At 44.2% G+C, this 120,000-nt stretch overlaps 2 protein-coding genes across 2 annotated transcripts in view; one reads left to right on the top strand and one right to left on the bottom strand.

The window, feature by feature from the left end:
• Window positions 1-8,922: 8,922 nt before the first annotated feature.
• LOC139414897 (elastin microfibril interfacer 1a) lies at window positions 8,923-60,802 on the bottom strand. The gene is made up of 17 exons (XM_071162503.1): window positions 60,162-60,802; window positions 29,173-29,292; window positions 24,509-24,708; window positions 23,335-23,452; window positions 22,867-22,972; window positions 22,416-22,636; window positions 21,253-21,691; window positions 19,942-20,432; window positions 19,700-19,748; window positions 19,424-19,587; window positions 19,122-19,227; window positions 15,958-16,173; window positions 15,154-15,352; window positions 13,344-13,469; window positions 12,944-12,961; window positions 10,068-10,202; window positions 8,923-9,421 (listed from the first exon to the last, which is right to left on the bottom strand). Exons 1-17 carry the CDS (start codon window positions 60,305-60,307, stop codon window positions 9,102-9,104), a joined length of 3,174 nt encoding a protein of 1,057 aa, XP_071018604.1. The 5' UTR covers window positions 60,308-60,802; the 3' UTR covers window positions 8,923-9,101.
• A 50,317-nt stretch (window positions 60,803-111,119) lies between these two features.
• LOC139414896 (stathmin-4-like) overlaps window positions 111,120-120,000 on the top strand; it is a 21,235-nt gene continuing 12,354 nt past the window's right edge. The window contains exons 1-2 of the mRNA XM_071162502.1: window positions 111,120-111,202; window positions 117,848-117,895. Of these exons, the coding sequence (XP_071018603.1) occupies window positions 117,883-117,895 (13 nt within the window). The 5' untranslated portion in view covers window positions 111,120-111,202; window positions 117,848-117,882. The remainder of the gene's footprint in view (window positions 111,203-117,847; window positions 117,896-120,000) is intronic.

The following is a 120,000-nucleotide window of genomic DNA, read 5'->3' as shown; positions in this document are numbered from 1 at the left end:
GTCCTCTGTTATAATTACCAGGTGTGTGTTGAATGTCCTCTGTTATAATTACCAGGTGTGTATTGAATGGCCTCTGTTATAATTACCAGGTGTGTGTTGAATGTCCTCTGTTATAATTACCAGGTGTGTATTGAATGGCCTCTGTTATAATTACCAGGTGTGTGTTGAATGTCCTCTGTTATAATTACCAGGTGTGTGTTGAATGTCCTCTGTTATAATTACCAGGTGTGTATTGAATGGCCTCTGTTATAATTACCAGGTGTGTGTTGAATGGCCTGTTATAATTACCAGGTGTGTATTGAATGGCCTCTGTTATAACTACCAGGTGTGTGTGTTGAATGTCCTCTGTTATAATTACAAGGTGTGTGTCTAATGTCCTCTGTTATAATTACCAGGTGTGTGTTGAATGTCCTCTGTTATAATTACCAGGTGTGTGTTGAATGGCCTGTTATAATTACCAGGTGTGTATTGAATGGCCTCTGTTATAATTACCAGGTGTGTGTTGAATGTCCTCTGTTATAATTACCAGGTGTGTGTTGAATGTCCTCTGTTATAATTACCAGGTGTGTGTTGAATGTCCTCTGTTATAATTACCAGGTGTGTGTTGAATGTCCTCTGTTATAATTACCAGGTGTGTGTTGAATGTCCTCTGTTATAATTACAAGGTGTGTGTCTCATGTCCTCTGTTATAATTACCAGGTGTGTGTTGAATGTCCTCTGTTATAATTACCAGGTGTGTGTTGAATGTCCTCTGTTATAATTACCAGGTGTGTGTTGAATGTCCTCTGTTATAATTACCAGGTGTATGTTGAATGGCCTGTTATAATTACCAGGTGTGTGTTGAATGTATCCAGCTCTCAGTTCTCTTCCAGGTTTGATATTCTTGTCTGTTAAATTTGTTGAGTGAAGTCTACATTGTGGACACGGGGGGTGGGGGCTGGCCAGAGTGGGTGGGGGTGGGGGCTGGCCAGAGGGGGTGGGGGCTGGCCAGAGGGGTTGGGGCTGGCCAGAGGGGGTGGAAAATGCTAATAGGCCAAGACTGGGGTCGGCTCCAACGGTCTCTCACATGCTGTGGGGGGGGGGGGGGGGGACTGGAGATCAGTGAACACAATGACACCACCGATTCACCTTTTGTTCTTGAGCTTGGCATTGTTGGTTGAAGAAGCTCAGGAATCTGGTGGCAGGGGACTCCACATTCCAGGGACAGAGACATGTAGAGACATAATGGGACAGCGACATAATGGGACCGACATGTAGGGACATAATGGGACAGGGCATGTAGGGACATAATGGGACAGCAACATAATGGGACAGACATGTAGGGACATAATGGGACAGGGTCATAATGGGACAGACATATAGAGACATAATGGGACAGACATGTAGGGTCATAATGGGACAGACATGTAGGGACATAATGGGACAGGGCATGTAGGGACATAATGGGACAGCAACATAATGGGACAGACATGTAGGGACATAATGGGACAGGGTCATAATGGGACAGACATATAGAGACATAATGGGACAGACATGTAGGGTCATAATGGGACAGACATGTAGGGTCATAATGGGACAGACATGTAGGGACATAATGGGACAGCGACGTAATGGGACAGACATGTAGGGTCATAATGGGACAGACATGTAGGGACATAATGGGATAGAAATGTAGGGACATAATGGGACAGACATGTAGGGACATAATGGGACAGGGACATGTAGGGACATAATGGGATTGTCCCTAGAATTTCTAAGCAAACAGCTGGAGGCAGGGCTTTCTCCTATAGAGCTTCATTTTTATGGAAGGGCCTGCCTACCCATGTGAGAGACGCAGACTCGGTCTCAACTTTTAAGTCTTTACTGAAGACTCATCTCTTCAGTAGGTCCTATGATTGTGTGTAGTCTGGCCCAGGAGTGGGAAGGTGAACGGAAAGGCAAAGGAGCAACGAACCGCCCTTGCTGTCTCTGCCTGGCCGGTTCCCCTCTCTCCACTGGGATTCTCTGCCTCTAACCCTATCACAGGGGCTGAGTCACTGGCTTACTGGTGCTCTTCCATGCCGTCCCTAGGAGGGGTGTGTCACTTGAGTGGGTTGAGTCACTGACATGATCTTCCTGTCTGGGTTGGCGCCCCCCCTTGGGTTGTGCCGTGGGGGAGATCTTCGTGGGCTATACTCGGCCTGGTCTCAGGATGGTAAGTTGGCGGTTGAAAATATCCCTCTAGTGGTGTGGGGGCTGTGCTTTGGCAAAGTGGGTGGAGTTATATCCTGCCTGTTTGGCCCTGTCCGGGGGTATCATCGGTATCTGAGTATTTATCCTATCTTATCCGGTGACCTGCGTGAATTTAAGTATGCTCCCTCTAATTCTCTCTCTCTCTCCCTCCCCTCTCGGAGGACCTGAGCCCTAGGACCATGCCTCAGGTCTACTTGGCTTGATGACTCCTTGTTGTCCCCAGTCCACCTGGTCGTGCTGCTGCTCTAGTTTCAACTGTCTGCGACTATGAAACCCTGACCTGTTCACTGGACGTGCTACCTTGGACTCTGTCTCTACAGCACCTGCTGTCTCTAAATCTGAATGATCGGCTATGAAAAGCCAACTGACATTTACTTTGAGGTGCTGACCTGTTGCTCCCTCCACAACCACTGTGATTATTATTATTATTTGACCCTGCTGGTCATTTATGAACATTTGAACATCTTGGCCATGCTCTGTTATAATCTCCACCCGGCACAGCCAGAAGAGGACTGGCCACCCCTCAGAGCCTGGTTCTTCTCTAGGTTCCTTCCTAGGTTTCTTCCTAGGTTTCTTCCTTTCTAGGGAGTTCTTCCTAGCCACCTTGCTTCTACATCTGCATTGCTTGCTGTTTGGGGTTTTAGGCTGGGTTTGAGATATCAGCTTTGTCTAGCCACTCTACCGTAAAGGCCTAATTGGTGGAGTGCTGCAGAAATGGTTGTCCTTCTGGAAGGTTCTTCCATCTCTTTGTTACCTCACTGACCTAGGCCCTTTTCCCCTGATTGCTCAGTTTGACCGGGTGGCCAGCTTTAGGAAGAGTCTTGGTGGTTCCAAACTTCTTCCATTTAAAAATGATGGAGGCCACTGTGTTCTTGGGGATCTTCAATGCTGCAGAAATGTTTTTGTACCCTTCCCCAGATCTGTGCCTTGACACAATCCTGTCTCTGAGCTCTACGGACAATTCCTTCAACCTCATGCTTGGTTTTTGCCTTATAGACCTTATATAGACAGGTGTGTGCTTTTCCAAATCCTGTCCAATCAATTTAATTTACCACAGGCAGACTCCGTTCAAGTTGTAGAAACATCTCAAGGATGACCAATAGAAACAGGATGCACCTGAGCTCAATTTCGAGTCTCATGGCAAAGGGTCTGAATACTTATGTAAATAAGGTATTTCAGGTTTTTATTTTTAATACATTTGCATAAATGTACCGACAGGGCACCATCTCTGTACCGACAGGGCACCATCTCTGTAGCGACAGGGCACCATCTCTGTACCGACAGGGCACCATCTCTCTACCGACAGGGCACCATCTCTCTACCGACAGGGCACCATCTCTGTACCGACAGGGCACCATCTCTGTACCGACAGGGCACCATCTCTGTACCGACAGGGCACCATCTCTACCGACAGGGCACCATCTCTACCGACAGGGCACCATCTCTGTACGTACCAGATGTACATACTTGCTCTCCTATTGCAGTTTGACTTTAGCCCAGGAACAACCAATAGTAAAACTGTCATATAATGTTGGCCAGTAGAGGTCCCCATACACCATAAGTACAGTGACATCCTGTCCTGCAGTGGTGTAAATACTTAGTACTTTCAAGTATTTTTACTTAAGTTTATATTTATATTTTTGACAACTTTTACTTCACTTACATTCCTAAAGAAAATAAAGTACTTTTTACTCCTTACATTTTCCCTGACACCCAAAAGTACTCATTACATTTTAAATGCTTAGCAGGACAGGAAAATTGTCTAATTCACACACTTATCAAGAGAACATCCCTGGTCGTCCCTACTGCCTCTGATCTGGAGGACTCACTAAACAGAGAACATCCCTGGTCGTCCCTACTGCCTCTGATCTGGCAGACTCACTAAACACAAATGCTTCTTTGTAAATTATGTCAAGAGTGTTGAACTGTGCCCCTGGCTATCTGTAAATTATGTCTGAGTGTTGAACTGTGCCCCTGGCTATCTGTAAATTATGTCTGAGTGTTGAACTGTGCCCCTGGCTATCCGCGAATATAAAATACAAGAAAATCCTGTCGTCTATTTTTTTAAAAATATTTATACTTTTTTTTATTTATTTAACCTTAATTTAACTAGGCAAGTCAGTTAAGAACAAATTCTTATTTACAATGACGGCCAAACCGGACGATGCCCGGCCAATTGTGCATCGTCCATTTACTTTTGATACTTAAGTACATTTAAAACCACATACTTTTAGAATTTTACTCAAGTAAGATTTTACAGGATGACTTTCACTTGAGTTATTTTCTTTTAAGTTAATTTTCATTGAGTAAAAGTAAAGATGAGTACTTTTTCCACCACTGCTGTCCTGCTACACCCTGTCCTGCTACATCCTGTCCTGCTACACCCTGTCCTGCTACATCCTGTCCTGCTACACCCTGTCCTGCTACACCCTGTCCTGCTACACCCTGTCCTGCTACATCCTGTCCTGCTACACCCAGTCCTGCTACATCCTGTCCTGCTACACCCTGTCCTGCTACACCCTGTCCTGCTACACCCTGTCCTGCTACATCCTGTCCTGCTTGGTCTCAATTTCCCTTGTTGACACTGGATTACTGATATGAGTCATTGTGGCCTGGAATGAAACAGAAACAGTTGACCGCCAATGTGAGTTTTTGACAAGCCCTTTATAGTGATGAATGAGAAAATATACAGAGGCTGGACATTCTCTGAATACTTTGTAAACCACAGATTAGGTTGCTTCGTGAAGGATGCATCCCAAAAAACATCCCATTATGAAGACAGATTCCATCCTCCTGAACTCGAATACACCAGACGTCCAGAAAAAAAGTGTTGTAAAATGTTTGGTCCCATGTTTCATGAGCTGAAATAAAAGATCCCAGAAATGTTCCATGCGCACAAAAAAATGTGTGCACAAATTTCTTTACATCCCTGTTAATGAGCATTTCTCATTTGCCAAGACAATCCATCCACCTGACAGCTGTGGCATGTCAAGAAGCTGATTAAACAGCATGATTATTACACAGGTGCACCTTGTGCTGGGGACAATAAAAAGGCCACTCTAAAATGTGCAGTTTTGTCACACAACACAATGACACAGACTCAAGTTTTGAGGGAGAGTACAATTGGCATGCAGAATGCAGTGTTGTCCATCAGAGCTGTTGCCAGATCTGTTGTTTTATAGAATTTGGCAGTACGTCCAACCGGCCTCACAATCGCAGACCAGGTGTAACCACGCCAGCCCAGGACCTCCACATCCAGCTTCTTCACCTGCGGGATGGTCTGAGACCAGCTACCCGGACAGCTGATGAAACTGTGGGTTTGCACAACCAAAGAATTTCTGCACAAACTGTCAGAAACCATCTCAGGGAAGCTCATCTTCATGCTCGTTGTCCTCACCGGGGTCTTGGAGTTCGGCGTCGTAACCGTCTTCAGTGGGTAAATGCTGACCTTCGATGGCCACTGGCATGCTGGCTCTTCAAGGATGAATCCACGTTTAAATTGTACTGGACAGATGGCAGACTGTGTATGGCCTCGTGTGGGTGAGTGGTTTGCTGATGTCAATGTTGTGAACAGAGTGCTCCTTGGTGGCAGTGGGGTTATGTTATGGGCAAGCATAAGCTATGGACAACAAACACAATGGCATTTTATTGATGGCAATTTGAATGCACAGAGATAACGTGATGAGATACTGAGGTCCATTGTCGTGCCATTCATCCACGTCATGTTTCAGCATGTTAATTCACAGCCCCATGTCTCAAGGATATGTGCACAATACCTGGAAGCTGAAAATGTCCCAGTTCTTCCATGGCCTGCATACTCACCAGACATGTCACCCAATGAGCATGTTTGGGATGCTCTGGATCGACGCATACAACAGCGTGTTCCAGTTCCCACCAATATCCAGCAACTTCACACAGCCATTGAAGAGGAGTGGGGACAACATTCCACAATCAACATCCTGGTCAACTCTACGTGAAGGAGATGTGTCGCTCTGCATGAGGCAAAATGGTGGTCACATCAAATACTGACTGGTCTTCTGATCCACACCCCTACCTTTTCTTTAAGGTATCTGTGACCAACAGATGCATATCTGTATTCCTACTCATGTGAAATCCATAGATTAAGGTCTAATGAATGAATTTAAATTGATTGTTATCCTAATATGAACTGTAACTCAGTAAATTCTTAGAGTTTGTTGCGGGCTACATTTTTATGTTTTGGTTCAGTGTATTTTTTTTATTTTTTATTGTTAATGTGAAGGTCAAAGATCACATCTTTGCATTCAACGCTTTCCTTGTTATTATTATTATTAATAACGAGAGTTAAGACTACATGTGGAAAAGGGATCTGTATTGGAGTCACATGTGGCAAACAAAACAAAAACACAAACCTAATTTTTTTTTTTTAATCTAAAACATACAGTCACAACAAATTACTAATATATGACCAAAAAATATACATACAAATATTTACAAACTATTGAGGTTGTACATCAAGGCAAACAACAACAACAACAGCAAACACATATTACAAAGTAAATTGCATTTCCAAACGGGCTGGTTCAAGGCTTTGGGAAATTCTGGCAACATATGGCACGCTAAAATACAATGTGCATCTGAAAAGGCACTCATTTTATTTATTGTATCCTATTCTAACTATAGTACACTACTTTGGACCAAGTGCACAAAAAAATAAAATAATAATAAAATAAATAATAATATATATGTTATTATTATTTTATGTTTTTGTGCACTTGGTCCAAAGTAGTGTACTATAGTTAGAATAGGATACCATTTTGGACAGAGCCGTAAATGTCATTTCTGATGATAATGTTCCTCGATAGTGTCAACATATGAACATTCCACTAGAGGGTCTTCCTGTACTGTACTGTATCGACTGAATGCAAATACTTTGAGAAAGGAAAGGCATGTTAATTGGCCTAGTGAGGAAGGACACAGGAAACATGGGCTTCGTCACCAAATGGCACCCTATTCCCTACTTAGTACACTACTTTTGACCAGGCACATGGTTTCTGGGCGGAGGGATAGAGGGAGGTGTACCCTCCTCATCAGTGTTATCTGTGGCTCTGAATATGGTTGACAGAGAAACAGAGAGGACACACGTTTTACAGCTGAACCCTCGACCTTCACCAAGTTTATATGACCCTTATGGCTACATTAGAGATTCTGAGAAGAAATCTTTCTCTTGAGTCCTTGGATATATTCATGGAATGTTCCTCAAATGTTATTTTTCTGTTTGAGTTCTAGAACAAATTAATGGAATGTTCCTCAAATGTTCTTTTTCTGTTTGAGTTCTAGAACAAATTAATGGAATTTTCCTCAATGTTCTTTTTTTGTTTGAGTTCTAGAACAAATTAATGGAATTTTCCTCAAAATGTTCTTTTTCTTTCTGAGTTCTAGAACAAAAGTCAGAATGAACACCAGCGTAACTTTGTTTGTTGCTGGTCTGCTCCCCACACCCTGAAATTGCTTTGTTACTTGAGGAAAATGTGCTTATTGTTGCATTTCTCTTCAATCTGTTTGCACCCGTAAAATAGATAGTGTGAGTAATTTAGACTGAGTATACAAAATACGTCAGAACCACTTTGACATAGAATGTGTGCAATAAACAGATTCTAGAACATAAACCCATCCCAGTCCTATTTGTGGGCGTATCAGTCTACATGGAACAAAAATACTTTGCCTTATTTTGTGATCCTTTCAAAAATATACTATAGTTTGCTTTGACGTTAAAGAATATGTGTGAGACCTCAAGGCCAGCTTATGACAATAAGTGAAACATTAAAGTTGATAGTGTTGAACAAACTATTAAAATAATACAACATGTAAAACCCTGCAGTGGCATCTCTTTCGAAAAAGGAAATGAATGTCCAAGAATTGGATGTATAATCCCACTGGGAACACAGCGGTTGTTTCCACGTCATTCCAATGTAATTACATTGAACCAACGTGGAACAGACTTTGAATGGACATCTGTGCCCAGTGGGATTCCTGTTTACTCCAAGCTGTGAAACACAAAAAACAAATCATCAAATGGATGGATTTCTTTCTTCTATATCATTCATGAAGGTATATCTCCTGCTGGTTTGATTCATTCATGAAGGTATATCTCCTGCTGGTTTGATTCATTCATGAAGGTATATCTCCTGCTGGTTTGATTCATTCATGAAGGTATATCTCCTGCTGGTTTGATTCATTCATGAAGGTATATATCCTGCTGGTTTGATTCATTCATGAAGGTATATATCCTGCTGGTTTGATTCATTCATGAAGGTATATCTCCTGCTGGTTTGATTCATTCATGAAGGTATATATCCTGCTGGTTTGATTCATTCATGAAGGTATATATCCTGCTGGTTTGATTCATTCATGAAGGTATATCTCCTGCTGGTTTGATTCATTCATGAAGGTATATCTCCTGCTGGTTTGATTCATTCATGAAGGTATATCTCCTGCTGGTTTGATTCATTCATGAAGGTATATCTCTTGCTGGTTTGATTCATTCATGAAGGTATATATCCTGCTGGTTTGATTCATTCATGAAGGTATATCTCCTGCTGGTTTGATTCATTCATGAAGGTATATCTCCTGCTGGTTTGATTCATTCATGAAGGTATATATCCTGCTGGTTTGATTCATTCATGAAGGTATATATCCTGCTGGTTTGATTCATTCATGAAGGTATATCTCCTGCTGGTTTGATTCATTCATGAAGGTATTTCTCTTGCTGGTTTGATTCAATTGTTGATCTCAAGACACTGTTGTTTGTCTCTGTAAGCACCAATTAGACTCATCCCTCTCCTTCAGATCAGCCAATCAGAAGGCCTCACACTGACAGTCTAGCCCAATCAGACGGTCTCATACAGCAGCATCCCGCTGAAGATGGTGAGGGGTTCTGAGGAGTGGGCTAGTTTCCCGGTGACCAGGTCGATACAGACGGTATCTCCCACCTTCATAGGGAGGATGATGTTGAAGACAGCCAGGGCTCCGGGCGTGTGTCTGGCCTCCGCCATGGGTTTCTCCAGTCCCTCTGGTTGGTAGCCTGCAGAGTCCCCACGCGCCACTCCGTAGTTAGACTTAGATAGGACAGCCTCAATCTTCACATTCTTATGGCCTGTCAGGGTAGCGCTGAAGAAGTATCTACCACTCACCGGGGCTGTGAAGTAACCTGGGGAGACAGAGACATGGTTCTGGGTAATAATACCAGTAATATTAACTTTCATTTCGATGGACAACGAAGTTGTCAGATAATAACAGCGTAGTAAATTATATTTGAAGTAACACGCAATAAGTACACAAGCCTTTACTCAAATTGAAAAAATGACTCCAGTCTAAGATTTAAGAACTAAGATGGTAAGGCCTTGACAGAGATATACAAGCAAATTCAAATTTTGAAAAACTCCCATGTCTACTGGGTGAAATTCCACAGTGTGCCGTCACAGCAGCAAGATTTGTGACCTGTTGCCACGAGAAAAGGGCAACCAGTGAAGAACACACACCATTGTAAATACAACCCATATTTATGCTTATTTATTTTATCTTGTGTCCTTTACCATTTGTACATTGTTAAAACACTGTATATTTATATAATATGACATTTGTAATGTCTTTATTGTTTTCAAACTTCTGTATGTGTAATGTTTACTGTTCATTTTTATTGTTTATTTCACTTTATATATTCACTTTATATATTATCTACCTCACTTGCTATGGCAATGTTAACACATGTTTCCCCATGCCAATAAAGCCCTTGAATTGAATTGAATTGAATTGATATATACATGTACAACTCCTGTTAATGCCCAAACACACACCTGTGCCTGGGTTATAGACATCCTTCTCGTTGACAAAGATCTTGTTGAAGACTATCGTTCCAGCCCTGGCCTGAGGGCGGGTCAGAGCTGCTGAGAAGGACAGACGAGGGACGTGGGCGTCTGATCCTGCTGGACCTGGTATCGGGGGAGAGAGGTGTGTTTACTGGTATCGGGGGAGAGAGGTGTGTTTACTGGTATCAGGGGGAGAGAGGTGTGTTTACTGGTATCAGGGGAGAGAGGTGTGTTTATCCTGCTGGATCTGGTATCGGGGGGGAGAGGTGTGTTTACTGGTATCGGGGGAGAGAGGTGTGTTTACTGGTATCAGGGGAGAGAGGTGTGTTTACTGGTATCAGGGGAGAGAGGTGTGTTTACTGGTATCAGGGGAGAGAGGTGTGTTTACTGGTATCAGGGGGAGAGAGGTGTGTTTACTGGTATCAGGGGAGAGAGGTGTGTTTACTGGTATCAGGGGAGAGAGGTGTGTTTATCCTGCTGGACCTGATATCGGGGGAGAGAGGTGTGTTTACTGGTATCGGGGGAGAGAGGTGTGTTTACTGGTATCAGGGGGAGAGAGGTGTGTTTACTGGTATCAGGGGAGAGAGGTGTGTTTATCCTGCTGGATCTGGTATCGGGGGGGAGAGGTGTGTTTACTGGTATCGGGGGAGAGAGGTGTGTTTACTGGTATCAGGGGAGAGAGGTGTGTTTACTGGTATCGGGGGAGAGAGGTGTGTTTACTGGTATCAGGGGGAGAGAGGTGTGTTTACTGGTATCAGAGGAGAGAGGTGTGTTTATCCTGCTGGACCTGGTATCGGGGGAGAGAGGTGTGTTTACTGGTATCAGGGGGAGAGAGGTGTGTTTACTGGTATCAGGGGAGAGAGGTGTGTTTACTGGTATCGGGGGAGAGAAGTGTGTTTACTGGTATCGGGGGAGAGAGGTGTGTTTACTGGTATCAGGGGAGAGAGGTGTGTTTACTGGTATCAGGGGAGAGAGGTGTGTTTATCCTGCTGGACCTGGTATCAGGGGAGAGAGGTGTGTTTACTGGTATCGGGGGAGAGAGGTGTGTTTAATGGTATCAGGGGGAGAGAGGTGTGTTTACTGGTATCAGGGGGAGAGAGGTGTGTTTACTGGTATCAGGGGAGAGAGGTGTGTTTACTGGTATCGGGGGAGAGAGTTGTGTTTATCCTGCTGGACCTGGTATCGGGGGAGAGAGGTGTGTTTACTGGTATCAGGGGAGAGAGGTGTGTTTACTGGTATCAGGGGGAGAGAGGTGTGTTTACTGGTATCAGAGGAGAGGGGTGTGTTTACTGGTATCAGGGGAGAGAGGTGTGTTTACTGGTATCAGGGGGAGAGAGGTGTGTTTACTGGTATCACAGGAGAGAGGTGTGTTTACATACAGCACAGTACATACAGCACAGTACAGTACATACAGCACAGTACATACAGTATATACAGTACAGTACAGTACATGCAGTACATACAGCACAGTACATACAGTACAGTACATACAGTACATACAGTACAGTACAGTGCAGTACATACAGCACAGTACATACAGCACAGTACATACAGTACAGTACATACAGTACATACCGTACATACAGTGCAGTACATACAGCAGAGTACATACAGCACAGTACATACAGTACAGTACAGTACATGCAGTACATACAGCACGGTACATACAGTACATACAGTACAGTACATACAGTACATACCGCACAGTACATACAGTACAGTACATACAGTACATACCACACAGTACATACAGTACATACAGTACATACAGTACAGTACATACAGTACATACCACACAGTACATACAGCACAGTACATACAGTACAGTACATACAGTACATACAGTACAGTACATACAGTACATACAGTACAGTACATACAGTACATACCGCACAGTACATGCAGCACAGTACATACAGTACAGTGCATACAGTACATACAGTACATGGAGTACATACAGTACATACAGTACAGTACATACAGTACATACAGTACATACCGCACAGTACATACAGCACAGGACATACAGTACATACAGTACATACAGTACAGTACATACAGCACAGTACATACAGTACATGCAGTACAGTACATACAGTAGAGTACATACAGCACAGTACATACAGTACATACAGTACAGTATAGTACATACAGTACATACACTACAGTACATACAGCACAGTACATACAGTACATACAGTACAGGATAGTATAGTACATACAGTACAGTATAGTACATACAGTACAGTATAGTACATACAGTATAGTATAGTACACACAGTACAGTATAGTACATACAGTTTAGTACATACAGTGTAGTACATACAGTACAGTATAGTACATACAGTATAGTACATACAGTACAGTATAGTACATACAGTACAGTATAGTACATACAGTATAGTACAGTACATACAGTATAGTACATGCAGTACAGTATAGTACATACAGTACAGTATAGTACATACAGTATAGTACATATAGTATAGTACATACAGTACAGTATAGTACATACAATATAGTACATACAGTATAGTATAGTACACCCAGTACAGTATAGTACATACAGTATAGTATAGTACATACAGTTCAGTATAGTACATACAGTATAGTACATACAGTATAGTACATACAGTACAGCGCATACAGTATAGTACATGCAGTATAGCACATACAGTATAGTACATACAGTATAGTACATGCAGTATAGTACATACAGTACAGTACAGAGTATAAACATGAAACGCTAACGAACATAAATGGTGTAATTCAGTATTGGTGTGGGATTCAACAGAGGGCAGATGAGAGAGTATTCACTCAGATCAATGTTAACATTATTGATGAATAGATACATTATAACATACCTTCTTCACCTCTCAGACCTGGGATGAAAGATGAAAAGAAAACTATTGAATAACGCAACACTGATTTATGGCTCTATTCAATCCGCATGGCAGAAGGATCAGCTCTACTGTGTGAATGAAATTTAGCGGCAAACCCTCCTGCTTTAGTGAAGACTGCATTCATGGTAAAGGCTGTATATTCCGGCTCAATACGCTGCGATACAGATTGAATAGAGATCACTTTAGTTCATTACAGAATTCAATTAATAGTAATGTCATGGTTGTCGTACCTTGATTTGAGAGAAAATAAAACCCTGCACTCTGTACTTGTCAGTATCACACGTGTCTACTGAGACCTCGCAGCCTTTCCCCAGAGCTTCTGTATCACTTTGTGATGATCCAATGTGTGTTTTTGTTTTACCTGGAGGTCCCAGGGGCCCCTCTTTGCCAGGTTTGCCTTGGGGCCCTTCTCTTCCTTGGGGTCCCTTTGGCCCGGGGAGTCCAGAGTAGCCCCTCTCTCCTCTCGGACCGGGCAGACCAGGGGAACCTTACACATGGAAGAAAGGGTGGACAGCTGACGCAAGCACACACATTTTCTCTTTGAAAAATGTAGCTTTTTTCTAGTTTTGTTGTTGATATTTGAATACAAAATAAGTATTTGCAAACAGCACTGTACAGCCTTGATATTCAATACAACCATCAAGAAATCATTCCAGAAAACAGAACAGCTAGAAGATAGAAGCACTCGGTACTAAGTTATGAGTCTACTTTAGTGAGATAAACCACATGCCTAGAAAACTATTGAGCAAGACACGCCACCGACCCACCACAGACACACCACAGACCACCACAGACACACCACAGACACACCACAGACACACCACAGACACACCACAGACCACCACGGACCACCACAGACCACCACAGACACACCACAGTCCAGGGTCCAAGGACAAGATACTCTCTGCTCCAAATAGTCTAGTCAGCAAGATCCACACCAGAGCAGAAAGTTGAGGAGGACAGTTAAAAACTCCCAGACACATAATGGGTTTATTCCTGGTCCGTCCCATTCGTCCTGACCTCGACCATCAACCTCCCTAATGATATCTCTAACTTCTGCATTCTTGAAATGGGGCTTGGGCATTCTCATACGTACACTATATATACAAAAAAAGCATGTGGACACAACCTAAAAATCGTCTGTCCTTTGTTGCAACACTGATTACCGAGTTCCAAACTGCCTCTGGAAGCAACTTCAGTACAATAACTGTTTGTTGGGAGTTTCATGAAATGGGTTTCCATGGCTGAGCAGCCACACACAACCTAAGATCACCATGTGCAATGCCAAGCGTCGGCTGGAGTGGTGTAAAGCTCGCCGCCATTGGACTCTGGAGCAGTGTAAATGCATTCTCTGGAGTGATGAATCCCGCTTCACCATCTGGCAGTCTGATGGATTAATCTGGGTTTGGCAGATGCCAGGAGAACGCTACCTGCCAGAATGCATAATGCCAACTGTAAAGTTTGGCGGAGGAGGAATGATGGTCTGGGGCTGTTTTTCATGTTTGGGGCTAGGCCCCTTAGTACCAGTGAATGGAAATCTTAACACTACAGCATACAATGACATTCTAGACGATTCTGTGCTTCTAACTTTATGGCAACAGTTTGGTGAAGGCTCTTTCCTTGTTTCAGTTTGACAATGCCCCCCGTGCACAAAGCGAGGTCCATACAGAAATGGTTCGTCGAGATCAGCATGGAAGAATGTGACTGGCCTGCACAGAGCTCTGACCTCCAACCCATCGAACACCTTGGGATGAATTGGAACGTTGACTGTGAGCCAGGAGGCCTAATCGCCCAACATCAGTGACCAACCTCACTAATGCTCTTGTGGCTGAATGGAAGCAAGTCCCCGCAGCAATGTTCCAACATCTAGTGGAAATCCTTCCCAGAAGAGTGGAGGCTGTTATAGCAGCAAAGGGGGACCACCTCCTTATTAATGCTCATGATTTTAGAATGAGATGTTTGGCGATACTTTTGATCATGTAGTGTATCTTAGACGTACACTTAACTTCACTCTTAAAGTCCAAATCAACTGAAATAGGAAACAGGATGCACTTTATTGTCCCTGAGGAGAAAATTGTCATCAACTCAATGACTTGGCTATGAAGTTACTAAAAGGTTGTTTCGCCCAACAATTTGGCACATTGCACTTCACCTCCCTTTAGTACACTCACCGACAAAGTCCTCTTGTTTAAAGCTGTGGAACTCCTCGAGGACGTTGAGGACAGAGGTGTTGAGCCTGTTGATGTCAGAGTGAACGTCTGGAAGCTGGACGTGCTGGATGTTGTCGATGGACTCGTCGTGGAAAATGACCGTAGAGTTGAGCGTGTTGACACAGTTCCACAGCCCTGACACGTGTCTGTTCAGCCCCTCCTTGATAATAATAATAAAAAATGATTATACTCAACGTCAGCCAATCAAGAACTCCAAGGACAAAACACAAATGTAAAAAAAAAAAAAAAGATTAAAAAAAAGTTCCTTAAAAAGAGATGCAGGCCTCCCGGGTGGTGCAGTGGTTAAGGGCGCTGTACTGCAGCACCAGCTGTGCCACCAGAGACTCTGGGTTCGCGCCCAGGCTCTGTCGCGACCGGGAGGTCCGTGGGGCACAATTGGCCTAGCGTCGTCCAGGTTAGGGAGGGTTTGGCCGGTAGGGAAATCCTTGTCTCATCGCGCACCAGTGACTCCTGTGGCGGGCCGGGTGCAGTGCGTGCTAACCAAGGTCGCCAGGTGCATGGTGTTTCCTCCGTGTTTCCTCCGACACATTGGTGCGGCTGGCTTCCGGGTTGGATGCGCGCTGTGTTAAGAAGCAGTGCGTCTTGGTTGGGTTGTGTATCGGAGGACGCATGACTTTCAACCTTCGTCTCTCCCGAGCCCGTATGGGAGTTGTAGCGATGAGACAAGATAGTAGCTACTACAACAATTGGATACCATGAAATTGGGGAGAAAAAGGGGTCAAATTGAAAAAAAAGGTTCACTACCTTGATCTTGGCCAGGCTGTTGGAGACACCATCCAGTCGGCCACAGACGTCCTCCATCTTGGAAAGCCTCTTGTCCAGCCCGTCCCCGGAACGCCAACACTCCCCAATCTCCGTCACGTATTTACTGGTGATGGTCTTTATCTCACGACCCAGGTCAGTGAAGCGCCCGCTGGTGTCCTTGACGTGCTCGTCTAGCTCTGTCTGCACCTGGTCCAACTTGGGGAAGGAGAGGTTGACAAGTGACTCATTACAATACAATACAGAACTGTGAAATATAACTGTGCAATATAAAATTGATTTGCAGTATACAGGAACCATGTACAGTGCATTCGGAAAGCATTAGGACCCCTTGACTTTTTCCCCACATTTTGTTACGTTACAGCCTTATTCTAAAAGGGATGAATTTGTCAATCTACACACAATATCACATCATGACAAAGCAAGAACAGTTTTTTTGCAAAAAAAAACGACATGTAAAGATGACATTTATATAAGTATTCAGACCCTTTACTCAGTACTTTGTTGAAGCACCTTTGGCAGCGATTACAGCCCCAAGTCTTCTTGGGTATGACGCTACAAGCTTGGCAAGCCTGTATTTGGGGAGTTTCTCCCATTCTTCTCTGCAGAGGGCTCTATTTTAACAAACCTAACGTAGATATCAGTCTAAGGGATCTAATCATTTAACAAACCTAACACAATGGGAAATCTAAGCGCTGGCAGTAGCACTGTAGGTCCCTGCATGTGTCAGAAATATTTCTGCTATATTCACAGCTGTATGAGTGCAATAGCTGGTGGTATGTAAATATATTGTCCCATGTTTTATGAGTTGGAATAAAAGATCCTAGAAATGTTCCATACACACAAAAAAAGCTTATTTCTCTCCAATTTTGTGCACAAATTTGTTTACATCCCAGTTAGTGAGCATTTCCCTTTTGCCAAGATAATCCATCCACCTGACAGGTGTGGCATATCAAGAAACTGATTAAACAGCATGATCATTACACACGTGCACCTTGTGCTGTGGACATTAGGACATTAAAATGTTCTTTACCTGACTTGCTTTTCAAAGATGGCTAGAAATGTACACGTTTTGCGCCCTTGTAGGAAGCAACCAATCCCACATTATTAACTAGAAATGACCTATAAACAAAATGTGCACAGGTGGCTACATGCAGCTCTCGCTTTGATGACAAAACAAGCACATATATACTCACTACCGCTCATGCTGTAAACACAGTCCAGTTCAAAGTGAACGGCACAGATCCATATATGGCCATGGCTATTTGCATATAGGCCTACTGCAGCTCTGATTGGTTATGGCGCACCTACTGGCCCGAGTCGTGCATGTCAATGCAATAGACTCCAACTCCAATGCCAAATAACCACCAGTCAGGAGGATCCAGACAGCCCAAGAGGTATGCTTAGCTACGCAGATAAATAGACATATATTTTTACCTAGAAATAAGCATAGTGATTATGGCTCTAGACTGCAGGAAACCGCTATTTTCAGGTGTTTGAATTATTATTTATTTTTTTATTCAACTTCCGGACAGGGGGCACCCCTCCCAGACCACCCCCCCCCCAGCCATTCTCACGTACTTTGTGCACCCTCAGATGTTTTGGGGTGAATGACGCCCCTGGTTGAGATTACATTAAAAGTCCATGGCGCGAGTGATCAATGCTGTTTGAGATTCTGCTCAGATTATAACAGCAATTGTGAAAATCTCCACAGACCTGCGACCCTTTGCACACTTTCTTCAACATGCAAGCTACAACCAGCTACATTTTACCCTGAGTCTCTCTCTAGTTGAGTCTCTCTCTAGTTGAGTCTCTCTCTAGTTGAGTCTCTCTCTAGTTGAGTCTCTCTCTAGTTGAGTCTCTCTATAGTTGAGTCTCTCTCTAGTTGAGTCTCTCTCTAGTTGAGTCTCTCTCTAGTTGAGTCTCTCTCTAGGTGAGTCTCTCTCTAGGTGAGTCTCTCTCTAGGTGAGTCTCTCTCTAGTCATGGCTTTAAAAAGTTTTTAAATCAAAGTATCGATTTTGCTGTGAGTTCAAGGCTTCTTTTGACGCGGTGATATAGATCCATCTGATTGGCCAGCGGTATGCCTATAGCTGCACTTGATTTGCTCTCTGGGTTGGCAGACTTCTACCTTCAGACATAGGAAATGGTTCAAAATGGGAACACTTTGTGTTCCCGGCTGAATCAAATACACATACAGTACCACCAACAGCACACAAAAAAAAGAGCGTTGTCTTTTTTTTACAGACATTTTGGGGGATCGACTGGTTGGTTACCACTGCCCAGTGGCCAATATGCATTGTCTATTTGTAGTTGAACCCTAGGTTGAATTAGAACAATTGCTGTTGATGACTTTGCTATTTTTTTTAAATTATAGAGTATGGTACATTTAATTTGCTTTGTTAAACCTACCCTTTGGAATGACTTTGATAGCAACTGTAAAACTATTTAGCTATTAAGAGATCTCGCAATAATCATTCGCACGATAGCACATTGGCAGCAGTCAGGGACAAATGTCAATCCTAAGAATGGCTGGGCTTGGTTAAAACACTGGAAGGGAGACCAAAGACCAGCTGTAGATAGATCAACTCTCCAGAAATGAGGTGCTGTAGATAGATCAACTCTCCAGAAATGAGGTGCTGTAGATAGATCAACTCTCCAGTAGGAGGTGCTGTAATGTAGATAGATCAACTCTCCAGTAGGAGGTGCTGTAGATAGATCAACTCTCCAGTAGGAGGTGCTGTAGATAGATCAACTCTCCAGTAATGAGGTGCTGTAGATAGATCAACTCTCCAGTAGGAGGTGCTGTAATGTAGATAGATCAACTCTCCAGAAATGAGGTGCTGTAGATAGATCAACTCTCCAGTAGGAGGTGCTGCCCAGCCTATAGTTGAAAATTGGTTACCATGATGACCTAATCCTGTGGTTGAAATTTCAGCCTCTATACAACAGTTGATTACGTAGATTCCACATCACAATACTTTGACATATTACTTTGAAACAACTTTGAAACATGTTGAAACAATGTTAAAACATGTTGAAACAACGTTGATTCAAACAGTTTCTGCCCAGTGGGAATTGTCTGTCTGCAAACAATGAAAACGCAGTACACTTTCTGTTAAAAACAGACAATAAAAGTATATCTAACCTCAGACATGATGTTATCCTTGGTAGAGCCCAGGTCTGTGATGGTGTTGCCATGCCTCTGGACTGTATTACCTAGCCCCTTCACAGAGTCATTCAGGGTAGTAAACCTGTATAACAGTGGTGGGTTATACTAATGACATAACATCTAATATCAAATCAGATCATCTTGTTTTATCAGAGGGGATGCGTCCCAAATGGGACCCTAGTTAATTTATAGTGCACTACTTTATAGCTCAGAGAGCCCAAAAGTAGTGCACTACATAGGGAATAATAGTGCCATTTGGAACGCAAGGGAAGATTTACCTGATGGTGAACTTGGATAGTTCCCCCTGGATGGATTTCAGGTCCGTGCCCAACCGTCCGTGGAGGGTCGTATGTCCGTCCAGGTTTTTCTTTAGGTCCGCCAGGCCGGTCTTACACTTCCCTGTGCACTCCTCCACTTCCTCCTTCAGCCTCCCCACTTCCTCCTTTTAGATAACAAACATACACAGCTATATGTTCACACATGACAGATACAACTACAGATTAGTAAACATTAACATATAGTCATCAAAATGACTTTTCATTCATGTCATTTACCTGCAGGTTGGAGCACAGCTGGGAACAAGAAGAGTCCTCCGAGTCAAACCTGTTGAGAGCAAGATGGCGGCTGTTACTGTGGTGAAAGACACTATGCATTTTACTTTGCTATTAAATAACTACACACACACACACACACACACACACACACACACACACACACACACACACACACACACACACACACACACACACACACACACACACACACACACACACACACACAAAACAAATAATCAAACCTGTTGCGCAGGTTGGTCAGTTCCTTTTGGCACCTCCCGATGGCGCTGTTGGTGCTGTTGGTGAACGACTGCAGGTCTCGTTCTACTGTGCTACAGATGGAGCAGTCGTCCACGCTCCGCCCCAGCGTCTCCACCTCCGTGACTATCTGATTGAAGCGCTCGCCGTCCTCCCCCGTCAATCCTTTGATCTTCTTGACGTCGTTGCTGAGCTCCACCACTCTGTCTATTATAGAGTCGCCAGTCAGCGATAGGTCCTTGAGTCTGGTATCAAACTTCTGGATGTCCCCCTTGTTGGCCACTACTTTCCACGCCAGGGTCTTGACCATGTCTTCTGTCTTACGGCCTTTCCCGTTGGGGCCGCAGGTCTCGGAGCACATGTCCACTGTCCTCGACAGTTTGGTGTCGATAAAGTTTGTTGTGTTCTCTAGTTGACCCAGTCGTCGGCTGTGGTCGGTAACCGTGTCCGTCAGGACTGTGAGGTCCAGCTCCACCTTGAAGATATAGAGGAATAGTAGGTAGGTAGTCTACATGACACCCCCTGGACAGGACACCCTCTTGACAGGACACTAGTCTATCTCCTGTTTTTGTAGTGAGAGACAGCTTGATGTACCAGTACACCCCCTGGACAGGACACTAGTCTATCTCCTGTTTCTGTAGTGAGACAGTTTGATGTACCAGTACACCCTCTTGACAGGACACTAGTCTATCTCCTGTTTTTGTAGTGAGAGACAGCTTGATGTACCAGTACACCCCCTGGACAGGACACTAGTCTATCTCCTGTTTCTGTAGTGAGAGACAGCTTGATGTACCAGTACACCCCCTGGACAGGACACTAGTCTATCTCCTGTTTCTGTAGAGAGTCAGCTTGATGTACCAGTACACCCCCTGGACAGGACACTAGTCTATCTCCTGTTTCTGTAGAGAGTCAGCTTGATGTACCAGTACACCCCCTGGACAGGACACTAGTCTATCTCCTGTTTCTGTAGTGAGAGACAGCTTGATGTACCAGTACACCCCCTGGACAGGGCACTAGTCTATCTCCTGTTTCTGTAGAGAGACAGCTAGATGTACCAGTACACCCCCTGGACAGGACACTAGTCTATCTCCTGTTTCTGTAGAGAGTCAGCTTGATGTACCAGTACACCCCCTGGACAGGACACTAGTCTATCTCCTGTTTCTGTAGAGAGTCAGCTTGATGTACCAGTACACCCCCTGGACAGGACACTAGTCTGTCGCAGGGCCTTAACCCAATCCAACATGTGTTTTTAATGTAGGCTTGTGCACAGCGCTGCATCAGAGAAGTATAATTACCTTGCCTATCCTGTAGCCGAGGTCATCCATGTGGCTGAGGACTATGTTACGGATGGTGGTGACCTCTCTCTGCAGGTTGTCCTTCATGTTGTTTCCTGTGTTGGTGAACTTCTGTTCGGTCTTCCTCACCGTGTTGTTCAGCCTCCTCTCCACCTCCCTCAGTCGACTGTTCAACTTCTCCTCCGTCACCTTCGTCCTCCCTCCTTTCTCACCTCCTCCTCCTTCACCCGACCCACCACCCAGCTCCTTGTCCAGGCGCTCTTTGATGACATCATAGCCCTGTGCTGTGGCGTTAAACTTCCCCTCCGTGGTGGTCAGCCTCCTGTCCATCTCTGTGACGGTGTTGCAGCAGCCCTGTGTACGTTCCATCTCCCTCCTGGTGACGTCCATGTTGTGGCGATAGTGTTGCTCCATGGAACTCAGCAACTTCTCCAGAGCACTAATTCAAATTGAATTTTATTTGGTCACATGGTTAGCAGATGTTAATGTGAGTGTAGCGAAATGCTTGTGCTTCTAGTTCCGACAATGCAGTAGTAAGCAACGAGTAATCTAACCTAACAATTTCACAACAGCTACCTTATACACACAAGTGTAAAGGAATGAAAGAATATGTACATAAAGATATATTTAATTTGACCTTTATTTAACTAGGCAAGTCAGTTAAGAACAAATTCTTATTTTCAATGACGGCCTAGGAACAGCGGGTTAACTGCCTTGTTCAGGGGCAGAACGACAGATTTGTACCTTGTCAGCTCGGGGGGTTTGAACTTGCAACCTTCCGGTTACTAGTCCAACGCTCTAACCACTAGGCTACCCTGCCGCCCCATATATGAATGAGTGATGGTACAGAACGGCATAGGCAAGATGCAGTAGATGATATAGAGTACAGTATATACATATACATATGAGATGAGTAATGTAGGGTATGTAAACATTATATTGTGGCATAGTTTAAAGTGGCTAGTGATACATGTATTACATAAAGATGGCAAGATGCAGTAGATGGTGGGGTGAAATTAGTGCCAACTAATAATTTGTTCCGAATTCAATATTTACTTATTGCCTTGAAATTACAGTTTGTCAATTTAATTTCTGAATACTAATTTTAATATATTTGAAATCAGATTAAATTTCTGTTGTTGGCAAGTCCTATTCCTCCATACCTGATCCTCTCCTGGTCACTCTTCTGCTGCTTCCTCATGTCCTCCACCCCGCTCTGGCAGGAGGAGCACGACAGACTGACCCTCCTCTCCAGCTCGCGGAGGATCTCCTCCTTCATGGCGTCCATCTTGCCTGTGACAGCCCCGTCTAGCTCATTGCCGCGGGAACCTCTGTCGCCATTGACCAAATGGTTGTTGATGGACAGCAGGGTCTGGTCGTGGACCTGAGAGGAGAAAAGAGTAGAGGATAGTGTTTGGGGGCTGTTTACACAGAAATGTTGTGTGTGTGTGTATGTGTGTGTGTGTGTGTGTGTACCTGCGTGTGTGTGTGTGTGTGTGTGTACCTGCGTGTGTGTGTGTGTGTGTGTGTGTGTGTGTGTGTGTGTGTGTGTGTGTGTGTGTGTGTGTGTGTGTGTGTGTGTGCGTGCGTGTGTTTGTGTGTGTGTGTGTGTACCTGCGTGCGATTGTCCAGTTGGTCAAGTTTGGTCTGAATGTAGTGGATGGTCTCTTTCATAGGCTTGGCTGCGTCTGCAGGGGTCCTGTCTCCATTCAGGCCTGGCCTGTGGGGTCCAAAATCAAAGCTATAAGCACATTAAAAATAGCTATTGATGCTGGATAAGATATCATAGTGTTTCTATTCCCAAAAGTGAATTTACGTTCTATGTTCAGTATCTTAGTTTTACCAGTATCCGTTTATTTGTAGAAAATAATCAAGATTTGTTTTTCTTCCCAGCACATTATTTACAAGAAATAACAAGCAGCACAGCATTCTACCAAATTAATTAGACACATTTAGTAAAACCATTTATTATTAGAAATTCGCTTTTGGGAGCAGTACAACTCTGTGGGGTAATCTTTTAGTGTCCGGCCCAAATGGAATCCTATTCCCTACATAATGCACTACTGTTTGTGTTGGTCTGACCTCCTAGTTCCGTCTTGGAGCCTCAGGTTCATGCCCGTCATGGTGGACTGTATGTCACGGAGGTCCTTGGTCAACCTCTGAATAGTCTCCTCCATCTGTCTCATCTTGTCATTGTCAACTGGAGCAGGGAGACACAGGTTTATCGTTCAACATTCAAAACTAACAGCCTTTTTCCCAGACAAAGATTCTCCATTCAACATTCAAAACTAACATCCTTTTTCCCAGACAAAGATTCTCCATTCAACATTCAAAACTAACAGCCTTTTTCCAGGACAAAGATTCTCCATTCAACATTCAAAACTAACAGCCTTTTTCCCAGACAAAGATTCTCCATTCAAAACTAACAGCCTTTTTCCCAGACAAAGATTCTCCATTCAAAACTAACAGCCTTTTTCCCAGACAAAGATTCTCCATTCAAAGCACTTTTAAGTCCAGGACAAAGCTTAATCTGTGCCTGGGAAAACAGCCCATAGAGTTCTTTGAATTAAGAGTTTTCCAAACCAATACATTCTTGTGACTGTCCAAGTATTGAGCCACAAAGCCACATTTCCTAGCTTCAACTTATCCAAGCAAATGGACTTGGACTGTTCTTTGATAATGAAATATAGTGATCTACCCTATATTAATAACTGTGTCAGAGATGATGTGTGAGAGAGATGTTATATTAATAACTGTGTCAGAGATGATGTGTGAGAGAGATGTTATATTAATAACTGTGTCAGAGATGATGTGTGAGAGAGATGTTATATTAATAACTGTGTCAGAGATGATGTGTGAGAGAGATGTTATATTAATAACTGTGTCAGAGATGATGTGTGAGAGAGATGTTATATTAATAACTGTGTCAGAGATGATGTGTGAGAGAGATGTTATATTAATAACTGTGTCAGAGATGATGTGTGAGAGAGATGTTATATTAATAACTGTGTCAGAGATGATGTGTGAGAGAGATGTTATATTAATAACTGTGTCAGAGATGATGTGTGAGAGAGATGTTATATTAATAACTGTGTCAGAGATGATGTGTGAGAGAGATGTTATATTAATAACTGTGTCAGAGATGATGTGTGAGAGAGATGTTATATTAATAACTGTGTCAGAGATGATGTGTGAGAGAGATGTTATATTAATAACTGTGTCAGAGATTATGTGTGAGAGAAATGTTGAAACCTACCCTCTCCACCCTTCTGCCCAGCTCCATTGTTATATCCGGTCTGTGTGACGTGAGGTCGTCCCGCTGTGACCTGGCTGTCCCCGGTCCCTGTTGGACCATCATAGCAGTCGTCCCCGGAGTAACCATGACAACACTTCCACTCCATCTCTGTCACCATCTTATAGGCCACCTTGTACCTGGGCCTCCGGTACGTACGATACCTGCAGTGGAAACAGGTGAGACACAGTTAAAGATGAAACAGGTGAAGATGAGACAGGTAAAGGTGAGACAGGTAAAGATGAGACAGGTAAAGATGAGACAGGTAAAGATGAGACAGTTAAAGATGAAACAGGTGAAGATGAGACAGGTAAAGATGAAACAGGTAAAGGTGAGACAGGTAAAGATGAAACAGGTAAAGGTGAGACAGGTAAAGAGTAAACAGGTAAAGGTGAGACAGGTAAAGGTGAGACAGGTAAAGATGAGACAGGTAAAGATGAGACAGGTAAAGATGAGACAGGTAAAGATGAGACAGTGAAAGATGAGACAGGTAAAGGTGAGACAGGTAAAGGTGAGACAGGTAAAGATGAAACAGGTAAAGATGAGACAGGTAAAGGTGAGACAGGTAAAGATGAGACAGGTAAAGGTGAGACAGTTAAAGATGAAACAGGTAAAGATGAGACAGGTAAAGATGAGACAGGTAAAGATGAAACAAGTAAAGATGAGACAGGTAAAGATGAAACAGGTAAAGATGAGACAGGTAAAGATGAGACAGGCAAAGATGAAACAGGTAAAGATGAGACAGGTAAAGATGAGACAGGTAAAGATGAAACAGGTAAAGATGAAACAGGTAAAGATGAGACAGGTAAAGGTGAGACAGGTAAAGATGAAACAGGTAAAGATGAGACAGGTAAAGATGAAACAGGTAAAGATGAGACAGGTAAAGATGAGACAGGTAAAGATGAAACAGGTAAAGGTGAGACAGGTAAAGGTGAGACAGGTAAAGATGAAACAGGTAAAGATGAGACAGGTAAAGATGAAACAGGTAAAGATGAGACAGGTAAAGGTGAGACAGGTAAAGATGAGACAGGTAAAGATGAGACAGGTAAAGGTGAGACAGGTAAAGATGAGACAGGTAAAGGTGAGACAGGTAAAGATGAGACAGGTAAAGATGAGACAGGTAAAGATGAGACAGGTAAAGATTAAACAGGTAAAGATGAGACAGGTAAAGATGAGACAGGTAAAGGTGAGACAGGTAAAGGTGAGACAGGTAAAGGTGAGACAGGTAAAGATGAGACAGGTAAAGGTGAGACAGGTAAAGAGTAAACAGGTAAAGGTGAGACAGGTAGGGTGAGACAGGTAAAGATGAGACAGGTAAAGATGAAATAGGTAAAGGTGAGACAGGTAAAGGTGAGACAGGTGCTGATGTACCCATAGAAGGTCAGTACTATATTTGAGTCACTGTTCGTGAGGAAAGCCAGTTGCAGAGTAAACGTCTCAATTTCCCTGCTTTCACTTTATTCTTTATTCTCTTAAGATCTAAATGAGGATTAATGTTGACGAGGCTGTGGATGATTTTATTCTCTTAAAATCTAAATGAGGATTAATGTTGACGAGGCTGTGGATGATTTTATTCTCTTAAAATCTAAATGAGGATTCATGTTGACGAGGCTGTGGATGATTTTATTCTCTTAAAATCTAAATGAGGATTCATGTTGACGAGGCTGTGGATGATTTTATTCTCTTAAGATCTAAATGAGGATTCATGTTGACGAGGCTGTGGATGATTTTATTCTCTTAAAATCTAAATGAGGATTAATGTTGACGAGGCTGTGGATGATTTTATTCTTTTAAGATCTAAATGAGGATTAATGTTGACGAGGTTGTATATTATTTATTCTGTTAAGATCTAATTGAGGGTTAATGTTGGCGAGGTTGTATATTATTTATTCTGTTAAGATCTAATTGAGGGTTAATGTTGGCTAGGTTGTATATTATTTATTCTGTTAAGATCTAATTGAGGGTTAATGTTGGCGAGGCTGTGGAGTATTTATTCTGTTAACGTTATTGGACTTCATGGTCTGTTAGAGCAGATCATTAAAACATTGTTAGAAATGACCTGTTTACCGGAGGCACTGATGGTTCTTCATGGCAGCTTCATACAGTACACACACACACACACACACACACACACACACACACACACACACACACACACACACACACACACACACACACACACAAACACAAACAAACACAAACACACACACACACACACACACACACATACAAACACACACACAAACAAACAAACACACACACACACACACACACACACACACACACACACACATACTACTTGTACAAGAAACATGTCATGAAAATACTTAAACATCCAACGTCTCTGCCTCCCTCTTTAAAAGAGCGTGAGAAAACGAGAGCACACACACTTCTTAAAGACACAGGGGTTTTTGTGGAGGGAGCAGTGTCTAGACTGTGGTGCCTGTAATCACTTAGCATATGCTTCCCAAATGGCATCATATTCCTCTGCTCACTCTGAGGTATATGGGCGGGACAACTCCTTTCAGCTGGCCTATATCTTGAATAAGGAACAACTTAGGGCCAAACATGAAGCCCTTTAGGGGGGATAGGTAGAAAGGAGGGATAGGGAGAGAGGAGAGTGGAGGGAGAGAGGAGAGAGGAGGGATAGGGAGAGAGGAGAGAGGAGGGAGAGAGGAGAGAGGAGGGAGAGAGGAGGGATAGGGAGAGAGGAGGGATAGGGAGAGAGGAGAGGAGGGATAGTAAGATGAGAGGGATAGGGAGAGAGGAGGGATAGGGAGAGAGGAGGGATAGGGAGAGAGGAGGGATAGAGAGAGAGGAGGGATAGTGAGAGAGGAGGGATAGAGAGAGAGGAGGGATAGGGAGATGAGAGGGATAGGGAGATGAGAGGGATAGGGAGAGAGGAGGGATAGGGAGAGAGGAGGGATAGTGAGAGAGGATGGATAGAGAGAGAGGAGGGATAGGGAGATGAGAGGGATAGGGAGAGAGGAGGGATAGGGAGATGAGAGGGATAGGGAGAGAGGAGGGATAGGGAGAGAGGAGGGATAGGGAGAGAGGAGAGATAGGGAGAGAGGAGAGATAGGGAGAGATGAGGGATAGGGAGAGAGGATGGATAGGGAGATGAGAGGGATAGGGAGAGAGGAGGGATAGGTAGAGAGGAGGGATAGGGAGAGAGGAGAGATAGGGAGAGAGGAGGGATAGGGAGAGAGGAAAGATAGGGAGAGAGGAGGGATAGGGAGAGAGGAGGGATAGGGAGAGAGGATGGATAGGGAGATGCGAGGGATAGGGAGAGAGGAGGGATAGGTAGAGAGGAGGGATAGGGAGAGAGGAGAGATAGGGAGAGAGGAGGGATAGGGAGAGAGGAGAGATAGGGAGAGAGGAGGGATAGGGAGAGAGGATAGATAGGGAGATGAGAGGAGGGATATGGAGAGAGGAGGGATAGGGAGATGAGAGGAGGTATAGGGAGAGAGGAGGGAGAGGGAGAGAGGAGAGATAGAGAGAGAAGAGGGACAGGAAGTGAGAAAGAGTGACACTGAGCTTAAGAGTCAGAGTGAGAAAAAGCGAGAGAGACAGAGAGAAGAGGGACAGCAGCACAATTACTGTAGATCCAACCAAATCAAGAGAAAACAAATGACATCATAATTCTTTCCATGACATCATGGAAAGAATTAACAAAAACAGAGCAATCTAGAATGCTTTTTGGCCCTAAACAGAGAGGATACAGCGGCAGAATACCTGACCACTGTGACTGACCCACAATTAAGACTCAGTGAGCATAGCCTTGCTATTGAGAAAGCCCACCGTAGGCAGACCTGGCTCTCAAGAGAAGACAGGCTATGTGCTCACTGCCCACAAAATGAGGTGGAAACTGAGCTGCACTTCCTAACCTCCTGCCAGATGTATGACCATATTAGAGGCACATATTTCCCTCAGACTATACAGACCCACAAAGAATTCGAAAAACAAATCCAATTTTGATAAACTCCCATATCTACTGGGTGAAATACCACAGTGTGCCATCAGAGCAGCGTGATATGTGACCTGTTGCCACAAGAAAAGGTCAACCAGTGAAGAACACACACCATTGTAAATACAACCCATATTTATGCTTATTTATTTTATCTTGTGTCCTTTAACCATTTGTACATTGTTAAAACACTGTATATTTATATAATATGACATTTGTAATGTCTTTATTGTTTTGAAACTTCTGTATGTGTAATGTTTACTGTTAATTTTTATTGTTTATTTCACTTTATATATTCACTTTATATATTATCTACCTCACTTGCTTTGGCAATGTTAACGCATGTTTCACATGCCAATAAAGCCCTTGAATTGAATTGAATTGAATTGAGAGAGAGAGAGAGAGACAGAGAGAGAGAGGGACAGAGAGAGAGACACAGAGAGAGAGAGAGACAGAGGGAGAGAGAGACAGAGAGAGAGAGAGAGAGAGAGAGAGACAGAGAGAGAGAGATACAGAGAGAGAGACAGATACAGAGAGAGAGACAGACAGAGAGAGACAGAGACAGAGAGATAGAGAGACGAGAGAGAGAGAGAGAGAGAGAGAGAGAGAGAGAGAGAGACACGAGAGAGAGAGAGAGAGAGATAGAGAGAGAGAGACTCACGCCATCACTCTGGAACACTGTCCCCAGGCACATCTCTGGTAGTCTGGCTTCACGTACGTCTCCACCCCATCCTCCATTACACAGCTGATGGTGCGTGTCACCACGTAAGCACACCAGTTCCTGGAAGGAAATACACACAGATGCCACCCTGTAAGCCCACCAGTTCCTGTAAGGCAATGCAAGCAGATGCCACCCTGTAAGCACACCAGTTCCTGTAAGGCAATGCAAGCAGATGCCAGATGAGTCACTTAGTCAGTGTGTTACTATTGGCAGAAGAATTGTATTAGAATGTTCAGAAACGAATAATAAACGAGTGGAAGGTCGATGTTCTTGATTCCACATAAGATCATACACACATGCATGCCTGGGATATGTGGACACACACAGACAGACTCACAAACACACCCTTCCCTAGCCCCCAGAGGGTTCAGGGAGTCTATCTGTCCCCCTCAGATGACCCTGGATAAGACTGAGGAGACACAGCTAGATTTAAGATTTAAGACACAGTCCCCGTTTCGTCCCAGGGAGACAGTCCTGTTATCTTATCATTTTCATATCATGACCCCAGTCCTCCTCTATAGTAAACTACCCCACTCAGTCCTCCTCTATAGTAAACTACCCCACTCAGTCCTCCTCTATAGTAAACTACCCCACTCAGTCCTCCTCTATAGTAAACTACCCCACTCAGTCCTCCTCTATAGGAAACTACCCCACTCAGTCCTCCTCCATAGTAAACTACCCCACTCAGTCCTCCTCTATAGTAAACTACCCCACTCAGTCCTCCTCCATAGTAAACTACCCCACTCAGTCCTCCTCTATAGTAAACTACCCCACTCAGTCCTCCTCCATAGTAAACTACCCCACTCAGTCCTCCTCTATAGTAAACTACCCCACTCAGTCCTCCTCTATAGTAAACTACCCCACTCAGTCCTCCTCCATAGTAAACTACCCCACTCAGTCCAGTCCTCCTCTATAGTAAACTACCCCACTCAGTCTTCCTCTATAGTAAACTACCCCACTCAGTCCTCCTCCATAGTAAACTACCCCACTCAGTCCTCCTCTATAGTAAACTACCCCACTCAGTCCTCCTCTATAGTAAACTACCCCACTCAGTCCTCCTCTATAGTAAACTACCCCACTCAGTCCTCCTCTATAGGAAACTACCCCACTCAGTCCTCCTCCATAGTAAACTACCCCACTCAGTCCTCCTCTATAGTAAACTACCCCACTCAGTCCTCCTCCATAGTAAACTACCCCACTCAGTCCTCCTCTATAGTAAACTACCCCACTCAGTCCTCCTCCATAGTAAACTACCCCACTCAGTCCTCCTCTATAGTAAACTACCCCACTCAGTCCTCCTCTATAGTAAACTACCCCACTCAGTCCTCCTCCATAGTAAACTACCCCACTCAGTCCTCCTCTATAGTAAACTACCCCACTCAGTCTTCCTCCATAGTAAACTACCCCACTCAGTCCTCCTCCTACCCCACTCAGTATAGTAAACTACCCCACTCAGTCCTCCTCTATAGTAAACTACCCCACTCAGTCCTCCTCCATAGTAAACTACCCCACTCAGTCCTCCTCTATAGTAAACTACCCCACTCAGTCCTCCTCTATAGTAAACTACCCCACTCAGTCCTCCTCTATAGTAAACTACCCCACTCAGTCCTCCTCTATAGGAAACTACCCCACTCAGTCCTCCTCCATAGTAAACTACCCCACTCAGTCCTCCTCTATAGTAAACTACCCCACTCAGTCCTCCTCCATAGTAAACTACCCCACTCAGTCCTCCTCTATAGTAAACTACCCCACTCAGTCCTCCTCTATAGTAAACTACCCCACTCAGTCCTCCTCTATAGTAAACTACCCCACTCAGTCCTCCTCTATAGTAAACTACCCCACTCAGTCCTCCTCCATAGTAAACTACCCCACTCAGTCCAGTCCTCCTCTATAGTAAACTACCCCACTCAGTCCTCCTCTATAGTAAACTACCCCACTCAGTCCTCCTCCATAGTAAACTACCCCACTCAGTCCTCCTCTATAGTAAACTACCCCACTCAGTCCTCCTCTATAGTAAACTACCCCACTCAGTCCTCCTCTATAGTAAACTACCCCACTCAGTCCAGTCCTCCTCCATAGTAAACTAACCCACTCAGTCCTCCTCTATAGGAAACTACCCCACTCAGTCCTCCTCTATAGTAAACTACCCCACTCAGTCCAGTCCTCCTCTATAGTAAACTACCCCACTCAGACCTCCTCCATAGTAAACTACCCTACTCAGTCCTCCTCTATAGTAAACTACCCCACTCAGTCCTCCTGTATAGTAAACTACCCCACTCAGTCCTCCTCCATAGTAAACTACCCCACTCAGTCCTCCTGTATAGTAAACTACCCCACTCAGTCCTCCTCCATAGTAAACTACCCCACTCAGTCCTCCTCTATAGTAAACTACCCCACTCAGTCCTCCTCCATAGTAAACTACCCCACCCAGTCCTCCTCCATAGTAAACTACCCCACTCAGTCCTCCTCAATAGTAAACTACCCCACTCAGTCCTCCTCCATAGTAAAATACCCCACTCAGTCCTCCCCTATAGTAAACTACCCCACTCAGTCCTCCTCCATAGTAAACTACCCCACTCAGTCCTCCTCTATAGTAAACTACCCCACTCAGTCCTCCTCCATAGCAAACTACCTCACTCAGTCCTCCTCTATAGTAAACTACCCCACTCAGTCCTCCTCCATAGTAAACTACCCCACTCAGTCCAGTCCTCCTCTATAGTAAACTACCCCACTCAGTGCTCCTCCAAAGTAAACTACCCCACTCAGTCCTCCTCCATAGTAAACTACCCCACTCAGTCCTCCTCCATAGTAAACTACACCTCTCAGTCCTCCTCCATAGTAAACTACCCCAATCAGTCCTCCTCTATAGTAAACTACCCCACTCAGTCCTCCTCTATAGTAAACTACCCCACTCAGTCCTCCTCTATAGTAAACTACCCCACTCAGTCCTCCTCCATAGTAAACTACCCCACTCAGTCCTCCTCTATAGTAAACTACACCACCCAGTCCTCCTCTATAGTAAACTACCCCACTCAGTCCTCCTCTATAGTAAACTACCCCACTCAGTCCTCCTAGATAGTAAACTACCCCACTCAGTCCTCCTCTATAGTAAACTACCCCACTCAGTCCTCCTCCACAACTAAACTACCCCACTCAGTCCAGTCCTCCTCTATAGTAAACTACCCCACTTAGTCCTCCTCCATAGTAAACTACCCCACGCAGTCCTCCTCCATAGTAAACTACCCCACTTAGTCCTCCTCTATAGTAAACTACCCCACTCAGTCCTCCTCTATAGTAAACTACCCCACTCAGTCCTCCTCTATAGTAAACTACCCCACTCAGTCCTCCTCTATAGTAAACTACCCCACTCAGTCCTCCTTTATAGTAAACTACCCCACTCAGGCCAGTCCTTCTCTATAGTAAACTACCCCACTCAGTCCTCCTCCATAGTAAACTACCCCACTCAGTCCTCCTCCATACTAAACTACCCCACTCAGTCCAGTCCTCCTCTATAGTAAACTACCCCACTTAGTCCTCCTCCATAGTAAACTACCCCACGCAGTCCTCCTCCATAGTAAACTACCCCACTTAGTCCTCCTCTATAGTAAACTACCCCACTCAGTCCTCCTCTATAGTAAACTACCCCACTCAGTCCTCCTCTATAGTAAACTACCCCACTCAGTCCTCCTCTATAGTAAACTACCCCACTCAGTCCTCCTTTATAGTAAACTACCCCACTCAGGCCAGTCCTCCTCTATAGTAAACTACCCCACTCAGTCCTCCTCCATAGTAAACTACCCCACTCAGTCCTCCTCTATAGTAAACTACCCCACTCAGTCCTCCTCTATAGTAAACTACCCCACTCAGTCCTCCTCTATAGTAAACTACCCCACTCAGTCCAGTCCTACTCTATAGTAAACTACCCCACTCAGTCCTCCTCCATAGTAAACTACCCCACTCAGTCCTCCTCCATAGTAAACTACCCCACTCAGTCCTCCTCCATAGTAAACTACCCCACTCAGTCCAGTCCTCCTCTATAGTAAACTACCCCACTCAGTCCTCCTCTATAGTAAACTACCCCACTCAGTCCTCCTCTATAGTAAACTACCCCACTCAGTCCTCCTTTATAGTAAACTACCCCACTCGGGCCAGTCCTCCTCTATAGTAAACTACCCCACTCAGTCCTCCTCTATAGTAAACTACCCCACTCAGTCCTCCTCTATAGTAAACTACCCCACTCAATCCTCCTCTAGTAAACTACCCCACTCAGTCCAGTCCTCCTCTATAGTAAACTACCCCACTCAGTCCTCCTCCATAGTAAACTACCCCACTCAGTCCTCCTCTATAGTAAACTACCCCACTCAGTCCTCCTCTATAGTAAACTAACCCACTCAGTCCTCCTCTATAGTAAACTACCCCACTCAGTCCTCCTCCATAGTAAACTACCCCACTCAGTCCTCCTCTATAGTAAACTACCCCACTCAGTCCTCCTCTATAGTAAACTACCCCACTCAGTCCTCCTCTATAGTAAACTACCCCACTCAGTCCTCCTCTATAGTAAACTACCCCACTCAGTTCTCCTTTATAGTAAACTACCCCACTCAGGCCAGTCCTCCTCTATAGTAAACTACCCCACTCAGTCCTCCTCCATAGTAAACTACCCCACTCAGTCCTCCTCTATAGTAAACTACCCCACTCAGTCCTCCTCTATAGTAAACTACCCCACTCAGTCCTCCTCTATAGTAAACTACCCCACTCAGTCCAGTCCTCCTTTATAGTAAACTACCCCACTCAGTCCTCCTCCATAGTAAACTACCCCACTCAGTCCTCCTCCATAGTAAACTACCCCACTCAGTCCTCCTCTATAGTAAACTACCCCACTCAGTCCTCCTAGATAGTAAACTACACCACTCAGTCCTCTTCTATACTAAACTACCCCACTCAGTCCTCCTCTATATTAAACTACCCCACTCAGTCCTCCTCCATAGTAAACTACCCCACTCAGTCCAGTCCTCCTCTATAGTAAACTACCCCACTCAGTCCTCCTCTATAGTAAACTACCCCACTCAGTCCTCCTCTATAGTAAACTACCCCACTCAGTCCTCCTCTATAGTAAACTACCCCACTCAGTCCTCCTTTATAGTAAACTACCCCACTCGGGCCAGTCCTCCTCTATAGTAAACTACCCCACTCAGTCCTCCTCCATAGTAAACTACCCCACTCAGTCCTCCTCTATAGTAAACTACCCCACTCAATCCTCCTCTAGTAAACTACCCCACTCAGTCCAGTCCTCCTCTATAGTAAACTACCCCACTCAGTCCTCCTCTATAGTAAACTACCCCACTCAGTCCTCCTCTATAGTAAACTACCCCACTCAGTCCTCCTCTATAGTAAACTAACCCACTCAGTCCTCCTCTATAGTAAACTACCCCACTCAGTCCTCCTCCATAGTAAACTACCCCACTCAGTCCTCCTCTATAGTAAACTACCCCACTCAGTCCTCCTCTATAGTAAACTACCCCACTCAGTCCTCCTCTATAGTAAACTACCCCACTCAGTCCTCCTCTATAGTAAACTACCCCACTCAGTTCTCCTTTATAGTAAACTACCCCACTCAGGCCAGTCCTCCTCTATAGTAAACTACCCCACTCAGTCCTCCTCCATAGTAAACTACCCCACTCAGTCCTCCTCTATAGTAAACTACCCCACTCAGTCCTCCTCTATAGTAAACTACCCCACTCAGTCCTCCTCTATAGTAAACTACCCCACTCAGTCCAGTCCTCCTTTATAGTAAACTACCCCACTCAGTCCTCCTCCATAGTAAACTACCCCACTCAGTCCTCCTCCATAGTAAACTACCCCACTCAGTCCTCCTCTATAGTAAACTACCCCACTCAGTCCTCCTAGATAGTAAACTACACCACTCAGTCCTCTTCTATACTAAACTACCCCACTCAGTCCTCCTCTATATTAAACTACCCCACTCAGTCCTCCTCCATAGTAAACTACCCCACTCAGTCCAGTCCTCCTCTATAGTAAACTACCCCACTCAGTCCTCCTCTATAGTAAACTACCCCACTCAGTCCTCCTCTATAGTAAACTACCCCACTTAGTCCTCCTCTATAGTAAACTACCCCACTCAGTCCTCCTCTATAGTAAACTACCCCACTCAGTCCTCCTCTATAGTAAACTACCCCACTCAGTCCTCCTCTATAGTAAACTACCCCACTCAGTCCTCCTTTATAGTAAACTACCCCACTCAGGCCAGTCCTCCTCTATAGTAAACTACCCCACTCAGTCCTCCTCCATAGTAAACTACCCCACTCAGTCCTCCTCTATAGTAAACTACCCCACTCAGTCCTCCTCTATAGTAAACTACCCCACTCAGTCCTCCTCTATAGTAAACTACCCCACTCAGTCCAGTCCTCCTCCATAGTAAACTACCCCACTCAGTCCTCCTCCATAGTAAACTACCCCACTCAGTCCTCCTCTATAGTAAACTACCCCACTCAGTCCTCCTCTATAGTAAACTACCCCACTCAGTCCTCCTAGATAGTAAACTACACCACTCAGTCCTCTTATATACTAAACTACCCCACCCAGTCCTCCTCTATATTAAACTACCCCACTCAGTCCTCCTCCATAGTAAACTACCCCACTCAGTCCTCCTCCATAGTAAACTACCCCACTCAGTCCAGTCCTCCTCTATAGTAAACTACCCCACTCAGTCCTCCTCTATAGTAAACTACCCCACTCAGTCCTCCTCTATAGTAACCTACCCCACTCAGTCCTCCTTTATAGTAAACTACCCCACTCGGGCCAGTCCTCCTCTATAGTAAACTACCCCACTCAGTCCTCCTCCATAGTAAACTACCCCACTCAGTCCTCCTCTATAGTAAACTACCCCACTCAGTCCTCCTCTAGTAAACTACCCCACTCAGTCCAGTCCTCCTCTATAGTAAACTACCCCACTCAGTCCTCCTCCATAGTAAACTACCCCACTCAGTCCTCCTCTATAGTAAACTACCCCACTCAGTCCTCCTCTATAGTAAACTAACCCACTCAGTCCTCCTCTACAGTAAACTACCCCACTCAGTCCTCCTCCATAGTAAACTACCCCACTCAGTCCTCCTCTATAGTAAACTACCCCACTCAGACCTCCTCTATAGTAAACTACCCCACTCAGTCCTCCTCTATAGTAAACTACCCCACTCAGTCCTCCTCTATAGTAAACTACCCCACTCAGTTCTCCTTTATAGTAAACTACCCCACTCAGGCCAGTCCTCCTCTATAGTAAACTACCCCACTCAGTCCTCCTCCATAGTAAACTACCCCACTCAGTCCTCCTCTATAGTAAACTACCCCACTCAGTCCTCCTCTATAGTAAACTACCCCACTCAGTCCTCCTCTATAGTAAACTACCCCACTCAGTCCAGTCCTCCTCTATAGTAAACTACCCCACTCAGTCCTCCTCCATAGTAAACTACCCCACTCAGTCCTCCTCTATAGTAAACTACCCCACTCAGTCCTCCTCTATAGTAAACTACCCCACTCAGTCCTCCTAGATAGTAAACTACACCACTCAGTCCTCTTCTATACTAAACTACCCCACTCAGTCCTCCTCTATATTAAACTACCCCACTCAGTCCTCCTCCATAGTAAACTACCCCACTCAGTCCAGTCCTCCTCTATAGTAAACTACCCCACTCAGTCCTCCTCTATAGTAAACTACCCCACTCAGTCCTCCTCTATAGTAAACTACCCCACTCAGTCCTCCTTTATAGTAAACTACCCCACTCAGGCCAGTCCTCCTCTATAGTAAACTACCCCACTCAGTCCTCCTCCATAGTAAACTACCCCACTCAGTCCTCCTCTATAGTAAACTACCCCACTCAGTCCTCCTCTATAGTAAACTACCCCACTCAGTCCAGTCCTCCTCTATAGTAAACTACCCCACTCAGACCTCCTCCATAGTAAACTACCCCACTCAGTCCTCCTCTATAGTAAACTACCCCACTCAGTCCTCCTCTATAGTAAACTACCCCACTCAGTCCTCCTCTATAGTAAACTACCCCACTCAGTCCTCCTCCATAGTAAACTACCCCACTCAGTCCTCCTCTATAGTAAACTACCCCACTCAGTCCTCCTTTATACTAAACTAACCCACTCAGTCCTCCTCCATAGTAAACTACCCCACTCAGTCCTCCTCTATAGTAAACTACCCCACTCAGTTCTCCTCTATAGTAAACTACCCCACTCAGTCCTCCTCCATAGTAAACTACCCCACACAGTCCCCCTCTATAGTAAACTACCCCACTCAGTCCTCCTCTATAGTAAACTACCCCAGTCAGTCCTCCTTTATACTAAACTAACCCACTCAGTCCTCCTCCATAGTAAACTACCCCACTCAGTCCTCCTCTATAGTAAACTACCCCACTCAGTCCTCCTCTATAGTAAACTACCCCACTCAGTTCTCCTCTATAGTAAACTACCCCACTCAGTCCTCCTCCATAGTAAACTACCCCACACAGTCCCCCTCTATAGTAAACTACCCCACTCAGTCCAGTCCTCCTCCATAGTAAACTACCCCACTCAGTCCTCCTTTATAGTAAACTACCCCACTCAGTCCAGTCCTCCTCTATAGTAAACTACCCCACTCAGTCCCCCTCTATAGTAAACTACCCCACTCAGTCCAGTCTTCCTCCACTACTTCTTTGGCTGTGATTCCAGCCAATTAGTGTCCCTCTAGGGTCCAGCAGACTCTGGCCTTGGAACTGTAAGTTCTAACGGACAAACAGTTCCTGGTTACAGGAATCTCCAACAGCATTTCTCCTCTCTCTATGATGTTAAACACCTTGATCCACCCCAAATCTCCTCTGACTCCTCCATTCCTGTGTCTGAATGGGTTTATCCTCTCTCTCTCTCCCCTCGCTCTCTCTTTCTCCCCCTTCTTTCTTTCTCTCCCCTTCTCTCCCCCTTCTCTCTTTCTCCCGCGTTCTCTCTCTCTCTCTCTCCCCACTCTCTCTCTCTCCCCCCTCGCTCTCTCTCTCTCTCTCTTGCTCTCTCTCTCCCCCTTTCCCCCTCTCTCCTCCCCTCTCTTTCTCTCCACCCTAGCTCTCTCTCTCCCCTTTTCTCCCCCTTCTCTCTCCCCCTCTCTCTCTCTCCCTTCCCCCTTCTCTCTCTCTCCCCTCGCTCTCTCCCTCCCTGCTCTCTCTCCCTCCCCCTCTCTCTCTCAATTCAATTCAAGGGGCTTTATTGGCATGTGAAACATGTGTTAACATTGCCAAAGCAAGTGAAGTAGAAAATAAACAAAAATGAAAAAAAACATAACTCTCTCTATCTCTCTCTCTCAAGAGGCTGTATTAGAATGGGGAAACATATGTTACATTGCCAAAGCAAGTTAAGTAGATAATAAATAAACAAGAATAAATAACGATAAACATTACACTCACAAAAGTTCCAAAACAATAAAGACATTACAAATGTCATATTATATATTTACAGTGTTTTAACAATGTATAAATGGTTAAAGTACACAAGGGAAAATAAATAAACATAAATATGGGTTGTATTTACAATGGTGTTTGTTCTACACTGGTTGCCCTTTTCTTGTGGCAACAGGTCACATATCTTGCTGCTCTGATGGCACACTGTGGTATTTCACCCAGTAGATATGGGAGTTTATCAAAATTGGGTTTGTTTTCGAATTCTTTGTGGATCTGTGCAATCTGAGGGAAATATGTGTCTCTAATATGGTCATACGTCTGGCAGGAGGTTAGGAAGTGCAGCTCAGTTTCCACCTCATTTTGTGGGCAGTGAGCACATAGCCGGTCTTTTCTTGAGAGCCAGGTCTGCCTACAAGGGGTCTTTCTCAATAGCAAGGCTATGCTCACTGAGTCTGTACATAGTCAAAGCTTTCTTTAAGTTTGGGTCAGTCACAGTGGCCAGGCATTCTGCCACTGTGTACTCTCTGTTTACGGCTAAATAGATGTATAGTTGGCTCAGTTTTTTTGTTAATTCTTTCCAATGTGTCAAGTAATTATCTTTTTGTTTTCTCATGATTTGGTTGGGTCTAATTGTGCTGCTGTCTCTCTACCCCTTTCTCTCTCTCACTCCCAGCCCCCCCTCTTTTCTCTCTCTCTCACTCCCACTCCCAGCCTCTCTCTCTCTCTCACTCCCAGCCTCTCTCGCTCTCACTCCCACCCCCAGCCCCTCCCTCTCCCACTCCCAGCCTCTCTCTCTCTCACTCCCAGCTTCTCTCGCTCCCACTCCCAGCCTCTCTCTCTCACTCCCAGACCCCCCTCTTTTCTCTCTCTCTCTCTCTCTCTCTCTCTCTCTCTCTCTCTCTCTCTCTCTCTCTCTCTCTCTCTCTCTGTCTCTCTCTCTCTCTCTCTCTCTCTCTCTCTCACTCCCAGCCTCTCTCTCTCACTCCCACTCCCAGCCCCTCTCTCTCCGACTCCCAGCCTCTCTCTCTCTCACACCCAGCCTCTCTCACTCCCACTCCCAGCCTCTCTCTCTCACTCCCAGACCCCCTCTTTTCTCTCTCTCTCTCTCTCTCTCTCTCTCTCTCTCTCTCTCTCTCTCTCTCTCTCTCTCTCTCTCTCTCTCTCTCTCTCTCCCACTCCCAGCCTCTCTCTCTCCCACTCCCAGCCTCTCTCTCTCTCACTCCCAGCCCCTCTCACTCCCACTCCCAGCCTCTCTCTCTCACTCCCAGACCCCCCTATTTTCTCTCTCTCTCTCTCCCACTCCCAGCCTCTCTCTCTCCCACTCCCAGACTCTCTCTCTCACTCCCAGACCCCCCTATTTTCTCTCTCTCTCTCTCCCACTCCCAGCCTCTCTCTCTCTCTCTCTCTCTCTCTCTCTCTCTCTCTCTCTCTCTCTCTCTCTCTCTCTCTCTCTCTCTCTCTCACTCCCAGCCTCTCTCTCTCACTCCCACTCCCAGCCCCTCTCTCTCCGACTCCCAGCCTCTCTCTCTCTCACACCCAGCCTCTCTCACTCCCACTCCCAGCCTCTCTCTCTCACTCCCAGACCCCCTCTTTTCTCTCTCTCTCTCTCTCTCTCTCTCTCTCTCTCTCTCTCTCTCTCTCTCTCTCTCCCACTCCCAGCCTCTCTCTCTCCCACTCCCAGCCTCTCTCTCTCTCACTCCCACCCCCTCTCACTCCCACTCCCAGCCTCTCTCTCTCACTCCCAGACCCCCCTATTTTCTCTCTCTCTCTCTCCCACTCCCAGCCTCTCTCTCTCCCACTCCCAGACTCTCTCTCTCACTCCCAGACCCCCCTATTTTCTCTCTCTCTCTCTCCCACTCCCAGCCTCTCTCTCTCTCTCTCTCTCTCTCTCTCTCTCTCTCTCTCTCTCTCTCTCTATCTCTCTCTAACATGAAATTCTACATTCAGACAACTGTATTCCAATAAAAATATTCATGAATCCAGATATCCAGGGTGAAATCACTCACCGCTGTAGAAAATCAAAGACATGGAGCCGGACTGTTATGTATTTTTCCAGACTGTCTACTAGCTGGGGATTTATGGTTCTTTGACATTCAGAAATGATTTCTGAAGAAATTCCAGCCACTATAAACAACTAACTATTTTCGGTCTGAGTAACCCAAGCATGCGAGAAGATATTTGAAAGAGAAATTATTAAATGTTTAATGTTTACTGTTGAGCTGTTTGACGTTGTCGGCCTCTGTCTACTCTAGGGACATTCTGCAGCTCATCTAATGGCAGGGGTTTAGTAGCTGAATGACCCCTGGGAGGGGTTTAGTAGCTGAATGACCCCTGGGAGGGGTATATTATCTGAATGACCCCTGGGAGGGGTTTAGTAGCTGAATAACCTGGGAGGGGTTTAGTAGCTGAATGACCTCTGGGAGGGGTATATTATCTGAATGACCCCTGGGAGGGGTTTAGTAGCTGAATGACCCCTGGGAGGGGTATAGTAGCTGAATGACCCCTGGGAGGGGTTTAGTATCTGAACGACCCCTGGGAGGGGTTTAGTAGGTGAATGACCCCTGGGAGGGGTTTAGTATCTGAATGACCCATGGGAGGGGTTTAGTAGGTGAATGACCCCTGGGAGGGGTTTAGTATCTGAACGACCCCTGAGAGGGGTTTAGTATCTGAATGACCCCTGGGAGGGGTTTAGTATCTGAATGACCCCTGGGAGGGGTTTAGTAGGTGAATGACCCCTGGGAGGGGTTTAGTATCTGAATGACCCCTGGGAGGGGTTTAGTATCTGAATGACCCCTGGGAGGGGTTTAGTAGGTGAATGACCCCTGGGAGGGGTTTAGTATCTGAACGACCCCTGGGAGGGGTTTAGTAGGTGACTGACCCCTGGGAGGGGTTTAGTATCTGAATGACCCCTGTGAGGGGTTTAGTAGGTGAATGACCCCTGGGAGGGGTTTAGTACCTGAACGACTCCTGGGAGGGGTTTAGTAGGTGAATGACCCCTGGGAGGGGTTTAGTAGGTGAATGACCCCTGGGAGGGCCCAAAAATGACGGGCCACTGAGAGGCCTGTAAAAATATAAATTACAGGGTCAGACGTTTTAACAAAGCTTTAGGTGACCTGACCAGAAAATCAACTAGACATGCTGGCAGCTTATGACTAGGGCCCAGAGTTGTTCCTGGTGAGGGGTCAGGAAAAACTCCTCCAATGTTTTATTTATTTATGTTTTGGGTCTATAGTTGCTGATTCAGCATATAATTATGCTGTAAACTTCCTGCAGCTCCCTCTCCAATCCCCAAAGCTCCAATAGTCTTTACTGTGGGAGGCTATGGAGCACGAGGATGATTATACTCTCACGTTCATGCTTACTCAGATGGTTGTGTTCAGGCTGGGATCATTATAGCTTTTGTCCCAAATGGCACCCTATTCCCTATATAGTGCACTACGTTTGACCCGGGCGCATAGGGAATAAGGTGCAATTTGGTACACACCCATTATGTTTCTAGTGCAGTAAGTCAACCAGGGCAAAGCCTTACACCTGCCAGAGAGATCACTTCATTCCCTATTAAAAGTTACTCAAACGGAACAAAAATATACACTCAACAGGCGCAGAGGTCTTAGGCACGGCATCTCAGTGCTAGAGGTGTCACTACAGATCCTGGTTAGATTTCCAGGCTGTATCACAACCGGCCGTGATTAGGAGTCCCATAGGGCGGTGCACAATTGGCCCAGCGTCGCCCGGGTTAGGTTTTGGCCGGGTTAGGCCGTCATTGTAAAAAATAATTTGTTCTTAACTGACTTGCCTAGTTAAATACATTTTTAAAAAAGCTCTGATTTTACCGAGTTAAAGTTCATATGAGGAAATCAGTCAACTGAAATAAATTCATTAGGCCCTAATCTTTGGATTTTACATGACTGGGCAGTGGCGCAGCCATGGGTGGGCCTGGGAGGGCATAGGCCAACCCACTGGGGAGTCAGGCCCACCCACTGGGGAGTCAGGCCCACACACTGGGGAGTCAGGCCCACCCACTGGGGAGTCAGGCCCACCCACTGGGGAGTCAGGCCGAGTCAATCAGAATAAGTTTTTCCCAACAAAAGGTTTTTTATTACAGATAGAAATACTCCTCAGTTTCATCAGCTGTCTGAGTGGCTGGTCTCAGACGATCCTGCAGGTGAAGAAGCCGGATGTGGAAGTGCTTGGCTGGCGTGGTTACACGTGGTCTGCGATTGTGAGGCCAGTTGGACGTACTGCCAAATTCTTTAAGATGGCGTTGGAGGCGGTTTATGGTAGAGAAATGAACATTAAATTTTCTGGCAACAGCTCTGGTAGATATTCCTTCAGTCAGCATGCCAATTGCACACTCCCTCAAAACTTGAGACATCTGTGGCATTGTGTTGTGACAAAACTGCACGTTTTAGAGTGGCCTTTTAATGTCCTCCAGCACAAGGTGCACCTGTGTAATCACCATGCTGTTTAATCAGCTTCTTGATATGCCACACCTGCCAGGTGGATGGATTGTCTTGGCAAATGGGGAAAATGCTCACTAACAGGGATGTAAACAAATTTGTGCACAACATTTGAGAGAAATAAGCTTCTTGTACATACGGTATGGAAAATTCCTGATATCTTTTATTTCAGCTCATGAAACATGGGACCAACACTTTACATGTTGCACTTATTCCGATTTCGCAAAAAAACAAAGCATCCTTCACTCATGCTGCCAAACATTTCCTCGTAAAACTGACTATCCTACCGATCCTCGACTTAGGCGAGAAAATTGGATGCAGTCTATCACAGTGCCATCCGTTTTGTCACCAAAGCCCCATATACTACCTACCACTGCGACCTGTATGCTCTCGTTGGCTGGCCTTCGCTTCATATTCGTCGCCAAACCCACTGGCTCCAGGTCATCTATAAGTCTTTGCTAGGTAAAGCCCCGCCTTATCTCAGCTCACTGGTCACCATAGCAGCACCCACCCATAGCACGTACTCCAGCAGGTACAGTGCCTTGCGAAAGTATTCGGCCCCCTTGAACTTTGCGACGTTTTGCCACATTTCAGGCTTCAAACATAAAGATATAAAACTGTATTTTTTTGTGAAGAATCAACAACAAGTGGGACACAATCATGAAGTGGAACGACATTTATTGGATATTTCAAACTTTTTTAACAAATCAAAAACTGAAAAATTGGGCGTGCAAAATTATTCAGCCCCTTTACTTTCAGTGCAGCAAACTCTCTCCAGAAGTTCAGTGAGGATCTCTGAATGATCCAATGTTGACCTAAATGACTAATGATGATAAATACAATCCACCTGTGTGTAATCAAGTCTCCGTATAAATGCACCTGCACTGTGATAGTCTCAGAGGTCCGTTAAAAGCGCAGAGAGCATCATGAAGAACAAGGAACACACCAGGCAGGTCCGAGATACTGCTGTGAAGAAGTTTAAAGCCGGATTTGGATACAAAAAGATTTCCCAAGCTTTAAACATCCCAAGGAGCACTGTGCAAGCGATAATATTGAAATGGAAGGAGTATCAGACCACTGCAAATCTACCAAGACCTGGCCGTCCCTCTAAACTTTCAGCTCATACAAGGAGAAGACTGATCAGAGATGCAGCCAAGAGGCCCATGATCACTCTGGATGAACTGCAGAGATCTACAGCTGAGGTGGGAGACTCTGTCCATAGGACAACAATCAGTCGTTTATTGCACAAATCTGGCCTTTATGGAAGAGTGGCAAGAAGAAAGCCATTTCTTAAAGATATCCATAAAAAGTGTCGTTTTAAAGTTTGCCACAAGCCACCTGGGAGACACACCAAACATGTGGAAGAAGGTGCTCTGGTCAGATGAAACCAAAATTGAACTTTTTGGCAACAATGCAAAACGTTATGTTTGGCGTAAAAGCAACACAGCTGAACACACCATCCCCACTGTCAAACATGGTGGTGGCAGCATCATGGTTTGGGCCTGCTTTTCTTCAGCAGGGACAGGGAAGATGGTTAAAATTGATGGGAAGATGGATGGAGACAAATACAGGACCATTCTGGAAGAAAATCTGATGGAGTCTGCAAAAGACCTGAGACTGGGACGGAGATTTGTCTTCCAACAAGACAATGATCCAAAACATAAAGCAAAATCTACAATGGAATGGTTCAAAAATAAACATATCCAGGTGTTAGAATGGCCAAGTCAAAGTCCAGACCTGAATCCAATCGAGAATCTGTGGAAAGAACTGAAAACTGCTGTTCACAAATGCTCTCCATCCAACCTCACTGAGCTCGAGCTGTTTTGCAAGGAGGAATGGGAAAAAATGTCAGTCTCTCGATGTGCAAAACTGACTTACAGCTGTAATCGCAGCAAAAGGTGGCGCTACAAAGTATTAACTTAAGGGGGCTGAATAATTTTGCACGCCCAATTTTTCAGTTTTTGATTTGTTAAAAAAGTTTGAAATATCCAATAAATGTCGTTCCACTTCATGATTGTGTCCCATTTGTTGTTGATTCTTCACAAAAAAATACAATTTTATATCTTTATGTTTGAAGCCTGAAATGTGGCAAAAGGTCGCAAAGTTCAAGGGGGCCGAATACTTTCGCAAGGCACTGTATATTTCCCTGGTCACCCCCAAAGCCATCTCCTCCTTTGGCCACCATTCCTTCCAGTTCTCTGCTGCCAATGACTGGAACGAATTGCAAAAACCTCTGAAGCTGGAGACTCTTACCTCCCTCACTAGCTTTAAGCACCAGCAGTGAGAGTAGCTGATAGATCACTGTACCTGTACATAGCCCATCTGTAAGTAGCCCACCCAACTACCTCATTCCCATATTTTTTTTTGCTCCTTTGCACCCAAGTATCTCTACTTGCACATTCATCTTCTGCACATCCTACCATTCCAGTGATTAATTGCTATATTGTAATTATTTCGCCACTCTGGCTTATTTATTGCCTTAACTCCCTAATCTTACTACATTTGCAGACACTGCATATAGACTTTTCTATTGAGTTATTGACTGCCCCTGTGTGTGTAATATGTTATACTGCGGTCAACAGGGTGTGTGTGTGTGTGTGTGTGTGTGTGTGTGTGTGTGTGTGTGTGTGTGTGTGTGTGTGTGTGTGTGTGTGTGTGTGTGTGTGTGTGTGCGTGCGTGCGTGCGTGTGTGTGTGTGGCTATGGAGCTGAACATCGACACTACAGCTCATCATCACTCCTGAAAGGGAAACTTCACTGCTGTACAGTATTTGGGGTGTTTTTCCAGTCTCCCATAGTGGAGACTGCTGAGGGGAGAACGGCTCATAATAATGGCTGGAATGGAGCGAATGGAAGCCATGTGTTTGATACCATTCCACCGATTCCACTCCTGCCATTACCACGAGCCCGTCCTCCCCAACCAAGGTGCCACCAACCTCCTGTGCTCGTGACTGATGAGAGGGTGTTCCATTCATAATTATGACTGATGAGAGGGTGTTCCATTCATAATTATGACTGATGAGAGGGTGTTCCATTCATAATTATGACTGATGAGAGGGTGTTCCATTCATAATTATGTGTGATGAGAGGGTGTTCCATTCATAATTATGACTGATGAGAGGGTGTTCCATTCATAATTATGCGTGATGAGAGGGTGTTCCATTCATAATTATGCGTGATGAGAGGGTGTTCCATTCATAATTATGCGTGATGAGAGGGTGTTCCATTCATAATTATGCGTGATGAGAGGGTGTTCCATTCATAATTATGCGTGATGAGAGGGTGTTCCATTCATAATTATGCGTGATGAGAGGGTGTTCCATTCATAATTATGCACTATAAACTTTATTGAATTTTTGAGCCAGGAGACACCATTGGTTGATTGAGCCTGCTGTCTAATCTAGAACTGAATGGAGCCATGTTTTGTAGCAATTATTGTGGCCTTTGTGTTTTGCCAATTTGCCCGATTACTCTAGTAGATATGGTTGTTCAGTAGAGCCATTGGACTTGTCTCAACAATGTATATGCCAGGACATTGCAGGATAACTGGGTTGACTCATTTTCCCTGGCTCTGTAAAGAGCATCAGTCAGGAAGTTAAAGCTTAGTCGCAAACGGGTCTTCCAAATGGACATTGAACCCAAGCATACTTGCAAGCAAACTTGTGGCAAAATGGCTTAAGGACAACAAAGTCAAGGTATTGGAGTGGCCACCACAAAGCCCTGACCTCAATCCTATAGAACATTTGTGGGCAGAACTGTTAAAGAGTGTGCAAGCAAGGAGGCCTACAAACCTGACTCAGTTACACCAGCTCAGTCAGTAGGAATGGGCCAAAATTCACCCAACTTATTGTGGGAAGCTTGTGGAAGGCTCCTCGAAATGTTTAACCCAAGTTAAACAATTTAAAGGCAATGCAACTAAATACTAATTGAGTGTATGTAAACTTCTGACCCACTGGGAATGTGATGAAAGAAATAAAAGCTGAAATAAATAATTCTCTCTACTATTATTCTGACATTTCACATTCTTAAAATAAAGTGGTGATCCTAACTGACCTAAAACAGGGAATCTTTATTAGGATTAAATGTCAGGAATTGTGAAAAACTGAGTTTAAATGTATTTAGCTAAGGTGAATGTAAACTTCCGACTTCAACTGTATTTGCTATAGTGACAGAATAATCTTCTGTTTTATTGAAACATGCCAACTAACTCAAGTTTTAAAAACACCATCATTTGTTTTAGCAGTATGACTGAAACTAGTTTATCCAAATAAGTTTCATGTATATCCCAATGAATTGATTCAAAAGTTAAAGTCAGCACTTTGTTGGTTTCTGATGCAGCTGGAGTCATTTAGTCACTTGTCAGTACGCTTGTAAAAAATAATCTACATGTTCTCTACTTTTTCATATTTTTAATATTGAACGTTTTCAGATCTTCAACCAAAACCTAATATTAGATAAAGGGGAACCTGAGGGGAACAAATAACACAACAATGACATACTTATTTCATAAACAAAGTTATGCAACACCCAATGCCCCTGTGTGAAAAAGTAATTGTCCCCGTACACTCAATAACTGGTTGTGCCACCCTTTAGCTGCAGTGACTCCAACCAAACACTTCCTGTAGTTGATCAGTCTCTCACGTCGCTGTGGAGGAATTTTGGCCCACTCTTCCATGCAGAACTACTGTAAATCAGAGACATTAGTGTGTTTTCAAGCATGACCTGCTCGTTTCAAGTCCTGTCACAACATCTCAATTGGGAATATGTCTTGACTTTGACTAGGCCGTTCCAAAACTTCAAATTTGTTGCTTTTTAGCCATTTCCATGTAGACTTGATTGTGTGTTTTGGATCATTGTCTTGCTGCATGACCCAGCTGTGCTTCAGCTTCAGGTCACAGACAGATGGGCCTGACATTCTCCTATAGAAATATCTGATACAGAGAAGAATTCATGGCTCCTTCTATTAAGGCAAGTCGTCCAGGTCCTGGGGCAGCAAAGCATCCCAAAACCATCACACTACCACCACCATGCTGACCCCAAACCATCACACTACCACCACCATGCTGGACCCCAAACCATCACACTACCACCACCATGCTGACCCCAAACCACCACACTACCACCACCATGCTGACCCCAAACCATCACACTACCACCACCACGCTGACCCCAAACCACCACACTACCACCACCATGCTGACCCCAAATCATCACACTACCACCACCATGCTGACCCCAAACCACCACACCACCACCACCATGCTGACCCCAAACCATCACACTACCACCACCATGCTGACCCCAAACCATCACACTAGCACCACCATGCTGGACCCCAAACCATCACACTACCACCACCATGCTGACCCCAAACCACCACACTACCACCACCATGCTGACCCCAAACCATCACACTACCACCACCATGCTGACCCCAAACCATCACACTACCACCACCATGCTGACCACAAACCATCACACTACCACCACCATGCTGACCCCAAACCATCACACTAGCACCACCATGCTGGACCCCAAACCATCACACTACCACCACCATGCTGACCCCAAACCACCACACTACCACCACCATGCTGACCCCAAACCATCACACTACCACCACCATGCTGACCCCAAACCATCACACTACCACCACCACGCTGACCCCAAACCACCACACTACCAACACCACGCTGACCCCAAACCATCACACTACCACCACCACGCTGACCCCAAACCACCACACTACCACCACCATGCTGACCCCAAATCATCACACTACCACCACCATGCTGACCCCAAACCACCACACCACCACCACCATGCTGACCCCAAACCATCACACTACCACCACCATGCTGACCCCAAACCATCACACTAGCACCACCATGCTGACCCCAAACCACCACACTACCACCACCATGCTGACCCCAAACCATCACACTACCACCACCATGCTGGACCCCAAACCATCACACTACCACCACCATGCTGGACCCCAAACCACCACACTACCAACACCACGCTGACCCCAAACCATCACACTACCACCACCACGCTGACCCCAAACCACCACACTACCACCACCATGCTGACCCCAAATCATCACACTACCACCACCATGCTGACCCCAAACCACCACACCACCACCACCATGCTGACCCCAAATCATCACACTACCACCACCATGCTGACCCCAAACCATCACACTACCACCACCATGCTTGACCGTTGGTATGAAGTTCTTACTGTGGAATGCAGTGTTTTGGTTTTCACCAGACATTATGGTACCCATGTTATCCAAAAAAGTTATACGTTTGACTCATCTGTCCATAGAACATTCTTCCAAGAGTCTTGATGATGTCCAGAACACAACATCTCAATCAAGTCTACTTGTTTTGGGGTAATGGCACCTGGTTTAGCAGGTTTTGGAGCTGTGGCGATGTTAGCAGGGATGTTGAGTTTTGGGGAGCTGTGACTCAGGCTCGTTGTAGACAACCGTCTGGTCGTTTTCTGCACTCCACAGTCAGGTGGACAAGCCTCTCGTACACTTTCTTAACCACCCAATGCTTTGGAGGAAGATTTGTTTCTACTGCAAGTCCCCTGGAAAGACATGAAGCCTGATCATGAGGATGTGTAAAACATGAAGCCTGATCATGAGGATGTGTTAAACATGAAGCCTGATCATGAGGATGTGTTAAACATGAAGCCTGATCATGAGGATGTGTTAAACATGAAGCCTGATCATGAGGATGTGTTAAACATGAAGCCTGATCATGAGGATGTGTTAAACATGAAGCCTGATCATGAGGATGTGTTAAACATGAAGCCTGATCATGAGGATGTGTAAAACAAGAAACCTGATCATGAGGATGTGTTAAACATGAAGCCTGATCATGAGGATGTGTAAAACATGAAGCCTGATCATGAGGATGTGTAAAACATGAAACCTGATCATGAGGATGTGTTAAACATGAAGCCTGATCATGAGGATGTGTTAAACATGAAGCCTGATCATGAGGATGTGGAACACATAAAGTCTGATCCTGAGGATGTGTTAAACATGAAGCCTGATCATGAGGATGTGTAAAACATGAAGCCTGATCATGAGGATGTGGAACACATGAAACCTGATCATGAGGATGTGGAACACATGAAGCCTGATCATGAGGATGTGGAACACATAAAGTCTGATCCTGAGGATGTGCTAAACATGAAGCCTGATCATGAGGATGTGTAAAACAAGAAGCCTGATCATGAGGATGTGTTAAACATGAAGCCTGATCATGAGGATGTGTAAAACATGAAGCCTGATCATGAGGATGTGGAACACATGAAGCCTGATCATGAGGATGTGTAAAACAAGAAGCCTGATCATGAGGATGTGTTAAACATGAAGCCTGATCATGAGGATGTGTAAAACATGAAGCCTGATCATGAGGATGTGGAACACATGAAGCCTGATCATGAGGATGTGTTAAACATGAAGCCTGATCATGAGGATGTGTTAAACATGAAGCCTGATCATGAGGATGTGTAAAACATGAAGCCTGATCATGAGGATGTGTTAAACATGAAGCCTGATCATGAGGATGTGTAAAACATGAAGCCTGATCATGAGGATGTGGAACACATAAAGTCTGATCCTGAGGATGTGGAACACATGAAGCCTGATCATGAGGATGTGTAAAACATGAAGCCTGATCATGAGGATGTGTTAAACATGAAGCCTGATCATGGGGATGTGGAAACACATGAGGCCTGATCATGAGGATGTGTTAAACATGAAGCCTGATCATGAGGATGTGTTAAACATGAAGCCTGATCACGAGGATGTGGAACACATGAAGTCTGATCCTGAGGATGTGGAACACATGAAGCCTGATCATGAGGATGTGGAAACACATGAGGCCTGATCATGAGGATGTGTTAAACATGAAGCCTGATCATGAGGATGTGCTAAACATGAAGCCTGATCATGAGGATGTGTAAAACATGAAGCCTGATCATGAGGATGTGTAAAACATGAAGCCTGATCATGAGGATGTGGAACACATGAAGCCTGATCATGAGGATGTGGAACACATGAAGCCTGATCATGAGGATGTGGAACACATGAAGCCTGATCCTGAGGATGTGTTAAACATGAAGCCTGATCATGAGGATTTGGAACACATGAAGCCTGATCCTGAGGATGTGGAACACATGAAACCTGATCATGAGGATGTGTAAAAAAAGAAACCTGATCATGAGGATGTGTAAAAAAAGAAGCCTGATCATGAGGATGTGTTAAACATGAAGCCTGATCATGAGGATGTGTAAAAAAAGAAGCCTGATCATGAGGATGTGTTAAACATGAAGCCTGATCATGAGGATGTGTTAAACATGAAGCCTGATCATGAGGATGTGTAACCATACAAGAAACCATGTTCATCTGTAAACAAACAAACAAACAAAAATGTTAAAGTAGACTGGTATGTGTTTTGTTACTCAGAGTCAATAATGGGGTGTTGAGATGGCTGTTACCCAAGATGTGAAAAGTTTGAGGGGGGGGGCTTGACTTGTAGACAGTCTAGTTGTGTATTTTTGTATATGAGCGCCTACAGTTGTGCTGTTGAGGAGAACACTGCCAACAACATAGTGGATAGGCTAGAAGAGTATACTAACAGCCTCTCTCCCTCATGCCAAACAATTGGCTATATGGGTGTGACACGTTTGAAGAAACACTTGGCTTGTGTGTTTTAGTGATTTTGTTTTCTCAAGAGGGGATTGTGCTTTCATAAATGCATTTGGCTGTTCTGGCTTATTTCAAAGTCAGATGATGTTGCTCTTGAGTTCATTCCAGGGTGAAAGCTTTCATCCAATGTGTCTACAGGCTCTGTACAACTGAAGCTGGTGTCCAGGTCAGTAGCAGGATTAGTCTGTAGGACACACAGTAGTCAGTGATTATCCAACATGTTACTACATTGTCCCCATCAATACACACTCAAACAAGGTACTATACCCACCCACACATCTCGTGTCAATAGTTCAAGCATACTAACCTTCACACACCCACACACACACACACACACACACACACACACACACACACACACACAATACCCACCCCAAACAGACACGGGTCAGTCAATTTTCTCCAATTTAGACTTCAAGCCTTGCATGAACAATCAACTAAGCCTCCAAAAATACAGAGAAAACTACAGTGGAAGTTATAGCCTACTTGTAAACACCCCAACTATGACAATAAGACACAGATCGTGTTTATGCCTAAAGTTCCAGTATATTTATTTGCTCATAATGGATCATCATGGAAAGATTTTGTAGATTTTAGTATGTTTTTAGAAGGTGACTTACACTAAGTTCCCTGTGCTGAGCTTGATGTTGACGCCTCGGCAGATGTTGATGGGATAAGTCTCTAAATAGAACAAATAGTCACGTTAGCCTCAGCGGTAGTTAGTAAAGCTAGCGAAGCTAACGTTAGTTTGCAAAGTTACAAATCACATCACCGGATTAGCAGCTGGCTAATTACAATTATATGCTTTGGAATGTCTAGCCAGTGTATTATGAAAGCTAGCTAACTAGATGTTGGTATAGATTAACAAATGTAGTTAGCTAGCTAGTTAAATTAGCTAGCTAGTTAAGTTAGCTAGCTAGTTAGCTAGTTAAGTTAGCTAGTTAAGTTATCTAGTTAGCTAGTTCAGTTAGCTAGTTAGCTAGCTAGTTAGCTAGTTAAGTTATCTAGTTAGCTAGTTCAGTTAGCTAGTTAGCTAGCTAGTTAAGTTAGCTAGTTAAGTTATCTAGTTAGCTAGTTCAGTTAGCTAGTTAGCTAGCTAGTTAGCTAGTTAAGTTATCTAGTTAGCTAGATAGTTAGCTACGTTACCTCAGCTCGACTTCTTTCCTGCTGATCTGATGTTGGCTGATCGGATGCCTTCCTCTTTGACGTGAAGGGGAAAATGGATGGAATTGCATCACTTTCCAAAGTTCGCCGACATGGCAACCCCATCAGTTGAGACTTCAGGTCCGTTTAGAAATCCTCTGGCTGAAAGCTACGAACACTGAATTTTTTTTACAAATATTTCTCACGTCAACTGGATACACGTCCACGGGGCGGCACTACGTCCTGAAATACCGATGAATTCAGAATATTCTGGTTTGCTTTAAACCAGGAAATGTAGGAAATGTAGCTGGCCCGTTTCTACCGGTGAGATGCAGAAATGCTTGTATTTGCGTGTTGGGAAGAAATGCCTTTTTTTTTAAATTACACCTATTTTAATACCATGATAAGGGTGATATGCAGTGAAATAGAGCAGTGGTGAAATGTCCCTTTAAGGTAAAATCGGTGGGAACATGGCCAACCAGAATAGACTGAAGGATAGAGGAAGGTAATGCTACAACAAAGAGATGAGTGCAGAGGAATGTCAATCCTTCTGTAGGCCATGGGGATGCCTCCCCAATGGCACTCTGTTCCCTATTTAGTGCACTACTTTTACTATGAGACTGGTCCAAAGTAGTGCACCGTGCGGGGAATAGGTTTCTCATTTGGGACTCAATCTTGATCTTAGTTTAGACTTCAAGGGGGTTGCACTGTGTCCAAGAGGAATTCAATGAATTTAGAAGAGAGGAGATGATCTTTGAACTATGACCTAGAGGTCATGGCTTGGTCAGGCCTTGGTGTCCTTGTAAAGATCAGCAGGGGCTCACTCTCAAAATACCTTGCAAGCATCTCTGCCCCTCTTTCTCTCCAGCTCCATCTCTCTCTCTCTCTTCATCTGTCTGTCTGTCTGTCTGTCTGTCTGTCTGTCTGTCTGTGTGTCTGCGTCCTCCCCCAGCAGGAAGGGTAGCCTATCCTCATCAGAGAGCGTTTCAAATTTGGGTTAATGAGACTCTCTAATTGTTTAATATTTTTTACATTTTGTCAGGAAATGCAGCTCTGTCTCAGGTTCTGCTGTTGTGCTGTGGTTGCACAGCCTTTCCTCTACAGGGAGACAGGTTCTGCTGTTGTGCTGTGGTTGCACAGCCTTTCCTCTACAGGGAGCCAGGTTTTCCTGTGTCTACCCTTCTCAATGTAAGGGAACATGGTAAGGCTGTGCTCACTGAGCCTGTACTTGGTCAAGGTTTTTCTAAGGTTTTGATCAGTAACCATGTTCAAATATTTAGCCACGGTGTACTGTCGATTTTGTGTTTCCCAATAAGTAATGCAGTTTGGTTTTGACCGTGTTGTAATTTGGTTTATTCTGATTGATTGGATGTTCTGGTCCTGAGGCTTCAGTGTGTTAGTAGAACAGGTTTGTGAAATATGCCCTTCATGCATTGTTTGGAGTTTCCTTAGGACATGAAGGAGAATCTTACAGAACTCTGCATGCAGAGTTTCAAAGGGGTGTTTGTCCCATTGGGTGAAATCTTGTTTTGCAAGTGGACCCCACACCTCGCTGCCATAAAGTGCAATTGGTTCAATTACACATTAAATTAGTTTTAGCCAAATTGTAATAGGTATTTCAATTTGAATTTGTTTTTTAATGGCGTAGAATGCCCTGCGTGCTTTCTCTGTCAGTTCATTGACTGCATCATTAAGGTGTCCAGTTGAGCTTATTTTTAAACCTAAGTCATTATAGTGTGTGCAGTACTCAATATATTTTGTACCAATTGAGAACTTTGGTCTAATACCCTGCAATCTGGATCCTCTCTCTCTCTCTCTCTCCTTTCTCTCTCTCTCTCTCTCGCTCTCTCTCTCTCTCCCCCTCTCTCTCCCTCTCTCTCTCTCTCTCTCTCGCTCCCCCTCTCTCTCCCTCTCGCTCCCGATCTCTCTCTCTCTCTCTCTCTCTCTCCCCCTCTCTCTCCCTCTCTCTCTCTCTCTCTCTCTCGCTCCCTCTCGCTCCCCCCCCCTCTCTCCCTCTCTCCTTCTCTCTCTCTCTCTCTCTCTCTCTCTCCCCCCCTCTCTCTCCCTCTCTCTCTCCCTCCCCCACTCGAGCTTGCTCTCTCTTACAAACACACACTCTCTCTCTCTCTCTCGCTCCCTCTCGCTCCCCCTCTCTCTCCCTCTCTCTCTCCATCTCTATCTCTCTCTCTCTCTCTCTCGCTCCCTCTCGCTCCCCCTCTCTCTCTCTCCCCCTCTCTCTCCCTCTCTCTCCCTCTCTCTCTCTCTCTCTCTCTCTCCTCTCGCTCCCCCTCTCTCTCCCTCCCTCCCTCCCTCCCTCCCTCCCTCCCTCCTTCTCTCTCTAATGTCTCTGGCCTCCCTCAGACAGTTAGGGACAGCAGCTTCCGTCCAAAATCTCCCTCACTGTTTAGCCGGAGTGTTAGCTAAAATATACAATGTGTGTATGATAGCAAAGTTTGCTGACATTATTTTTATACACCTTACATCAATGCGGACAGAGGTTTTTGGGCTGAATTGTATGTAGCCTTGTATGGAGGTGTATTTATATTTTAGGCTCTTGAAAAAAAAACAGCCGATTTCTCTTTATAATCGTGGATGAGCATAGGTCTCTCAGAGGACAAAATATAAAAAATTCATTATAAATTGAATTCACTATTTCAATTGTGTTTCATGTTTTGTGTTCTGTGTTCTGTATTGTGTTTCATGTTCTGTGTTCTGTGTTCTGTATTGTGTTTCATGTTCTGTGTTCTTTGTTCTGTGTTCTGTGTTCTATATTGTGTTTCATGTTCTGTGTTCTGTGTTCTGTGTTCTGTGTTTTGTGTTTTGTGTTTTGTGTTCTGTGTTCTGTGTTTCATGTTTTGTGTGGACCCCAGGAAGAGTAGCTGCTGCTTTTGCAAAAGGCAATGAGAATATAAAATAAAATACCAAAATACCAAATACCAATTAACTTCAAGAATTAACATCATACAGTACCAGTCAAAAGTTTGGACACATCTACTCATTCAAGGGTTTTTCTTTATTTGAACTATTTTCTACATTGTAGAATAATAGTGAAGACATCAAAACTATGAAATAACACATTTTATGGAATCATGTAGTAACCAAAAAAAGTGTAAAACAAATAAATTTAAAATAAAAAGTGGCTCAGCGTTCTAAGGCCCTGCATCTCAGTGCTTGAGGCGTCACTACAGACCCTGGTTCGATTTCAGGCTGTATCACAACCGGCCGTGATTAGGAGTCCCATAGGGCGGTGCACAATTGGCCCAGCGTCGTCTGGGTGAGGGTTTTGCCGGGGTAGGCCGTCATTGAAAATAATAATTTGTTATTAACTGACTTGTCTAGTAAAATAAAGGTAAATAAATTAAATAACACATGGAATCATGTAGTAACCAAAAAAAGTATTAAACAAATCTAAATATATTTTATATTTGAGATTCTTCAAAGTAGCCACCCTTTGCCTTGATGACAGCTTTGCACACTCTTGGCATTCTCTCAACCAGCTTCATGAGGTAGTCACCTGGAATGCATTTCAATTAACAGGTGTGCCTTGTTAAAAGTTAATGCGTTAGCGCAATCAGTTATGTTGTGACAAGGTAGGGTTGGTATACAGAATTTTTGGGTAAAATACCAAGTCCATATTATGGCAAGAACAAATAAGCAAAGAGAAACGACAGTCCATCATTACTTTAAGACATGAAGGTCAGTCAATCCGTAAAATGTTAAGAACTTTGAAAGTTTCTTCAAGTTCAGTCGCAAAAACCATCAAGCGCTATGATGAAACTGGCTCTCACGAGGACCGCTACAGGAAAGGAAGACCCAGAGTTACCTCTGCTGCAGAGGATAAGTTCATTAGAGTTACCAGCCTCAGAAATTGCAGCCCAAATTAATGCTTCACAGAGTTCAAGTAACAGACACATTTCAACATCAACGGTTCAGAGGAGACTGCGTGACTCAGGCCTTCATGATTGAATTGGTGCAAAGAAACCACAACTAAAGGACACTAAGAAGAAGAGACTTGCTTGGGCCAAGAAACACGAGCAACGGACATTAGACCGGTAGAAATCTGTCCTTTTGGTCTGATGAGTACAAATTTGAGAATTTTGGTTCCAACCGCCGTGTCTTTGTGAGACGCAGAGTAGGTGAACGGATGATCTCTGCATGTGTGGTTCCCACCGTGAAGCATGGAGGAGGAGGTGTGAGGGTGTGGGGGTGCTTTGCTGGTGACACTGTCGGTTATTTATTTAGAATTCAAGGCACACTTAACCAGCATGGCTACCACGGCATTCTGCAGCGATACGCAAAACCATCTGGTTTGCGCTTAGTCCACTATCATTTGTTTTTCAACAGGACAATGACCCAACACACCTCCAGGCTGTGTAAGGGCTACTCAACCAAGATGGAGGGTGATGGAGTGCTGCATCAGATGACCTGGCCTCCACAATAACCCGACCTCAACCCAATTGAGATGGTTTGGGATGAGTTGGACCATAGAGTGAAGGAAAAGCAGCCAACAAGTGCTCAGCATATGTGGGAACTCCTTCCAGACTGTTGGAAAAGCATTTGAGGTCAAGCTGGTTAAGAGAATGCCAAGAGTGTGCAAAGCTGTCATCAAGGAAAAGGGTGGCTACTTTGAAGAATCACTTTTTAACACGTTTTTGGGGTTACTACATGATTCCATATGTGTTATTTCATAGTTTTGATGTCTTCACTATTATTCTACAATGTAGAAAATAGAAGGAAAAAAAATTAAGAAAAACCCTAGCTGTGTCCAAACTTCTGACTGGTACTGTATATGACACAGTCATCCTCATAAGTCAAGATGAAATCTAACTAACTGTTATCTAAATAAACTGACGGGCGAGTAGAAGAGCCCTGAGATCATGAGTCATACGTTTGTAATAAATCTGTACTTATGGAATACTTCACACATCTGTCAAAACACATCTCAGAGTTCAAACAGATGTCTAAGCGGTAGCACAAAGGGCCAACAACATTCCTTCCTCTAACGCAGTAGCAGCCCTGGGGCTACGTCTTAAATTACACCCTATTCCCTGTCTAAGTACACTACTTTTGACCAGGGCTCTGGGTTAAAAGTATGCCACTATAAAGGGAGGGTGTGCCAGTTGGGACAGAGCCCTTGGGTTCTGGGTAGCTACTCTTCTCTCTTCTCAGTCCAGTGATTTTCACCAGGGAGTGCAGTTAAAGACGTTTGAGTCGGATTGTCTGGCCTCCATCCCACCGAGCAACACTGACTGACTATGTGACGGAGTACAGTATTACAGTACCCAGTAGCAGAGTTTATTAAAGGGAGGTGGTCAGACCCGTTTACAGTACCCAGTAGCAGAGTGTATTAATAAAGGGAGGTGGTCAGACCCGTTTACAGTACCCAGTAGCAGAGTGTATTAATAAAGGGAGGTGGTCAGACCCGTTTACAGTACCCAGTAGCAGAGTGTATTAAAGGGAGGTGGTCAGACCCGTTTACAGTACCCAGTAGCAGAGTGTATTAATAAAGGGAGGTGGTCAGACCAGTTTACAGTACCCAGTAGCAGAGTGTATTAAAGGGAGGTGGTCAGACCCGTTTACAGTACCCAGTAACAGAGTGTATTAATAAAGGGAGGTGGTCAGACCCGTTTACAGTACCCAGTAGCAGAGTGTATTAATAAAGGGAGGTGGTCAGACCCGTTTACAGTATGCAGTAGCAGAGTGTATTAAAGGGAGGTGGTCAGACCCGTTTACAGTACCCAGTAGCAGAGTGTATTAATAAAGGGAGGTGGTCAGACCCGTTTACAGTACCCAGTAGCAGAGTGTATTAAAGGGAGGTGATCAGACCCTTCAGACCCTAGCAGTGGTTTATATAGAGGTCAGAGCCGACCAGTGGTTTATATAGAGATCAGACCCTTCAGACCCTAACAGTGGTTTATATAGAGATCAGAGTCTAACAGTGTTTTATATAGAGATCAGAGCCTAACAGTGGTTTATATAGAGAAGAGGTCAGACCCTAACAGAGTGGTTTATATAGAGGTCAGACCCTAACAGAGTGTTTTGTATAGAGATCAGACCCTTCTCTCTCTCTCTCTCTCTCTCTCTCTCTCTCTCTCTCTCTCTCTCTCTCTCTCTCTCTCTCTCTCTCTCTCTCTCTCTCTCTCTCTCTCTCTCTCTCTCTCTCTCTCTCTCTCTCTCTCTCTCTCTCTCTCTCTCTCTGCGTCTCTCTCTCTCTGCGTCTCTCTCTCTCTCTCCCTCTCTCTGCGTCTCTCTCGCTCTCTCTCTCTCTCTCTGCCTCTATCTCTCCCTGCCTCTCTCTCTCTCTTTCACACACGCTCCTCATTTCATTTTAAGGGTACTCGGGGTGAGGTTGCCTCCACAGGGTCCCCTAAAGCTCAGCTCCATTACAGGCATGACAATAATAGCCATGCTGTCAGTAGGATCAGGGGAGTCATACTACTGCACATGTTGCTTCCCTGTTGGCGGCTTAGCTTCAAATAGGACTCCCATTACATTGTCATCAACTGTAAGATATGATTATAGGCCACACACTACAGACTGACGTTTCCCAAATAATGTTATAAAGCACCAACTACTGTTTCAGGGGTGGCAGGTAGCCTAGTGGTTAGAGCGTTGGGCCAGTAACCCAAAAGGTTACTGGATCGAGTCCCAGAGCTGACAATGTAAAAAAATATATATATATCATTCTTCCTCTGAGCAAGGAAGTTAAACCCACTGTTCCACTGGATGCTGAAGACGTGGATGTCAATTAGTTGAATGCATTCAGTTGTACAACTGACTTGGTATCCCCCCTTTCCCCTTCCTGATTGTTTCTCAATTACTGCCTGTACTGTAGTACAGTATCACTGGACTGTGTTGGAGGGAACAGTATCCTATATCCTATGCATTTAGGGGATTGCACAATGTTTCTCAAAGATACTGAAAACTAAAAGCCTTAAATGCCTCCTATTTCCATATATGTAGCGAGTAAATATGTTAGCTCCGGAGATCAGGAGGCTTGGCGATACTAGGAAACTTTATTGCGCACTCCGGATAAAGTGGTGAAAATTGTATACCGTTCAACAGTTCTGTTACTTCTGTAGACTCATATTGCAAGTATCATCAATAGTGACTGGTTATTATGGGATAATAAAGTATACGTTACCTGTGCCTGCTCGCTACTCTCCCCCCATTTGAACTGGATTGGCTCAGAGCGGGTTGGAGATTGTTCAGCGAGGGATTCGAAGACGCACGCCAAATGACTCCAGGTAACGTCAACGATAAAAACAGGTACATAAGCGACGATTCCATTTTGGGATTCAAAGATATATTGAGCAGTTTTTCAAAATAAGTCCGTCATCTCTCTGTCATCTGTCCCAAAACCATCCAAAAAAGTTACGCGGGGGGTTATGAAGCACGATAAATGAGTTGTGAAACAATGAAGGTAACACTATACACATATATATTTGTTTTAATATACGTTGGTATTTGAAGAGTTTGATGTAGTTTTGGTGAGGAGAACCGTTACTTTCTCGTCAAGTCACTGCATTTCATAAAGTTTGCGGTTGTTGTGTACCGTTATCCTGAAACGTGAAGTGAAAAAATAATATTACGTCTTGGAGTATAAAGTGGTCGTCATCATTGTCATGCGAGGATAGTGCGCGTTTGATCCATCCTCACTCCTCTCCTCTCATGCTTAAGCCCCCTCTCTCTCTCTCACACACTCAATCGCTCTCTCTCCCCTCGCTCTTTCCACTCACTCTTTTCTCTCTCTGTCGGTTTCTTCTCAGACTCCCCCTTACCTCTGTCCACTTTGCAGTTCCTCCCTAAAAATCAACCTCTTTTTTTTTTTTCTTCAAATACGTTTCCGAGAACGTATCATTTAGTACATCTAGTTTTGGGGATGAATGGCTTAGAAGTTACCCAACCAGAAGATGTTGACAAGGGATAGTCCTATTTTGTCTGTAGGCTACAGGATTGACTACAGTTCAACAAGATACAGTAGTGATGACGACATAAGTAGTCATGATGCACTACTTATCTCAATGAAACATATATATATTTTTGTTGTTATCATTGAAACGCCAATAGATTGGCTACTACTATTGTTACCATGCTGCAGGCAGCACTATATTGTACAATGAGGGAGAGAATATCTTAACTTGAAGTCCTCTTCAAAATGTTCTGTTTTCTGATTATATGAAAATTATAACCTATATAGTATCTCTAGAACTGGAGTTCCATAAACCTTTGCGTCATAGAATTAGTCAATTAGAATTAGAATTAGAATGACTAAATTAGAATTAGAATTAGTAAATTAGAATTAGTAAATTAGTAAATTAGAATTAGTCAATTAGTCAATTAGAATTAGAATGACTAAATTAGAATTAGAATTAGTAAATTAGAATTAGTAAATTAGTCAATTAGAATTAGTAAATTAGTAAATTAGAATTAGAATGACTAAATTAGAATTAGAATTAGTCAATTAGAATTAGTAAATTAGTCAATTAGAATTAGAACGAGTAAATTAGAATTAGAATGACTAAATTAGAATTAGAATTAGTAAATTAGAATGAGTAAATTAGAATTAGAATGAGTAAATTAGAATTAGAATTAGTAAATTAGAATTTGAATTAGTGAATTACAAGAGAGTTCTAACTGCACAATGCCATGTAGTTTTCATACAGTGGCACCAGTATAGTACAGAGAGAGTGTCTGGCATGGTTGTACTGTTTACCCTTCTTCTGCTCTCCACCCCTCCCTCCCTTTAACCACAACTAATCTAGATGCTCCTCCTCCTCCTCTGTTCTCTCTTCCTCGTTTGATCTGAGTAGTAGAGTTTTGAACTTGTGGGGGGACGGTAATCAAAGACCAGTTTTAATCTGCTCAGTTTAATGTCACATGTTCCTGTAGACTAACAAAAATACACTCTGGGGAATGTCCAGCTATGCAAAGTCTCCATCTCAAATGGCACCCTATTCCCTACATAGTGCACTACTTTTGACCAGGGACCGTAGGGTATAGGATGCCATTTGGGAAGCAGACAAACTCTTATTCGTGCCAAACTAACTACTCCCACTGAACGGAATTGGAATGCCCAACTGTAGAATGAGACTGTGCATTCTAACCAGAATTACTGCTATGGATCGTTTTGCACGGGTGCGTACATTTCAGGATAATGAACGTCAAGCTAACTACTCCTATTGACTGTCTAATGAGAAAAGGTTGACCAGTCTGTCTGACAATGAATAGACTGGAGTTGAAGAAAGCATTGTATTTACAATCATTGTCTGAACGACTTCAGGCTGCCAAGCATGGCAATAACTAAACGTAGAGTCCTATGGACCCTGGTTAAAAGTAGAGTCATATGGGCCCTGGTTAAAAGTAGAGTCCTATGGGCCCTGGTTAAAAGTTGAGTCCTATGGGCCCTGGTTAAAAGTAGAGTCCTATGGGCCCAGGTAAAACGTAGAGTCCTATGGGCCCTGGTCAAAAGTAGAGTCCTATGGACCCTGGTTAAAAGTAGAGTCCTATGGGCCCTGGTTAAAAGTAGAGTCCTATGGGCCCTGGTTAAAAGTAGAGTCCTATGGGCCCTGGTTAAAAGTAGAGTCCTATGGGCCCTGGTTAAAAGTTGTCCTCTGGGCCCTGGTTAAAAGTAGAATCATATGGGCCCAGGTCAAACGTAGAGTCCTTTGGACCCTGGTCAAAAGTAGAGTCCTATGGGCCCTGGTTAAAAGTAGAATCCTATGGGCCCTGGTCAAAAATAGTCCTATGGGCCCTGGTTAAAAGTTGTCCTCTGGGCCCAGGTCAAACGTAGAGTCCTATGGGCCCTGGTTAAAAGTTGTCCTCTGGGCCCTGGTCAAAAGTAGAGTCCTATGGGCCCAGGTCAAATGTAGAGTCCTATGGGCCCTGGTCAAAAGTAGAGTCCTATGGGCCCAGGTCAAACGTAGAGTCCTATGGACCCTGGTCAAAAGTAGAGTCCTATGGACCCTGGTTAAAAGTAGAGTCCTATGGGCCCTGGTCAAAAGTAGAGTCCTATGAGCCCTGGTCAAAAGTAGAGTCCTATGGGCCCTGGTTAAAAGTAGAGTCCTATGGGCTCTGGTTAAAAGTTGTCCTCTGGGCCCTGGTTAAAAGTAGAGTCCTATGGGCCCAGGTCAAACGTAGAGTCCTTTGGACCCTGGTCAAAAGTAGAGTCCTATGGGCCCTGGTCAAAAGTAGAGTCCTATGGGCCCTGGTTAAAAGTTGTCCTCTGGGCCCTGGTTAAAAGTTGTCCTCTGGGCCCAGGTCAAAAGTAGAGTCCTATGGGCCCTGGTTAAAAGTAGAATCCTATGGGCCCTGGTCAAAAATAGAGTCCTATGGGCCCTGGTTAAATGTAGAGTCATATGGGCCCTGGTTAAAAGTAGAGTCCTATGGGCCCTGGTTAAAAGAAGTGCAAATGGTAGAAGTTTTAATTTTGGCAGCTATTTTAGATTTCGTTTTAGTGTTACAATACTTTTTAGTCTTAGTCACATTTTATACATTTCATCCTTCGTTAGCTTTAGTTTTCATCAGTCGACTTAAACTCTGGACAAGGTTAGTTTAGTTTTAGTCACAGACATATTAGTCACAGGCAGGGTAGCCCGTTGGGGAGTTGCAGCGATGAGACAAGATCCAAAAGGAGGTAAAATATATATATATATATTTTTTTTTAACATCATCCACAAAATCTTTTGTATGATCTCTTATACACTATTTTAGGCCCAACTTTTGGAACTTTGTCTTTCCTGTATATAGCCACTATATTGTGATCACTGCATCCAATGGGTACAGATACAACTTTAGAACAACATACAGTATTAGTACAGTACCTGACTAATTAAATAAAGGTAAACATTTTATTTTATTTTTATGTGATCAATACATGTGGATTATCTTTTTCCTGTAGTGTTTGTAAACACCCTGGTAGTTTGATTAATAACCTGAACCAGATTACAGGCACAGTGAAAAGCTTTCTCTCGAGCGGACAGCTTGATGAGAGGATTGTATTCAATTGCATTTTGCATACATGCGTAGGATTGGACAAAACAGATGAAAATAACTTCATGTCAAATTAAATATTCATTAGTCTCCCGTGGAATTTTCGTCCCGTCAGTTTTTCATAGAATAAAATTAAAAGTAATTTGTAATAGTTATGATTTTTTTTCCCCATCTTGTCTCATTATCGTCATAGTTTTATTCAGGAAAAACAGGTTGTCGACGAGTATTTTACATCATGGTTATTTGTTGATGAAAAACACTGCTATGTGGGGAATACGGTGCCATTTGGGACGTAGCCTCGGTACTGTATGTCAAATCAAATGAAAGTTTATTTGGCACGTGTGCCGAATACAACAGTGAAATGCTTACTTACAAGCACTAACCAACAGTGCAATTTTTAAGTAAAAAATAGTATTAGGTGAACAATAGATAAGTAAAGAAACAAAACAACAGTAAAAAGACAGTGAAAATAACAGTAGAGATGCTATATACAGTAGAGAAGCTATATACAGTAGAGATGCTATATACAGTAGAGATGCTATATACAGTAGAGAGGCTATATACAGTAGAGAGGCTATGTACAGTAGCGAGACTATATACAGTAGAGAGGCTCTATACAGTAGAGAGGCTATATACAGTAGAGGCTATATACAGTAGCGAGACTATATACAGTAGAGAGGCTCTATACAGTAGAGAGGCTATATACAGTAGAGAGGCTATATACAGTAGCGAGACTATATACAGTAGCGAGACTATAACAGTAGCGAGACTATGACAGTAGTGAGACTATATACAGTAGCGAGACTATAACAGTAGCGAGACTATAACAGTAGCGAGACTATAACAGTAGAGAGGCTATATACAGGCACCAGTTAGTCCGGCTAATTGAGGTAGTATGTACATGAATGCATTGTTAAAGTGACTATGCATATATGATGAGTAGCAGCCATGTAAAAGAGGGGTTGGAGGTGCGGGACAATGCAAATTGTTCGGTTTTTGCCTGTTCAGGAGTATTATGGCTTGGGGGGGGTAAAAGCTGTTGAGAAGCCTTTTGGTCCGAGACTTGGCACTCCAGTATCGCTTGCCATGCGGTAGTAGAGAGAACAGTCTATGACTGGGGTGGCTGGGGTCTTTGACAGTTTTTAGGGCCTTCCTCTGACACCACCTGGGGTAGAGGTCCTGGATGGTAGTCAGCTTATTCCCAGTGATGTACTGGGCTGTACGCACTACCCTCTGTAGTGCCTTGCGGTCGGAGGCCGAGCAAATGCCTTAGCAGGCAGTGATGCAACCAGTCTGGATGCTCTCGATGTTGCAGCTGTAGAACCTTTTGAGGATCTGAGGACCAATGCCAAATCTTTTTAGTTTCCTGAGGGGGAATAGGCATTGTCATGCCCTCTTCACAACTGTCTTGGTATTTTTGGACCATTCTAGTTTGTTGGTGATGTGGACACCAAGGAACATGAAGCTCTCAACCTGCTCCACTACAGCCTCGTCGATGAGAATGGGGACGTGCTCGGTCCTCCTTTTCCTGTAGTCCACAATCATATCCTTTGTCTTGATTACGTTGAGGGATAGGTTGTTATTCTGACACCACCCGGCCAGGTCTCTGACCTCCTCCCTATAGGCTGTCTCATCATTGTCGGTGATCAGGCCTACCACTGTTGTGTCATCTGCAAACTTAATGATGGTGTTGGAGTCGTGCCTGGCCACACAGACGTGCGTGAACAGGGAGTACAGGAGGGGACTTAGCACGCACCCCTAAGGGGCTCCAGTGTTGAGGATCAGCGTGGCAACGTGTGTTGCTACTTACCCTCACCACCTGGGGGCGGCCCGTCAGGAGGTCCAGGATCCAGTTGCAGAGGGAGGTGTTTAGTCCCAGGATCCTTAGCTTAGGGATGAGCTTTGAGGGTACTATGGTGTTGAACGCTGAGCTGTAGTCAATAAATAGCATTCTCATGTAGATGTTCTTTTTGTCCAGGTGGGAAAGGGTAGTGTGGAGTGCAATAGAGATTGCATAATCTGTAGATCTGTTTTGGCGGTATGGAAATTGGAGTGGGTCTAGGGTTTCTGGGATAATGGTGTTGATGTGAGCCATTACCAGCCTTTCAAAGCACTTCATGGCTACGGACGTGAGTGCTACGGGTCTGTAGTTATTTAGGCAGGTTGCCTTCGTGTTCTTGGGCACAGGGTCTATGGTGTTCTGCTTGAAACATGTTGGTATTACAGACTCAATCAGGGGCATGTTGAAAATGTCAGTGAAGACACCTGCCAGTTCAGCACACGTCCTGGTAATCCGTCTTGCCCCGCAGCCTTGTGAATGTTGACCTGTTTAAAGGTCTTACTCACGTCGGCTACGGAGAGCATGATCCCACAGTCATCCGGAACAGCTGATGCTCTTCCGAAGCGAGCATAGAGGCAAGCATAGAAGTGATTTAGTTCATCTGGTAGGCTCATGTCACTGGTCAGCTCGCAGCTGTGCTTCCCTTTGTAGTCTATAATAGTTTGCAAGCCCTGCCACATCCGACGAGCGTCGGAGCCGGTGTGGTACAATTCAATCTTAGCCCTGTATTGATGCCTGTTTGATGGTTCATCGGAGGAGTCCCGCACATTGAAAGCGGCAGCTCTACCCTTTAGCTCAGTGCGAATGTTGCCTGTAATCCATGGCTTCTGGTTTGGGTATGTACGTACAGTCACTGTGGGGACGACGCGCTCGATGCACTTATTGATAAAACCAGTGACCGATGTGGTGTACTACTCAATGCCATCTGAAGAATCCCAGAGCATATTCCAGTCTGTGATAGCAAAACAGTCCTGTAGTTTAGCATCTGCTTCATCTGACCACTTTTTTATAGACTGAGTCACTGTTGCTTCCTGCTTTCATTTTTGCTTGTAAGCAGGAATCAGGAGGATAGAATTGTGGTCAGATTTATCAAATGGAGGGTGAGGGAGAGCTTTGTACTCGTCTCTGTGTGTGGAGTACAGGTGATCTAGAATGTTTTTCCCTCTGGTTGCGCATGTTGATAGAAATGAGGTAAACTGATTTACTTGCGAAAGTATCAACCCCCTTGGCATCTTTCCTATTTTGTAGCCAAAAAGCTACATTTTAGTCTCATCTGACCAGAGTACCTTTTTCCATATGTTTGGGGAGTCTCTCACATGCCTTTTGACATACACCAAGCTTGTTTGCTTATTTTTTGTCTTTAAGCAATGGCTTTTTTCTGGCCACTCTTCCGTAAAGCCCAGCTCTGTGGAGTGTACGGCTTAAAGTGGTCCTATGGACTCCAATCTCTGCTGTGGAGCTTTGCAGCTCCTTCAAAGTTATCTTTGATCTCTTTGTTGCCTCTCTGATTAATGCCCTCCTTGCCTGGTCCATGAATTTTGGTGGGCGGCCCTCTCTTTGCACGTTTGTTGCGGTGCCATATTCTTTCAATTTTTTGTGGATTTAATGGTGCTCCGTGGGATGTTCAAAGTTTTGGATTGTTTTTTATTACCCAACCCTGATCTCTACGTCTCCACAACCTGCCTTTCAGAACAGGTTTATATATACTGAGATCATGTGACAGATCATGTGACACTTAGATTCCACACAGTTGGACTTTATTTAACTAATTATGTGACTACTGAAGGCAATTGGTTGCACCAGATCTTATTTAGGGACTTCATAGCAAAGGGGGTGAATACATATGCACGCACCACTTTTCCGTTTTTTATTTTGTATAATTTTTTGAAACAAGTAATTGTTTTCCATTTCACTTCACCAATTTGGACTATTTTCTGTATGTCCATTACATGAAATCCAAATAAAAATCAACTTAAATTACAGGTTGTAATGAAACAAAATAGGAAAAATGCCAAGGAGGATGAATACTATTGCAAGGCACTGTAAGTTTCCCTGCATTAAAGTCCCTGGCCACTAGGAGTGCCGCCTCTTGGTGAGCGGTTTCCTGTTTGCTTATTTCCTTACACAGCTGACTGTCTTAGTGCCAGCATCCATCTGTGGTGGTAAATAAACAGCCAAGTAAAATATAGATGAAAACTCTCTAGGCAAGTAGTGTGGTCTGAAGCTTCTCATAAGATCTCTACTTCAGGCGAGCAAAATCTAGAGACTTCCTTAGATTTCGTGCACCAGCTGTTGTTTACAAATATGCACAGATCCCCCATCATCCCCTCATCCTTCTTTTTACCATAGTGTGCTGTTCTATCTACCCGGTTCAGTGTATATCCCGCTAGCTGAATATCCATGTCATCATTCAGCCACGATTTCGTGAAACATAAGAAGTTACAGTTTTTGATGTCCCGTTGGTAGGATATTCGTGATCGTACCTCGTCTAATTTATTGTCCAATGATGTCCCATTGGTAGGATATTCGTGATTGTACCTCGTCTAATTTATTGTCCAATGATTGCACGTTGGCAAGTAATACTGACGGTAACGGCAGCTTTCCCACTTGCCGTTGGCGGATCCTTACGAGGAACCCCGCTCTGTGTCTTCTGTACCTGCGGCTCTTCCTCTTGCCAATGACGGGGCCTTGTCGGGTGTTCGAAGTACATCCTGTGCGTCTAATCCGAGGTGAGTGATCGCTGTCCTGATATCCAGAAGTTCTTTGTCTAATCTGAGGTGAGTGATCGCTGTCCTGATATCCAGAAGCTCTTTGTCTAATCCGAGGTGAGTGATCGCTGTCCTGATATCCAGAAGCTCTTTGTCTAATCCGAGGTGAGTGATCGCTGTCCTGATATCCAGAAGCTCTTTGTCTAATCCGAGGTGAGTGATCGCTGTCCTGATATCCAGAAGTTCTTTGTCTAATCTGAGGTGAGTGATCGCTGTCCTGATATCCAGAAGCTCTTTGTCTAATCCGAGGTGAGTGATCGCTGTCCTGATATCCAGAAGCTCTTTGTCTAATCCGAGGTGAGTGATCGCTGTCCTGATATCCAGAAGCTCTTTGTCTAATCCGAGGTGAGTGATCGCTGTCCTGATATCCAGGAGCTCTTTGTCTAATCCGAGGTGAGTGATCGCTGTCCTAATATCCAGAAGCTCTTTGTCTAATCCGAGGTGAGTGATCGCTGTCCTGATATCCAGAAGCTCTTTGTCTAATCCGAGGTGAGTGATCGCTGTCCTAATATCCAGAAGCTCTTTGTCTAATCCGAGGTGAGTGATCGCTGTCCTAATATCCAGAAGTTATTTTTTGACGTAAAATACGTTGGCAGAAACATTATGTACAAGATAAGTTACAAATAACGCTGGAAAAAAAACACATAATAGCACAATTGGTTGGGCGCCTGTAAAACTACTGCCATTTCATCCTGCGCCATTTTAACACATGGTTCAGTTTATGAAGGGGGTCTCAGGAGGTCTGGGTACTGTATATATGGTTCAGTCTATGACGGGGGTCTCAGGAGGTCTGTGTACATGTTTCCTCCTTCAGTTCCTCCTGTTCCCCGGGGTAGTGTGACCCCAGATTATATGATATGGGGCATGTTCTTCACACACACACACCACACATATGCACACACACATACACACAGATTGACCACCCAACGCCCAGGGTATTACCAGAGGTGGAAAGAAATGAAATGTCAGAAATATCCTAATCAAGGACAAGTACTGTTACTTTAATGACATTTTACTCAGTAGAAATCCTGTTAGTTTAATGACATTTTACTCAGTAGAAGTCCTGTTAGTTTAATGACATTTTACTCAGTAGAAGTCCTGTTAGTTTAATGTCATTTTACTCAGTAGAAGTCCTGTTAGTTTAATGTCATTTTACTCAGTAGAAGTCCTGTTAGTTTAATTACATTTTACTCAGTAGAAGTCCTGTTAGTTTAATGACATTTTACTCAGTAGAAGTCCTGTTAGTTTAATGACATTTTACTCAGTAGAAGTCCTGTTAGTTTAATGACATTTTACTCAGTAGAAGTCCTGTTAGTTTAATGACATTTTACTCAGTAGAAGTCCTGTTAGTTTAATGACATTTTACTCAGTAGAAGTCCTGTTAGTTTAATGACATTTTACTCAGTAGAAGTCCTGTTAGTTTAATGACATTTTACTCAGTAGAAGTCCTGTTAGTTTAATGACATTTTACTCAGTAGAAGTCCTGTTAGTTTAATGACATTTTACTCAGTAGAAGTCCTGTTAGTTTAATGACATTTTACTCAGTAGAAGTCCTGTTAGTTTAATGACATTTTACTCAGTAGAAGTCCTGTTAGTTTAATGACATTTTACTCAGTAGAAGTCCTGTTAGTTTAATGACATTTTACTCAGTAGAAGTCCTGTTAGTTTAATGACATTTTACTCAGTAGAAGTCCTGTTAGTTTAATGACATTTTACTCAGTAGAAGTCCTGTTAGTTTAATGTCATTTTACTCAGTAGAAATCCTGTTAGTTTAATGACATTTTACTCAGTAGAAGTAAAACTACTGGTGTAAAAGGGAAAATAAGCTCATTTAATAAGAAATTAAGCAAAATTTAGCACATAAACAAAAAATATAAACCGTTCACGCTATTTTCCTCACTCATTCACTCCCTCTTTACATCACTCCCTCCCTCTCTCTCTCCCTCCCTCACAAACTCCCTCTTTCCCTCACTCACTCACACACTCACTCACTTACTCACCCATACAATGACAAATGGGGAGTGCCAAGGCACACAGGACTTACCTTAAAGGACTTGATATCAAATTAGCTCTGGAGGCGACAACAGAACATCATGGAAATACTGTACAAATGAATGAGCAAACCCTCCTAAAAAAATAGATTTGGCTGTAGATGTTGCATTAGATTGATAATCTACATATCTAATATCTAATGTACATTCGGTTATGTAGTTATGTATCCATCAGCAAAGAAACAAAGGAACTCTGTTCTAGAGCCTTCACTTCACCTCAGAACTTGCTGTTCGGGTTTCGGCAGGAGCTGATTTTCAAAGTGAATCAAGTCTATCCCGGCTCACTGTGCAATGAAGAGCAGTGTAACAATGCTAAAAGGAAGCTCACAGGTCGACAGTGGTAGGGGCCACTTTGAGGGACCAGCTTCTTAATGTATGGAAAGGTACTCGTCCAGCTCCCTTATACCTTTTGCTCCTTTTGCTCCTTTTGGTCATCAGTGATGAGGAGAAATCTTCTTCGTCAGATTTGATGCTCTGTCTCGTCCTCTGTCAGTGTGTCAAGATGAGGCTTTGGGTTTGATCAAACCTGTGGAGTGGCAAATACGCAACTTACCCATTGAATATTTATGCAAATTCTGCTTTATGTGGCAACTTAGTTCCTCATATCACTGACACTACAATTACCCAAACACAGACTTTCCATACTTGTTATTCTCAGATACCGAGACTGAAGTGAGTTTGTCAGATGTTTGCATACCTTAAAAGCTAATGTTGAGAGTCCATGTCTTTGTCTCCATGTCTTTCTGTACCTATTGTGTATTACTCACACAGTTATATGCACAATTAGACTTACAGAGTCTCTGTGTAAATTAGGTTCAAGATTGTCTAAATGCCAAACAAAGTACAGTACAAATCTTAGGTCTAAGCACTGTATGTCATGGCCAGGCAAGCTAATGTTAGCTAGTTCACTTAGCTAGACGTTACCCTGATGTTGTTAGCTAGCCCAGATAACTTACATAGTGACATCGAAGTGCTAGCTGTAATAGCGATCATCATCAGGTGGTGGGTAGCCATGTAGCTAACTAGCTAATTTAGCTGAAAGGATAACTTGCTAACGGTAGCATGCTGGACAACTAGGCTAACGCTAATGTACGTAAGTTAGACTATTCGAAAGCTAGCTATACTAGCTGCTACAGCCATCCATAGCTAAATGTTTGATCATTAATAGCTGGCTAGTTATCGCTCCTGTACTCCCTGTTCATCCACGACTGCGTGTCCATGCACGCCTCCAACCCAATCAAGTTTGCAGACAACACAACAGTAGTGGACTTGATTACCAACAACAATGAGACCACCTACAGGGAGGAGGTGAGGGCACTCGGAGTGGGGTGTCAGGAAAAGAAACTCTCACTCAACGTCAACAAAACAAAGGAGATTATCGTGGACTTCAGGAAACAGCAGAGGGAGCACAACCCTATCTACATCGACGGGGCAGTAGTGGAGAAGGTGGAAAGTTTTAAGTTCCTGGACGTACACATCACAGACAAACTGAAATGGTCCACCGACACAGACAGTGTGGTGAAGAAGGCGCAAGAGCTCCTCTTCAACCTCAGGAGGCTGAAGAAATGTGGCTTGTCACCTAAAACCCTCAGAAATTTTTACAGATGCACAGTTGAGAGCATCCTGTCGGGTTGTATCTCCGCCTGGTACGGCAACTGTTCCTCCCACAACCGCAAGGCTCTCCAGAGGGTGGTGCGTTCTGCACAACACATCACCGGGGGCAAACTACCTGCCCTCCAAGACGACAACAGCGCCCGATGTCATAGGAAGGCCAAAAAGATCATCAAGGATAACAAACACCCGAGCCACTGGCTGTTCACCCCGCTACCATCCAGAAGGCGAGGTCAGTACAGGTGCATCAAAGCTGGGACAGAGAGACTGAAAAACAGCATCTATCTTTTAAACAGCCATCACTAGCACAGAGAGGCTGCTGCCTACATACAGACTTGAAATCAATCTTAGGGATCGCGAACCGCTAGCGGGACACTTTCCGACAACATCCAGTGAAATTGGAGCGCACCGAATTGAAATGACAAAATCGTAATATTAAACATTCATGAACATACAAGTGTCTTACATCATTTAAAAGATTAATTTATTGTTAATCCAACTGTGTTGTCAGATTTCCAAAAGGCTTTACGGCGAAAACATACCATGTGATTATGTGAGGACAGCACCCCATATAAAAATACTTTTTTAATCAAATAATTTCAAATCAAATGTATTTATATAGCCCTTCTTACATCAGCTGATATATCAAAGTTCTGTACAGAAACCCAGCCTAAACCCCCAAACAGCAAGCAATGCAGGTGAAGAACCACGGTGGATAGGAAAAACTCCCAAGAAAGGCCAAAACCTAGGAAGAAACCTAGAGAGGAACCAGGCTATGCGGGGTGCCCAGTCCTCTTCTGGCTGTGCCAGGTGGAGATTATAACAGAACATGGTCAAGATGTTCAAATGTTCATAAATGACCAGGAGGGTCAAATAATAGTAATCACAGTGAACAAGTCAGGGTTCCATAGCTGCAGGCAGAACAGTTGAAACTGGAGCAGCAGCATGGCCAGGTGAGTTGGGGACAACAAGGAGTCATCATGCCAGGTAGTCCTGAGGCATGGTCCTAGGGCTCAGGTCCTCTGAGAGAGAGAAGAAAGAAAGAAAGAAAGAGAGAGCATACTTAAATTCACACAGGACACCGGATAAGACAGGAGAAATACTCCAGATATAACAGACTGACCCTAGCCCCCCGACACATAAACTACTGCAGCATAAATACTGGAGGCTGAGACAGGAGGGGTCAGGAGACACTGTGGCCCCATCCGATGATACCCCCGGACAGGGCCAAACAGGCAGGATATAACCTCACCCACTTTGCCAAAGCACAGCCCCCACACCACTAGAGGGATACCTTCAACCACCAACTTACCATCCTGAGACAAGGCCGAGTATTGCCCACAAAAATCTCCGCCACGGCACAAACCAAGGGGGGGCTCCAACCCAGACAGGAAGACAACGTCAGTGACTCAACCCACTCAAGTGACGCACCCCTCCTAGGGACGGCATGGAAGAGAATCAGTAAGCCAGTGACTCAGCCCCTGTAATATGGTTAGAGGCAGAGAATCCCAGTGGAGAGAGTGCTAGTGCGGTTCGTTGCTCCAGTGCCTTTCCGTTCACCTTCACACTCCTGGGCCAGACAACATAGGACCTACTGAAGAGATGAGTCTTCAATAAAGACTTAAAGGTTGAGACCGAGTCTGCGTCTTTCACATGGGTAGGCAGACCATTCCATAAAAATGGAGGTCTATAGAAGAAAGCCCTGCATCCAGCTGTTTGCTTAGAAATTCTAGGGACAATTAGGAGGCCTGCGTCTTGTGACCGTAGCGTATGTGTAGGTATGTACGGCAAGACCAAACCAGAAAGATAAGGAGGAGCAAGCCCATGTAATTCTTTGTAGGTTAGCAGTAAAATCTTGAAATCAGCACTTCCCTTAACAGGAAGCCAGTGTAGGGAGGCACTGGAGTAATATGATCACATTTTTTGGTTCTAGTCATGATTCTAGCAGCCGTATTTATCACTAATTGAAGTTTATTTAGTGCTTTATCCAAGTAGCCGGAAAGTAGAGCATTGCAGTAGTCTAACCTAGAAGTAACAAAAGCATGGATTAATTTTTCTGCATCATTTTTGGACAGAAAGTTATGTTTTTTGCAATGTTACGTAAATGGAGAAAAACTGTCCTTGAAACAGTCTTGATATGTTCGTCAAAAGAGAGATCAGGGCCCAGAGTAACGCCGAGGTCCTTCACAGTTTTATTTGAGATGACTGTACAACCATCAAGATTAATTGTCAGATTCAACAGAAGATCTCTTTGTTTCTTGGGACCTAGAACAAGCATCTCTGTTTTGTACGAGTTTAAAAGTAGAACGTTTGCAGCCATCCACTTCCTTATGTCTGAAACACAGGCTTCCAGCGAGGGCAATTTTAGGGCTTCACCATGTTTCATTGAAATGTACAGCTGTGTGCCATCCGCATAGCAGTGAAAGTTAACATGATGTTTTTGAATGACATCCCCAAGAGGTAAAATGTATAGTGAAAACAATAGTGGTCCTAAAACAGAACCTTGAGGAACACCGACATTTACAGTTGATTTGGACCAGCACCGGCTTCACAAAATCACAAATAGCGATAAAATAAATCACTTACCTTTGAAGATCTTCCTCTGTCTGGGTCCCAGCTACACAATGAATGTTTGTTTTGTTCAATAAAGTCCTTCTTTATATCCAGAAAAGTCCATTTAGTTGGCACCATTGATATCAGTAATCCACTCCTTCAACATGCATACAAAAATATCCAAAAAGCTACTGGTAAACTTCGTCCAAACAAGTCAAACAATGTTTCTAATCAATCCTCAGGTTCCCTAATATGTAAATAAATTAATAATAATAATAATAATATTTCAGACGGAAAGAACAGTGTTCAATAGGAAAGGAAAATAGCAAAGAGCGCTACTCCACTACCCAACACCCCCTCCACTGCCCTCGTTCACGCTCGCCAAAAGTCTACCTGCCCTGATGAGAACACCTTGGATAAACTACAACTACTTGTTTGCTTTTCAAGAAACAAGCCTGAAACCCTTTCTAAAGACTGTTGACATCTAGTGGAAGCCATAGGAACTGCAATCTGGGCCCCTTTTGTTGTATCATTTCAAATCATTTCCGGATGGGTTTTCCTCGGGTTTTCGCCTGCCGTATCAGTTCTGTTATACTCACAGATATTATTCTAACAGTTTTATAAACGTCACAGTGTTTTCTATCCAATTATACCAATTATATGCATATCCTGGTTTCTGCGCCTGAGTAACAGGCAGTTTACTTTGGGCACGTCAGTCATCTGGAAATTCAGGATACTGCCCCCTAGCCTTAAGAAGATTTATTAAACAGCCATCACTAACATAGAGAGGCTGCTACATACAGACTTGAATCATTGGCCACTTTAATAAATGGATCACTAGTCACTTTAATAATGCCACTTTAATAATGTTTACATATCTTACATTACTCGTCTCATACGTATATACTGTATTTTATACCATCTACTGCATCTTGCCTATGCCGTTCGGCCATCGCTCATCCATATCTTTATATGTACATATTCTCATTCATCCCTTTAGATTTGTGTGTAGTAGGTAGTTGTTGTGGAATTTGTTAGATTACTTGTTAGATATTACTGCACTGTCGGGAACTAGATGAACAAGCATTTCGCTACACTCGCATTAACATCTGCTAAACACGTGTATGTGATCAATAACATGTTATTTTATTTGATCTTTGACCTCTACAATGTTTCCACAAGTCCGTGACTTTTCTAGGTTACCGTCCTGGGTAAGAAACATCTTGCATCTCACATCCTGAGCTGAGGAGAACAGTCTCCTCCATCTCTATTGTCTTTCACTCACACCTCTTTTGAATGTCTTCCCGACCATCATTATTCAGTTTGAACAGCTTGATGTGTCTGTGTGTGTATGTGTGTGTGTGTGTGTGGGTGGGTCTGTGCGTACGCCCTGTGTCTGTGCGTACGTTGTGTGCGTGTGTCTGTACGTACGTTGTGTGTCTGTGTCTGTGTCTGTGTCTGTGTCTGTGTCTGTGCGTACATCGTGTGTCTGTGTCTGTGTCTGTGTCTGTGCGTACGTCGTGTGTCTGTGTCTGTGTCTGTGTCTGTGTCTGTGCATGCGTCGTGTGTCTGTGTCTGTGTCTGTGCGTACGTCGTGTGTCTGTATCTGTGCGTACGTCGTGTGTCTGTGTCTGTGTCTGTGTCTGTGCGTACGTCGTGTGTCTGTGTCTGTGTCTGTGTCTGTGACTGTGTCTGTGTGTACGTCGTGTGTCTGTGTCTGTGTCTGTGTCTGTGTCTGTGTCTGTGACTGTGTCTGTGTCTGTGTCTGTGTCTGTGTCTGTGCGTACGTCGTGTGTCTGTGTCTGTGTCTGTGCGTACGTCGTGTGTCTGTGCGTCGTGTGTTTTCTCTCAGGGTTTTTCATTACTCAGACTCAGGTTCATGAATCAAATGGAATACAGGAGTGAAAGCAGAATGACCCCCACTAACTCCACTCTACTCACATTCCTTAAGTTAACATAAATATACTTAATCAAGTCGGTAAGGACAAGCTTCTACTCCCCTGCAGAAGAGAGAGCACAGTGCATTAACCTCCGTCTCTGGAACTTAGGAGCAGATCTGGGTTCAAATCTTAGAAGAAAGATGATACAATGATTTCGAATCGTTTTTGAACCCAGGTCTGTCTGAGAATCGGTAGTAGGGTTCAGATCATTCTAGCTCCCTGTTTGGGCAATGAAGGATTCGATGTTATGATGTTGTGACATGGAGAAGCGTCACTTTTAAGTCTTCGTTAGTGTGATAATCCATGTGGGGATTCTGACTGCTCCTTACTGTTCTTTTAAAACTCATAAAAACTCATTATTAAGACGCATATTTACATGGCGTTAAAGCGTTTAACGCCACGGTACAACCCCGCGTCATGTAGTTCAGTAAACTTCTAGAATAAACACAGTCAATGACTTTTTCTCAAGCAATAATGTCACGTATTGAGGGCTCTACCTACCAGAGGTTTATTGTCCTGCTTAATGCCACGTATTGAGGGCTCTATACCTACCAGAGGTTTATTGTCCTGCTTAGTGCCACGTATTGAGGGCTCTATACCTACCAGAGGTTTATTGTCCTGCTTAATGTCACGTATTGAGGGCTCTATACCTACCAGAGGTTTATTGTCCTGCTTAGTGCCACGTATTGAGGGCTCTATACCTACCAGAGGTTTATTTTCCTGCTTAGTGTCACGTATTGAGGGCTCTACCTACCAGAGGTTTATTGTCCTGCTTAGTGTCACGTATTGAGGGCTCTATACCTACCAGAAGTTTATTGTCCTGCTTAGTGCCACGTATTGAGGGCTCTATACCTACCAGAGGTTTATTGTCCTGCTTAATGTCACGTATTGAGGGCTCTATACCTACCAGAGGTTTATTGTCCTGCTTAGTGCCACGTATTGAGGGCTCTATACCTACCAGAGGTTTATTGTCCTGCTTAGTGTCACGTATTGAGGGCTCTATACCTACCAGAGGTTTATTGTCCTGCTTAGTGCCACGTATTGAGGGCTCTATACCTACCAGAGGTTTATTGTCCTGCTTAGTGCCACGTATTGAGGGCTCTATACCTACCAGAGGTTTATTGTCCTGCTTAGTGCCACGTATTGAGGGCTCTATACCTACCAGAGGTTTATTGTCCTGCTTAGTGCCACGTATTGAGGGCTCTATACCTACCAGAGGTTTATTGTCCTGCTTAATGTCACGTATTGAGGGCTCTATACCTACCAGAGGTTTATTGTCCTGCTTAGTGCCACGTATTGAGGGCTCTATACCTACCAGAGGTTTATTGTCCTGCTTAGTGCCACGTATTGAGGGCTCTATACCTACCAGAGGTTTATTGTCCTGCTTAATGTCACGTATTGAGGGCTCTATACCTACCAGAGGTTTATTGTCCTGCTTAGTGCCACGTATTGAGGGCTCTATACCTACCAGAGGTTTATTGTCCTGCTTAGTGCCACGTATTGAGGGCTCTATACCTACCAGAGGTTTATTGTCCTGCTTAATGTCACGTATTGAGGGCTCTATACCTACCAGAGGTTTATTGTCCTGCTTAATGTAATGTATGTACATCATAGTGCATATTCACCTCTAACCCTTTTTAAATACCAACATTGCTATATCGACTTTAAGATAGGCCTTAATTGCACCAACGTCTCACTCTAAAACGTGCATGAATAAGTGATGAAACTGTGCTGAACACGTTGTGACCCGTTCTGGTAAGACAGAGATGATGGGTGGGGTGCAGGGGAAGCTATTTCTCCATCATTATCCCAAGACTCTTATCATCAAGGATGTTTACAGAGAGAGTAGTGTAGTCGTTGGCAACATTAACCCTGGGAGGATGAGGAAGGAGGACGCCATGTTATCCTGTCATACACACACACACACCAGACACACACACACACACAGTGGTTGGCAAATTCCACCCAGGGAGGATGAGGGACGAAGCTCTATTAGCCTGTCACAGACACACACCAGACACTCACACACACACAGTGGTTGGCAACATCCACCCAGGGAAGATGAGGATGGACGACTCTATGTTATCCTGCCTGGACCAAAAACGAATTATTCAGACACATATTTACAGCATCTGTATATCATCACATTTTGAGAGATTTAGTGAAACTCGTGATATTTCACTGTGGCCTTAATAAACACAAATCATGCTTCTATTTTAACACCTGAGAGAGAGAGAGAGAGAGAGAGAGAGAGAGAGAGAGAGAGAGAGAGAGAGAGACAGAGAGAGAGAGAGAGAGACAGAGACAGAGAGAGAGAGAGAGAGAGAGAGAGAGAGAGAGTACTGATTTACTTAGTGCTCGCGAGCTATGAGGAGCTTAGCAAGAAACTTCTCCAACATGTTACTGTACCTACCTCACAGCCGGGGGTCCACACCCGCTGACAACTTCTGGCGTGATACAGGGAGGAGTATTGGTGTTACTACATGACTCTGTATTAAGCTCAGTTCTAGGATAGGTAGGAGAGGTCTCTTAAGGAGATCACCTTCTCGTGTTTTGGGTGTGTCGTCAGCTTCCGCATGGCGTGTCACTGTATTGTGTTGTAGAGGGCGGTGTGGACCCCCGGCTGTGAGGTAGGTACAGTAACATGTTGGAGAAGTTTCTTGCTATGCTCCTCATAGCTTGCGAGCACTAAGTCAATTTGAACCTTTTACAGTTCAAATAGATGTAGGGTAGAGGTGACTAGGGGTAGAGGAGGGGGTGTTGGAGGGGAGGAGGTGACTAGGGGTAGTGGAGGGGGTGTTGGAAGGGAGGAGGTGACTAGGGGTAGTGGAGGGGGTGTTGGAGGAGGTGACTAGGGGTAGAGGAGGTGGGCTGTTGGAAGGGAGGAGGTGACTAGGGGTAGAGGAGTTGGGGTGTTGGAAGGGAGGAGGTGACTAGGGGTAGTGGAGGGGGTGTTGGAGGAGGTGACTAGGGGTAGAGGAGGTGGGCTGTTGGAAGGGAGGAGGTGACTAGGGGTAGAGGAGTTGGGGTGTTGGAGGGGAGGAGGTGACTAGGGGTAGAGGAGGGGGTGTTGGAGGAAGTGACTAGGGGTAGAGGATCAGGTGTTAGAGAGGAGGAGGTGACTAGGGGTAGAGGAGGTGGGCTGTTGGAGGGGAGGAGGTGACTAGGGGTAGAGGAGTTGGGGTGTTGGAAGGGAGGAGGTGACTAGGGGTAGAGGAGGTGGGCTGTTGGAGGGGAGGAGGTGACTAGGGGTAGAGGAGGGGGTGTTGGAGGGGAGGAGGTGGATGGGGAGGTAAGTTCCAGGATGTGGATAAGGATGTTTGATATAGTGGTCAGAGGGCCCAGCGTCTTTAATCCACAGGAGATACCTGTGTGTGTGTGTGTGTGTGTGTGTGTGTGTGTGTGTGTGTACAGGATCATGACCAGGTCTATAACCCCACAGGGGACATCATGGTTGTATTCATTAGTGCACACCCATAGCAAAAGTTTTGCAATGGAAATACAAAAAAATAGGAGCTTTTCTCATTGGACACGCTCAGGTAGTCCCTCTATCTTTCAGTGAGTTCTCTACCTATCGGGGCCTCTCATGATAATGACCCAGGGCCATTCAGATATAATAGACATCCTGATTCTAGCCTAGAAAATAATTTGTCCTCCACGGTCATTCACTCTATCACCACTACTTTAGACCCCATTTACCCCACGCCATTGTGCAGTGGCTATTTTAGCATGTAATTATGAAGGCAGTCTTCAGTATGTTGTCCAGACCCGACAGAGGTTAAAGTAACCAACCATCCCCTGAATTTTAAGAGGAGGTCATCGGAGTCCGTTAGCTGATCGTGCTACCAACAACAGGAATGTTGTTCTGTTGCTAGGTCGGCTCCTTATACCATTTTATAATTATATTAACCATCAGAGGTTACCGGCCCATAACCATTGATTTATATGTACACTAGATGACTGACTGTTTTGAATCGACCTCGCCCCCCCCCTCCCCACGTAACCTGTTGGTGATATTACTATATTGGCGATAGTGATATCACCGTTCAACATAGACGTTCTATTTTCTTCCGAGATTGCAAAACAATTTGTACGTTGATGCCCATTGGCCATGAATGTTTCAACCTCTGTGTTGAGAAGTCATGTTTTTACCGTCCGTTCCTGGTTTCAACGAGCACCTAAAATGACACCGACCACGAGCCTGGGTCTTTGATCAGGTGCTTGATCGTTCCCACGGGAGATTATAAAGGCTGCGGTAAGCGACAAAGGGGGGCAAAACGCAAACGTTTTGAAAGTGACTCGGTTCGTGCTGCTCGCTCCCATGGAAGATGAAATTAGCTGAAGTCTTGAGCGGCCTCTGGGCACGGTTGATCAAGGAGCAGAGTTGTCAACCAACCAAACAATGTTTTAATGACACCATTCGAGAGGACAACAACCCGGGGACCGCTGGTCACATGGTCTGAGAGTTTTCCTGCGGTTCAATTGCCCAGATTTCATGGTTTTATTTAAGGGCTGTGTACGGTAACTTAACACTAGTTCAAAACACCACTCCTTTGCCGCAGCAAACAAAACAAAAAAATATGTCACTTCCTGTTTGGAAGAGCGTTGGACCTTTGATGATTGTTCTGCTCTTTCAGTGCCGCTCAGGTGAGGCACGCCTTTTTATTTCATGCAGCGCGCCAGAGCAGTTCTTCTTCTTGTCGGGAGAAATTAGTATAATAGCTAATTCTATTCAAATAAAGGTTGCTTCCCTTCCACGCCCACAACGGAAGGCCCAATCATGGCCTCGGATTTGCAGGTGGACGCATTAGAACAGACCCGGGGTCTGTTTCTCTGGCGGCAGACATGCTGAAAGGCTTAGTGTTGTTTCTTCGAAACCAGCAACTCAACCAATCAATCAACCTCTGCCTGTGAATAACAACAACCGGTTTTACACGATTTCTGCATTTATGAGTGTTCCACAGAGCTATAATGTTTACCAGCTGGGCTGCTCTCTCTCTCTCTCTCTCTCTCTCTCTCTCTCTCTCTCTCTCTCTCTCTCTCTCTCTCTCTCTCTCTCTCTCTCTCTCTCTCTCTCTCTCTCTCTCTCTCTCTCTCTCTCTCTCTCTCTCCCTCTCTCTCCCTCTCTCTCTCTCTCTCTCCCTCTGTCTCTCTCTCTGTGTCTCTCTCTGTGTCTCTCTCTCTGTTTCTCTAGGCAGTCCCAGTCAGTTTGTGGCTGCTGGTTTGGCACTGTTCTCCCATGGGGAAAAAGCAGAAACCAACCAAGTACTCTTTGTTATCTGTTTTGAACAGAAAAGTGTTTTTTTTTTGTGCATTAGGCACATTTTTAACATAGCTTGTGTTTTAAGCTTTTCATTGTGAGAGTGAAGTTGTTGTTAGTTGTAGAAAAACACAAAACGAGAAACTTGAGGAATAGTTTTACTACAAAGTTACTGCTAGTGCTGCTAGTGCTGCTAGTGCTGCTAGTGCTGAGACAGAAGGTTTGGTCTGAGGGTAGTCCTCCATGGTTAAGGGTACCAGATTGTTTGGTTGAAGGGTATTTTTTACAGGGATAAAGGTACTGTACTGAGTGTATGAAAGTACATTTTAGATGATAGACAGGATTTAGATGAGGACAGTGAGGCGATAGCTGTGCGTTAAGTGATACGTGTACTGTACTATAAACACAAAGTTGTTATTTTGTTTTATTTGTTCTGTACTGATACAAGTACATGTTAGATGATATATTCGTGATTTAATTACTAAAGTTACGAATTATTCTCTAAAGTGAGGTGATTGCTGTTGAGTTGACAGCTTCAGGGAGCCCTAGATGGGTCCTCGGAGTCCTTCAGTGAGGTCCTCTGGGGCTGACTAACCTCATGCTTCAGTGCGCTCAACATATTGCCTAACCGACTGCAATGTGCTTCCCAAATGGCACCCTATTCTCTATTTTAGTGCACTACTTTAGCCCAGGACCCCATAGACCTCTGGTCAACGGTAGTGCACTACATAGGGAATAGGGTGCCATTTGTGCCGCACATTTCTGACTTACTGACCTGATTCAACTGACTCCTCTCTCACGTCTCCAGGACTCACGCAGGGCCGTGTAAAAGAGATTTAATGGGAGTAGGAGTTAAGAAAGCAAAAGAAAGCCTGCTGAAGAAAGCCCTCCTTTGTGTGTGTGTGTGTGTGTGTGTGTGTGTGTGTGTGTGTGTGCGTGCGTGCGTGCGTGCTTGCGTGTGTGTGTGTGTGTGTGAACATCCAGTAGCTATACTTCCTCCCTCCCTGCCTCCCCTTTCCCTGTACCTCTACCCTCCAGCATGGGTTCCAATAGAAAGCCTACAGTGTAAACCCATACAAACCAAACACCCTACACTTCTGCTTGACTTTGGAAACCTATTTGGAATTTTGAGTTAAAAATATATATTAAAGGGCCTTTGTGTGACGGTCGTGGATTGATTCCCTCAGGCTCCTCTGAGATCTCTAGGAAATGAGCCCTTGGAAGGCTCTTATGGTAAAACCAATACATCCACCTGAATACATTGGCTGAGTCCCAAATGGGACCCGAGTCTCTACATAGTGCACTACTGTTGATCAGAGTCCTATGAACACTATGAGCCCTATGAACACTATGAACACTATGAACACTATGAGTCATATGATCACTATGAACACTACGATCACTATGAACACTATGATCACTATGATCACTATGAACACTATGATCACTATGAGCCCTATGATCACTATGAACACTATGACCCCTATGAACACTATGAACACTATGAACACTATGATCACTATGAACACTATGTACACTACGATCACTATGAACACTATGAACACTATGAACACTATGATCACTATGATCACTATGAACACTATGATCACTATGAGTCATATGATCACTAGGAACACTATGATCACTACATGTATGAGTCATATGATCGCTTTGAACACTATGAGTCCTATGATCACTATGAACACTATGAGTCCTATGATCACTATGATCACTATGATCACTATGAACACTATGAACACTATGAGCCCTATGATCACTATGAACACTATGAGTCATATGATCACTATGAACACTATGAGTCCTATGATCTCAGTGGGCCCGATGATCACTATGATCACTATGAGTGCTATGATCACGATGATCACTAAGAGTGCTATGATCACTATGAACACTATGAGTGCTATGATCACTATGAGTCATATGAGTCCTATGAACACTATGAGTCCTATGAACACTATTAGCACTATGAGCCATATGCGTCATATGATCACTATGAGCACTATGAGTCCTGTGAGTTCAATGAGCACTATGATCACTATGAGCACTATGAGTCTTATGATCACTATGAGCACTATGAGTCCTGTGAGTTCAATGAGCACTATGATCGCTATGAGCACTATATGTCCTATGCTCAGTTTGAGTCCTATGAGTCCTATGAGTTCTATTAACACTTTGAGCACTATGAGTCTTATGAGTCATATGATCACTATTAGCACTATGAGTCCTATGAGCACTATGAGTTTTATGAGTCATATGGGCACTATGAGGTCTTTGAGCACTATGAGTCCTGTGAGTCCTGTGAGCACTATGAGCACAATGAGTCCTGTGCGTCCTGTGAGCACTATGAGCACTATGAGTCCTGTGCGTCCTATGAGCACGGTGAGCACTGTGAGTCCTATGAGCACTATGAGTCCTATGAGCTCTATGAGTCCTATGAGTCATATGAGCACTATAAGCACTACGAGCCCTATGAGCACTATGAGCCCTATGAGCACTATGAGTCCTGTGAGTCCTGTGCGTCCTATGAGCACTATGAGCTCTATGAGTCCAATGATCACTATGAGTCGTATGATCGTGTTCAAAAGTAGTGCACTATATAGGGAAAAGACATTCAACCAGACCTGATTAGCAGAAAACGTGGATATGAACAGAATACATGGTTTCCTCAGACAGGCCCTCCTGAGAGTATCTCTAAACGGATCTCTAAACTGTCCTGAGGCGAGAGGCCAGACTGAGAGACCGGCAGGCAGGGTGACTCTCTAAGGAGTATGGTGTTTTCTTCTCCACTCCACCCAGCCAACCAGGTTAGGTTGAGGTGGTGGTTGAGGTGGTGGTTGAGGTGGTGGTTGAGGTGGTGGTGGTGGTTGAGGTGGTGGGTTGTAGGCTAGCCCACACAGTCCACACAGACCAGGGGTATGAAAAACAACATTCATCCACCGTCTGGCTGAGCTGAGCACTTCGACCGGGGAACCACTCCTGTCCTGACAGACAGACTGACATCCCACAGGATATAGAGGTGTGTGTGTGTGTGTGTGTGTGTGTGTGTGTGTGTTGTGTGTGTGTGTGCGTGTGCGTGTGAGCGTGTGTGTGTGTGTTTGCGTGCGTGTGCGTGTACAGGATAGAGAGAGAAATAACTGATATTATGGAAAAGAGAACCGTTTCTGAACCGTGAAGTGCTGAAAGAAATGAAACTTATATCATGGGAAGGAAAGCAGGAAATAGTACCCCAGCCAATCAGCTGACTGGCTGCCTAAATAGTATAATTGCATTCTGAAGGACTAGTGTTCTTGTATGAGTGTTTCAACCAAGGCTGATTTTATCTCAGGGGGAAATGGAACTGTAAAGCACTGTAATCATCTGATGAACATTGTATTTTAAATATGTTTATACAGTACAGTACAGTACAGTACAGGATGGCAGCGTACTGAAGGAATGTTAAAGGGCACTTACTCCCTTGACTGTTTGGAGATGACAAAAAAGCTGATCGTATTTAAGACTTCTACATCAAATGTATGTCTACAGTACATCATGAAGCCAGACTGTATTGTTACTCTAGGTCGGTTTATAAGGAGACACGGAGTGAACAAAACCTTAAAATTAAAAACAATCTCTCTCTCTCTCTCCCTCTTAAATCAAATCAAGATAAGAAATATCTCTCTCGAAGAAGAAGAAGAAGAAGAAGAAGAAGAAGTTTAAGCTGCCTATCACTCATTGGTTTTTGCGACCAGTGGACAGCCAGTGAACTATGTGGATCCCAGCCTATGGAATAAAAGTTTGAGGGAGTTCCTCCCTTCTAAACTCCTCTGTGGTATTTGGGCTCCACACTGTCAAAAACAAGTTTCATTTGAAAAGACCACGAGTGGGACTTTAGATTCTCAATCTAATTTGTGCTGATTCAAAAGAAAATGTCCATAGGCCTAAAAGACAAATATTCAAACTCAGTGACTGCCTGCAGGGAGAAAAATTGTAGCGAGACAGGGGAAAAAGAGGGAGAAGCATCGGGATAGTCGCATTAGAAGTTGTGGGAGATGAGGAAATGTTGGACGGGCGAGGAGGCATTTCTGAGTCAAATAGGAATTGTTAATTCGACGTTGTCTGCATCTGGGTCTTACCTTCACACCTGATAGTAATAATAAATACACAATGAGTAACAATAACTTGGCTATATACGCGGGGTACCAGTACGGAGTCGATGTGCAGGGGTAGGAGGTAATTGATGTCACGCCCTGGTCTAAGTATTTTGTGTTTTTCTTCATGTATTGGGTCAGGCCAGGGTGTGGCATGGGGTTTTTGTATTGTGGTGTGTTTTGTCTTGGGGTGTTGGTGTGTATGTATTGGGATTGTAGCTAGTGGGGTGATCTAGCAAAGTCTATGGCTGTCTGGAGTGGTTCTCAATCAGAGGCAGGTGTTTATCGTTGTCTCTGATTGGGAACCATATTTAGGCAGCCATATTCTTTGAGTTTGTCGTGGGTGATTGTCCTTAGTGTCCTTATTCGGTGTTAGTTTACACTAGTATAGGCTGTTTCGGTTTTCGTTACGTTTATTGTTTTGTAGTGTTTGTATTTAGATTCGTGTTTCGTTTGTTGAATAAACATGGATCGCAATCTACACGCTGCATTTTGGTCCGACTCTCCTTCACTATATGAAAACCGTTACAATTGAGGTAGATATGTGCATATAACTAGGTGTAACGCTCGAAGAGTGATGGGTGTGGAGTCAGGCGCAGAGAGCAGAGGATTCGAGAAAAACGCTTTAATGTCCGTACAGGAATAGAGTACAAACGGGTGACGCCGAACACAGGCGTAAAACACTCTACCCAGGTACAAACTGGTACATACGCCGAACACAGGCGTAAAACACTCTACCCAGGTACAAACTGGTACATACGCCGAACACAGGCGTAAAACACTCTACCCAGGTACAAACTGGTACAAAACACCGGACAGCGAAAAACCCAACAATAAACCGGAACACCTCTTGACATAACAGCAAACAAGCCCGCACAAACACAGGCAGGCTAATCGAACTTAAACAACCCCAACCCAAAAACCCCAACAAGGAACAGGTGAAACCAATTAGACACAACCAAACGAAAAGGGGATAAAGGGATCGGTGGCAGCTAGTAGACCGGCGACAACGACCGCCGAGCGCCACCCGAACGGGAAGGGGAGCCACCCGAACAGGAAGGGGAGCCACCCGAACAGGAAGGGGAGCCACCCGAACAGGAAGGGGAGCCACGTAACACTAGGAATAAAGTGACATATAATAAACAGTAGCAGCTGCGTAAGTGATGAGTCAAAAAAGGGTCAGTGCAGATAGTTAAATAATTCACCAAATAGCCTCCCGGACTAACTATTTAGCGGTCTTATGGGTTAATGGTAGAAGCTGTTCAGGGTCCTGTTGGTTACAGAGTTGGTGCATCGGTACCGCTTGCTGTGGGGTAGCAGAGAGAACAGTCCATGACTTGGGTGGCTGGAGTCTTTGAAGATTTTCAGGGTATTCGTCCGACACCGCCTGGTATAGAGGTTCTGGATGTCAGGGGCCCCAGTGATGTACTGGGCAGTACGCACTACCCTCTGTAGTGGCTTGCAGTCGAATGCCAAGCAGTTGCCATACCAAGCGGTGATGCAGCCAGTCAAGATGCTCTCAATGGTGCAGCTGTATAACATTTTGGGGATCTGAGGGTCCATGCCAAATCTTTTAGCCTCCTGAGGCGGAGGCATTGTTGTTGTGTGTTTGGACCATGATAGACGCTTGGTGATGTGGACGCCAAGGAACTTTAAGCTCTCAATATGCTCCATTACTACGTTGAGGGGTAGGTTCTTGTTCTGGCACCACACTGCCAGATCTCTGACCTCCTCCCTATAGGCTGTCTCATCATCGTTGGTGATCAGGCCTACCACCATCGTGTCATCTGCAAACTTAATGATGGTGTTGGAGTCGTGTTTGTCCACACAGTCGTGGGTGAACAGGGAGTACAGGAGGCATTTTGGTAGTCCAAAATAAAAGGTCCGGGTAAAGTCAGATTTTTGGTGAGTGACCACCGATTTAATATTTAGGAGTTTTTGTCGGTTGTAGGAGATGATACCAGAAATGTTCTGAGCAAATAATGTAAGACAAAAAAATTAAAAAATTTAAACTGCAAAGTTGACTAGGAGCCAGAAACAGGGCGATCATATATTTTGGTGCCATCATGGAACATCTAGTAACATCGTGTATTATCTAGTAACATCTAGTAACTTCGTGTATTATCTAGTAACATCTAGTAACTTCGTGTGATGTGAGATGGACATGATTGATTTGTACTCTTATTGAGAATGTCCATTGACCATTGTGACCTGAGAGAGGTAATGGGTGATGTATACGTCCCAAATGGCACCCTATTCCTTATATAGTGCACTACTTTTGACCAGAACCATATGGGAAAAGTAGTGCACTACTTTTGACCAGAACCCTATGGGAAAAATAGTGCACTACTTTTGACCATAACCCTATGGGAAAAGTAGTGCACTATTTTTGACCAGAACCCTATGGGAAAAGTAGTGCACTACTTTTGACCACAACCCTATGGGAAAAGTAGTCTTCTACTTTTGTCCAGAACCCTATGGGAAAAGTAGTCCTCTACTTTTGACCACAACCCTATGGGAAAAGTAGTGCACTACTTTTGACCAGAACCCTATGGGAAAAATAGTGCACTACTTTTGACCAGAACCCTATGGGAAAAGTAGTGCACTATTTTTGACCAGAACCCTATGGGAAAAGTAGTGCACTACTTTTGACCACAACCCTATGGGAAAAGTAGTGCACTATTTTTGACCAGAACCCTATGGGAAAAGTAGTGCACTACTTTTGACCACAACCCTATGGGAAAAGTAGTCTTCTACTTTTGACCACAACCCTATGGGAAAAGTAGTGCACTATTTTTGACCAGAACCCTATGGGAAAAGTAGTCCTCTACTTTTGACCACAACCCTATGGGAAAAGTAGTCCTCTACTTTTGACCACAACCCTATGGGAAAAGTAGTGCACTATTTTTGACCAGAACCCTATGGGAAAAGTAGTGCACTATTTTTGACCAGAACCCTATGGGAAAAGTAGTGCACTATTTTTGACCAGAACCCTATGGGAAAAGTAGTGCACTATTTTTGACCAGAACCCTATGGGAAAAGTAGTGCACTATTTTTGACCAGAACCCTATGGGAAAAGTAGTGCACTATTTTTGACCAGAACCCTATGGGAAAAGTAGTGCACTATTTTTGACCAGAACCCTATGGGAAAAGTAGTGCACTATTTTTGACCAGAACCCTATGGGAAAAGTAGTGCACTATTTTTGACCAGAACCCTATGGGAAAAGTAGTGCACTATTTTTGACCAGAACCCTATGGGAAAAGTAGTGCACTACTTTTGACCAGAACCCTATGGGAAAAGTAGTGCTCCACAAAGGGAATAGGGTACCAGATGTGTTGTGATGGAAGTGGGTTTTCTCCATGTGTTTCACTCCTTGTGGTCAAGCATTTCTTCAACATTCCTTCAGTAGTGCCTCAGTATTTGGAAGCCAAGGCTGTGCTTTGAAATCCCTGATTGTAGAACGGCAGGGTATTGGTTGACTGAAACAAGGACAAGGTCACGTCATAGGGTTAGGGTTAGGGTTAGGGTTGCTGTGGTATCAGTGGAATCATTAGTTTCAGTGACAGTGACGTTAACTGACACACACGTGCAAGCATGAATGCACAAACATGAAAACACACGCAAACACACACCAAAAACACACACACCAAACACACACACACACACAGGGATAGGAATGAGCACCAGTAGCTCCCCCCCCCCCCCCCCCCCCCCTCACTACGAGATACGAGGATTTAATTAAGGATGTTGAAAACTAGTCTTACTGGGATCTGACACATAACGAAAAAGACATTACAGACAAAACTGCTTTACAAAAATACTTTACAATTTACATACTGTACATTTAAAAACATTTACATTCCAAACTTGCTGTATAAAAAAAAATGACAACTAAAGACACATAAAACTATACAATACAACCAAAGAATAAAAGTGTGTGTGTGTGTGTGTGTGTGTGTGTGTGTGTGTGTGTGTGTGTGTGTGTGTGTGTGTGTGTGTGTGTGTGTGTGTGTGTGTGTGTGTGTGTGTGTGTGTGTGTGTGTGTGTGCGTGCGTGCGTTTTTAATATATATAAAAACTAAAAAACGAGAATTGATACAGAAAATGTCTCCTCTACATTGAGCCGAAGGGGGACTGACATGATGTTGACATTAGCCCTAGATTAGATAAAACTAGAGCCTGCAGGACTTGTTTGGTCAACTGTGGTGTTAAAAATGCTGAGCATCTCTTTATCACAAACAGATACCCCCATCTTTACAGCAATTTGACCGCGTCCGTAATGGGCCCGAGGTCAAACGACCACCCCTCATCACTGTCAAACGCTCCTCTAAAACACTTCAGCGAGCAGGCTTTTCTAATCGATTATCCTGGAAGGATATTGACCTCATCCCATCAGTAGAGGATGCCTGGATGTTCTTTAAAAGTGCTTTCTTCACCATCTTAAATAAGCACGCCACATACAAAAAATGTAGAACCAGGAACAGATATAGCCCTTGCTTCACTCCAGACTTGTCTGCCCTTGACCAGCACAAAAAAATCCTGTGGCGTTCTGCATTAGCATCGAATAGCCCGCTGCGATATGCAACTTTTCAGGGAAGTCAGGAATCACAATACAATACACAGTTAGGAAAGCTAAGGCTAGTTTTTCAAACAGAATTTTGCATCCTGTAGCACTAATTCCAAAACGTTTGGGACACCGTAAAGTCCATGGAGAATAAGAGCACCTCCTCCCAGCTGCCCACTGCACTGAGGCTAGGAAACACCAAACACATCATCTACGATAATCAAGAATTTCAATAAGCATTTTTCTACATCTGGCCATGCTTTCAACCTGGCTACCCCAACCCCGGCCAACAACTCTGCACCCCCTGCAGCAACATGCCCCCCCCCCCCCCCCACTTCTCCTTCACCCAAATCCAGATAGCTGATGTTCTGAAAGAGCTGCAAAATCTGGATCCCTACAAATCCGCTGGGCTAGACAATCTTGACTCTCTCTTCCTAAAATGATCCGCCGAAATTGCAACCCCTATTACTAGCCTGTTCAACCTCTCTTTCATATTTTCTGAGATCCCAAAAGATTGGAAATCTGCCGCGGTCATCCCCCTCTTCAAAGGAGGAGACAGACCTACATTCATCCTGCCCTGTCTTTCTAAGGTCTTCGAAAGCCAAGATAACAAACAGATCACCAACCATTTCGAATCCCCCCGTACCTTCTCCGCTTTGCAATCTGGTTTCCGAGCTGGTCATGGGTGCACCTCAGCCACTCTCAAGGTCCTAAACAATATCAAATAAAATACAGTACTGTGCAGCTGTTTTCATCACCTGGCCAAAGCCTTCAACTCTGTCAATCACTGCATTCTTATCGACAGACTAAATGGCCTTGGTTTCTCAAATGACTGCCTCGCCTGGTTCACCAACTACTTCTCTGATAGAGTTCAGTGTGTCAAATCGGAGGGCCTGTTGTCCGGACCTCTGGCAGTCTCTATGGGGGTGCCACAGGGTTGAATTCTCGGACCGACTCTTTTCTCTGTATACATCAATGATGTCGCTCTTGCTGCCGGTGATTCTCTGATCCACCTCTACGCAGACGACACCATTCTGTATACATCTGGCCCTTCCTTGGACACTGTGTTAAAACTTCTTATGGCTGCAGGGGCACTATTGAGTAGCTTGGATGAAAGGTGCCCAGAGGTGCCAAGAGTAAACGGCCTGCTCCCCAGTCTCAGTTGCTAATATATGCATATTATTATTAGTATAGAAAAACACTATGGATAGAAACTTGGATAGAAAACACTCTGAAGTTTCTAAAAATGTTTGAATGATGTCTGTGAGTATAACATAACTCATATGGCAGGCAAAAACCTGAGAAGAAATCCAAACAGGAAGTGATAAATCTGAGGTTGGTATATTTTCAACCCATTCCCTATTGAAATCACATTGGGATATGAATGAAGATTCACTTCCTTGGGCTTCCACTAGATGTCAGCTGTCTACAGAAATTTGAATGAGGCTTCTACTGTGTTGTGGGACTGAATAAAAGGGGAGTGAGTCAGCAGAGAGACATTTCCTGGTCACGAGCATAGCACATGATATCTTCCTGCGTTCCGTTCCTCCTCAAGACACAAAGGAATTCTCCGGTTGGAACTTTATTGAAGATTTATGATAAAAACATCCTAATGATTGATTCTGTACTTAGTTTGAAATGTTTCTTCAACCTGTAATATAACTTTTTAAAGTTTTTGTCCGAAGAAATGATCGACTAGCACCAGCGTTTGGATAGGTGTACCAAACGCGCTAACAAAAGTAGCTAATTGGACATAAATAACTGACATTATCAAACAATATCGAACAAATTAAGCATTTATTGTGGACCTGGGATTCCTGGGAGTGCATTCTGATGAAGATCATCAAAGGTAAGGGAATATTTATCATGTAATTTCTGGTTTATGTTGACCCCAAAATGGCGGCTAAATGTATTATATTTCTGAGAGCCGTCTCAGATTATTGCATGGTTTGCTTTTTCCGTAAAGTTTTTTTTAAATCTGACACAGCGGTTGCATTAAGGTGAGGTATATCTATAATTCCATGTGGATAACTTGTATTATCATCTACATTTCTGATGAGTATTTCTGTTGAATCGATGTGGCTATGCAAAATCACTGGATGTTTCTGGAACTAGTTAATGTAAAGCGCCAATGTAAACTCAGATTGATAAATATGAACTTTATCAAACAAAACATACATGTATAGTGTAACATGAGGTCCTATGAGTGTCATCTGATGAAGATCATCAAAGGTTAGTGATTAATTTTTATCTCTATTTGTGCTTTTTGTGACTCCTCCCTTTGTCTGGAAATGTTTATTCTGTGGCTTGGTGGTGACCTAACATAATCATTTGTGGTGCTTTCGCTGAAAAGCATATTTGAAATCAGACACTGTGGTGGGATTAGACTGTAAACTCTCCAACCAGAATCACCTTCCAGACTCTCCAATCCAAAATGAAATCTTGAATCGGCTTCCTGTTTCGCAACAAAGCATCCTTCACTCATGCTGCCAAACATTCCCTCGTAAAACTGACTCTCCTACTGATTCTTGACTTCGGCGATGTCGTTTACAAAATAGCCTCCAACACTCTACTCAGCAAATTGGATACAGTCTATCACAGTGCCATTCGTTTTTGTCACCAAGCCCCATATACCGCCCACCACTGCGACCTGTACGCTCTCGTTGGCTGGCCCTCGCTACATATTATATGACCCACTGGCTCCAGGTCATCTATAAGGGATGGGCTGTGTACAGCTAGGTAAAGCCCCGCCTTATCTCAGCTCACTGGTCACCCTAGCAGCGCTCACCCGTAGCACGCGCTCCAGCAGGTATATCTCACTGGTCACCATAGCAGCGCCCACCCGTAGCACGCGCTCCAGCAGGTATATTTCACTGGTCACCATAGCAGCGCCCACCCGTAGCACGCACTCCAGCAGGTATATTTTACTGGTCACCATAGCAACGCCCACCCGTAGCACGCGCTCCAGCAGGTATATCTCACTGGTCACCATAGCAGCACCCACCCATAGCACGCGCTCCAACAGGTATATTTCACTGGTCACCATAGCAACGCCGTATGTAGCGAGGGCCAGCCACTGGTCATCCCCAAAGCCAACACCTCCTTTGGCCGCCTCTCCTTCCAGTTCTCTGCTGCCAATGACTGGAACGAATTACAAAAATCACTGAAGCTGGAGACTTATATCTCTCTGAGTTTAAGCATCAGATGTCTGAGCAGCTTACCGATCACTGTACCTGTACACAGCCCATCTGTAAATAACACACCCAACTACCTCATCCCCATATTGTTATTTAAAAAAATATTTTGCACACCAGTATCTCTACTTGCACATCATCATCTGCACATCTATCACTCCTGTGCTAATGCTAAATTGTAATTACTTTACCACTATGGCCTATTTATTGCCTCACCTCCCTAACCTTACTACATTTGCACCCACTGTACATAGATTGTTCTATTGTGTTATTGACTGTACGTTTGTTTATGTGTAACTCTGTGTTGTTGTTTGTGTCACACTGCTTTGCTTTATCTTGGCCAGGTCGCAGTTGTAAATGAGATCTTGTTCTCAACTGGCTTAACGGTTAAATAAAGGTGAAATAAATAAATAAAATTATATATATTTTTTTTTTATCAATATGCCTTGACCAGGACATTTTACTTTCTAAGGTGACAACAATAAAGTTTAGTCTCCTCTACTTGCTCACAGGTGTTTCAACTCTTCTGCTTGCTCACAACAGGAATTCTGGGAAGTTTCTTTACACAGTGGAGTAATGAATCTCCCCTATTGGTTGATTTATCCAACGTGGTTACATGTCACTCAATAGAACTCAGAGTTTGTTGACGTTCCAACACACACACACTCATGCATATACAGTATACACACACTCCCTGACACACACATGGGCACGCACAACAACACACACACACACACACACAAAACACTCCTGAACTCTAACCCCAACACACTGGACCCGGGGTGAGTAGAATATCTATATATGTTCCTCAGAAGCCATCCATCTAGAACGGGAGGAACTCTCAGTGATGGAAGGAAAACAGGGACAGAGTTATTCTCCTCCATTACAGTTCGACAACAGTCAAGCTGTATTTAGTATAGTAATTAACAACGTTTTTTTTATTTTTTTATATAATATATTTGGTCGTAAAAAATCTATTAATTATCCATCCATCATTGGCTCAGTAGTGTACAGCACAGGCCTACAATAAGTCAACACTGTAACTCTTAACACTCCAACTAAAACTAGAGAAGTTTTTGTTTTTTTGTTTTCCCTGGCTATTTTATATGCACAATATACAAATATTTACTCAGATTAAGAGGTGGTTGGTTACTCAACCGCCCATAATGAAATATATGGGGATTTTCCAAGATTTTTTTTTCAATATGGAAAGCCACTCCACAAAAACACTGGAGAATCTATTGAAATAACATGGGTTATTGATGCTGGGTTAGTGTGTGCTTACACACTGTGGCACAACCACCATCACCGTACAGCCACACACACAAACTCACACACTCTCACACACATACACACTCACACACCTCTGCTCCACTTTCTAGTGGATGTCCAACAAACTTAATTAGCCCCAGCAGAGTTCACTACCTCTTTACCTTAGTAACACCACACACTGTCCATGACCCCACCAAACACACAGACACACACTGTCCAGGACCCCACCAAACACACAGACACACACTGTCCAGGACCCCACCAAACACACAGACACACACTGTCCAGGACCCCACCAAACACACAGACACACACTGTCCAGGACCCCACCAAACACACAGACACACACTGTCCAGGACCCCACCAAACACACAGACACACACTGTCCAGGACCCCACCAAACACACAGACACACACTGTCCAGGACCCCACCAAACACACAGACACACACTGTCCAGGACCCCACCAAACACACAGACACACACTGTCCAGGACCCCACCAAACAGGGCTTCACTACCTCTTTAAAGTGAAACTGACTGCGTTTTAACTACTTTGCAGATATTAAACAAACAGATAAATCATAATATCAGTAAAAAATATAACATTCCCAGTTTATGCTTCAAAACCAACTTTATAAGAGGTTTTTTTTTTTTTAAATCAAAAAAGGTTATATTTTTCTCAAAATTCCATGATGGCGTTGTTGGCGAAATAGATGGATGCTGTTCCATACATTTCTGGGTCGTCCAAAAACTATTGCTGTCCAGATGTAAATCACAGCCGTCCTGGTACATTGTTTGCTGCCTCCACCCACACTCTGTTTCAGTTTCAATGACATTCTAGGAATTTATGAAAACTTGAAAATGACCATATCTAAGCGCTCACTTGTTTTACAAAATATAGTGTCATATTCTTCCTGCTGGGTTTTATATGAACAGATTTTAATATGATTTCATGTTGCTAAAACTCTGTCAGTTCTACTTTAACTTACTTGTGTTGTTAGCCTTCAATATTTTCATTTTAAGGAGACCGAGAGTCTCTCTGAACCCATCATATCAAGGAGACAGAGTGGCTCTCTGAACCTGTCATTTTAAGGAGACCGAGAGGCTCTCTGAACCTGTCATTTTAAGGAGACCAAGAGGCTCTCTGAACCCATCATATCAAGGAGACCGAGAGGCTCTCTGAACCCAAGGAGACCGAGAGGCTCTCTGAACCCGTCATATCAAGGAGGCCGAGAGGCTCTCTGAACCCAAGGAGACCGAGAGGCTCTCTGAACCCAAGGAGACCGAGAGGCTCTCTGAACCCGTCATATCAAGGAGGCCGAGAGGCTCTCTGAACCCAAGGAGACCGAGAGGCTCTCTGAACCCGTCATATCAAGGAGGCCGAGAGGCTCTCTGAACCCGTCATATCAAGGAGACCGAGAGGCTCTCTGAACCCAAGGAGACCGAGAGGCTCTCTGAACCCGTCATATCAAGGAGGCCGAGAGGCTCTCTGAACCCGTCATTTTAAGGAGGCCGAGAGGCTCTCTGAACCCGTGATATCAAGGAGGCCGAGAGGCTCTCTGAACCCGTCATATCAAGGAGGCCGAGAGGCTCTCTGAACCCAAGGAGACCGAGAGGCTCTCTGAACCCGTCATATCAAGGATCTTTCATGTCTTTCTCACTTCATCCCAGGTCCCTGCGTCGTCCGTCACTGTCCAGGTCATCGCGGCACGTAGGCGCACATACGCACTTTTAAAAAATGTATTTAACTAGTCAAGTCAGTTAAGAACACATTTTTATTTACAATGACGGCCTAGGAACAGTGGGTTAACTGCCTTGTTCAGGGGGCAGATTGACAGATTTTTACCTTGTCAGCTCGGGGCTTTGATACAGCAACCTTTCGGTTACTAGACCAACGCTCTAACCACTAGCTATCTACCTGCCGCCCCCGCATGCACCCGCACACACACAAAAGCACACACGCACAAGCACACACACACTACCATGGCAGTAATTCAATTGGTGGCATTCCTGGTAAGAAATCTATCTATCAGGACACCATGCAGGCAGGCTTGCGTCGTCCAGTGTCTCCCCTGGCTGTCTTAAGTCAAACATTAGGCCTCAGGGGCTTTAACCTGTCATCCAACCCCCTCTAACCCACAGCAGGTCTCCAAGGGGTGATTTAGACCTGGGGGTATGGCTGGCCTGGGTGGTTGGCGGTCTGGTGTACAGAGGAGAGGTGCTAGGGGACCAGACCTATGGAGTGATTTAGACCTGGGGGGTATGGAGGGCTGGCTGGGGGGGGGCTGGAGGGTCTATGAGGGATTGAGGATAAGGTTCGGCGGAGAGGTTTAGGAGCTGAGGGGGTCTGGTGTACAGGGGGGGGGGGGGGGGGGGTACAGAGAAGCCTGGATCTGTGGAAAATTTAGACCCAAGAGCTGGGGGGTAGGGGGGGCTGGGGGTCGGTTGGAGGCCAGACATGTTCGATCCACGGGATGTCCTTCCTGGATCTTTTACGACAGCATGTAGGTTTCGACCATTTCAGCTTAAAACACTAAAGGGTGGAACGAGATCTTTTACGGAGCCGACTGATCAAAGTCTCAGAGAAGGTCTGGTGTTGTTTTACGGAGGCGAGGTGGCCAACCAAAGAGTACGGTCGTGCACCTCAAATAGCGTGCTATTCCCTACGTAGTACACTACTCTTGACCAGGGGTCCCTAGACTCTGCTCTAAAGTAGTGCACTCTGTAGTGGATGGGGGTGCCATTTGAGATACTGATACTGAGATCAGAGAGGAGCTATTCACTTTTCTACCAAAACACATTGGGCCCCTTTCCTGATGAATGACCAAGAACTAATGGGGAATATTCAGTTAGGCTTGAAGGTCCATTAGGGATGTTTTAGGGGTTGCAACCCAAATGGAACACTGTTCCCTATATAGTGCACTACTTTAGAAGACCCATACGGCTCTGGGTGAATGTAGTCCACTATGTACAGAAGGGAAAAGGCTGCCATTTGGGTTGCAGCCATTGAATGGTCAGGGTCATCGTTGTTAACGAGAGGGTGATCGGGGTGATATATGGTTAAAGAGAGGGTGATATATTTTATTTTCAGTCAAGGCACTGCTCATGTTTTTAATGTTCCTTTGTTCTTTAAAGCTTTGTTATCTTTCTCATATTGTATTTGGCAAATGTACTCATTTTATTTCAATAATTTTACCCCAACATCACTGCATCGTAAACCTTACTCATGTAGCAACATGATCTAGAGCAACAAGACTGACACCTACCCATAGCCCAGTTAGAGAGTACATTAACACTACTGACACCTACCCATAGCCCAGTTAGAGAGTACATTAACACTACTGACACCTACCCATGCCACAGTTAGAGAGTACATTAACACTACTGACACCTACCCTGTAAGATAAGATACTACATTAGTAGGTAACTTTTCAAAAACCCAGATGTAATCAGCGGTTTCAGGTGTTATGGTTGTAAATCAGGTTGTGATTCTAAACGTCCTGAGCGTATGATATTAGCTATGTTATTAAACCGTTATTAGTTGTCATATCATATTGACCACTCGATCGGATGCTTTTTTAAATTCATTCTTTATGATTAGAATCAGTGGTGGGAAAATGTTCCCAATTGTCATACTTGAGTAAAAGTAAAGATACCTTAAAATAGAAAAGTAAATGTCACCCAGTAAAATACTACTTGAGTAAAAGTCTACAAGTATTTGTTTGAAAATATACTTAAGTATAAAAGTCAAAGTATAAATAATTTCAAATTCCTTCTACCAGATGGCACTGTTTTCTTGTTTCTTTTTTAAATGTATTTACGGATATCCAGAGGCACACTCCAAAATTCAGACATAATTTACAAACAAAGCATATGCGTTTATTGAGTCTTCCAGATCAGAGGCAGTAGGGATGACCAGGATGTTCTCTGTTTAGTGAGTCCTCCAGATCAGAGGCAGTAGATGACCAGTGATGTTCTCTGTTTAGTGAGTCCACCAGATCAGAGGCAGTAGGGATGACCAGGGATGTTCTCTGTTTAGTGAGTCCTCCAGATCAGAGGCAGTAGATGACCAGTGATGTTCTCTGTTTAGTGAGTCCACCAGATCAGAGGCAGTAGGGATGACCAGTGATGTTCTCTGTTTAGTGAGTCCTCCAGATCAGAGGCAGTAGATGACCAGGGATGTTCTCTGTTTAGTGAGTCCTCCAGATCAGAGGCAGTAGGGATGACCAGGCATGTTCTCTGTTTAGTGAGTTCTCCAGATCAGAGGCAGTAGGGATGACCAGGGATGTTCTCTGTTTAGTGAGTCCTCCAGATCAGAGGCAGTAGGGATGACCAGGGATGTTCTCTGTTTAGTGAGTCCTCCAGATCAGAGGCAGTAGGGACGACCAGGGATGTTCTCTGTTTAGTGAGTCCTCCAGATCAGAGGCAGTAGGGATGACCAGGGATGTTCTCTGTTTAGTGAGTCCTCCAGATCAGGGGCAGTAGGGATGACCAGGGATGTTCTCTGTTTATTGAGTCCTCCAGATCAGAGGCAGTAGGGATGACCAGGGATATTATCTTAATAAGTGCATGAATTGGACCATTTTCTTGTCCAAAACCAAACCAAAAGTACTCATTACATTTTGAAAGGTTGTCAGCGAAAATGTATGGAGTAAAAAGTACTTTATTTTCTTCAGGAATGTAGTGGAGTAAAAGTAAAAGTAGTCAAAAATATAAACAGTAAAGTACAAATACCCCCCAAAAAACGACTTATATTAAGTAGTACTTTAAAGTAGTTTTACTTAAGTACTTTACATCACTGGTCATTCTGAGGGAGGGAAAAATACATATTATACACAAAACTTGTTATTGGAGCAGAGATTTTAGGTTAGATTTTTGTGTGTTTTGATTGGCTGATCAAAATGAGCATACTGACATTGTCACGGTCGTGTGGAGAGACGGACCAAGGCTGTCACGCTCGTCATAATAATGACTGGACCAAGGCGCAGTGTGGGTAGAGTTCCACATATTTTAATTAATAGAAACTCAAAACAAACAAACCAAACCAAAACAAACCAAAACATAAACAATATAAAAGCACCAACGAAACGTGAAGCTACTGGTGGTCTGTAGACAAGATCCCACAAATCACAATGGGGAAAATGGCTACCTAAATATGATCCCCAATCAGAGACAACGATTAATTAACAGCTGCCTCTGATTGGGAACCATACCAGGCCAACATAAACCATTAATCACCTAGATATGACCCACCCTAGTCACTATCGCAATATGTGCTGATCTGTGTATAATATGTGCTGATATGTGCTGATCTGTGTATAATGGCCATCGGTATTCAGACTTAAATAAACTTAACTCCTTAATTCCAATGTTTTTCTAAAGTTTCCCATCACCGTCAATGAATGATTTAAGCTGACATCAATACCTGAGTTCCACATGCTTATCTCAACTTTGATCATGCCCAGAATTAATGAAAATATTATCTTTTTTTGTTATGTTTTCATGTGTTACAGACTTCCGTCTCTCACTCAGTGGGCTAAAACCAGGGACCCTCTGTTTCCAACAACAACTTGGCAGTCGCAAAGAGAGTTGCCTTGAAGGAGAACTGGTTCTTTTGAGGCCGTTTAAAGAGCTATAGGCCTCCCAATTATCTAACGCCTGTCTACAGCGCTAGACTTTCCTTCCTGTATCTGTGTGACTTCCGTGAGAATGAGAAAGAATCAGAGGGCAGAAGTCATCCACCGATGAGAGAAGGAAGACCGTCTCTCTCTCTCTCTCTCTCTCTCTCTGTCTCTCTCTCTCTCTCTCTGTCTCTCTCTCTCTCTCTCTCTGTCTCTCTCTCTCTCTCTCTGTCTCTCTCTGTCTCTCTCTCTCTGTCTCTCTCTCTCTCTCTCTGTCTCTCTCTCTCTGTCTCTCTCTGTCTCTCTCTCTCTCTCTCTGTCTCTCTCTCTCTGTCTCTGTCTTTCTCTCTCTCTCTCTCTCTCTCTGTCTCTCTCTCTCTCTCTCTCTGTCTCTCTCTGTCTCTCTCTCTCTGTCTCTGTCTCTCTCTCTCTCTCTCTGTCTCTCTCTCTCTCTCTGTCTCTCTCTCTCTGTCTCTCTCTCTCTCTCCGTCTCTGTCTCTCTGTCTCTCTCTCTCTGTCTCTGTCTCTCTCTCTCTCTCTCTCTCTGTCTCTGTCTCTCTCTCTCTCTCTCTGTCTCTCTCTCTCTCTCTCTCTCTCTTCTCCTTTTGTTCTCTTCTTCCTCTGAGCGTCGGGCCTCAGCTTGAGCAGTGTAGGACGAAAGGACAGATCGCTGCATCTGAGGTTCAGGCCTTTTTCAGGAGTTGTTCCTAGCCACCGTGCATCTACACCTGCATTGCTTGCTGTTAGGGGTTTTAGACTGGGTTTCTGTACAGCACTTTGTGACATCAGCTGATGAAAGAAGGGCTTTATAAATACATTTGATTGATTGATTGATTTACTGCTGTTGGGGTTTCCTGTTACTGCATATGTAGAAAAAGACCGGGGTATAGGGCAGGGGGTGGGGAAGTGGCAAAGGGCAAGGGGTCAAAGGGCAAAGGGCAAGGGGCAAGGGATGGGGTACATTTGATCAATGTCTGTCTTTCAACTTCGCACTGTTGATGCTAGTGTGATTAATCAAGTTTCCTTGTTTAAGTGAATACAGCATTACTACTACTACTACTGCTACCATAACCACCACCACCACTACTACTACTTTTACTGGTACTACTAATTACTATTACTGCTAGTACTAGAGGTCGGCTGATTAATCGGAATGGCCGATCAATTAGGGCCGATTTCAAGTTTTCATAACAATCGGATATTGGTAAAAAAAAAAATGTTTACACCTTTTTTAAATCTTTATTTAACTAGGCAAGTCTGTAAAGAACACATTCTTATTTTCAATGACGGCCTAGGAACGGTGGGTTAACTGCCTCGTTCAGGGGCAGAACGACAGATTTTCACCTTGTCAGCTCGGGGGATCCAATCTTGCAACCTTACAGTTAACTAGTCCAACGCTATAACCACCTGCCTCTCGTTGCACTCCACAAGGAGACTTCCTGTTACGCAAATGCAGTAAGCCAAGGTAAGTTGCTACCTAGCATTAAACTTATCTTATAAAAAACAATCAATCAATCAATCATAATCACTAGTTAACTACACATGGTTGATGATATTACTAGTTTATCTAGCGTGTCCTGTGTTGCATATAATCTGACTGAGCATACAAGCATACAAGTATCTGACTGAGCGGTGGTAGGCAGCAGCAGGCTCGTAAGCATTCATTCAAACAGCACTTTCATGCTTTTTGTCAGCAGTTCTTCGTTGTGCGTCAAGCATTGCACTGTTTATGAGTTCAAGCCTATCAACTCCCGAGATGAGGATGGTGTAACCGAAGTGAAATGGCTAGTGAGTTAGCGGGGTGCACGCTAATAGCGTTTCAAACGTCACTCGCTCTGAGATTTGGAGTGGTTGTTCCCCTTGCTCTGCATGGGTAACTGTGCTTCGAGGGTGACTGTTGTCGTTGTGTTGCTGGTTCGAGCCCAGGGAGGAGCGAGGAGAGGGACGGAAGCTATACTGTTACACTGGCAATACTAAAGTGCCTATAAGAACATCCAATAGTCAAAGGTTAATTAAATACAAATGGTATAGAGGGAAATAGTCCTATAATTCCACAACCTAAAACTTCTTACCTGGGAATATTGAAGACTCATGTTAAAAGGAACCACCAGCTTTCATATGTTCTCATGTTCTGAGCAAGGAACTGAAACATTAGCTTTCTTACATGGCACATATTGCACTTTTACTTTCTTCTCCAACACTTTGTTTTTGCATTATTTAAACCAAATTGAACATGTTTCATTATTTATTTGAGGCTAAATTGATTTTATTGATGTATTATATTAAGTTAAAATAAGTGTTCATTCAGTATTGTTGTAATTGTCATTATTACAAATAAATAAAAAAATTAGGCCGATTTATCGGTATCGGCTTTTTTGGTCATCCAATAATCGTTATCGGTTTCGGCATTGAAAAATCATAATCAGTCAACCTCCAGCTAGTACTCCGAACATTACTAATACTATTACTGTTACTACTACAACTACTACCACTGTTACTGCTACCACTACTACTACTACTACTACTACTACTACTACTAATCCTACTACTACTACTAATACTACTACTACTACTATTATTACTATTACTACTACTACTACTGCTTATTCTACTACCACCACTACCACTACTAATAATTATAGTACTACAAACAATACTATTACTACTACTAATCCTACTACTATTACTACTACCACTACTACTAGTACTACTATTATTACTACTATTGCTATTACTATTATTACTATTACTACTACTACTACTACTGCTAATTCTACTACCACCACTACCACTACTAATAATTATAGTACTACAAACAATACTATTACTACTACTATTACTACTACTAGTATTACTACTACTACTGTAAATTATACTACCACCACTACCACTACTAATAATTATAGTACTACAAACAATACTATTACTACTACTACTACTAGTATTACTACTACTACTGTAAATTATACTACCACCACTACCACTACTAATACTTATATTACTAGAAGGTGTCTCTCTGGGGTGGTGTGTCTCTGTAGGGTGGTGTATCTCTGGGGTGGTGTGTCTCTGAGGTGGTGTATCTCTGGGGTGGTGTGTCTCTGTAGGGTGGTGTGTCTCTGGGGTGGTGTGTCTCTGTAGGGTGATCTCTCTCTGTAGGGTGGTGTCTCTGTAGGGTGGTGTGTCTCTGGGATGGTGTGTCTCTGTAGGGTGGTGTGTCTCTGGAGTGGTGTGTCTCTGGGGTGGTGTGTCTCTGTAGGGCGGTGTCTCTCTGTAGGGTGGTGTGTCTCTGTAGGGCGGTGTCTCTCTGTAGGGTGGTGTGTCTCTGGGGTGGTGTGTCTCTGTAGGGTGGTGTGTCTCAGGGGTGGTGTGTCTCTGGGGTGGTGTGTCTCTGTAGGGTGGTGTGTCTCTGGGGTGGTGTCTCTCTGTAGGGTGGTGTGTCTCTGGGGTGGTGTGTCTCTGTAGGGTGGTGTGTCTCTGGGGTGGTGTCTCTCTGTAGGGTGGTGTGTCTCTGGGGTGGTGTGTCTCTTGGGTGGTGTGTCTCTGTAGGGTGATCTCTCTCTGTAGGGTGGTGTCTCTCTGTAGGGTGGTGTGTCTCTGGGATGGTGTGTCTCTGAGGTGGTGTATCTCTGTAGGGTGGTGTGTGTCTGGGGGATATCTCTCTGGGGTGGTGTGTCTCTGTAGGGTGGTGTGTGTCTGGGGTGATGTGTCTCTGTAAGGTGGTGTGTGTCTGGGGTGGTGTATCTCTGTAGGGTGGTGTCTCTGTAGGGTGGTGTCTCTGGGGTGGTGTGCCTCTGGGGTGGTGTGTCTCTGTAGGGTGATGTCTCTCTGTAGGGTGGTGTATCTCTGTAGGGTGGTGTGTCTCTGTAGGGTGGTGTGTCTCTGTAGGGTGGTGTGTCTCTGTAGGTTGGTGTGTCTCTGTAGGTTGGTGTGTCTCTGTAGGTTGGTGTGTCTCTGTAGGTTGGTGTGTCTCTGTAGGTTGGTGTGTCTCTGTAGGTTGGTGTCTCTCTGTAGGTTGGTGTGTCTCTGTAGGGTGGTGTGTCTCTGTAGGGTGGTGTGTCTCTGTAGGTTGGTGTGTCTCTGTAGGGTGGTGTATCTCTGTAGGGTGGTGTATCTCGCTAGGGTGGTGGGTCTGCTAGTCCTCTACTGCTAAGTTCACTGCTTTCCTATTATACACACCAGCAGGTCAGACACACCAGCAGGTCAGACACACCAGAAGGTCAAACACACCAGCAGGTCAAACACACCAGCACCTGCTGCTGTTAGTCTGTATCCCTGTTGCTGTTAGTCTGTATCCCTGCTGCTGTTAGACTGTATCCATGCTGCTGTTAGTCTGTATCCCTGCTGCTGTTAGTCTGTAACCCTGCTGCTGTTAGTCTGTATCCCTGCTGCTGTTAGTCTGTATCCCTGCTGCTGTTAACCTGTATCCCTGCTGCTGTTAGTCTGTATCCCTGCTGCTGTTAGTCTGTATCCCTGCTGCTGTTAGCCTGTATCCCTGCTGCTGTTAGCCTGTATCCCTGCTGCTGTTAGTCTGTATCCCTGCTGCTGTTAGTTTGTATCCCTGCTGATGTTAGCCTCCAAAAAAATCCATATACTTTGTATGAAACCCTGATGAAGGCTACAGGCCGAAACATGTTGGCTTTAAAGGGAAAAATTTTTGCAACATTAAATCATATCAAAATCTGTTCAATGAAGAATATGACACTTGGAAAAAAATAATTTGACAAGCGAGCACTTAGATATGGTCATTTCAAATGTTCATAAATGAATAGAATATTTGGGTATGACGTATAGCAAGGCATTTGTGAAAATATTATGTAAATATATACAGGGAAAGCGGCCGTGTGTTTGGACAACTACTAGAAACTGCAGTAAATAAAACCGAATAAAACCATATGTCTTGTCCAGGACCGGAGTCTACGCAGACCGGTGCCCTATAGCCAATCAGAGCTACAGTAGAACCTTTATACAAACAAGCCATTTGCCACACAGGCCTGTCATCATTCACTTTGAACTGGACTGTGTGACTTTAGATCGTTAGAACACCTTCACCAAAAGCCAACAAAATACACCTGAATGGATGTCTGCAAATACTGTATATAAATGTCAAGGGAGTCGTCTTGCAGTTGTGAACTTTGCAGTCCTATTGATCAAACAACCATGAACAGGTAGACTCTCTCTCCCTCCGTTGATTATACACGTCAACAAAAAACAAGATCAACAACTAACGCTAGCCTTAACGAAGGAACATTAGATAAACAACCTCTCAAACGTTTTCAGCTAGTTGGCTGAAGTAATAGTAACCAATAACGAATTGTAGCCTACTCGCCCTTCTGCAGCTTGCCTGCTAATGCTAATGCTAATGCTTGTCCCAAAGCTAATTGACTAACGTTGGCTAGCTTTCTAGCTACTTTGTCACAACCTGACCATAGTTTGCTTTGTATGTTTCTATGTTTTGTTTGGTCAGGGTGTGATCTGAGTGATCTGTTGTGTGTCTAGTTTGTCTGTTTCTGTGTTTGGCCTGATATGGTTCTCAATCAGAGGCAGGTGTTAGTCATTGTCTCTGATTGGGAACCATATTTAGGTAGCCTGTTTGGTGTTGGGTGTTTTGTGGGTGATTGTTCCTGTCTTTGTGTTTGTTCCACCAGATAGGGCTGTTTTTTGTTTTTTTAACGTTTTTCTTGTTGTTTTTTTTTGTATATTGTTCCATTTTCATCTTTATTAAAGATGTATCACAATAACCACGCTGCGTTTTGGTCCGCCTCTCCTTCAACAGAAGAATCCCGTTACATACTTCCAGACACAAATGAGAAAACACCTCACTCTGACCATTTTGCTCACCGTAGCAGAGCTGGTTGGGCTGTTTACATATTATCTAGAACGTTCTTGACTCAGTATTACATTTTTTGTGTCTACGTTTACTGACACCGGTCATATTCAGCGGGTGTTGCACGTTCGTGAATTCATCCGTTGTTCTGTGCTCTGGCACACTCAGACGAGAGTGCTATTGTCACGTTCTGACCTTAATTTCCTTTGTTTTGTATTTATTTAGTATGGTCAGGGCGTGAGTTGGGTGGGCAGTCTGTTTGTTTTTCTATGTTTTAGGGTATTTCGGCCTAAGTATGGTTCTCAATCAGAGGCAGGTGTCGTTAGTTGTCTCTGATTGAGATTCATACTTAGGTAGCCTGGGTTCCACTGTGTGTTGGTGGGTGATTGTTCCTGTCTCTGTGTTTTGCACCAGACAGGGCTGTTTTTGGTTTTCCACGTTTGTTGTTTTGTAGTGTTCGTGTTTATCCTTTTGTTATTAAACATGAATCAATATGATCACACTGCTTTTTGGCCCGCCTCTACTTCCCCACAAGAAGACCGTTACAGCTATGCAATCAGACTAGACAGCCAGAGTGAATTTGCGAACTCGAGATATGCTAACTGGATAACAGTTGTTCCAAGTTCATCATAGCTAGCTAGCAAAGCGATTCGCGTGTCTTGCTAGCTAACCAAATGACGCTTGGCATCTCTAGCTGTGTAGCCACTGGAAAAACGATGTGAGGGGGAAAAAGTCATTCACTCAACCACTCCTCCATTGACATGACATTCTCCTAGCAGCTAGCTAGCTATCTAGCTAACGTTAGACCCTGTGTTTTGAGCTTGCTACATAAGCAGATACGCTAACCTATTAGCCACGCTATGACTGACTTGTGATCGTTGCCTTTGCTAGTTTGATTGTATTGACATTCCCAGCCTCAGTTACATTCGTCCGTTTTTTGTCCAAAATATTGACTCATTGAAACTGAAACAGTTGCATCCCGAATGGAGGCAGCCAACAAAGTACCAGGCCAGCTGGGATTTATAACCTGATAGCAGTATATTTTGGACTACCAAGAAATGTATTGGTCAATTATTTTAATCATGGATTGAACTACATCTGTCTATTCTGACAACACTGCCTTACTGTACGTTATGGAATTTTGAGTCAAATAGAACCTATTTTTAAAACCTAATACGAAGTTGGTTTTGTAGCTTAAACTGGGAATTTGATATTTTGAACTGATACTATCATTGTGCGTTTGTTTTATTTCTACAGAAGTAGTTAAAACGCTGTCAGTTACACTTTAACCATAAAGAAGCATTTGTATCAACGTTCATTGTCCTCCAAGAGTGACTGACTGTCCTTGGTGACGGACTTGTTAAACAGTTTTTATGTCTTTATTGTAAAGATGTGTAATTTAAATGTATAAATGTAGAGAGGTAAGGGTGTCACAGAATGATGTGTAGAGAGGTAATGGTGTCACAGAATGATGTGTAGAGAGGTAATGGTGTCACAGAATGATGTGTAGAGAGGTAATGGTGTCACAGAATGATGTGTAGAGAAGTAATGGTGTCACAGAATGATGTGTAGAGAGGTAATGGTGTCACAGAATGATGTGTAGAGAGGTAATGGTGTCACTGAATGATGTGTAGAGAGGTAATGGTGTCACAGAATGATGTGTAGAGAGGTAATGGTGTCACAGAATTATGTGTAGAGAGGTAATGGTGTCACAGAATTATGTGTAGAGAGGTAATGGTGTCACAGAATTATGTGTAGAGAGGTAATGATGTCACAGAATGGTGTGTAGAGAGGTAAGGGTGTCACAGAATGGTGTGTAGAGAGGTAATGGTGTCACAGAATGATGTGTAGAGAGGTAATGGTGTCACAGAATGATGTGTAGAGAGGTAATGATGTCACAGAATGGTGTGTAGAGAGGTAATGATGTCACAGAATGGTGTGTAGAGAGGTAAGGGTGTCACAGAATGGTGTGTAGAGAGGTAAGGGTGTCACAGAATGGTGTGTAGAGAGGTAATGATGTGGGACTGATGTTCCTTTGTCATATAATTGTTACATTTTCTATCAATATAGCATTAAAAATAGTTTTCCAGATTGCATTTTGGCAAAAAAAATAACTAATTACGAAGCAAATATTAGATTACGACTGAGACAACCTGGTTCAATTTCGGTCCCAAGGCAAAACCAGTTCAGAACCACTTCCCTGGATAATTCAATTGCAGATGATCTCATCGTGAAACAATAGGGATGATGTCATGATTTTAGTCTCTCTCTCTCTCTCTCTCTCTCTCTCTCTCTCTCTCTCTCTCTCTCTCTCTCTCTCTCTCTCTCTCTCTCTCTCTCTCTCTCTCTCTCTCTCTCTCTCTCTCTCTCTCTCTCTCTCTCTCTCTCTCTCTCTCTCTCTCTCTCTCTCTCTCTCTCTCTCTCTCTCTCTCTCTCTCTCTCTCTCTCTCTCTCTCCTTAAGTCCGTTGCAATTTTTTTTTATTATTAGCTTTTTTTTAGTTAGCTTGATGTACTAGAAAGTAACATAAACAAGTTGAGAAGAAAAAAAACTACAAGAAATGTGTTTTATTATCTTCTGAAGCAATTTGGTTGCCCTGTCTTTGATTCTCTATTAGATGCCTTCATACATGCCTTCAAACTACCGTAAAAACTCCTTAACAACCGTAAAACCCCTTAAGTATGCCCTTACCTAAGTAAATATTTCAGGGACTCGATGCAACGCCCATAAGCAATTCCCTTTACCTTATTCCATGAGGGGAAACAATTAAAATGCTTTATGCAACTGAGCCCTTGACCTCTTACACACCTGCTCTCCTCCTTTTCTCTCCCTACATCTATCCATCTCGTTCTAATTTCCTCTCTCTCTCCCCCTGTTCCTCTCTCTCCCCCTGTTCCCCTCTCTCTCCCTCTGTTCCGCTCTCTCTCTCCCCCTGTCCCCCCCTCTCTTTCTCCCTGTTCCTCTCCCCCTGTTCCCCTCTCTCTCCCCCTGTTCCCCCCTCTCTCTCCCCCTGTTCCTCTCTCTCTCCCCCTGTTCCCCTCTCTCTCCCCCTGTTCCTCTCTCTCTCCCACTGTTCCCCTCTCTCTCTCCCCCTGTTCTCCTCTCTCTCTCCTCCTGTTCTCCTCTCTCTCTCCTCCTGTTCCTCTCTCTCTCCACCTGTTCCCCTCTCTCTCTCCCCCTGTTCCTCTCTCTCTCTCTCCCCCTGTTCCTCTCTCTCTCTCTCCCTGTTCCTCTCTCTCTCTCCCCTTGTCCCTCTCTCTCTCCCCCTGTTCCCCTCTCTCTCTCCCTGTCCCTCTCTCTCTCCCCTTGTTCCTCTCCCTCTCCCCCTGCTCCTCTCACTCTCTCTCATTTCCAGGATTTGTATAATGTCTGATCTGAGGTGTGTATTTCCTGTCAGCTGCTGGTGATATAAGTAGAGCAGGACAGAGATGAGCAAGGAGAAGAGGTGAAGAGAGGAGAGGAGGGAGCAAGAGAAAGAAAAGTAGAGGAGAGAAATAGAGAAAAGGAGAGGAGATTCAAAAGGAGAGAAGGGAAAGGTGAGAGGAGTGGAGAGAGAGAAGAGGGATGCAGACAGTGACAATAGGACACGCCCTGATATGACCCCCTCCCTCATTCATCATTCTTCTCTTGCTCTCTCTGTTCCTTCCCCTATCTCTTCTCTCTCTATACATCTCCCCCCTCTCGCTCTCTCTCTCTCTCTCTCTCTCTCTCTCTGCCCCCTCTCTCCTCCCCTCCCTCTGTCTCTCTCAGGGCGGTCTAAGCAACACACTGCGCTTTCATCTGGTGCCTGTAGACTGTGTAGTGACATCATGAGGGTTATGTGAGCTGAATAACAGAACAAAGGGCGACAACTCCACGAGCCCCTTCTCTACCTTACACACCCCATCTGTAGACCTCATACATGTTCTCCTTCCTTATACTACCACTGTACAGCGGGGAGAACAAGTATTTGATACACTGCAGATTTTGCAGGTTTTCCTACTTACAAAGCATGTAGAGGTCTGTAATTTTTATCATTGGTACACTTCAACTGTGAGAGACGGAATCTAAAAAACAAAAATCCAGAAAATTACATTGTATGATTGTTAAGTAATTAATTAGCATATTAACAGTGGGCTTTTTCTTTGCAACTCTGCCTAGAAGGCCAGCATCCCGGAGTCGCCTCTTCACTGTTGACGGAGAGAGAGAGACATAATAATGAGGCTAAAGGAATCCTCTTGGTCCTCTGTTTAAAGTCAGGAAGATGTCAATCATTTATTTGTCTCTCGTGCTGCCTGCATGGCACACACAGACACACACACACCCTTAACAGCCCCCCCTCCCTGCTCTCAACCCCTGATAGGCTGCCAGGGCTAGATGCTGGCACTCCTCTGGACCAATAGCAGGGCCCGGTGGTGATGTCATGGGGTAGTAGAGGGGCTGTTGCTGATGCTGCTGCTAGTCTGTATCCAAGGAGCAAGACTGACAGAGAGAGAGACAGCCTGATAACCCGGACCTACCCCACCAACCCCATCTACCATAATCAACTCAGCCCTGCTCCAGAGGAGGGTAAGGAAAAACACGCCTCTCCTGAACATAACACAGAGAGACATCAAGGAGGTAGACCGTTATCTGGGGGTAGTAACACTAACATTAAATGGGATGTTACTAAAGGATGTAGTGTAGTAGCTGTTGGCTGTACTGGAAAACGATGCAACAACTGTCGTCTAGGAACTCTGTGTCCTCTCTCTCCATGTTGTGTCTGTCTGTCTGTCTGTCTGTCTGTCTGTCTATAATCAGGTACTCTCTCTCTCCATGTTGTGTCTGTCTGTCTGTCTGTCTGTCAGTAATCAGGTACTCTCTCTCTCCATGTTGTGTCCCTCTGTCTGTCAGTAATCAGGTACTCTCTCTTTCCACGTTGTGTCTGTCTGTCTGTCTGTAATCAGGTACTCTCTCTCCACATTGTGTCTGTCTGTCTGTCAGTAATCAGGTACTCTCTCTCTCCATGTTGTGCCTGTCTGTCTGTCTGTAATCAGGTACTCTCTCTATGTTGTGTCTGTCTGTCAGTAATAATGTATCCTATTCAGCGTTGTCTGTCTCTGTGTTCGCAGTATGTATGACAACAGGCAGGGTATATGTATCTGTTGTGTCTTCTGTCTGGCTGTGAGAACAGGATCATATAAGATTCATAATTCAGGTATTTACCTAGATCCTCGTGACCATGCGTTCCAAAAACAGCACTTTCAGCTGAACGATACTCTGTGTATATTCATGTCGTTGGACATCAGCTTCCGAGCACTGGATTCACTCTGGGTGGGTGTGTATTGGGATGAGCGGTGCTGACTGGACATTAGGTAATAGGATAAGGAAAGGAGGAGACGGGGGGATGATAGAGGGGAAGTGAGGACAGAGAGAGAGAGAGAGAGAGAGAGAGAGAGAGAGAGAGAATATGGATAGTAGGCTTTATTTAGAAAAGTAGCATAGATCTACTGACACGCTGATGACAGCAAGAGAGGAAGACAGACAGACAGACAGACAGACAGACAGACAGACAGACAGACAGACGGACGGACTGACGAGAGGAAGACAGACAGACAGACAGACAGACAGACGAGAGGAAGACAGACAGACAGACAGACAGACAGACAGACAGACAGACAGACACAGGAGGAAGACAGACAGACAGACAGACAGACAGACAGACGGACGGACTGACGAGAGGAAGACAGACAGACAGACAGACGAGAGGAAGACAGACAGACAGACAGAGAGGAAGACAGACAGAGGAGAGAATGCAGACTTTCCTGTCTTCTTTATTGACAAACAAGAAGTGAACAGCTTACCATGCAGAATGTTTCTGTCGACCAGCCTCTTGGGTGACAGAGTGTGGGCAGGGCACCACTGGTCTCTAGAGGTATCATGTCACAGTGGAGAGAGAGCTGTGACACAGCGGTCTGGACAGTCACAGTGGAGAGAGAGCTGTGACACAGCGGTCTGGACAGTCACAGTGGAGAGAGAGCTGTGACACACAGATAAGGACAGTCACAGTGGTCTGGACAGGATGCTGTTGGAAATACACTATTTGCACAGAGTTGTGCTTATTTCTGCTTTGATTGGCAATTTTTTTAATAACCAATCATTTATTTTTACACCAGATACTAACATACACATACAAACAACAATTTACAGACGCACACAAACAACGACGACATCTCATCTGCCCAGACTCGCATGCTTCCACCCCCATCCCTCGTGCCTGGCCACACCCCTATCCCTAATGCCTGGCCACACCCCCATCCCTAGTGCCTGGCCACACCCCCATCCCTAGTGCCTGGCCACACCCACAGCCCTAGTGCCTGGCCACACCCACATCTCTAGTGCCTGGCCACACCCACATCTCTAGTGCCTGGCCACACCCACATCCCTAGTGCCTGGCCACACCCACATCTCTAGTGCCTGGCCACACCCACATCCCTAGTGCCTGGCCACACCCCCATCCCTAGTGCCTGGCCACACCCCCATCCCTAGTGCCTGGCCACACCCCCATCCCTAGTGCCTGGCCACACCCCCATCCCTAGTGCCTGGCCACACCCCCATCCCTAGTGCCTGGCCACACCCCCATCCCTAGTGTCTGGCCACACCCACATCTCTAGTGTCTGGCCACACCCACAGCCCTAGTGCCTGGCCACACCCACAGCCCTAGTGCCTGGCCACACCCACATCCCTAGTGCCTGGCCACACCCACATCTCTAGTGCCTGGCCACACCCACATCTCTAGTGCCTGGCCACACCCACATCTCTAGTGCCTGGCCACACCCACAGCCCTAGTGCTTGGCCACACCCCCATCCCTAGTGCCTGGCCACACCCCCATCCCTAGTGCCTGGCCACACCCCCATCCCTAGTGCCTGGCCACACCCACATCTCTAGTGCCTGGCCACACCCACATCAGCTGGCCACACCCACATAGTGCCTGGCCACACCCCCAGCCCTAGTGCCTGGCCACACCCCCATCTCTAGTGCCTGGCCACACCCACATCTCTAGTGCCTGGCCACACCTCCATCTCTAGTGCCTGGCCACACCTCCATCCCTAGTGCCTGGCCACACCCCCATCCCTAGTGCCTGGCCACACCCCCATCCCTAGTGCCTTTGTTATGTATAAATGTATCTTGGTTGCCCATGCTATTTCAATAAGAAATCATTTAATGGCGGATTGATTTATTCCCAAGTTTTTAGTATGTGTTTTTTCAAGATGAGTGATGAGAAATGAATTATCCAGCCCATTTTGTATATCACTACGGCCCCATATGCCGTGTCTTGAAATATGCAGGCAGATGGATTATAGGTAAGTTTACATTATAATATTTCTGCTAGACACATTTTCTGCTCCGCCCATAATTCTTGGACCTTCATCGCGTTCCCAGAAAGCATAGATTATTGAGTCGTTGTTAGTTTTACAGTTAAGACATGACTCTGCCGTTGTGCCGTAGAATTTGGGGGAATTTTGACGTTGTTTTTTCGCTTATCAACCTACACACAATACTCCACAATGGTTTTATAAATGTTTGCAAATGTATAAAAACAAACAGACATTTCACATTTACATAAGTATTCAGACCCTTTACTCAGTACTTTGTTGAAGGACCTTTGGCAGTGATTACAGCATTGAGTCTTCTTCTACAAGCTTGCACACCTGTATTTGGGGAGTTTCTCCCATTCTCCTCTGCAGATCCTCTCAAGCTCTGTCAGGTTGGACAGCTATTTTCAGGTCTCTCTAGAGATGTTTCATCGGGTTCAAGTCCGGGCTCTGGCTGGGCCATTCAAGGACATTGAGACTTGTCCCGAAGCCTCACCTGCACTGGCTTGGCTGTGTGCTTAAGGTCGTTGGAAGGTCCCGAAACCCAGTCTGAGGTCCTGAGTGCTCTGGAGCAGGTTTTCATCAAGGACCTCTCTGTACTTTGCTTAGTTCATCTTTCCCTCATTTCTGACTAGTATCCCAGTCCCTGCTGTTGAAAAACATCCCCACAGCATAATGCTGCCACCACCATGCTTCACCATAGAGATGCTGCCACCAACATGCTTCACCGTAGAGATGATGCCAGGTTTCTTCCAGATGTGGCATTCAGGCCAAATAGTTCAAACTTGGTTTCATCATACCAGAGAATCTTATTTCTCATGGTCTGTCCTTTAGGTGCCTTTTGGCAAACTCCAAGCAGGCTTTCAGATGCTTCCGTCTGGCCACTCTACCATAAAGGCCTGATTGGTGGAGTACAGCAGAGATGATTGTCCTTCTGGAAGGTTCTCCCATCTACACAGAGGAACTCTGGAGCTCTGTCAGAGTGACCATCGGGTTCTTGGTCACCTCCCAGACCTTTCTCCCCAGAGTGCTCAGTTTGGCCGGCGGCCAGCTCTAGGAAGAGTCTTGGTGCTTTCAAACTTCTTCCATTTAAGAATGATGGAGGCCACTGTGTTCTTGGGGACCTTTAAATGCTGCAGAAATCTTTTGGTATCCTTCCCCAGATCTGTGCCTCGACACAATCCTGTCTCGGAGCTCTACGGACAATTCCTTCGACCTCATGGCTTAGTTTTTGCTGTGTGCCTTTCCAAATCATGTCCAATCAATTGAAGGTACTACAAGTGGACTCCAATGAAGTTGTAGAAACATCTCAAGGATGATTAATGGAAACAGGAAGCACCTGAGATCAATTTCAAGTCTCATAGCAAAGGGTCTGAATACTTATGTAAATAAGGTATCTCTGTTTTTTATTTTAATACATTTGCAAACTTTTCTAAAAACACAGTTTTGCTTTGGCATTATGGGGTATTGTGTGTAGATTGATGAAGATTTTATTTAATAAATGTTAGAATAAGGCTGTAACGTAACAAAATGTGGAAAAGGGGAGGGGTCTGAATACTTTCCAAATGCGCTGGACATTTTCATAGAAGCTTATAAAATCGTCATTAATGTTGTTTTTAATTACCGCATTTTGTATCTTTGTCTTTTAAATTATAACTGGTTGTATTTCGTTAGAGATGCGAGATATTTACCAGGTTTATTTGCCAGTAAGTAGTTTTTAAAATATCGTATTCCTGCTTATTTTCAGAAATTGTATTTTCTTCTTTACCTTGTAATGATGTTTTATGTCCTTTTTCTAAGATTTATTTTTATTTCATTTTCTAACTCAGATAGCATTTTTGCAGAGTGACATTTTCCTTCTCCTAATGTACACCTTAAAGGTTATTATATTATATTAATTATATCAGCTTTTCTCTGTCCTTTATGTCTACATTTGTAATTGGTTCTCCAAAACATTATTATTATTTTTTTCCTGGTGGGTTGAGACATCACGTTGTTTAGATTTGAAAATCCAACAGTTGTATTGGAAGGGGTCTGCGCTCGAGGGCTGTGTTTGGTTCTCCTCTGTGTCTCTCTCACTCAAACCCACGTGGACAATCAATCACTAAAAAAAGCAAGGCCCCTTCATTATCAACGCCTCGTGCCTACATTACAACATCAAAATAGCCTTGTTGACTTTGAAGTCAGGAGGATTTGGAGTTAGGAGTTAGCCTGACTAAGGGTTAGTCAGGAGGACTTGGAGTTATGAGTTAGCCTGACAAATACGGGACGGTTTAACCCTTTTCGATCCAAGAACTGGCCCTAAAATGAATAGTATTAGGAGCCTGAAGAAGAAACTACCCAGACGTCAATTCAACGTCTATTCCAGGTTGGTGAAATGACGTGGTGTTTGCCCAGTTGGTAGTAGTGTTAGGCCCCTGAAGTGGAGGGTCATGTAAGAACAGATTTTGGTAATATTTTGCATTAGTTCAGTGTTGAGGAATCTGTTACGAATCCCTTTTGGCCCGACAGTCTAGGGGGGATGGTAATGAGACGCGTAACATAACTCATGCAAATTATAATTGTGACAAAGTAAAAGTGTGAACGAAATAACCAGGACAACTGAAATCTACCGTCAAACTCAAGGTTTATTTATAAACACACGGTAATGGGGGGGAGCAGGAAAAGGGGCTGAGCTGGACCCAAGGAAAGAAACAATAAGTATTCAAAACACCCCTAAGCTAGACTAGCCTATTTCAACAACAGCTAACTAACTAACCAAAAATACAGTGGGTGGTCCGCCCAGTTCTAACTAGTGTATTTAACAAAGTTCACCTACGGGTAGTGTATGCCCATGGGCGACTTGTCTTGTTTCCCCCTTTTCCCACCAGCAACAAACAAATACCATAACCAAAAACAATACTCACAGGTGATGACAAAGTGCTATGGAGATGCTCAAACAAAAGGCGAGGTTAAGACACAAAGAGAGAGTGAAACAGAGCGATCTACATACATGGCATTTACAGAGAGATTGAGCTCTAGAGCAAACAAATGATGGGGTTTTTAAACCATGGGGAAGGAACTGTGATAGGGTAGGAAACAGGAGGAGGTGTGTCTTCTGATTGAGGATTGATTGTTGACTGATTGGGGAGTGATGATTTTCACCTGTGAGGGGAGAATGAGAGAAAAGAAACACACACACACAAAGGATACACACACAGGATAACTGTATCCGTAACAGAACCCATCTGAGGAAGGGTGGAGACAGAGAGAGCAGCTGGTGGGGAGATCTGTAGGGAGAAGGGCTGCCACCCCTCCTTCCCTCTCCCTCTCCACCTCTCTCAGTCTCTCTTTTTCTCTGTCTCTCTCTTTTTCCATCACTTGCCCTATCTCTCTCTCTCTCTCTCTCTCCCACTCTCTCTCTCCCACTCTGTCTCTCTCTCTCTCTCTCTCTCTCTCTCTCTCTCTCTCTCCCACTCTGTCTCTCTCTCTCTCTCTCTCTCCCACTCTCTGTCTCTCTCTCTCTCTCTCTCTCTCTCTCTCTCTCTCTCTCTCTCTCTCTCTCATCTGAATTCACTCTGCAGTTCTCCACGTGTCACGACTGTGATTTATCACACAGTCACACTGGTACAGGTTATAGTGCGTGGCAGTAAGGTTAACCTGAACGACTTATATCACAAACATCAGGATTATCAGATACCCTCTCTTCAAAACTAACACTTTTTTTATTACCATTCACAGATTTGTCTATTTCCTCATTAAGACTTCAAGCACCAGTCTCTTGAACATAGCGTGACCCTGGGTGATATGTTAACTCCAGATTATTGTAATAATCATTCTTATAAAGTAAAATCTCATTGAAGCCCTCTTTGTCTACAGGAACAGCATTGACCTGAGCTCAACACAGTGGAATCATGACCCTAGCAGGTAAGCACTTATCTTCATATACAATACACAATACCTTCATAAAACCCCAGATGTACCTCCAACAAAAGGCCATTAATGCTGACAGGAGACATCATTTAGACACCACAAAACATAAGTATGTATACTTATTTTATGTAATATAACACACAGTCTAGCCTAGCCAGAGGCCATAGTTGGGTGTTGGCTAGGTTTACACTGTCAGAGACACACTGCACTGTACAGTGGACTACAGTGGCTTGCAAAAGTATTCATCCCCCTTGGCATTTTTACTATTTTATTGCCTTATAACCTGGAAGTAAATAGATTTGTTTTGGGGGGGGGGGGTTATCAAACAAGAAATTAGACAAAGAAAACTGAAAACTTGAGCGTGCATAACTATTCACCCTCCCAAAGTCAATACTTTGTAGAGCCACCTTTTGCAGCAATTACAGCTGTAAGTCTCTTGGGGTATGTCTCTATAAGCTTGGCACATCTAGCCACTAGGATTTTTGCCCATTCTTCAAGGAAAAACTGCTCCAGCTCCTTCAAGTTGGATGGGTTCCGCTGGTGTACAACAATCTTTAAGTCATACCACAGATTCTCAATTGGATTGAGGTCTGGGTTTTGACGAGGCCATTCCAAGACATTTAAATGTTTTCCCTTAAACCACTTGAGTGTTGCTTTAGCAGTATGCTTAGGGTCCTTGTCCGGCTGGAAGGTGGACCTCCGTCCCAGTCTCAAATCTCTGGAAGACTCAAGAATTTCCTTGTATTTAGCGCCATCCAGCACCATGCTTCACTGTGGGGATGGTGTTCTCGAGGTGTTGGGTTTGCGCCAGACATAGCATTTTCCTTGATGGCCAAAAAGCTCAATTTTAGTCTCATCTGACCAGAGTACCTTCTTTTGCTTCATTTTTTTCTTTAAGCAAGGGCTTTTTTTCTGGCCATTCTTCCGTAAAGCCCAGCTCTGTGGAGCGTACGGCTTAACATGGTCCTATGGACAGATACTCCAATCTCTGCTGTGGAGCTTTGCAGCTCATTCAGGGTCTCTTTGTTGGGTGGCCCTCTCTTGACAGGTTTGTTGTGGTGCCATATTCTTTCCAATTTTTTTATAATGGATTTAATGATGCTCCGTGGGATGTCCCAGAACTCGACACAACTCGAAGGGTACCAAAAAAAGTCTGCAGCATTGAAGTTCCCCAATAACACAGTGTCTCTTAAATGGAAGGAGTTTGGAACCAACAAGACTCCCTAAAGCTGTCCGCATAGCCAAACTGAGCAATCAGGGGAGAAAGGCCTTGGTCAGGGAGGTGACCAAGAACCCGATGGTCACTGACAGAACTCCATGAATGTCGTTAAGTGGCCCAGCCAGAGCCCAGACTTGAACCCGATCGAACATCTCTGGAGAGACCTGAAAATAGCTGTGCAGCAACACTCCCCATCCAACCTGACAGAGCTTGAGTGGATCTGCGGAGAATAACAGGAGAAACTCCCCAAATACAGGTGTGCCAAGCTTGTAGCGTCATACCCAAGACGACTCGATGCTGTAATCGCTGCCAAAGGTGTTTCAACAAAGTGCTGAGTAAAGGGTCTGAATACTTATGTAAATGTGATATTTCACAGTTCTATTTTTTAATACATTTGTAAAATTTCAACAAAAAAAAAAATCCTTTTCATTATTGTGTATAGATATATATATATATGTATAGATTGATGAGGGGGGAGAAACAACGTAATCAATTTTAGAATAAGGCTGTATGTAAAGTCATTTTAGAATAATAACAATATGTAAAGTCATTTTAGAATAAGGCTGTATGTAAAGTCATTTTAGAATAAGGCTGTATGTAAAGTCCTTTTAGAATAATAACAATATGTAAAGTCATTTTAGAATAAGGCTGTATGTAAAGTCATTTTAGAATAATAACAATATGTAAAGTCATTTTAGAATAATAACAATATGTAAAGTCATTTTAGAATAATAACAATATGTAAAGTAATTTTAGAATAATAACAATATGTAAAGTAATTTTAGAATAATAACTGTATGTAAAGTAATTTTAGAATAAGGCTGTATGTAAAGTAATTTTAGAATAAGGCTGTATGTAAAGTAATTTTAGAATAAGGCTG

Source organism: Oncorhynchus clarkii, chromosome 8 (assembly GCF_045791955.1).
Source record: "Oncorhynchus clarkii lewisi isolate Uvic-CL-2024 chromosome 8, UVic_Ocla_1.0, whole genome shotgun sequence".
Lineage (NCBI taxonomy): Eukaryota > Metazoa > Chordata > Actinopteri > Salmoniformes > Salmonidae > Oncorhynchus > Oncorhynchus clarkii.
This window is presented reverse-complemented; position numbering and strand designations above follow the sequence as displayed.

Coding starts and splice junctions, on each gene's coding strand:
- LOC139414897 (XM_071162503.1), bottom strand. CDS start 60,307: ATGGAATCGTCGCTTATGTACCTGTTTTTATCGTTGACGTTACCTGGA. Junction 24,709..29,172: donor CAGTGTTCCAGAGTGATGGC/GTGAGTCTCTCT, acceptor TTTCCACTGCAG/GTATCGTACGTACCGGAGGC. Junction 21,692..22,415: donor AGTGACCAGGAGAGGATCAG/GTATGGAGGAAT, acceptor AATTTGAATTAG/TGCTCTGGAGAAGTTGCTGA.